The sequence below is a fragment of the Oncorhynchus nerka genome, linkage group LG10, assembly GCF_034236695.1.
Source record: "Oncorhynchus nerka isolate Pitt River linkage group LG10, Oner_Uvic_2.0, whole genome shotgun sequence".
Lineage (NCBI taxonomy): Eukaryota > Metazoa > Chordata > Actinopteri > Salmoniformes > Salmonidae > Oncorhynchus > Oncorhynchus nerka.
The window spans coordinates 47395506-47532931 of NC_088405.1; the positions used below are offsets into that span (position 1 = coordinate 47395506).

The 137426-nt window shown below is 41.3% G+C and overlaps 1 protein-coding gene across 1 annotated transcript; it reads left to right on the forward strand.

The window, feature by feature from the left end:
• Positions 1-46735: 46735 nt before the first annotated feature.
• On the forward strand, positions 46736-121678 carry LOC115135406 (carotenoid-cleaving dioxygenase, mitochondrial-like). Its single transcript, XM_065023465.1, has 13 exons — positions 46736-47049; positions 56553-56633; positions 56935-57151; positions 57554-57765; positions 62403-62518; positions 64112-64214; positions 85908-86036; positions 86613-86773; positions 87056-87223; positions 97532-97669; positions 101958-102140; positions 111791-111901; positions 117246-121678. The coding sequence occupies exons 1-13, from the start codon at positions 46968-46970 to the stop codon at positions 117360-117362; spliced, it is 1818 nt and encodes a 605-aa protein (XP_064879537.1). The 5' UTR covers positions 46736-46967; the 3' UTR covers positions 117363-121678.
• The last annotated feature ends 15748 nt before the right edge of the window (positions 121679-137426 follow it).

Below are 137426 nucleotides of genomic sequence, written 5' to 3' on the forward strand. Positions count from 1 at the left end.
CGAAGTAAAAAAGTTATCATGTGATATTGTGGAGTCCCTGTGTCACATCTAGGACAACCCTCATCCCTTGGTTATTCTTAGGGGCTCGTTCCTCTGGTTTCCCCATATACACATGAAAGTTCCACGCATATGATGAAGCAGAATCACAGGCAGCCCAGATCTTGATTCCATATTTTGTGGGTTTAGACGGTATGTACTGCCTGAAGGGGCAGCGGCCCGTAATTTGTATACGCTGCTCATCAACAGTAACATTTGGCCCAGGGTTGTAAAACAGGGGAAGGCGGTCCACCCACTTGTCCCACAATGACCTGATTGTAGCTAGCTTGTTTCTCGGCTGCCGAGCTGGTCTGGTGTCTAGGTTATCGAAGCAGATAATCCTGGAAATAATGTGGAAGTTTTCCAGAGACATTGTTTCACAGACAAGTTTCTGCATCCCACAGGGATTCTGTGGATTCCCCATTGGATCTGAAAACACCTGCAAGGATAAAAAAAAATATATAAGTATGCATGTAAATCAGTTTGGTCCATCTTCTTCCATCTCTCTCCAAAAACATGCCTTCCCTCCAAATTAGTGCAGTCCAGAATGATTTTACAGATGGTGTCTGGATGAACTGTTCAAAAGAAGACTTTATGTCCTGCACATGAGTAACTGCTATCCGCTTTGGCCCTTGTTGGATCCTTATCACCTTGCAGTCATGCGGGGTGACTCATTCCTTGTGCAAGAAGACCATTCAATTTCACAATTGTTTGACATCCATATTTCTCCTCCTGCAGACTCGTGATGAGCTGGTTGCTGATGGGCTGGTCCTTGGGCTGGCTGAGCGTCAATCTCATTCTCTTCCAACTCAATGTCTGACTACGAAAAATGATTAATCTTCCAAAGTGGAAGGTGCTCCTTCCACACTAGCTTCTCTCTCTGCAAAAATTATTTCTAAGGCCTTCTGAGCAGAGATTATTTTTGCCATAGTGATTGATTGTGGAAAGGAGCTATTTATTTGTTCTGTCCCTCCCCCAATTTTCACCTGGCTGGGGTAGAGTGTGGGAAAATACAGATTGTTTTTACAATATATAGAGTAATGTAATATGTAATATGTAATAACATTGTGCAGATTCCCGCAAGACATTGTGTAGTTTCACACACAAAGAGTGCGAGAAAAGCAGGAGACAGGCAGACAGGCAGCGATTCACAATCCGTGGGGTCAGACAGATTACCAGGACATGTACTCATGTGCGGACCAACTTGCAAGTGTCTTCACTGACATTTTCAAACTCTACCTGACAGAGTCTGTAATACCTACATATTTCAAGTAGACCACCATAGTCCCTATGCCCAAGGAAGCGAAGTTAACCTGCCTAAAAGATTACCACACCGTAGCACTCACGTCGGTAGCCATGAAGTGCTTTGAAAGGCTGGTCATGACTCACATCAACAGCATCCTCCCGGATACCCTAGACCCACTCCAATTTGCATACCGCCCCAACAGATCCACAGATGTCCCACCTGGACAAAAGGAACACCTATGTGAGAATGCTGTTCATTGACTACAGATCAGCATTCAACACCATAGTGCCCACGAAGCTCATCACTAAGCTAAGGTCCCTGGGACTAAACATCTCCCTCTGCAACTGGATACTGGACTTCCTGACGGGCCACGTCTGGTGGTAAGGGTAGGCAACAACACGTCTGCCACACTGATCCTCAACACTGGGGCCCCTCAGGGGTGTGTACTTAGTCCCCTCCTGAACTCCCTGTTCACCCACGACTGCATGGTCAAACACGACTCCAACACCATCATTAAGTTTGCTGACGACACAATAGTAGTAGGCCTGATTACCAACAATGACGAGACAGCCTACAGGAAGGAGGTGAGGGCCCTGGGAGAGTGGTGCCAGAAAAATAACCTCTTACTCAACGTCAACAAAACAAAATAGCTGATCGTGAACTTCAGGAAACAGCAGAGGGAGCACGCCCCTATCCACATCGACTGGACCGAAGGTGGAAAGCTTCAAGCTTCAAATGATCTGAAATGGTCCACCCGCATAGACAGTGTGGTGAAGAAGGCCCCTAAAACCATCACAAACTTTTACAAATGCACAATTGAGAGCATCCTGTCGGGATGTATGTATCACCGCCTGGTTCGGCAACTGCACCGCCCGCAACTGCAGGGCTCTCCAGAGAGTGATGCGGTCTGGCCAACTCATCACCGGGGGCAAACTACCTGCCATTCCGGACACCTACAGCACCCGATGTCACAGGAAGGCCAAAAAGATCATTAAGGACATCAACTACCCGAGCCACGGCCTTTGCACCACGCTACCATCTAGTACAGGTGTATCAAAGCTGGGACAGAGAGACTGAAAAACAGTCTCAAGGCCATCAGACTGTTAAATAGCCATCACTAGCAAGCTTCCACGCAGTTACGCAACCCTGCACCTTAAAAGCTGCTGCCCTATATACATAGACATGGAATCATTGGCCACTTTAAAATTGGAACACTAGTCACTTTAAAAGCATGTTTAAATAATGTTTACATACCATTTTACTCATCTCATATGTATATACTCTATTCTCTGCTACTGTATTTTAGTCAATGCCACTCCGACATTGAGCAATCTAATATTTATATATTTCTTAATGCCATTATTTTACTAGTATATTTTTTGTGTATTGTTATGAATTGTTAGATACTACTGCACTGTTGGAGCTAGGAACACAAGCATTTCACTACACCCGCAATAACATCTGCTAAATATGTCTATGTGACCAATAACATTTGATTTGATTTGATTTACCTGAGCTAACCCTGAAGCTTTAGGGCTTTAGCTCAATGTGCTAACACGGTCAGTGGTGTGTCGGAGACCTGGGTTTTGATTACTTTGCATACTGTATGAGTAGTATGGTCAGGGTGGGGGTCTGCTGCTCTATGAGCACAAGACATTGAAAATACGTATTTGTGGTTGCTCACTGTGTGAGACTTTGCTCAGCGGGTACAGCAAGACACACCTCTGGACACAAACAGAAGAGCAGGAGAGAGAATCCAGCAGCTAGACAGCATGGTTCCAGGTAGAATCATTTTGGTTCCAAGTAGAACCCTTTTGTGTTCCATATAAAACCCCTTCCACAATCCCAATTCTACATGGAATGCAAAATAGTTCTACTTGGAACCAAAAAGGGTTATCCTATGGGGACAGCCAAAGACCCCTTTTGGAATCCTTTTTTGTAAAATATAGACAATCTCTGGTTAAACCTCCTTTTTGGTGTCTTTATCCTTGAGTAATATATTTATAAGAAAGTAAAGGGTAAGGGACCTTCTTAATGACTTGATAGTTGGAATGTTTTCTCTTTCATAGCCTGGTCTGCATCCAAAATATGGAAACCTATTCCCCAGGGCCTATATGGCTCAGGTCAACAGTAGTGCACTATGTAGGGAATAGGATGCCATTTGGGACACATCCTTGGAATCCTTTAACCTCTACTGACTCCCCATCCCAGATGCGGGAGCGTAATCATCGACTGACACTAATTAGCATAACGCAACAGACATAAATATCCCTAGAAAATATTCCTATTCATGAAAATCACAAATGAAATATACTGAGACACAGCTTAGCCTTTTGTTAATCACCCTGTCATCTCAGATTTTCAAAATATGCTTTACCGCCAAAGCTAGACAAGCATTTGTGTAAGTTTATCGATAGCCTAGCATAGCATTATGCCTTGCTAGCAGCAGGCAACCTTGTCACAAATCAGAAAAGCAATCAAATTAAATATTTTACCTTTGATGAACTTCGGATGTTTTCACTCACGAGACCCCAGGTAGATAGCCAAAGTAAATTTTTTCCCAAAATATTATTTTTATAGACGAAATAGCTCTGTTTGTTCTTCAAGTTTGGCTGAGAAATCGCCCGGAAATTGCGGTCACGAAAACGGCGAAAAATATTCCAAATTAGCTCCATAATATCGACAGAAACATGACAAACGTTATTTCTAATCAAACCTCAAGGTGTTTTTCTAATATCTATTCGATAATATATCCGTCAGGACAATTCGTTTTTCAGTATGACCGATTGGAGTAAAGGCTACCTCTGTATTTTACCCTGGGAGCCATCAGGTGACCACTTACGCAATGTAGCCTATGGCTATTCTTCAACATAAATGCGTAAAACTACGTCACAATGCTGTAGACACCTTGGGGAATACGTAGAAAGCGTAAGCTGGTTGATAGCACATTCACAGCTCAATAGGGACTCATTGGAATGCAGCGCTTTCAAAATATGGGGCACTTCCGGATTGGATTTTTCTCAGGCTCTCGCCTGCAACATCAGTTCTGTTATACTCACAGACAATATCTTTACAGTTTTGGAAACGTTAGAGTGTTTCCTATCCAAAGCTGTCAATTATATGCATATTCTAGCACCTTGTCCTGACAAAATATCCTGTTTAAAACTGTAACGTTTTTATTCCAAAAATGAAAATACTGCCCCTAGAGTCGCAACAGGTTTTAGCTTAAGATTTACACCCTCACTTTTGATTGAAGATTGAGTCCATTTGCAAGGCAAATGTCACTAAGCTTGAGACTTTGCTTACATCAACAAGAACCGCGCACACTTCTCCACCCAAATATCAGAATGTGGCCTCTGACCAGAAGGCACTACAGAGGGTAGTGCGTACAGCCCAGTACATCACTGGAGCCAAGCTTCCTGCCCTCTAGGACCTCTATACTAGGCGGTGTCAGAGGAAGGCCCTAAAAGGTATCAAAGACTCCAGCCACCCCAGTCATAGACTGTTCTGTCTGCTACCGCACGACAAGCGGTACCGGAGCGTCAAGTCTAGGTCCAAGAGGCTTCTAAACAGTTTTTACCCCCAAGCCATGAGACCACTGAACATCAAATAAAATGGCTACCCAGACTACTTCCATTTTTCTTAAAACTGCATTGTTGGTTAAGGGCTTGAAAGTAAGCATTTCACTGTAAGGTCTACACCTGTTGTATTCGGCGCATGTGACAAAAACAATTTGATTTGATGTGACAAGAGTGTGCACAGAAGAATTACCGTAGATAGATACACCATCAGTGCAACTTTCATCTGGTTCATGTTACCAGTGTCCTGCGTTGGACTGTGTGTGTGTGTGTGTGCGGAAAAGAGGCCTTCAAGGAGAGTCCTGCCTGGACACCCCTCCTCACTCCAGTGTCTGCCTTATTTCCAGCTGCTTACATTGGACAAACAGCCAGGATGTCTGGAAAGCAAGGACACATTTTAATTACTAAATGCCTTTATCCAATTATAGCTTCCTTTTCTTTCAATGTTCTTTTTTTCTCCTTTCTGGTTTTGGACAACAGCTGCCGTGATCTAACGGTGTGTCCTTGTTAAAACCGGGGATGGACAGATTTTAAAGGGAGGAAAGGATGGATGGAGGGATGAAGTGGAGGCGCTGAAAAGGAGGGGGGTTGCCACACAGACTGGCTATTGTCCTGGTCTGGCCTGTGAGTGGAGTGGATGGAGGTGCGATTGTGAGTAAACTGTAAGTAACTCTATGCCACGTGGCCTACTCACCCCTTTACTGGACTGGTATCTGTCTGTCAGTCTACCACACCCAGCCAACTGGACATCTTCAGGTTTGGTCGCTGTCTCTGTCACTCCTGACCTCTGACCTCTGATCCCTTTCCCATGATCTTTAATTTGACAGCAGACCAGACTTGAAGTCACCAAAGTCCACCAAAGATCTCTACATTGGACAGCAGTGAGTAGATATCCACATGAGGGCCAAATACATCATATATTACTACAATAGTACTACAAGAGCACATCTATTGCAGAGGTCACCAAAGTTCCCATAAGACTAAAGTTAGCAGCATTCTTGCATAAGAGCCTACTAGTACAACATTATGTATTGCAGAGCATATGTGACCCTTTTCAGGAAACTAGGCGTATGTCACAAGTCACTTCTTCACAGGAGAGCTGTTTGAATGTAAACTTCTTTTTTTTAATCAAAATGCCTTCTCGAACATGTGAACTTTCAACGCTCCGGATAACACAACAGCCTAACCAGCTCTGCTAGGGCGAGCAATGTTCAGTGAGCTGTTCTGTCATTTATGTCTGGAAGTAGCTAGCAAGTTAGCTTGGGTGCTTGACTTCTGTTGTTAGTACAGAACGCTCTGATCAACCCTTAACGAGATGGGTGGGGCTAAAGCTTAGGGTGTGAACAATGCTGAATGTGTGTACATAAAGAAGGGCTCTCCAGTAGAAGTACCAAAAGATTCAAAGGCCATTTTCTCAGAAGTGAGTTTACAAGTTTATCAACTTTCAAAGTAATTCCCCATGTGTAGTGTATGATATACCATTTTGTTGCTCTGAATCTTTACTTTTATCCAATGTAAAAAACACAATTTCAAATGTTGCTACATAAGACCGATTTGAGCCAGTCGGTCACATATCTCCACAAAAGTAAAATCTCAGATAGCTGTTGTCTGCTGTGTTTTTCTAAAAAAAATACTTATTTCTAACTCTTCTTAGTAATGACAAAGGGTGGTTGGTAGCCTAGCGGTTACAGCATTGGGCCAGTAACTGAAAGGTCACTAGTTCAAATCACCCAAAAAAAAAATCTGTCGATGTGTCCTTGAAAAAGGCATTTAATCTTAATTGCTCCAAAGATGCTGTTTATAATGGCTGACCCTGACCATGACCCCAGTCTCATGTGGGAGTTGGGATATGCAAAAACACACTCCCAATTCATACGTATGTGTATAATACACACTTGAACATGTGTGAAATAGAACAAACACCCACCAAATGATTATATAATTGGCTGGTTATTATCTCTGACAGTTAGTTGGCCAGAGATAAAACATTAAATGTTCATTAAAGATAAGCTGACAGACAAACAAAAATGATCTGGCTACAGCAAAATAGTATACATTGGAAACCTATGAAGTTGTAACTGAGTTACATACTGTAATGTACAAGCAAGCAGGAGTACCATATATTAAGTTTGGACTGTCTTAAGTTCTCTGTTTCTCCCATGAGTGCTCTGAGATGCACTTCTCAGAGCTACAATGTTAGCTGGCCGTGATACTCTAATAGTATTTTCCAGGGCAAAAAGGATGACTCAGCTTTTTAAAAAGGGAGTATTAGGTAGTGGCTAGTCAGTCACTATCACAGGATATCCACCTACACTGCAGCATCCTCCACAACTCCACAATGGAAAACAGGTTCCCACAACCACAATCCTCCAGACGTGACTTACTGGGTCAGGAGACAGAAGGGAGGGCGGTAAAAAAGAGGGGGGGGATCATGACCACTGTCAAGAGAAAGGAGGGAAGGCAGTAAAAGATAGGGAGAAAAAGAGCGATGACCCGAGAGAGTTAATGACGTGGAGGATGATATTTAATGTAGCACAGTTACTGCCCTTCCTCCCTGTCTGAGTGGTCCAGTCCAGAGACACAAGCCTGTTTCCTGATCCCTGACCTCTGACTCCTAGCTTGTATAAACCAGACATGGTTCTGTCTCATGTAATATTAAAACACAACGTTCACTGGTGGAAAAAACTCCTCCAGAGTTCAGACACGTACACCAAAGGCAGACACTGTTTTTAGAACAAATATATATTTTTCCCTCAGCAGAGCTCAAAGACCAAAGACAGTTATACAACGTGGGCAACCAACACTGTTTAAAGAACAAAGCACTTTTTTCCAGAACTCAAAGATCAGACCCATCTTCATCGGATGAAAACATTTGCATCTCTGCACGCTCTGCTTCATTTTCAGCCGCTGTCTCTGTCTACACTTTGGAGAACACACAAAGACAGGCGCTCATCTATAACTTTGTTCTTGGCCCGCTCAATCATCCTGTCAGAAGTCATGTGCCGTCTTCACTAAACCACATCATATTTGTTTTTCAATGCTAAGCTTAATCCACACAGTGCTGACAACCCTGGAAAAATTAAAAAGAGAGATAGATCCCTGTCTTTGCAGAAGAGTATAGAAGACATGTTGCAAAAGAGAGAGAAAAAGAGAGAGATTAGAGGTCTCTTACGTTTAGATCCAAACCACTACACTACACATATTTCTGCAGCGCATGCAGGGATAATGGGCCCTGCCATTTCCTCTGACTTAGAGCTCTCTGGTCAGTCCAACCTTTCCAATCACTACTCTATGTACATATTTGTAGAGCATTTGTTGGCTTTCGCACACCGTTTGTCAGTTTAGTAAAATCCCTCCTGAACATTAACATGTAAAGTGATATCCAACACAGATCATGGATGCTCTCTGGAGGAGCTGAATTCTCCATCCAATGGCCAGCCAACATTCCACATCTCCAGTGTGGACAGTTCTCCCACCAACAGGGAAGGGAAGAAACAGGAAGAGTGCAGAGACACATTCATTGTGTAGTAAGAGAAAGTGTGCAGATTGAAATGGACGATCATTGATTACTATTGCCTGACAAGTGTCTACAAATACCTGTCATGTGAACTGATCGAGACTTGGTTGACTTATTCACCTTCAAGTCACATTCCTGATTCACACAATTGGGTTTTCAAACAGTGTTATTCCATCTTGTGCATGCGGAAGTTTTCATATTGGGCTGTTTTTAATTTACTTCTGCCAATAACAGATATCGAATAACAATTGTAATTCAGAGTTTTCAACATGATGTGGACCTAATATTAGCTTGTACTGCCCCCTCCTGGTAGGTACTCTTACCTGCTAATAACCATAGATGGTGTAAAGATGAGTCTACAGTGCCCTCTGTTGGGTGGGAGATCATAGTACAGGCTCTTATACTCCCTTCTGGTAGTAATAACATATTGGTAACTGCGGACGTGTGGACATTCACATTTTACACCAACATGTTCTGCAACTAGAACGTTTCCATAGAGATGAGATCGCCTCACACAAACACGACTGAGTCACAACATATGATCTGTGAAAATCTGAGACATTTTAGAGGCATTTTGCCACATAAAGTAGTTGACCTGTAGATGATGGTTTTCTATGCAGGGAGGCATTCATGGAAAAACCATTGCGCTCTCCCAAAAGGTTTCTTAGTATGTGAGTATGGAAAAGGCCACATCAGATTCAGACCTCCTTTAGCTCTAGAGTCTAGACCAGTATAAATAAATGTATGAGGTCAGTGAGCTATGAACTGCAGCCTCCAGATCCACACACACGTGCACACACACCCACCCCCAGATCTGGACAGCAGCCTGGCTTCTACTATAACTGGCCTATGTTAACACTGATCTTTCAACTGTATAGAAGCAAATCCATTATTTATTATTACAGGGTCCTTCAAGGTATAACCTAGTTTATGTATCTAAACATCTATTTACAGCTGTCTGTCCTGACTTAGTGTGTGTGCGTGCTTCTAGTTCATCAATCATGTCACTTATACAACCACTTATGCTTAACATACTCCATCCAGTCTACATACTATAAAGAGACCTCAATTACACACTTAACAATCCCCAAAATCTTTATTTTTACATTTGAGTCATTTAGCAGATGTGCTTATCCAGAGCGACATACAGTACTGAGTGTATACATTTTCGTACTGGTCCCCCGTGGGAATCGAATCCCACAACCCTGGTGTTGCATGTGCCACTCTCTACCAACTGAGCAACACGGGACCCTTGACATCTCTGTGTTACTCCTCTCAGTGTGAATTCTTCATATTGAATGAAAGACCTTATACTGCCTCTTATCATGAATGTCATGCAATACAAATCACACTGTTTTTTCTGCCCCAATAACATGCTTCCAGGCTGACAGACTCACTACTGACGTACTGGGGTCATATACATACATTTTTAAAATAACAACCAGAATTTCAAAGTACAAAGTGAACTGACAAAAATATCTATTCTAAAATATCTAGGTATTTCACTGTCACTGTTCTGATGATAGCTCACAGAGCAACATCCCCACAAAAGTATTGTCTGCCTGGTGCTCCATGGGGTTTTTGGCAGGTAACAATGTCTATGAACCAGTCAGAACAAGTTTATCCATCCCTGAGGAGGGTCCCTATAAACACACATGCATGCAAACACACACACACATTTCCCCGTTTGCCTGAGTCAACTCAAAGACGCTCAGGATCCAACATTGGAAATTCCCCCTTACCCCATGTTGGCCTATAATTTCTTGAAAAACACAGAACTCACATGATGTGAGCCTAACTTAACGACTGGGGGACCACTTGGGTGTTCCCTTCACATCGTCCAAGAGTTCAGCGCCTCGGCAGAGAAGAGGTGGAACCAGAGGTGGAACAGAACAGGCTCTGAGAACATGCACACTGGAAGGAAAACAATCAGAAGTTCTTGAATAGCTAATAAAAAAAAAGGAGAGGGGTGGGGGGACGTCAATGTGTATCAATATGTATGTGTGCTACAAGGGAGGATGTTGTGTGAGGTTGTGTGAGGAGGAAGGGAGTCAAGCTCAAGACCTGTCTGAAATGGCACCCTATTCACTACTTTGTGCACGCTCTGGTCTAAAGTACTGCACAAAATATGGAATAGGGTACCGTTGTGGAGACACATCCTGTGTGTCTTCCAGTAGAGAGGAATGGAGACAGATTTAGGACACTGTCCCTCAGTCAGTCCCCGTGTGTCTTCCATTAAAAAGACTAATAATACAGAGTGTTAAAGACCTGCTCCCTCTCTGGGGAGCTTGGCTCTCTGTTGACCCAGCACATATTCTCTTTCAGTCTGCAGATTATAGAGGATGATGTGGAAGACAAAAAAAGATTTACAAAAGAAAGAAATGTGAATCTGAACATTTCAGCTGGCCACTGCCATAGAGACAGATAGTGTCAGAATAGCTTTGGAAGATCAGCGTTTACTGTGGCTGTTATGCAACCCTAAAAGGTCGGGCATGTGTTTTCCGTGTACACAGCTCTGAACAGTTGAAACTGGATTTTAAAATGCTGATTAATTCACTACTAGACACTAATAAAATACTCATCATGTCTGGTCCCGTGACCTCTCTGAATCGTGGCATTGAACGCTTTAGCAGGATTCTTTCTCTCCACAAACTGGCTGTGTAAATATTGTAGCTCAATAGGTGTATTTTTTTTGACAATTTTGATATCTTTTTGGAACAAACGCATTTTATAAAGGAAGATGGGATCCACTCACATCATTTTCAAAGCCATTATAAGGCTGCGTTGAGACAATGACATATCTATGACCCAAGCCCAGCTCAGTTAATCCCTACCATTGTGTCGCTGAGTTTTCATAATGCTTCAGCAAATGTACATTATCCCAGGGGCGTTGGTAGACACAATGTATATCCCTCGAACTGCCCTGAATGCCTCTGCTGATCCTACAGCTATTATATGCTGTAAGCATGTGCCTATGAACCAGAGTTAAACTGTTATCACTGAGGCGGTGTGCCCTAGTAGGAAATCCACTGTGTGCAGCTCACCCTGCACTAACATAAATGACATGAGCATGTCTACTTCTGCTACGCTTCCCAGTAAAACAATGAAAACAATCAAGCCTCACAGAAAAGTGATAAAAATAGCCCACGTTTATGTGCAGTATATAGCTTAAGAATCAAGGTTCATGAAATGAATAACTTGCTGGTAACAGATGACATTCATAAATGACCTTTAATTGGCGTCAGACCGTGGCTCTGCATCTGTCCTCGTCCTCCTCGACCTTAGTGCTGCTTTTGATACCATCGATCAACACATTCTTTTGGAGATATTTGGAAATCCAAATTGGTCTACACGGACAGGTTCTTGCCTGGTTTGAATCTTATCTGTCGGAAAGATATCAGTTGGTCTCTGTGAATGGTTTGTCCTCTGACAAATCAACTGTACATTTCGATGTTCCTCAAGGTTCCGTTTAGGACCACTATTGTTTTCACTATATATTTTACCTCTTGAGGATGTCATTCGAAAACATTATGTTAACTTTCACTGCTATGCGGATGACACACAGCTGGATATTTCAATGAAACATGGTGATGCCCCAAAATTGCCCTCGCTAGAAGCCTGTGTTTCAGACATAAGGATGGCTGCAAACGTTCTACTTTTAGACTAGGACAAAACAGAGATGCTTGTTCTAGGTCCCAAGAGATCGTCTTTTGAATCTGACAATTAATCTTGATGGTTATACAGTCGTCTCAAATAAAACTGTGAAGGACCTCGCCATTATTCTGGACCCTGATCTCTCTTTTGACAAACATATCAAGACTGTTTCAAGGACAGCTTTTTTTCATCTACGTAACATTGTAAAAATCAGAAACATTCTGTCCAAAAATGATGCAGAAAATTGTATCCATGCTTTTGTTACTTCTAGGTTAGACTACTGCAATGATAAATGTGGATAAAGCACTAATAAACTTCAGTTAGTGATAAATACGGCTGCTAGAATTCTGACTAGAACCCCAAAATTTGATCAAATTACTCCAGTGCTAGCCTCCCTACACTGGCTTCCTGTTAAGGCAAGGGCTGATTTCAAGGTTTTACTACTAACCTAGAAATTATTACATGGGCTTGCTCCTACCTATCTTTCCAATTTGGTACTGCCGTACATACCTACACATACGCTATGGTCACAAGACGCAGGCCTCCTAATTTTCCCTAGAATTTCTAAGCAAACAGCTGGAGGCAGGGCTTTCTTCTATAGAGTTCCATTTTTATGGAATAGTCTGCCTACCCATGTGAGAGACGCAGACTCGGTCTCAACCTTTAAGTCTTTACTGAAGACTAATCTCTTCAGTGGGTCATAAGATTGAGTGTGGCCTGGCCCAGGAGTGTGAAGGTGAACGGAAAGGCTCTGGAGCAACGAACCGCCCTTGCTGTCTCTGCCTGGCCGGTTCCCCTCTCTCCACTGAGATTCTCTGCCTCTAACCCTATTACAGGGGCTGAGTCACTGGCTTACTGGTGCTCTTCCATGCCGTCCCTGGGAGGGGTGCGTCACTTGAGTGGGTTGAGTCACTGACGTGATCTTCCTGTCTGGGTTGGTGCCTCCCCTTGGGTTGTGCCGTGGGGGAGATCTTTGTGAGCTCTACTCGGCGTTGTAGTTGGTGGTTGAAGATATCCCTCTAGTGGTGTGGGGGCTTTGCTTTGGCAAAGTGGCTGGGGTTATATCCTTCCTGTTTGGCCCTGTCCGGGGGTATTGTCGGATGGGGCCACAGTGTCTCCTGACCCTTCCTGTCTCAGCCTCCAGTATTTATGCTGCAGTAGTTTATGTGTCGGGAGGCTAGGGTCAGTTTGTTATATCTGGAGTACTTCTCCTGTCTTATACGGTGTCCTGTGCGAATTTAAGTATGCTCTCTCTAATTCTCTCTTTCTCTCTTTCTTTCTCTCTCTCGGAGGACCTGAGACCTAGGACCATGACTCAGGACTACCTGGCTGTAATGCTCCGGGTGTCGTGGGTGTGGAGTCAAATGCAGGAGACAGAGTTCAATGCTGTGCGTCTTTTAATAGCACCAACACACCACAGGGTGCTCACAAAAAGTTACGTTCCCAACCACAGGGAATCAAAAGGTACAATAGAACAAATCACGACTTGGCACTAACACGTACCTCTATAACAGATCCGAAGGTTACATATAAATAATCCCGCACAACAACCAGGCGGGCCGGCTGTCTAATAAAGACAAACTAATTTAACATGAACAGGTGCTACCACTAAACATACAAGGAGGGGGAGGAAAAACAATCAGTAGCAGCTAATAGGCCGGTGACGACGACCGCCGAGCGCCACCCGCCCGGGAAGGGGAAACACCCTCGGTCGGACTCGTGACACTGGCATGATGACTCCTTGCTGTCCCCAGTCCACCTGGCCGTGCTGCTGCTCCAGTTTCAACTGTTCTGCCTGCGGCTATGGAACCCTGACCTGTTCACCGGACGTGCTACCTATCCCAGAGCTGCTGTTTTCAACTCTCTAGAGACAGCAGGAGCGGTAGAGTTACTCTTAATGATCGGCTATGAAAAGCCACCTGACATTTACTCCTGAGGTGCTGACTTGCTGCACCCTCAACAACTACTGTGATTATTATTATTTTACCATGCTGGTCATTTATGAACATTTGAACATCTTGGCCATGTTCTGTTATAATCTCCACCCACCACAGCCAGAAGAGGACTGGCCACCCCTCATAGCCTGGTTACTCTCTAGGTTTCTTCCTAGGTTTTGGCCTTTCTAGGGAGTTTTTCCTAGCCACCGTGCTTCTACACCTGCATTGCTTGCTGTTTGGGGTTTTAGGCTGGGTTTCTATACAGCACTTTGAGATATCAGCAGATGTAAGAAGTGGTATATAAATACATTTGATTTGATTTGATATTCTGACTCTGAAACTCACTTAGATAATATCTTTGATGATACAATGGTAGCAATACATGGTTATAACATCTACAGAAAAGACAGAAATGCCAATGGTGGAGGTGTTGCTGTTTATATTCAGAACCACATTCCTGTAACTCTTAGAGAGGATCTAATGTAAAATACTGTTGAAGTAATATGGCTACAGGTTCATCTTCCTCACCTAAAGCCAATTATTGTGGGAAACTGCTATAGTGTTATGAAATGTAATATCATATAATATTTTAAATTGTATATAACTGCCTTAATGTTGCTGGACCCCAGGAAGAGTAGCTGCTGCCTTGGCAGCAGTTAATGGGGATCTTTAATGAATAAAAATACAAAATACAAAGACCCGCAGGGTGAGGGATGGATGGATTGAGTCTGGTACCATTCCTCCTAATTGATGTACCTACGTCTGTCTGTCTGTCTGTCTGTCTGTCTGTCTGTCTGTCTGTCTGTCTGTCTGTCTGTCTGTCTGTCTGTCTGTCTGTCTGTCTGTCTGTCTGTCTGTCTGTCTGTCTGTCTGTCTGTCTGTCTGTCTTGTGTGGCCTGGCCCTTTAAAAATACAAAGTAGTGCACTATATAGGGAATAGGGTGCCATTTGTGACGCTGACATGTGACCTTTGGAAGCTCCGCAAAAGCAATAACTGTCACCGAAATCAAGGCCCTATCCATAAAAAAACGGACTTTTGAAGGATGCAGTGAAACTGGGTGAAGATTTTACTATCAATGAACAGATCAAAATTGTATTTATGTTCTGTTAAAACCGGAGCGAGGTTCATTTCCATGTCACATAGCACGTCACAACGAGCTATCAAACAAATGAAAGAGGCCTCTAGAACTAATCAGTTATACTTCTCTCCCCCCTCTTCTTCTCCTCACTTCCCATCTGTTCTCTCCATCTTTTGTCTGAGAAGCGGAGACATCAATTGATAAATTACTGAGATCTATCCTTCAAAAGCTCTCAGGGTACTATGATGGCCCTTTGGGAATTGACCACACTTAGATCATTGTAACAGAGGGAAATTTCAGCCCGTTACAATAAGAGGCAGCACCATCCCTGAGTAACACACATTTATATCTCCTACAGGCTCAAGTAACCAAAGGGCCTTTGAGAGAAACACTGGGCAGCTGCAGGAGGACCCTATCATCATGCCATACCAGCTCCACTGATGTTCTCTTTCTGGAAATGATTTCTACGTCATAGTCTCCCCCCTGGCAGTGAGGTCACCTGCAGTGTGTTACAAAGGACAACATTTCAATTACTAATACTTGACGACTATGACTTACAGTACAACTGTGGACTCTATCTACAGTGTCTCTCTGCAAGCTGTGCCAGCTCCAGTTACATGCTGTTACTGGGAATGATAACCTGACCATAGCGCTTCCCCTGGCACCGAGGTCAGCTTTATTACCACCTGCAGTGTGTTTCAAATGGCATAATTTCAATGAATAATACCCATTGACTGTTACTGGAAGTATGACCATCTAGCCTATCCTAATTATGGCTCTTTGCATGCTGTGATCACTCCACCGATGTGCTCTTACTGGAAATATCATAGAGCCTCCCTTTGCACAAAAGGTCAACTGTATTACCCCCTATGGGGTTTCTAAGGGCACCAGCCTGGCCAGCAGCATACACGTCTCTCACACACACACACGCTTGCACGTGTGTGTGCATGCACCAAAAAAATGCACACACACACATAAAACAGTCTTCTCATTATGAGTGGGGGCACAGGGGTGCCTTGCACATTAAGGCTGCTCCAAGTTTGATTGGAAAATGACCTGTGTCTTAGCAACAACACAGCCCTGGAAAGACTGCCAAAGCTTTTTGCCAAAGCTTTTTGCCAAAGCCAATGCTCTCTACATAATGTCATTATTTACTCTCTCTCCCTCTTTCTCTCCACCCATTTCCCTCTCTGTCTCTCCTCTCCTCTCATCCCCTGACCCCAAATGTTTTTTCCCCGCAGGCCCCTGCCTCCATCCTCAGTCTAGTAGTGTCAGATCCTGGGTGTACTGAGGGGTCAGTCTGACCAGACAGACTGTTCCCAAAATATCCATCTTGGCTGTTATGGAAGGGAGGACATGTCCCTGGCAAGAACCTGAGATTGTATCAAATATAAACAAATGACCAGAGGGACCAATATGACCGGACTGTGACTAATTGTGGTTAGAGGTTACTAGGGAGGGTTAGATTACTCTTGATAGGTGCGAGAGGACATACAGGGCTCTCTGAGGGAGAAGGTCTTTCTTGTAGGTTTGTTTCACAGAGATTATTTGACAGATGTCTGTTTTCCCAGAAGAGAAAGACTTTGTGAGAGTTTGCTTGTGTTGTGTTTTTCAGATCCCTAGAATCCATTGATATGTTGCTCAAGTTAACACTTGATTTCAGTCTTGACTTTGGAATAATAATAAAAAGTAGGCAAGTATGCATGACATGTATTGGAAGTAAGCTAGTAGTAGGCTTCTTTGAGAAACAAGAACAAATAAGAACAAATAACTCATCACATGTCATGAAAGACATTCCCTCCAAAAGCCCCTCGAGTCTACAGCACATGCATTGGGGGTAAATACTTTTTCCCATCATCCTCATCTGAGCTCAATTGAATGAGCATGCCTTCATATTTGTGTTACGCAACTGAATTACAACATTAAAATAACTAGCCTCTGTTCCAGTCCAAACAGAGAGAGATAGGCAAAGAAAATACTAGAAAGTTGATGGTCCAGAGTCATTGGGCATGTTGTTTTACATAATAACCAAGCTGTGGTGAGCGTGGACGGACACAGGGGTTATTACCTCTCCGACAAGGCTGGGTGTGCTCTCCTCGTTATCTTTAACACGTTATCCTTTACACTAACACAAACAGTCGATGGGCCAGAGCTCAACGCTCCGTCATCCCCGTGCTGATGGACAGGCCTTGAATTTGGAGCTGATCTGACTTGTTCAACATCTCTCTGTAGCTCTCTTATAACCCATCCATGGTTCTGTTGATGCTGGCCATGCTGTAGCTCGAAGAGCACTATAGGATGGAGATCAATTGGATGAATCACAGGCACACTTTCAGGCACACTCTAAAAACAAAGCATCATATTGGGGTTTGATCACTTATTGACAACCTAGACAGATTTCTGTAGTCTCTTTCCTTCACTTATCTACTGCATGCTCATTGCTTACAGTAGTAGTAAGTTTACCATACGTTTCACTATTATACGCATAACGCACCAGAGCTGAGGACAATCACACTGCAGCACTCCTCACCATCAACAGCATTAACATTGTGGATACGGTAAAGTCATCACTTGCTCGTGCTCTTGATTAAAAACATAATTGTTCGAAAAAAAGCAGTCCTCCCTGAATGTTTCTAGTGCTGTTTGTGGAATCCAGGAAGTCTTTGTGTCGGCAGTCAGGGATGTATGAGCATTCCCGATTGCTCAAATATCGTCCCGCCTCTGATTAGCCAGTTAGAAAGTGGCCAACGTACTCCGGCCACGTGGGTTCACCACATTGATCTCACATTGACATAAGGCCTCTGGGCCACAGCAGCATTAGGGAAAAAAATCTGAGATAATTGAGATGATGGTCAGAGAGAGAGAGAGAAAGCGATGACACAAAGCCAGCATAGACAGAGCAGAGCCTCAGGCCTATTACAACATTGGAGAATACATCAACAATCACAGATGATGGTCAGACAAATAATGGTAGCTATATTCTCTTTTGATTGATTAATACATTGCCTTAGGAAGTGTGTATTTAAAAAATATATATTTCACCTTTATTTAAACCTTTATTTAACCAGGTAGGACAGTTGATAACAAGTTCTCATTTACAACTGCGACCTGGCCAAGATAAAGCCAAGCAGTGCAACAAAAACAGCAACACAGAGTTACACATGGGATAAACAAACGTACAGTCAAAAACACAATAGAAAAATCTATGTACAGTGTGTGCAAATGTAGTAAGTTTAGGGAGGTAAGGCAATTAATAGGCCATAGTGGCAAAATAATTACAATTTAGCATTAACACTGGAGTGATGGATGTGCATATGATGATGTGCAAGTAGAGATACTGGGGTGCAAAAGAGCAACAAAAAAACAATATGGGGGATGAGGTAGTTGGATGGGCTGTGTACAGGTACAGTGACTGGTAAACTGCTCTGACAGCTGATGCTTGAAGTTAGTGAGGGACATACAGTGCCTTGCGAAAGTATTCGGCCCCCTTGAACTTTGCGACCTTTTGCCACATTTCAGGCTTCAAACATAAAGATATAAAACTGTATTTTTTTGTGAAGAATCAACAACAAGTGGGACACAATCATGAAGTGGAACGACATTTATTGGATATTTCAAACTTTTTTAACAAATCAAAAACTGAAAAATTGGGCGTGCAGCCCCCTTAAGTTAATACTTTGTAGCGCCACCTTTTGCTGCGATTACAGCTGTAAGTCGCTTGGGGTATGTCTCTATCAGTTTTGCACATCGAGAGACTGAAATTTTTTCCCATTCCTCTTTGCAAAACATCTCGAGCTCAGTGAGGTTGGATGGAGAGCATTTGTGAACAGCAGTTTTCAGTTCTTTCCACAGATTCTCGATTGGATTCAGGTCTGGACTTTGACTTGGCCATTCTAACACCTGGATATGTTTATTTTTGAACCATTCCATTGTAGATTTTGCTTTATGTTTTGGATCATTGTCTTATTGGAAGACAAATCTCCATCCCAGTCTCAGGTCTTTTGCAGACTCCATCAGGTTTTCTTCCAGAATGGTCCTGTATTTGGCTCCATCCATCTTCCCATCAATTTTAACCATCTTCCCTGCAGGCCCAAACCATGATGCTGCCACCACCATGTTTGACAGTGGGGATGGTGTGTTCAGGGTGATGAGCTGTGTTGCTTTTACGCCAAACATAACGTTTTGCATCGTTGCCAAAAAGTTCAATTTTGGTTTCATCTGACAAGAGCACCTTCTTCCACATGTTTGGTGTGTCTCCCAGGTGGCTTGTGGCAAACTTTAAACAACACTTTTTATGGATATCTTTAAGAAATGGCTTTCTTCTTGCCACTCTTCCATAAAGGCCAGATTTGTGCAATATACGACTGATTGTTGTCCTATGGACAGAGTCTCCCACCTCAGCTGTAGATCTCTGCAGTTCATCCAGAGTGATCATGGGCCTCTTGGCTGCATCTCTGATCAGTCTTCTCCTTGTATGAGCTGAAAGTTTAGAGGGACGGCCAGGTCTTGGTAGATTTGCATTGGTCTGATACTCCTTCCATTTCAATATTATCGTTTGCACAGTGCTCCTTGGGATGTTTAAAGCTTGGGAAATCTTTTTGTATCCAAATCCGGCTTTAAACTTCTTCACAACAGTATCTCGGACCTGCCTGGTGTGTTCCTTGTTCTTCATGATGCTCTCTGCGCTTTTAACGGACCTCTGAGACTATCACAGTGCAGATGCATTTATACGGAGTCTTGATTACACACAGGTGGATTGTATTTATCATCATTAGTCATTTAGGTCAACATTGGATCATTCAGAGATCCTAACTGAACTTCTGGAGAGAGTTTGCTGCACTGAAAGTAAAGGGGCTGAATAATTTTGCACGCCCAATTTTTCAGTTTTTGATTTGTTAAAAAAGTTTGAAATATCCAATAAATGTCGTTCCACTTCATGATTGTGTCCCACTTTTTGTTGATTCTTCACAAAAAAATACAGTTTTATATCTTTATGTTTGAAGCCTGAAATGTGGCAAAAGGTCGCAAAGTTCAAGGGGGCAGAATACTTTCGCAAGGCACTGTATAAGTCTCCAAGTTCAGTGATTTTTGAAATTCGTTCCAGTCATTGGCAGCAGAGAACTGGAAGGAAAGACGGCCAAAGGACAAGTTGGCTTTGGGGGTGACCAATGAAATAGTCCTGCTGGAGCACATGCTACGGGTGGGTGTTGCTATGGTGACCAGTGAGCTGAGATTAGGCAGAGCTTTTTGGAATTAGTGCTACTGGATGCAAATTTCTGTTTGAAAAAGCTAGCCTTAGCTTTCCTAACTGACTGTGTACATTGGTTCCTTTGTTCCTGAATTCCCTGAAAAGTTGCGTATCGCGGGGGCTATTCGATGCAAATGCAGTACGTTTTTGTGCTGGTCAAGGTCAGTCTGTAGTGAACCAAGGGCTATATCTGTTCTTAGGTCTACATTATTTGAATGGGGCATGCTTATTTAATATGATGAGGAAAGCACTTTTAAAGAACAAACATCCTCTACTGACGGGATGAGGTCAATATCCTTCCAGGATACCCCTGCCAGGTCGATTAGAAAGGCATGCTCGCTGAAGTGTTTTAGAGAGCGTTTGACAGTGATGAGGGGTGGTAGTTTGACCACGGGCCCCTTACAGACGCAGGCAATGAGGCAGTGATCGCTGAGATCCTGGCTGAAGACAGCAGAGGTGTATTTAGAGGGCAAGTTGGTCAGGATAATGTTTATGAGGGTGCCCATGTTTACTGATTTAGGGTTGTACCTGGTAGGTTCCTTGATCATATGTGTGAGATTGAGGGCATCTAGCTTAGATTGTAGGACGCCCGTGGTGCTAAACATATCCCAGTTTAGGTCACTTAACAGTACGAACTCTGAAGATAGATGGGGGCAATCAATTCACATATGGTGTCCAGGGCACAGCTGGGGGGGGGGGGGTCTATAACAAGCAGCAACAGTGAGAGACTTATTTCTGGAAAGATGGTTTTTTTAAAGCAGAAGCTCGAACTGTTTGTGCACTGACCTGGATAGTATGACAGAACTCTGCAGGCTCTCTCTGCAGTAGGTTGCAACTCTGCCCCCTTTGGCAGTTCTATCTAAAAATGTTGTAGTTGGAGATGGAAATTTCAGAATTTTTGGTGGCCTTCCTAAGCCAGGATTCAGACACGGCTAAGATATCAGGGTTGTCGGAGTGTGCTAAAGCAGTGAATAAAACAAATTTAGGGAGCAGGCTTCTCATGTTAACATGCATGAAACCAAGGCTTTTATGGTTACAGAAGTCAACAAATGAGAGCGCCTGGGGAATAGGTGTGATGCTGGGGGATACATGGCCAGGGTTACCCTTTACATCACCAGAGGAACAGAGGAGGAGTAGGGTAAGGGTACGGCTAAGAACTGGTCATATAGTGCGTTGGGAACAGAGAAAAAAAGGGGCAGATTTCTGGGTGTTATAGAATAGATTCAGGGCATAGTGTACAGACAAGGGTATGGTAGGATGTGAGTACAGTGGGGGTAAACCTAGGCATTGAGTGACGATGAGAGAGCTTGCATCTCTGCAGACACCAGCTAAGACAGGTGAGGTCTCCTCATGTGTGTTGGGTGTATGACAAAAAAAGCTATCTAAGTCATGTTGATCTGGACTTTATGGCTCTACAGTGAATTAAAACAGTAACCAAAACAGCAGAAGACAAGCCATATTGACATTAGAGCGAGGCATGTGTAGCCGAGTTATCATAGGGTCCAATAAGCAGCAATAGGTGAGTCCAGGAGCCGTTCGGTAGTCGATACTCTGCTAGGTGAGCGGAAAGCTAGCGGGGCGTGGCTAGCAGATGGGTCTTCGGTGACAACGCAACGGAAAAGCCTGTTGAAACCACATCGGATGATTACGTTGGCAGACCAGTCGTAATGGATCGGCGGGGCTCTGTGTCTGCAATAAAGGGTCCAGGCCAATTGGCAAAAGAGTTATTGTAGCCCACGAACTAGCGGGTTTACCTCTTCAGCTAGCTGGGAGATGGGCTAGCTCGAGGCTAACTGGTGCTTGCTTCGGGACAGAGTCGCTAGCCAGCGGTAGCCACTCGATTGCAGCTAGCTAGCTGCGATGATCCGGTGTAATGGCCCAGAGCTTGCGGCAGGAATCCGGTGATGTGCTGGAGATAAGCAGTCTGATATCGCACTGTGCAGACTGGCGGGTATTGACCGAGCTAAAGCTGTCTGGTGACCGAGCTAAAGGTGAAGACCGCTAAGCCGTAGCTAACAGTGACTATTAGCTAGTAGCTAGTTAGCTGGCTAGCTTCTGATGGAGGTTCCAGTTATAATGTATAAAAATAGCAGATCCGTACCACATTGGGTGGGGCGGGTTGCAGGAAAGTATATTTAGATCGTAGGTCGAAAGTGAGATTAAAATATAAAAAAATATATTTATGTTACAGCCTGGTCTAAGTACCCAGATAGAGAAAAAAAAAAAAAAAATGTTTTTTAATCGATAATCCATTTTCCAAAAAATAGAATTGCATTACTGTACATTTTCTTCATTAGGTTTCTGAGCTGAGAACATTGTGTAGAGATTGTTTTGGAGTCTGAAAGCTTCTACTGTATGTTATATCCTTATGTTACTGTATGTTATATCCTATATCCTTTCTTTTCAATTGATTGATGCAACATAAAAACAATGTAAACATTTCAGCACAAGGCCTTCCTCAAGACAAGTCTCCTTGGAAGCGTAGGGATAGCCAGCATAGGAATCTCATTCAAACTCTGTTCACAAGGCCTTCTCTTCGCTAACTAAACGTGATAAAATAATACAGATGGAAAGCCTACATAGGGCTACCAACGACTCAGAGCCCAAGGCCAAAAATTACTTCATATCATATCTAACACAAATACACACTCAATATATTTTCCCCTAGCTAATACATGCATTGCAGCAGAAAGAAACGTGACAGATAAAGTCATTAACATGCTAGTATCTCCTAACGCGGTCTCTCTAAGAGAGTGAAAGAGAGAGAGTTGAGGCCAACATGTTATCCAAATCAGACCTGGCCTGATCAGAGGCTTAGTACATAACACCTCCCTGTTATGTACTTACATCTTACCAAGATCGCAGCACCACAATTCCCCTTTCATCCAATCACATGCTATTCCTTTCATCCAATCTCAAACCTTGACTTATAACTGGAAACATTTATAAAATATTTGAGTGGAATGATGAAAGTGATGTAAGAAATCAAGCTGGTCTGTTTAAAAAAAATATCTAAATAGATCCTAATGGCCAATAAAACATAAAGTGGTAATCCGCTACTCGCAGGCACACCACCAGCTGCACCACTGCTTGTGTTGAGATTTCACTTTCAGCAAAAACAAGGGGGTTGGCCCTAATCTCTTTGCACTAAATCCAGCCCACTTAAAGGACATTGCTAGAGAGAGAGGAAGTGGGAAGTAACTTTCTACAGCTGCCAAAAATAAATACAGCAGACGTAGCCAGCAGAACCCATTGATATGTTGCTCAAGTTCAAATCAAATCAAATCAAATCTTATTTGTCACATACACATGGTTAGCAGATGTTAATGCGAGTGTAGCGAAATGCTTGTGCTTCTAGTTCCGACAATGCAGTGATAACCAACAAGTAATCTAACTAACAATTCCAAAACTACTCTCTTATACACAGTGTAAGGGGATAAAGAATATGTACATAAGGATATATGAATGAGTGATGGTACAGAGCAGCATACAGTAGATGGTATCGAGTACAGTATATACATATGAGATGAGTATGTAGACAAAGTAAACAAAGTGGCATAGTTAAAGTGGCTAGTGATACATGTATTACATAAGGATGCAGTCGATGATGTAGAGTACAGTATATACGTATGCATATGAGATGAATAATGTAGGGTAAGTAACATTATATAAGGTAGCATTGTTTAAAGTGGCTAGTGATATATTTACATCATTTTCCATCAATTCCCATTATTAAAGTGGCTGGAGTTGGGTCAGTGTCAATGACAGTGTGTTGGCAACAGTCACTCAATGTTAGTGGTGGCTGTTTAACAGTCTGATGGCCTTGAGATAGAAGCTGTTTTTCAGTCTCTCGGTCCCAGCTTTGATGCACCTGTACTGACCTCGCCTTCTGGATGATAGCGGGGTGAACAGGCAGTGGTTCGGGTGGTTGATGTCCTTGATGATCTTTATGGCCTTCCTGTAACATCGGGTGGTGTAGGTGTCCTGTAGGGCAGGTAGTTTGCCCCCGGTGATGCGTTGTGCAGACCTCACTACCCTCTGGAGAGCCTTACGGTTGAGGGCGGAGCAGTTGCCGTACCAGGCGGTGATACAGCCCGCCAGGATGCTCTCGATTGTGCATCTGTAGAAGTTTGTGAGTGCTTTTGGTGACAAGCCGAATTTCTTCAGCCTCCTGAGGTTGAAGAGGCGCTGCTGCGCCTTCTTCACGACGCTGTCAGTGTGAGTGGACCAATTCAGTTTGTCTGTGATGTGTATGCCGAGGAACTTAAAACTTGCTACCCTCTCCACTACTGTTCCATCGATGTGGATAGGGGGGTGTTCCCTCTGTTGTTTCCTGAAGTCCACAATCATCTCCTTAGTTTTGTTGATGTTGAGTGTGAGGTTATTTTCCAAATGGGAGTTAACACTTGATTTCAGTCTTGACTTTGGAATAATAATAAAAAGTAGGCAGGTATGCATGACATGTATTGGAAGTAAGCTAGTAGTAGGCTTCTTTGAGAAACAAGAACAAATAAGAACAAATAACTCATCACATGTCATGAAAGACATTCCCTCCAAAAGCCCCTCGAGTCTACAGCACATGCATTGGGGGTAAATACTTTTCCCCATCATCCTCATCTGAGCTCAATTGAATGAGCATGCCTTCATATTTGGGTTGGCCCTAATCTCTTTGCACTAAATCCAGCCCACTTAAAGGACATTGCTAGAGAGAGAGGAAGTGGGAAGTAACTTTCTACAGCTGCCAAAAATAAATACAGCAGACGTAGCCAGCAAGCCACAGTATCTTGTCACAGATAAACTGTTGTTGTAGCAGGGACAATGTTTCAGAAAAAGTCTACAGAACAAGTTTCAAGTTTCATCATCAGTTCTATAATCTGAATCCACTCTACCTGAAAAGAGAAACCCATGTTCCCTAATTGAATCTGCATCCACACTGCAGCGCTACGGTCGTGTGGGAGACGCATCTCCAAGGCCTCATTCGGTTTCATTTTCACACCGACACAAAAATCACACACACACAAATTGCTACCAGTTCTCCCCCCAGCACACAGGTGGGCAGCTCAATCCATATGGAATCCAGCCGGAAGGAGAGCAAAATCGCCTCCATGCAGCCATGCACGTAGAATCGCTGTAGTTAGTCGCATCCATCTTGTAGAAGCCAATGCCTGTGTAAAGGTCTGGGTAAAAAAAAGAATTGGTAATGAGCTTTCAGACAAGTGGACAGTCCAGTACTCATTGTTCGCCTTACCGACCGCTAGCAGTGAGGGAGATAGTGGTTTCCTGTCAATGAAGTCACTTCTTGTATGCTGTATGCTGCATGTCTGGTCTTAACTTTCATTATAGTTCACATTCCCCTCTTTGAACCCTCCAAACAGCGTGTTACCTTATTCCCATTTGGAGTCCAGTTTAGTGTCAATTTGTCAAGTTGTTTTTGCTAGCTAGCTAACTAGCTTCCTTCAGTTCGAGGTATGTGGGCGCCAAATTATGTAGGCACTCCCAAATGTGCAGGCTTACCCACACAACATGCGGGTAACCATGTGCAAAATATGAAAGCGGCTCAATGCAACAAATTAAGCTACTTAAAGCTGTAGGCAAAGCATTAACTGTGACTGAAGTCAGGCCTTGCATGTCAACAATTTGAATGTATGAAAAGGAAGGTATGAATACCCTTTCACCTTTCCTGAGGTTTTAATGCAGTTTTATCAAATATTTTGATTTTGAGAATTAAAAACCACCAGATCATGGGAAAAAACATAAAAGATAATGACAATTCTTTATATAATTTTCATAACAGCTTTTTGTATTATATTATCACAGGATAAGCACTGCCTATTCTAATTGCACGTCACTGTTGTGTGCACATGCATGCACCCGTATGTAAATTAAGCTATTAAACAACTGACGACAGATGGACTTGATTATTCTCTAAGACTTTTGAGGACTTTCCATAAAATAAAACACTTTATTTAATTCAATTCCATTTGATTCTCTCGTAGTGTTGGCTCAAACACGCAGGTTTAACAGATAGCTTAAACTGCATCCAGTTTAGTGTTCATAGCCTCTACAGCAGGTACAGCAAGAAAATGTGTAAACAAAGGAGCCACAATACATTCCTACGGCCTCAGTGGAGACAGAAAGTTACATAGGACCGGTCTGAGGATCGTTAAGAATCACGAATGGTTGTAAACCTGTCTTTTTTTATTACAGAGATATAACACTGTGTGTGTGTGTGTGTGTGTGTGTGTGTGTGTGTGTGTGTGTGTGTGTGTGTGTGTGTGTGTGTGTGTGTGTGTGTGTGTGTGTGTGTGTCTGCGTGTGTGTCTGCGTGTGTGTCTGCATGTGTGTATGTGGACACGTTTAACTATTCTGGTTGGGACCAGAAGTCATTTTTGTAGGCGAAATAGCTCCGTTTGTTCTTCACGTTTGGCTGAGAAATCGCCCGGAAATTGCAGTCAGAAAACACCAAAAAATATTCCAAATTAGCTCCATAATATCGACAGAAACATGGCAAACGTTGTCTATTTAACCAGGTAGGCAAGTTGAGAACAAGTTCTCATTTACAATTGCGACCTGGCCAAGATAAAGCAAAGCAGTTCGACAGATACAACGACACAGAGTTACACATGGAGTAAAACAAACATACAGTCAATAATACAGTATAAACAAGTCTATATACAATGTGAGCAAATGAGGTGAGAAGGGAGGTAAAGGCAAAAAAGGCCATGGTGGCAAAGTAAATACAATATATCAAGTAAAACACTGGAATGGTAGTTTTGCAATGGAAGAATGTGCAAAGTAGAAATAAAAATAACGGGGTGCAAAGGAGCAAAATAAATAAATAAATAAAATACAGTTGGGAAAGAGGTAGTTGTTTGGGCTAAATTATAGGTGGGCTATGTACAGGTGCAGTAATCTGTGAGCTGCTCTGACAGTTGGTGCTTAAAGCTAGTGAGGGAGATAAGTGTTTCCACTTTCAGAGATTTTTGTAGTTCGTTCCAGTCATTGGCAGCAGAGAACTGGAAGGAGAGGCGACCAAAGAAAGAATTGGTTTTGGGGGTGACTAGAGAGATATACCTGCTGGAGCGTGTGCTACTGGTGGGAAATGCTATGGTGACCAGCGAGCTGAGATCATCACTCTCCTTATTGGTCAAATAGCCCTTATACAGCAAGGAGGTGGAATTCTCTCAACAAGCTTCATGAGGTAGTCACCTGGAATGCATTTCAGTTAACACATAGGCCTTCTTAAAAGTTAATTTGTGGAATTTCTTTCCTTCTTAATGCGTTTGAGCCAATCAGTTGTGTTGTGACAAGGTAGGGGGGTATACAGAAGATAGCCCTATTTGGAAAAATACCAAGTCCATATTATGGCAAGAACAGCTCAAATAAGAAAAGAGAAATGACAGTCCATCATTTATTTAAGATAGGAAGGTCAGTCAATGCGTAAAATTTCAAGAACTTGAAGAAAGTTTCTTCAAGTACAGTCACAAAAACCATCAAGCACTAGAGTGTTGGTTGACTTCCGAGTGGCATAGTGGGCAAAGGGACAGCATTTCATGAATAGAGGTGTCACTACAGACCCTGGTTCCATTCCAGGCTGTATCACCACCGGCCATAATTGGGAATCCCATAGGGCGGCGCTCAATTGGCCAAGCGCTGTCTGGGTTAGAGTTTTGCCGGGGTAGGACATCAATGTAAATATGAATTTGCCTAGTTAATGAAGCAAGGGGAGGGTTTCATATGTTTTCGGAAGATTGACAGGGACTCTACTATCCTAGGACATGCTAGTCTTGGATGGGAAAGACGGAAGGCGTACAGAGACTGTTGGATGATCCTCAACGGACTTAGAAGAGGAAAGAGTGAGAGGCCAAGTAAAGTGGAGAAAAACAAAATGTAGCGTACTTTAGGGTTTTGTTGGAGAAAGAGGACGTGCTAGCCCTGGAAGAGGATTGTTCCATACCACTTACTGACTGTCATTTCACCTTTTGGGATTGCCTTGAGTTCAACTGAGGAAGCTACCCGCCGGATTGATGGACTTTTCCATTGTTTATAAAAGTTTCCTGTGGAATTAATTGGACATTCTGTTTATTTCCAAAAGAAGAGGACATCTTAGGATATTGTGTAGTTTTCTGTTTGACATTTCATGAGGCGAGGATATGAGTATCTATGATTAGCTGCTGTGAGATTGCTACAAACTGCTATTGGTTGTCAATAGATAGGCTACACGTGCACGTGAGGTGGACAGAATGGTGTGAACTGTGAAATTGTGCCTGTTTTGCCGTTGCCTAAAACTGACAATATATTGTATTGGTTGTCAATGCGTTCGGACCCATAGTAGGAAACATTTTGCCAATCCCATAACAAAATAATATTGTGGGTTCCCAGGCACACAATCTAAATTCAGTCCCTTCAGAAATGATTCATACTCCTTGACTTATTCCACATTTGGTTGTGTTGCAGCCGGAATTCAAAATGGATTTTGTTCTCTCACCCATTCACACAACACTCCATAATGACAAAGGGAAAACTTGTTTTGAGAAAAACTGTACAAATTTATTGAAAATGAAATACAGAAATAGTGTATCTCATTTAGAGAAGTATTCACACCACGTTGCTATGACAATCCAAATTGAGCTCAGGTGCATCCAACTTTCTTTTGACCTTCCTTGATTAGAATCCACCTGGACAATTCAATGATTTAGAAAAAAACACACCTGTCTGTATAATGTCCCACAGTTGACAGTGCATGTCAGAGCAGAAACTATACCATAAAGTCCATAGATTGCCAAGAATTGTGATGAGGCAAATACCTGGGGAAGGGTATGAAACCATTTTTAGAGTGTTGAAAGTTTTAGGCTACTACATGATACAACATTTTTCCCTATACCTATCATGAGGTTGCTAAAACCTAGCCTATGAATAAAAGTTTACAAAGTAGGTGCACACGGGTCAAGAGACAAATTTGAGGTGATAGAGAGTGACATTCAATGCCGCCTTGCACACTCTTGCCTGCATCTAGCTGATATAGGGTGTAATCATTAGTCCAACAACGAGAGTTTCTATCAGAAAAATTCACGTATGTTTATCCCGTTTTGTTTTGTTTGCTTCCGTTTAAGAGACGTTTTTCAGAACAGAATTGGCGGAATTAATAAATACTTAATCACATGTAAACAGAGTTCACTCTCATAACAGCCACGTTCTTTTCCTTCACTTCCCTTCGTTTGTGGACTTCAATGCACAACAAATCAGCTGTATGTGATCAGGTGAAAAAACCTGTCCAAGCCAAACCTCTACAAACAGCCTACATCGTTGTCACCATGTGAGCTAAGGTAACGTCATAGTCAGCATAGCTAATAGAACTAATGCGTTAGTAAACCCGCTATGGCAATGGCCCTATGCACACAGCCAAGGCAATGCTGGAATGGCTTCAGAACAAGAAAGTCCTTGAGTGGACCAGCCAAATCCCAGACTTGAATCCCAAAGAAAATCTGTGGAAAGACTTCAAGATTGCTGTTCACCGCTGCTCCCCATCGAATTTAACAGAGATTGAGAAAACCTGCATGGAAGAATGGAAGAAAATCCCCAAATCCAGATGTTGAAAGCTTATACAGACATACCCAAGATGACTCAAAGCTGTAATCGCCGCCAAAGGTGCTTCTACAAAGTATTGACTCAGGTGTGTGAATAGTTAAGTAAATTAGATATTGATGCATTTCATTTCTGATAAATTTGCAAAAGAATGTATGGGGTATTGTGTGTAGATGGGTGAGAAAATAATATTTTAGAATTTCTTTATTCAGGCTGTAACGGAAAAAAGTGTAATAAATCAAGTATGAATACTTTCTGAAGGCACTGTAAGTATGTTTTTAAGAAGTCTTTACAAATAGCGGTCTGAGAATAAATATCCCCATCACACATTTTGACTCAAACCTCATAGTGTATATCAGCCAACTGAATACAAGACAATAATGAAATGTTATGTAAAGTCTATTCACATTCAGATAAGAAAATATTCCTTAAAATGCTCTCTCAAAATTGGATTTTCCATTATGCTTCATAATGTTAGGATATGCTGCCTAGCAACACATAACATTATCTTTCAGATGCTGTTCTTTACACCACACTTACAATTTGTCAACAGAAGTACTTTTCATTACACTGTTAAAATTAACTTATTTGTAACCCTAAAACTAGTAGCAGCTGAGCTGCCACCAACTCCTTACAGTGCACATCCATTTGGCCATACAGGTAAAGGTGTTCATAATAAAGTCAGTGTGTATCTCTCTGATAACACAGCTATGTGATTCAAGTTGCTGTGGGTGTAAGGCTGCAGTTACACAAAGCAACTTGCAACTGAGTTGCTTCTTGAGTTGCAACTTGCTTCTTGAGTTGCAACCTGAGTTACAACTTGGTTGCATCCAGTTGCAAGCAACAGCCAATCAAAACAAATGCTTTTATCACACGATCCATTCGAAAGTTCAGAACTCTGACCCAGTTGTTATGTCAAAACAGCTGTCAGTGCTGATGGAACCGTGTTCAAGGTAGACAGAAGATACATTTGCCAAACAGGAGCTGTATAATAAAACATGTGATTTAGGGCTATTAAAGGTTCATGTACATGCTTTGGCAGTCAATACATTTTAATTTTAATTGAACACTTAAGTGAACCCTCTTTGACCAGTTTCAACTGATATTGTTCAACAGGAACGGCAATAGCTAGCTAGCTTGCTTAGTTAGTTAGTTTTTTGGTAGCTCGTTGCTATCTACATAGCTTGATAAAACAGTGCTAGCAATTTCATTTTGGATAGCTAGCTAAAATGTACAGCCAGCATTTTGTTTAAATTGAACCTTATACAAAAACCAAACAGTTGGATAAACAAATCGTTTGTGAAATCACAATGTAATGCAAGATGACATGTGAGTTTAGAATTCTCAAACCATATGGAATGATATGACAAAACAAAAGCAGATCAATTTGATTGGCTGTTGCATACAATTTCAATTGCGTTTGAGTTGCTTCATGTATCAGTTGCTAGAAATGATGTCACTTGCAACCTGCAACTGCCACTAAAATTGCGTGAAAGTTCCTTCATGTAACTCCAGCCTAAGGCGGTCTGCAGCCAGGATGAGTACCAGAAGATACCAGATACCAGGTGTTAATGTCTCGATTGTAAACAAGAGGAACTTTTCATGTCTTTCCACCCATCCATTGGCACTGGTAAAGGTGTTTTGTCATTTTCTCTGTCTGACAATGCTGTACAGACTGTGGGTGAGATATACTGGTAGTAGTAGTCATCCTGCAGTCTATGTTATTGTCTCTGTGCCACCTGTCTCCTCTCCCCTGCCTCCCTCCCACTGGTTGTGTGAATAGACACAGCTCAGCAGCTCACTGTTCCAAATCACAGGACAGTCAGAACTTTTCCCAGGAGCACTGTGGTCTGGTTTAGTCTGAAGATCAAACCTGGCCCCTGGCCCAATTTTCGGGTTTTTGGCATGTAAGAACTGGACAGACTGCTCACACTGGGGAATGGGGTTGGCAGATAGAGAGACACAGCCCAGGCAGCCTGTCTGTGGAAAGTACCTTGAAAAGTCCAAGCCACCTGTGGGCCAGCCCATTGTGTGTAATGCCCTTTGGCTCCACAAAGTTGCCCCGGTGATGACGCAGGGGCCAGATGTAAGAACGAATCAAATGGAGCCCTGGCCTGTGTGTTAGAATTATGAACCCAACCCAACCCCAGGCAGACCCAAACCACCTGTTCATCTCACGCCCAGATACAATGGCCTGGTCTCTCATTTCATATCCAGTCACAGAAGCCAGTGCAATGGTGCTACAAATATGTATCTATTTTTTCATGGCTTGGACTAGGCCTATGACACGGCTTATGATGGAAATGTTGACATAAAAGCAATTAAAATTGCAAGCAACTCAGCAACTCTGAATCCTCCTCAATGTTCTGTGACCATGCTTTTACAGGTATGTTTCCAGCTAGCGGTAGAAAGTTGCAACGGGAATGTTATGGATCCCAGTTCTAGTTATTATAGTTTTGGGTTTTCATATTATTTTTATTTCTATTAGTTTTTTGTTTAAAAAAAGATAATAGTTATAGTTTTAGTTTTTCAAATGGGTGTGTTAAGTGTTTCATTTCAGTTTACGGAATCATTTTTTCATGATTAGTTTTAGTTTAATTATAATAACCTTGGTCTGTACCATACATCTGTTACAAAAACAGCTTCTCCTTCCCATCCAAAACGTATCTAATAAAACACTCATATGCACAACTTCAAACAAATGTTTTCAGGTTTTACACATAATTCACGTGGGATCGTGTCATAAAGATTTTCCAGAGATGATCTCCAAACAGCTTTATGGCCTGATCCATCCATATTACTACTGCTGGCAGAGATGCAGTTCCTTGCCGGGACATTTGAGGTTAGACTGTCTTTCTCTGAAGTCTCCAATCATTTAATTTATGAAAAAAAGTTCTATTTTAGACACCTTCCACCACCTGCAGGTACCAGTGTATTCAGATTATGCCATCAAGAGTAGAATAAGAGAGCTATTCTATCATGGCGCGAAACCAATGTAGAGCTCTTCTTTCTCCTCTTTGCTTTATTGAGACTCCAGCACAGTTGTTACTGCCAGACAATACAATAAAGCACCTGCTCAGCACGTCAGTGTGTAATCAACAAACACTGGCTTCCTGCTTCCAGGCAAGGCAGACATACTGTAGGCTATATCCAAAAATGCCCCCCTATTCACTACAGCCTACACTTTTAAAGTTGGAACCAAATAAGGTTCCTGAGAGTGATGCCATAGGATAACCATTTTAGAGTCTCTGAAGAAGGTTCTTTGAAGAACCATACAAAAATCCCAAACCAGAAATGTTTCGGACCTCCAGGACAGGATTTGAATAGCCGTTCTGTGGGGTTTTCAGCATTAATTGCATATTTCTCAGGGTGCCTTCCGAGTGAATTTTAGAGTTACCAGTACCAACCATGACTGGGTTTTCTAGTGAGGAAGACATGTTTTTTGCATTCATCCATTTTCAGGCCGCGTGGCCTTCAAGTGAGATCAAGTTGTCATTCAAATTAAATTATTCAATACAACACATCAAGCCTTTCAAATCACATTATGCTGGCTTGCAAAGTGATGTGTAATTCCTATTAGATTCCAGCCAGATATGTAATTTTTATACACCCCCAATTCAGAATGACTGCTAGGGTTGGGAAGACCAAGCTATGAGACTACCTTAAACATCTGAATTGGAACAATGTCACGTCCTGACCATAGGAAGCTTTTATTTTCTATGGTAGAGTAGGTCAGGGCGTGACTAGGGATTTAGTCTAGTTTATATTTTCTATGTGGGGTTCTAGTTTGTTTTTTCTATGTCTGTGTTTATGAGTCCCAATTAGAGGCAGCTGGCTATCGTTGTCTCTAATTGGGGATCATACTTATGTAGCATTTTTCCACCTGTGTGTTATGGGATATTGTTTTGAGTAAGTGTGTGGAGCACCTCTGTCACGGTTTGTTGTTTGTTTGTTTTATTTGTTTGTTTTGCTAAGCATCACTATTAAATATTATGTGGAACTCAACATATGCTGCGCCTTGGTCCGTCTATACAAACAACCGTGACAAACAACAATTTCAGTAACGGTGCATTAAACAGTAAATCTTTTACTTAAAAACTGCATTCCTAAATAACAGAATGAACTAGTGTACTCACTAAACACAAATGCTTTGTTTGTAAATGATGTCTGAGTATTGGAGTGTGCCTCTGGCTATCCATAAATAAAGTAGTCATCTGGTTTGCTTAATTTAAGGAATTTGAAATGAATTACATTGGCATGCAAAAGTATTCACCCCCCTTGGAATTTTTCCTATATTGTTGCCTTACAACCTGGAATTAAAATTCAGTTTTTGGGAGTTTTTATCAATAGATTTACACAACATGCCTACTTTGAAGATGTAAAATAGTTTTTGTGAAACAAAAAATAAGACAAAACAACAGAACTTCAGCGTGCGTAACTATTCACTCCCCCACATATTACTTTTTAATTGAAATGTATTCCAGGTCGAGAGAATGCCAAGAGTGTGCAAAGATGTCATCAAGGCAAAGGGTGGCTATTTGAAGAATCTCAAATATATTTTGATTTGTTTAACACTTGTTTGGTTACTACATGATTGTCAGATTGTCAGATTGTTGTGATGTCTTCAGAAAAACGTGTTTTTAAATCAAGAAAAACCTTTGAATGAGTAGGTGTTCTAAATGTTTGACCGGTTGTGTAGATATTTAAACACACAATTCTATAAATCAACCTGCAATAGAGCATGCTGGGAAATATGATGGCTGTGGTTTTGGTTCAACTCTGGTTATTACCACCACTGAGTGTTCATTTAACTCTTTACAGTTTTCATTTGGCTCGAGTCAACACTAGAAAATGTTAACTTCTTCGAGATAGGGGGCGCTCTTTTAATTTTTGGATAAAAAACATTCCCGTTTTAAACAAGATATTTTGTCACGAAAAGATGCTCGACTATGCATGTAATTGACAGCTTTGGAACGAAAAAACTCTGACGTTTCCAAAACTGCAAAGATATTATCTGTGAGTGCCCCAGAACTAATGCTACAGGCGACACCAAGATGAAGTTTCATACAGGAAATGCCCCAGATTCTGAAGGCGCTGTGTTCTAATGTCTCCTTATATGGCTGTGAATGCGCCAGGAATGAGCCTGCCCTTTGTGTCGTTTCTCCAAGGTGTCTGCAGCATTGTGACATATTTGTAGGCATATCATTGGAAGATTGACCATAAGAGACTACATTTACCAGGTGTCCGCACGGTGTCCTGTGTCGAAATTATTGCGTAATCTTTTGGTCCATGCGCGTTCCATTTCTTCAGAAGAGAAAGTCAACTGCCACGATGGATTTATCGTCGATAGATATGTGAAAAACACCTTGAGGATTGATTCTAAACATCGGTTTGCCATGTTTCTGTCGATATTATGGAGTTAATTTGGAAAAAAGTTCTCGTTTTAATGACTTAATTTTCGTTTTTTTTCTTACCCAACCGTGATGAAGAAAACGGAGCGATTTGTCAACACAAATAATCTTTTTGTAAAAACTGAACATTTGCTATCTGCTATCGAGAGTCTCCTCATTGAAAACATCTGAAGTTCTTCAAAGGTAAATGATTTTATTTGAATGCTTTTCCGTTTTTTGTGAAAATGTTGCATGCTGAATGTCAGGCATAATCCTATGCTAGGCTATCAATACTGTTACACAAATGCTTGTTTTGCTATGGTTGAGAAGCATATTTTTGAAAATCTGAGATGACAGTGTTGTTAACAAAAGGCTAAGCTTGAGAGCAAATGGATTTATTTAATTTCATTTGCGATTTTCATGAATAGTTAACGTTGCGTTATGCTAATGAGCTTGCGGATAGATTTACACAATCCTGGATACAGGTTTTTTTTTCGTAGCTAAACGTGACGCAGAAAACGGAGCGATTTGTCCTAAACAAATAATCTTTCAGGAAAAACTGAACATTTGCTATCTAACTGAGAGTCTCCTCATTGAAAACATCCGAAGTTCTTCAAAGGTAAATGATTTTATTTGAATGCTTTTCTGGTTTTTGTGAAAATGTTGCCTGCTGAATGCTAACGCTAAATGCTACGCTAGCTATCAATACTGTTACACAAATGCTTGTTTTGCTAGGGTTGAGAAGCATATTTTGAAAATCTGAGATGACAGTGTTGTTAACAAAAGGCTAAGCTTGAGAGCTAGCATATTGATTTCATTTCATTTGCGATTTTCATGAATAGTTAACGTTGCGTTATGGTAATGGTCTTGAGGCTGTAGTCACGATCCCGGATCCGGGATGGCTCGACGCAAGAAGTTAAACAAAAAAATATACATTGGCCAATTTGGTGTGTGCTATGAAAGGGACATATCTGCATGCTTCCATACAACTTTGTAGAATTCTGAAGAACAGTAGATGCCAAGTAAAAAAAAACTCAAAGGTTCTTTATCAGGCAAGAGTTCTCCAATGAACCTTAAGAGCTGAGGAAGGACCATTTCAGAACCTTTCGTTTTTTCAGTGTAAATAGTTCACTACTTTTGTCAAATGGCGAAAAGGGTGTTATTTTACACATAGCCATAGTCTAGCTTCTAGCCCAGCTAACAGGCCTCAGCTCTCCTGTCAGCATACTGACACTCCAAGCCTGGGCTGCCTGGGTCACAGGAACCCTCCACAAACTGATTCAAACATTCAGGAGTCTCTGACTTACTGAGAAACTGGCTGGGCGTTACTAACACAGGAGATTAGCCCAAAAGTAGTCATTAGGACAGGACCACACTGCTCTGTTACACACACACATACAGACATGCCAAGCCACATAGGGACACAAACAAGTGGACAGACTGCTACTATTTTAGGTCAGAAAACCTCACCACCATGCCCTCTGTTTGAACTGGGCCAAGGCACCAATTCCATCATTCAGCCAAGTAAGTGGTGATGTAGAGAGAAAGAGACTCATATAGAGAATTAGAGAGCGAGGTCACTGTAGTCTCCCTCCACTGCCTCACATTTTGGATGGAGAGATGATACGTGTATATTTTAATACCATCCACATTAACTGGTGACTTCATGTCGTTGACAGTTTACGGGTGAGAGTGCATACCGCAATCACTGCTAATATTAACCTGTCCACAGAATTACCTCTAATATTAACCCCTCTAGGGGTTAGGTTTCTTGCCCAGGCACTGTTTCAAGAACATAATGCTATTTACACAGAACAACAATGTTTACAGGGAGCCTGACTTCATCTGTTGAGTGTTTACTATCATGGGTGGCGGTGGGGAAGTATGAGAGAGTGAAGGCGGGAGAGGTCATATTCCATACTAATTAAATCTTCATCAATCTTCGCCAAAACATATCATTCTTTCGGACTGACTTCACAAACATCGCTCTGGTTCGAGAACGTATTCCCTTGCCAATTAAAATAGTTGGGGGAGGAGAAGGAAGAGGAGGAGGACTAGGGAGCGTGCACTGGCCTTGTTCGGTCTTGTTCTTGTTCCATTTAGGCACAGTACAGTGTGTACTCATTGCTGAAAAGCTCCACAGTAATAAAATGGACCAGCACCATTGAGTAATAGCTCTGCTGTTTTAAAAACATTCCATGGCCACCATGCCAAATAAACAATAAAAATAGATACATGTCGAATTGTGAAAGGTGCTGGAGGACTTGGACCAAGCACTTGCTGAGACACAGACACACATGCACACGCAAACACACACACACTGTATCCTGTGGAGAACAGTCTCCTGACTGCGGCATCCATGGAAAGACAGTCTCCACACTGAGCCCAACACTGTTCTCAGACCAGAACCATGAATCGTAGTTTAGGGACTTCTAATTCAAGGGGCGGAAGGAGAGGGATAGCCCGTAAAGTTGGAACAACATGCAACATTTCCCAACTACATGAGATGGAGTATAGTCTTGTGTTCACAGTCATTTCCTAATGATTCATCTCTCATGACAGATGTAGCTGGCCAGACCAGCGTGCACACAGTTGGTTCTGAGTGCTGATATTACATAAGAGTGAACAAGAACTATGAGCTGCATTTTACATCACAGGTTTACATTAATTTCAGACTTGAGGTTAAAGGTCATACTGAAATGGTTTTAGGCATCCTTCATCCTTAAACGCAATCATTATAATCTTCATCTTTATCATCTTCGTAATCATCTTAGTTTTCATCAAGTAGCAAAGCAACACCACATTCTAATGGAGTCTGACTGACTACCTTCGTTGACAGATATTATCAACGTCCATGTCATCCCTCTAACAATATAAGGGCTGCCAAAGTCATTTTAGGTCAAATATCCATGTAAATGTCTTCACATGTGAACTGGAGATTACTGCATTTCTAAATCTTTTAACGTGTCATGCTGTTGATTCAGTGTGTCTGGCCAGATACAGTCTTGGCTTGTAAAAAAAGACTCCTTGTGAGACGGCTGGGGTTTAGTTCATGCATGGTGCATACTTCAACCTCTTTCCATTTTACTGAAAATGGCCAGTGTTCCCCAGACCTTGACGTCAATCCGTAGCTGGATACTGAGATACTCAGACGCCCAGACGCGGCCTCCCAATAGTAAATTCACAGAAAAGAAATTGCCAAGAATCACTGTGATTCTTGCAAAGTGGCTACACTCTACACTGAACCCAAACCGGCTGCGCGCAAGCGCCATCGTGTATAAATGTATTTTGTCCCCCCACACCAAACGCGATCACGACACGCAGGTTAAAATATCAAAACAAACTCTGAACCAATTACATTAATTTGGGGACAGGTCGAAAGACATTAAACATGTATTGCAATTTAGCTAGCTAGCTTGCACTTGCTAGCTAACTTGTCCTATTTAGCTAGCTTGCTGTTGCTAGCTAATTTGTCCTGGGATATAAACATTGAGTTGTTATTTTGCCTGAAATGCCCAAGGTCCTCTACTCCGACAATTAGTCCACACATAAAAGGGTAAACCGAATCGTTTCTAGTCATCTCTCTTCCTTCCAGGCTTTTTCTTCTCTTGACTTTATATTGAGATTGGCAACTTTCATAAATTAGGTGCATTATCGCCACTGACCTCATCCGTCTTCAGTCACCCACGTGGGTAAAACCAATGAGGAGATGACACGTGGGTACCTGCTTCTACAAACCAATGAGGAGATGGGAGAGACAGGACTTGCAGCGCTATCTGCGTCAGAAATAGAACTAGAATTTTAGCCCTTGGCAACGCAGAAGCTTGTTGGCGCGTGCGAGAAGTGTGGGTGCAATAATAATGGATTTCTACATTTATTTTGCAACCCTCGTGCACGCGACGCGAGCGGTGTGGTCAGCGAAGTAAAGGTGCATTGAATAACATTGGGTTCAAAAGATTGCCACTGTGAGGGAACTTTTTCAGTTCTAAAAGGTTCCTCGCGGAACAGGTTCAAACAGGAACTTTTTTGTGATGGGAAGGGTTACATTTTTAACCTTTTTACTAACATATTATAGCAGCGGAAGCCTATCATAAGATTGGAGATGTGGCTTTCAGATAGTTATTTTTGGCCACCAGTGAGAGTAAATGTCATTCCTGATCATCATGTTAAGTTTGTTCACTGCAAATGGCCCTTTCCTTGAATATTACATTGCTGATTACATATGGTAATAAAGTAGCTTAGCTGAGCCTGCTAACATCCTCAGTAGCCTACACTCCTCCCCTCCTCCTTCCCTTCCCCCACCCCTTTTTCTCTTCCCCCCTTTTCACTGGTGTTAGGTTTTAAAGGGTGTGGGCCTCCATCTGGTCAGTAGCACAGGCTGGAATGAGGAGGCACCATGTGGTGCGCCTCTTCTTAACCTTTTGCGTGTAGGGGCAGTATTTTCGTTTTTGGCAAAAAAAATACCCATTTGAAACTGCCTATTTCTCAGCCCCAGAAACTAGAATATGCATATACTTGTCAGATTAGGATAAAAAAACACTCTAAAGTTTCCAAAACTGTAAAAATATTGTCTGTGAGTATAACAGAACTGATATTGCAGGCGAAAGCCTGAGGAAAATCCAATCAGGAAGTGCCTCTTATTTTGAAACCTCTCTGTTCCTATGCATGCCTATCCTCCATTTAAAAGGATATCAACCAGATTCCTATTTCTATGGCTTCCCTAATGTGTCTACAGTCATTAGACATAGTTTCAGGCTTTTATGTTGAAAAATGAGCGTAAAGGATCACATTGCGTAAGTGGATAGGTGGGGGCTCTCAGAGTGAGTTTTGAGCAACTGAGTAAAGCCCATTGTTTCTCCCGCTGTTATTGAAAAAGCTACACACTCGGTTGATATATTATCGAATATATATTTTAAAAACAACTTGAGGATTGATTATATAAAACTTTCACATGTTTCTGTGGACATTATGGATATTTTAGGGAATATACGTCTGCGTTGTCGTGACCACTCTTTCCTGTGGATTTCTGAACATAACGCGACAAACAAACGTCGGTATTTTGGGTATAAAAATAATCTTTATGGAACAAAATGAACATTTGTTGTGTAACTGGGAGTCTCGTGAGTGAAAACATCTGAAGATCATCAAAGGTAAATTATTTTTTTGATTTCTTTTCTGATTTTTGTGATCTAGCTACTTAATGCTTAGTGTACATAATGTTATGTTATGCTATTGATAAACTTACACAAACGCTTGGATTGCTTTCGCTGTAAAGCATAATTTCAAAATCTGAGACGACAGGTGGATTAACAAAAGGCTAAGCTGTGTTTTGCAATATTGCACTTGTGATTTCAGTAGCAGTGATATTTTCGAATTAAACATGCATGCTGCCTATATAACGAGTGCCTGTCCCCACATTCTGCAAGATCGATTGTCTATACACTACCGTTCAAAAGTTTGGGATAACTTAGAAATGTCCTTGTAATAGAGAGAGGCCTGTAATTTACTACTACTCTCCTACTCTCTTGTAGAGAGGCCTGTAATTTTCATCATAGGTACAGTTCAACTATGACAGACAAAATGAGAAAAAAATCCAGAAAATCACATTGTAGGATTTTTAATGAATTTATTTGCAAATTATGGTGGAAAATAAGTATTTGGTCAATAACAAAAGTGTACCTATGATGAAAATTACAGGCCTCATCTTTTTAAGTGGGAGAACTTGCACAATTGGTGGCTGACTAAATACTTTTTTGCCCCACTGTAATACTTATTATCGACTGTGGCCTAAAACATTGTGTTGTCTTTTCCCTGACATATCTCAATCAATCCAAAGTTATATGAACAGTGATTAGGCCTGATACTAAACTAAGCTCAACAATCAATACTTTTTTTCCCATCATGACATGAATCTTCATTTCATAGCATTTAACATTCCATGTTACGGAGGCAAATGATCCCTTCTGAATGAACAGACAGAGTCTTGCATCCAAGCCAAGCTACTTTGTTAAAAACTATTCAACCAAACATTTAAATCACATCCATATTACATGGAGAGAACTGTTGTTTTTGTAGTGAAATTTAAACACAGCATTATTTGACTGCAGATAAACCCACTTAATCCCTTAGCAAACCATTCCTGGAAATACGGAGAGAGAAAAAGCCAATGTCTGGATGTTCTACTTCTTAAAGTCAAATAAAGTGAGGACCTGTCAAGATCCATAGAGCTGTTGGAAACCTCACCACAACCTCATCTCCTAGCCAACTAGCTAATCTACATTGCTGTATGGGTCAAATAGTGTTACATTTTCTTGCCACACTAACCAAAATGTTTAGTTATTACAAGGGTCATATGAAGGACCACATCTCTTTAGGGAAGAATTGCTCCTGACAGCGTAAAGTCGATTATATGACAGGAGAACCATAAGAGGAAAGTGCACTGAATTACCAAGATAAGTGACTGGCAACCCCATAGAAGCAACTTTACACTCTCAGGATCAAGACTTCCCTAGACAGATGCGGTCCTTCATATTTTATATGGCCCTTGTAATAACTACACATATTATGTGAATAACATACAGTACCAGTCAAAAGTTTGGACACACCTGTCACATTCTGACCTTAGTCCTTTTGTTATGTCTTTGTTTTAGTATGGTCAGGGCGTGAGTTGTCTACGTACATTTTTCTATGATTTGCTATTTCTGTGTTTGGCCTGGTATGGTTCTCAAGCAGAGGCAGCTGTCAATCGTTGTCCCTGATTGAGAACCATATTTTAGGTAGCCTGTTTTCTATTGTGTTTGGTGGGTGATTGTTTTCTGTTGTGTGTCTGCACCAGCCAGAACTGTTTTTGGTTGTTTCTCTTTATTTTAGTTATTTCTGTGTTCACACATACAACGCTAACCTTGGTCCTCCTCTTCTCCTTCATATGACGACCGTTACAACGCCTACTCATTCAAGGGGTTTTCATTATATTTACTCTTTTCTACATTGTAGAGTAATAGTGAAGACATCAAAATTATGAAATAAAACATAACAGCTCAAATAAGCAAAGAGAAACAGTCCATCATTAATTTAAGACCTGAAGGTCAGTCAATCTGTAAAATGTCAAGAACTTTGAAAGTTTCTTCAAGTGCAGATGCAAAACCCATCAAGCGTTATGATGAAATTGGCTCTCACGAGGACAGCCACAGGAAAGGAAGACCCAGAGTTACCTCTGCTGCTGCGGAAGATAACTTCATCAGAGCTAACTGCACCTGAGATTGCAGACCAAATTAATGCTTGAAAGAGTTCAAGTAACAGACATCTCAACATCAACTGTTCAGAGGAGACTGCGTGAATCAGGCCTTCATGGTTGATTTGCTGCAAAGAAACCACTACTAAAGGACACCAATAAGAAGAAGAGACTTGCTTGGGCCAAGAAACACGAGGAATGGATGTTAGACCTGTTTAGATTTTTGGTGACAACTGCGGTGTCTTTGTGAGATGCAGAGTAGGTGAACGGATGATCGCCGCATGTGTGGTTCCCCCCGGGAAGCGTGGGGGAGGAGGTGTGATAGCGTGGGGGTGCTTGGCTGGTGACACTGTCTGTGATTTATTTAGAATTCAAGGCACACTTAACCAGCATGGCTACGACAGCATTCTACAGCGATACGCCATCCCATTTGGTTTGCGCTTAGTGGGCCTATCATTTGTTTTTCAACAGGACAATGGCCCAACACACCTCCAGGCTATGTAAGGGCCATTTGACCAATAAGGAGAGTGATGAAGTGCTGCATCAGATGACCTGGCCTCCACAATCACCCGACCTCAACCCAGTTGAGATGGTTTGTGATGAGAGTGAAGGAAAAGCAGCCAACAAGTGCTCAGCGTATGTGGGAACTTCTTCAAGATTGTTGGAAAAGCATTCCAGGTGAAGCTGGTTGAGAGAATGTCAAGAGTGTGCAAAGCTGTCATCAAGGCAAAGGGTGGCTACTTTGAAGAATCTCAAATGTAAAACACATGATGAGCAGCAGTGTAAAACACAACACTTTTTTGGTTACATGATTCCATATGTGTTATTTCATAGTTTTGATGTCTTCACTATTATTCTACAATGAAGAAAATAGTAAAAATAAAGAATGAGTAGATGGATCCAAACTTTTGACTGGTACTATGGAGCAAAGGGCCACAGATGCATCTGCAGCAATATAACAGATGATAAACTGTTCTTTACTGTTGATGTCCATGGTGAGGGAAGGGTATGGTCTGCTTTTCTGTTCTATTCTATGAAGATGACGGTATGATATGGTGTGCTACCTCTCAACGAAGATGCCAAACAGCAGTCTGAAGGTCTTCTTGATGTTCTCAGTGCACAGCCAGATCCGTTGGTCCTTCATCAGCAGACACAAGATGTTCAGAGGTACGTCTGCCACGGCCGTGTCTGCAGCACCGTCACGCATACACAGAGTCAGAGTCAGATTCGTACATACATGAATGCACGCAACAGTGAGATTCAGATTCACACATACAGTCACGCATGCAAGCAACCGATACAAAACAAATATAACATGTGCTAGATGATACAAATACTGGGCCATGGTTCTGAAACAAGAATAAAGGCAAATGGATAGATAGCCTTAAATAGATAAACACTGCTATCTCAAAACAGTGGTATGATGCTGCCCTCCAGAGGCTGGGCAAGGTTATACCACCTTCTGGACATAACTGAGTGGCATATGCTCATTTTAGATGATTTAATTTAGAAAGTTAATATTGATATCTGTTTTTGCAGAGATAGTCCTCATAGATACAGTCAACTGCCTAACAGTCTATCACGTACACTCAGAAAAAAAATATTCTAAGTAGAACCATACAGGGTTCTTCGGTTTGTCCCTATAAGGTAACTATTTTTGGTGCTGGGTAGAAACCTTTGCAGATGATGCTTTCTAGAGCCCTCTATGTAAGGTTCTTTAAAGAACCACTTATTTTTGGTACTATCTAGAACCCTTTATGAATGGTTCTGCCTTGAACCCTCTATGAAAGGGTTCTACCAAGAACCAGGTTCTACCAAGAACCAGGTTAATGAGAAGGGTGTGCTTGAAAGGATGTACATAACTCTGCAATGTTGGGTTGTATTGGAGAGAAATCATTTCCCACACACAGTCTGTGCCTGAATCCACTCTCACATAGGTATGTGGTTGCAAAGGACAAACAGCACGATTTGCCAAGGCAGGATATTCTGAGCACAGCCCAATCCAGAAATCTGGCAAGGACTTCTGATTAAATTAAATTCTCACAGAACCGCTTCTTGTAATTTCGATGAGGCTCTTTTGTTCAGATATCGGTCAGTGTCAGCTGTTTGGTGCTTTCCCAGGTAAGAGGGCAGTAGCTCTTCGGCTGCATCAGATTCACAACTGTCAGTGTCCATGCTAGGTGGGCTAACAACAAATTTAGAATTACTGATGCTAGCATTGGATGTGCTCATTGAAGCAGAACAACTTGTGTCGTTGACAGGTGCGGGTGTAGTACTGCTGGGAGTAGCAGTACTACCAATAGAGCTGGTATGTGTCTCTATGGCTTTACTTTTTTTAACCATTCATCTCTTTTCGAGCAAACGGAATGAGCAGCAACTACGTTTGGCAAAATACGGACTGTTAGTGGAATTCCCACAAGAGAGTAACGGTTAATGTGATGTTAATTATTTGACTAGGGTACCTGTATTTGACATTGTGTTATTATTTTGCTGAACACTAGATGGTTTAATAATCTTTTTGGCAATGAAACGAGGCTACTTAGGCGAGAAAGAAATCGCACCCAAATGTATAGCCCCTAGTCAAAACAGACGGCATCACCTCCTGGTTTACAGTAGTGGTGGGGAAAGTAATCTTCCTGCAGATTTGAGTTTTTCTAGCAAATTGTGTCCAAAAAAATGTTCATTGCTCAACGCTTTGATTAACGCAGTGTACACCACTGCTGGTCAAAAGAATTTATAGCAGCCAAATTATACTGAACAAAAATATAAGTGCAACAATATCAAAGATTTACTGAGTTACAGCCAGCAGTATACCACCCTGCATACAACTGCTGGCTTGCCTTTGAAGCTAAGCAGGGTTGGTCCTGGTCAGTCCCTGGATGGGAGATCAGATGCTGCTGGAAGTGGTGTTGGACGGCCAATAGGGGGCACTCTTTCCTCTGATATAAAAAGTATCCCAATCCCCCAGGTCAGTGATTGGGGACACTTTACAATTGGCTCATTCATCCCTCTCCTTTCCCCTATAACTATTCCCCAGGTTGTTGCGGTAAAGGAGAATGTGTTCTAGGTCAACTTACCTGGTAAAATAATGGATAAAATAAAAACCGCTCATAGAAGGAAATCAGACATTTCAAATAATTCATTAGGCCCTAAAACATGGATTTCACATGACTGGGTAGGGGTGAGGGCATAGGCCCACCCACTGGTGAGCCAGGACAGCCATCAGAATGGGTTTTACCCACCCTTCCCCTTATCAAACAATCCTGCTGGATGTGGAGGTCCTGGGCTTCTGTGGTTGTGAGGCTGGTTGGAAGTACTGCCAAATTCTCTAAAACAATGTTGGAGGTGACTTATGGTCACCTCCTGGACATTCCTGTAGTCAGCATTCCAATTGTACACTCCCTCTAAAATTGAGACATCTGTGGCATTGTGTAACAAAACAGCACATTTTAGAGTGGCCCTTTATTGTCCCCAGCACAAGGTGCACCTGTGTAATGATCATGCCATTTAAAGGCTTTAATTGCATAAAGACGTTCCTCTGTATTTTGGCCTTCACATGAGTCTCTGTACAGATGTTAATTTTACATTATTAATAGGAGAAAATTCATACGATTAGCTTCGGTTAGTGGAGATGGAGGAGACTCAAACGAAAACATTCTTAAAGTACATTACTTCCTCTTTCAAAATATAATTCGGTGAATCATGCGTGACAAGTTAATACATTTTTTGGGGGTAGCATTTCTATGTTGAAGATTGAAAAAATTGTGCTTTTTTCCCATCCAGTTTGCTTAATTTTTTTAATATATTACACTGGATCTTTCTTGATGTTAGGGATGATGCGAATTTTCGCAACTTTTTGTTAAAAATCGCGCAACATTTCAAAGTCCTGCTACTCATGCCAGGAATATAGTATATGCATATGATACGTATGTGTGTATAGAAAACACTCTGAAGTCTCTAAAACTGGTTATATCGTGTCTGTGGCTATAACAGAACATGTTTAGGAGTAAAAATCCCTGGAAAAACTGATCACCAAAAACACAAAAAAAATATTCATCCGCCAGTCAATGAATTGTCTAAGGCGACAGAAAATAAATGAGGATCCCTTGTAAACGCCTACAGCTTCCACACGATGTCGCCAGTACTGGCATTTCATGTTTGCTTTATCCTTGGTTAGATGACGTATAGGCCCTTCCTGTTTTGGGGCTCACCACAGGATGTTGTGAAATTGAAAACATGGACGATGATTTCAAGACTTGCTGCTATCGAATACAGATCGTCCCGTGATCAATTTTATAGATTATTAACGTTTATTAATACCTAAAGTTGGTTTAGAAAAGTAGTTTGAAGTGATTTGTAAAAGTTTATAGGCAACTTTTGTCATTTTAAAAAGTGACGTTGCGTCTTGTAAAGGGGCATTTTCCTGGATCAGATCGGCTTTCAGCAAATGACATTTTGGGTATACAATGACGGATTTAATCGGGAAAAAGAGCCCAATTGTGATGTTTATGGGACATATAGGAGTGCCAACAAAGAAGCTCGTCAAAGGTAATGAATGTTTTATATTTTATTTCTGCGTTTTGGGTAGCGCCGGCTACCGCAAAATCTGTTGTTTAGGTGACGTTCCAGTATTTTGGGGGGTGCATGCTAACAGAAAATAGCTTCTCATGCTTTCGCCGAAAAGCATTTTACAAATCTGACTTGGTGGATAGATTCACAACGAGTGTAGCTTTAATTCAGTACCTTGCATGTGTGTTTTAATGAACGTTTGAGTTTTATCAAAAACTATAGGTGGCGCTCTAAAATTTCCGCTGATCTAATCCCACCACAGGAACACTCCTTAAGGAAATCATGAATGTTATGGATATATTGGAATTAGTGGATATATGGAGGCTTAAATACCCTGACCTAGTGAGATATACATGGCGGCTAGTCATCTTACTTTCTTATGTTATTCTCTCTGGCTCCAAAAGTTTTTAAAAAACGTGTTGATAGGGGACAGAATGCTGTCAGATCATCACATAATTGGCATATATATTACTCTAACAGATTTTCCTCGTGGGCGAGGATATTGGAAATTTAATCAAGGCCTACTTGTTTATAACTAGGACAGAATAATTTATAGCTGACTTTTTCTGACAAAACATAGGTACAGCAGATCCCCTTATCGTATGGGACACTTTTAAATGTGCCTTTAGAGGCCATGCAATTCAGTATTCATCTATAAAGCAAAAGCCATTTAGATCAAAAGAGTCCATATTAACAAAGGAAATTGAAGGACTAACAGTACAGTTAGATAGCAATAAAAACTGTACCATAGAGGCACAGAATAAGTTGCATCTTATGTGCCTGAGGGTGATAGTTTGTAGTGTGATTTCCTTTACGGTCCATAGAGGTATTTAAAACCGTATTAAAATCCCCCACCATAAGAGTCTAGTGTTGCTTGTAGAGTTGATCAATTCTTATATTTTCAAAGAAGCTTGGATCATCATTATTTGGCCCATATTTGTTTATTGTCCAATAACATTTAAAATAATCCATCTACCTTGATGATCTGTTTGGACAATTTGCACATTTGGATCAAAATTACTGTTATCTAACTGTCACCCATTTTGAATTTCTTTGCCCGTGGGAGAAATATATTTGGCCCCCCCCAGTCATTTTTCCACAAAACTTCATCCAAAATTCTTGAAGGAGTTTCCTGTAAACAATAGATATTACATTCCTTCTCTTTTAGCCAGGTAAGTACTGATCATATTTTCTTATCTACTAAGCCAATATAATTATCACTCCTTAAAATAGAATTGAAACTTGTCAAAGATAAAAATTCCCGCTGTGCCCATGATAAAATGAAAGGGAATTGTGTTGTACTACTGAATGGAAATGAGGAGATGCACTCAGACCAGCCTTTGTGATTGAACTTAACTTAACTAGGTCTTTCCTTGCAGCACACGACTGAACTATCATCAAGATAAGACTAAACTTGAGCCTGCAGGACTTGCTTTTTGGAATGTGGTGTCAAAAAAGTAGAGGATCTCTTTATTACGGACAGACCTAATCCCCATCTTTACAACCATTGAATCTATATGTTTTGAACATGACAGTTTACAAACTAAGGTAACGCCAAGTAAATCCTTAACTTCTTCAAATTGTTCAACAGCTACACCATTCATTACAACATTCAGCTGAGGTCTAGAATTTAGGGAATGATTTGTACCAAATACAATGCTCTTAGTTTTAGAGATGTTCAGGACCAGTTTATAGGACCAGTTGCTGATGCTTTTATTGTTGAACCATCAGCATACATGGACACACATGCTTTGTTTAATGCCAGTGGCAGGTCATTGGTAAAAGAGAAAAAAGTAGATGGCCTAGAGAGCTACCCTGCGGTACACCACACTTTACATGTTTGACATTAGAGCTGCTTCCATTAAAGAAAACCCTTTGAGTTCTATTAGATTGATAGCTCTTGAATCCATGATATGGCAGAGGTTGAAACGCCATAACACATACCTTTTTCAACAACAGGTTATGGTCAATAATATCAAAGGCTGCACTGAAATCTAACTGTACAGCTCCCACAATCTTCTTATTATCAATTTATTTCAACCAATCATCAGTCATTTGTGTCAGTACATGTTGCGTTACCTTCTCTATAAGCATGCTGAAAGTATGTTGTTAATTTGTTTACAGAGAAATACATGGATAAATAAAGGATAAATTGGCAAAGTGGGTGGGGTTATATAATGCTTGTTTGGCCCTGTTCAGGGGTATCGTCGAACGGGGCCACAGTGTCTCCCGACCCCTCCTGCCTCAACCTCCAGTATTCATGCTGCAGTAGTCTGTGTCGGGGGGCTAGGGTCATCTCTCTCTCTCTCACTCTCTCTCTCTCTCTCTCTCGACTACCTGGCCTTGATGACTCCTTGCTGTCCCCAGTCCACCTGGCTGTGCTGCTGCTCCAGTTTCAACTGTTCTGCCTGGGGCTATGGAACCCTGACCAGTTCACCGGACACGCTACCTGTCCCAGACCTGCTGTTTTCAACTCTCTAGAGACAGCAGGAGCGGTAGAGATACTCTGAATGATCGGCTATGAAAAGCCAAATGACATTTACTCCTGAGGTGCTGGTTCCTCTCTAGGTTTCTTCCTAGGTTCTGGCCTTTCCAGGGAGTTTTCCTAGCTACCGGGCTTCTACACCTGCATTGCTTGCTGTTTGGTTTTAGGCTGGGTTTCTGTATAGACCTTTGTGACATCAGCTGATGTAAGAAGGGCTTTATAAATCCATTTGATTGAGTTATTGATAAATACAATAAAAAAGTGCATTTTATTTGGTCAAACACAAAAACAGTTTGATAAGAGCTGGCAGCAAACTTAACCCCTACTGAGTTTCTGGACCTCACATTTCAAACTACACTCTGTGGAAACCCCCAACCATCTTTATTGCTACCTTTATGACCGCTTTGAATATATCATAGGTATCCATATGTTCTGCAGGAAATGTGATGGTATTAGTACATACACTAACAAGGGGGTAAAAGACACAATGCACAAGGACTCTTTTTTATTGTCTTATGTTTTTCTTCCCATCTTTTTCGTGCTTTTCCTCACAATTCTCTTCCTCTGAATCAGATACATGATCCAACAGTCAAGTCCACATCTCATTACATGTAATAGGAAAAGCAAAACTCTCTCCTACCTATGGACGTCACACTTCATCTGCTGCCTTTTGGCAGTTAGCTTACTTTTAACTAGCAGTAAAATGAATGTAACATATTATATCTGAAATGGGGTGATAAGGTATGGAAGATCAACATCTGAGCTGAGGGACCTACAACAAAAGAATGGACAGACAATAACACAATTATTTCAATTGGAGTGGTATCAATTGATAGACTGTCTCTGTGTACAAGTCAACAGCATCCATTGAAAGGACATTTTCTACACTGAAATGGATACCGTTCAAGGACAACTCTCATCCCTTGCCATCATCTCCATGTAGACGGGCAACTGCCCCCCCCTTTTGAAAGCCCTCAGATCAATTCCCCCTACCCTTCTCCAAACGCAGTCGGGGTCACAACTCACAAACTCTGTTGCGAATTAGAATAGTAGAATACACAAGGTGGAGTTTCTAAATGTGGTTGTGCATCAGCAGTTTTTCTGTCACTGATTGTCAATCAAATAGCCCATCTCAGCAAAAAAAAAATTGATTTCCAAGTTTGTTTAGTGGCCAGCTATCTTAACTTGTTATCATGGTCGAACTACCCCATTAGATTTAGTTAGTCAGTCTCACTCAGATATCATTTTAAACATTTCTTTCCACCCTGTGGCTAAGTTGGTAGACCATGGCGCTTGCAACACCAGGGTTGTAGGTTCAATTCCCATTAGAGAACAGTATGGACAAAAAGGATGAGAATGTATGCACTCACTACTCTGGATCAGAGTGTCTGTTAAAAGACAAAAATGTATGGCAAAATGTGATAATTTGCTGTAAATCAAATTATTTTGAGTAGAGTAATGAGTAGAATTGCATGAAATTAGTCATAAAATTGCAAAATCTTCTCTCCACCCCATTGGACAAAATTAATTCTAAAACATAAAAAAAAATGATATCTTCTGTCAAGAGGGGGCCCCTGAAGTGTTTTGCTTGCAATGTGTGTGGGGTTTGGATGTGTGTACGCAGACCCATGAGAAACTGCGGCCTCTCATGATGAGCTCAGATTTTGTTGTTGCCCCCACCCCCATCAAGTTGCCAATCTCTGATCTGGATCGAGATACTTTTGAAATTGAGGACCAACCCAAAGAATTTGACATTTTAGTCATAGATGTCTTTAGCCAGAAGGATAGACAGATGGACTTTGTTTAAAAGTAGGCCTAAATGTATTCTATAAAACGCTGATCTCATTTTTTCATGAGCTGAAATAAAGATCCCAGATCTGTTCCATATTCACCCCAATTTTTACATTGCTGTTAGTGACATTTCTCCTTGGCCAAGATAATCCATCCAAATGACAGGTGTGGCATATCAAGAAGCAAAACAAATAGCATGATCATTACAGATGCACCTTGTGCTGAGGACAATGAAAGGCCACTCTGAAGTGTGCAGTTTTGTCACAACATAATGCCAGAAATGTCTCAGGTTGAGGGAGGGTGCAATTCACATGCTGACTTCAGAAATGTCCAACAGAGCTGTTGCCAGAAAATTGAATGTTCATTCCACGTCGTTTTAGAGAATTTGGCAGTACATCCAATCCAACCAATACATTCAATACTGTTTTCATTGTCCTTAAAACAAGTCAAAATGAGGCTCAGTAGTGTGTGTGGCCTCCACGTGCCTGTATGACCTCCCTACAACGCCTGGGCATGCTCCTGATGAGGTGGCGGATGGTCTCCTGAGGGATCTCCTCCCAGACCTGGACTAAAGCATCCGCCAACTCCTGGACAGTCTGTGGTGCAAAGTGGCGTTGGTGGATGGAGCGAGACATGATGTCCCAGATGTGCTCAATTGGATTCAGGTCTGGGGAACGGGCGGGCCAGTCCATAGCATCAATGCCTTCCTCTTGCAGGAACTGCTGACACACTCCAGCCACATGAGGTCTAGCATTGTCTTGCATTAGGAGGAACCCAGGGCTAACCGCACCAGCATATGTTCTCACAAGGGGTCTGAGGATCTCATCTCGGTACCTAATGGCAGTCAGGCTACCTCTGGCGAGCACATAGAGGGCTGTGCGGCCCCCAAAAGAAATGCCACCCCACACCATGACTGACCCACCGCCAAACCGGTCATGCTGGAGGATGTTGCAGGCAGCAGAACGTTCTCCACGGCGTCTCCAGACTGTCACATCTGTCACATGTGCTCAGTGTGAACCTGCTTTCATCTGTGAAGAGCACAGGGCGCCAGTGGCGAATTTGCCAATCTTGGTGTTCTCTGGCAAATGCCAAACGTCCTGCACGGTGTTGGGCTGTAAGCACAACCCCCACCTGTGGACGTCGGGCCCTCATACCACCCTCATGGAGTCTGTTTCTGACCGTTTGAGCAGACACATGCACATTTGTGGCCGGCTGGAGGTCATTTTGCAGGGCTCTGGCAAGTCTCCTCCCGCTCCTCCTTGCACAAAGGCGGAGGTAGCGGTCCTGCTGCTGGGTCGTTGCCCTCCTACGGCCTCCTCCACGTCTCCTGATGTACTGGCCTGTCTCCTGGTAGCGCCTCCATGCTCTGGACACTACGCTGACAGACACAGCAAACCTTATTGCCACAGCTCGCATTGATGTGCCATCCTGGATGAGCTGCACTACCTGAGCCACTTGTGTGGGTTGTAGACTCCGTCTCATGCTACCACTAGAGTGAAAGCACCACCAGCATTCAAAAGTGACTAAAACATCAGCCAGGAAGCATAGGAACTGAGAAGTGGTCTGTGGTCACCACCTGCAGAACCACTCCTTTATTGGGGGTGTCTTACTAATTGCCTATAATTTCCACCTGTTGTCTATTCCATTTGCACAACAGCATGTGGAATTTATTGTCAGTGTTGCTTCCTAAGTGGACAGTTTGATTTCACAGAAGTGTGATTGACCTGGAGTTACATTGTGTTGTTTAAGTGTTCCCTTTATTTTTTTGAGCAGTGTATATATGTATATGTATTTATGAGTATATATATATATATATATATGTATATATGTGTTTATATATTTATATATGTATGTATATATGTATATTTATGTATATGTATTTATGAGTTTGTATATATATATATGTATATGTATATGTATGTGTATATGTATATATATATATATATATATAGATTACTTAATACTTATTTTCCACCATAATTTGCAAATAAATTCATAAAAAATCCTACAATGTGATTTTCTGGAAATGTTTTTCTCATTTTATCTGTCATAGTTGAAGTTTACCTATGATGAAAATTACAGGCCTCCCATCTTTTTAAGTAGGAGAACTTGCACAATTGGTGGCTGACTAAATACTTTTTTGCCCCACTGTACATGTACATTTGCGCATGCTTCCTTACTTGGGTGGATACCAACCAACGTTTAAATACCATAGGAAGTTCAAAGATACACGTCTGTGACATCCTTCATTGTATGCATATAGAGAAGTACAACAAACCCATGTTAGAATTGGGTTAACTCACCCATTCAATGATGCTTGCTGTGCCTCTCAAACTGATGTGGACCTCAAAGGTTTGAAGGGCATGGCAATCTTCACCTCTTCCCCGGTTGTGGTATGGGCACTGATCTACAGGTAGCACAAGACAGTTTGTCAGATGTATTAAACTGTCTTCATAAGTGATGGATACATGCTTGACAATGATGTCATCCTCGCAAATCACTTGATGTGGGTCAGGCGTGTCTGTGGATGAAGGTGTGTCTGTGGATGGAGGTGCCTGTGGCAGAAGAGTCTTCTAAAAGGATGGAGTCATGCACTGTCTCTTCCACACTGATGACCGGTAGTCTGTCAATGCACAGCTGTGGATGGAGAAATCCACCCGTTATGTTTTAATACATAGAAAATAATGTGGATAAATCATTTTTGAGATGTAGCATAAGAAGCACATACATGGCTAAAGGCATACAATTATAAACATACCTTACACAAAATGAAGGAATGTATTCTTCATCTGAGCTGCTATCCCCAGAATCTTCAAATTTGTCAGACTCCTCTTCAGAATCTTTGTTCACCTGTGATTCCTTTAAGGGACTCCAGGTCTCATCAGCACCACTCTCAGCACCAATTTCATCATCCCAATCAATGCAATCAAAAATAAGACATAATAATAATAGAATGGTCAATTGTAAATACAAAGACCAAAAGTAAGCACACTAGCACATCACAAATATTAATAGCAATCTTAAGCTCCCAAGTGGCGCAGTGGTCTAAGGCACTGCATCTCAGTGCTAGAGGTGTCACTACAGACCCTGGTTTGATTCCAGGTAGTATCACAACAAGCCTTATAGGCCGGCGCACAATTTTCCCAGCATAAGAAGAATCTGTTCTGACTAGCCTCGATAAATAAAGGTTAAATAAAAAAATACCTTTGGGATGAATTGGAACACTGGCATCATCAGTGCCTGACCTCACTAATGCTCTTGTGGCTGAATGGAAGCAAGTCCCCGCAGCAATGTTCCAACATCTACTGGAAAGCCTTCCCAGAAGAGTGGAGGCTGTTATAGCAGCAAAGGGGGGACCAACTCCATATTAATGCCCATGATTTTGGAATGAGATGTTTGACCAGCAGGTGTCCACATACTTTTGCCAAGGTAGTGTATTTTGTAGTGAGGATTCATCTGTTTGGTGTATAAACAGGTTTGTGGCTGATGCCTTGTGAGGTGAACTAAGATGTTCACTACCTGTCAAAAGTTTTAGAACACCTACTCACTCAAGGGTTTTTCTTTATTTTTTACTATTGTCTACATTGTAGAATAATAGTGAAAATATCAAAGCTATGAAATAATACATATGGAATCATGTAGTAACCAAAAGTGTTAAACAAATCAAAATATATTTTATATTTGAGATTCTTCAAATAGCCAACCTTTGCCTTTGATTTATTTAACACTTTTTTGGTTACTTACATGTGTTATTATTTCATAGTTTTGATATCTTCACTATTATTCTACAATGTAGAAAATAGTAAAAATAAAGAAAAACACTTGAATGAGTACGTGTTCCAAAACTTTGACTGGTAGTGTATTTACTGACGCCAATCAGAGCAATAATCTCTTGCCAAGTCCAAACAGTTTTCGTAATTAAAATTCATAGTACTTGAGTGTGTAAAATGAGTGTGTGTAAAAGTCATGTGCCTTCACATGCACCAACCCCTTTAGCCTTTATCTCACCTTCTGTGTATGTATTTGCTCTGTGTTAACATTCTGTTTACCCTCAAACTTTTAACATACTGTGCTGGTGCATATGGAATATGTGGGCAAACAGATGTTCTAGACAGAGTCTATAGGCTGCAGTAGATGAGGGAATCATAGGACAGAGAAGGTGAGACCTTTGTAACGAGCATTACACATTGCATACAAAAAACTAAAACCAGTCGACTAAACAAATATAATTTAAAAACATTTCCAATATGAATACCTTTGATATGTCCTGATATGGCTTAGGGGATTGATAAATAAATTTTCTAGTTGTAGTAAATTGGAACCAATAATTTTGTGAGTGTCACACCCTGACCTCACTTCCTTTTTTATGTCTCTATTTTGGTTTGGTCGGGGATTTGGGGTGGGCATTCTATGTTGTTTTTCTATGTTTTCTTTTCTATGCGTTTGTCCAGCTACGGTTCTCAATCAGAGGCAGCTGTCTATCGTTGTCTCTGATTGAGCCTTTTCCCACCTGGTGTTTGTGGGTACCGTAATTTCTGGACTATAAGCCGCTACTTTTTCCCCACGCTTTGAATCTAACGGTTTATACAATGACGCGGCCAATGTATGGATTTTTCCCATCGTTCTGATTACGGTAGTCATTTTGTCACCCTCATCATGGCAAAGACACGGAGAAATGCTTATGATGCAGCTTTCACGTTGAAGGCGATCGATTTGGCTGTTGGAAAAGTAAATAGAGCTGCTGACAGCGTGGAGCATTGTCAAAAAATCCACTATCATCAACGGGTTTCGAAAGGCTGGACTGCTGCGTGTTGAAGAGGGCAGCGATCCAACATCGGATGAAGCAATTCTGAGGCTATTCAACTCCGACACCGAAGGAGATGACTTCAGTGGTGTCAGTGCACAGGAGGAGGAAGATAGTGACCAATGACTTTCTTGGTAGGCTACTGTTTAATTTTTGTTACAATCCGTGTTTCGTTAAAGCCTATTTATTTTTGTTACAAGCCGTGTTTCGTTTAAAGGGTGTCTATAAACCTGCGGCTTATAGACATGTGCGGCTTATTTATGTACAAAATACATATTTTTTAATAATTCAGTGGGTGTGGTTTATATTCAGGTGCGCTTAATAGTCCAGCAATTACGGGTAGTTGCTTTCTGTTTTGTACCTGACGGAGGTGTTTCTGTCATTCCTTTTGTTATTTTGTAGGTTTCGAAGAAAACATGTACCACTCTGCACTTTGGTCCTCACCTTCTTCCACCAACGGCCGTGACAGTGAGGCTATGTACAGTATGTATGGCAGATATGAGATTGATGGGCTATTATGCTTTACCTTTACCTGTATACTGGGTAAAACAACATCTGAAACCACAGCTGTTTGTAAAACTAGGATAAATCTGACCATGAATGAACAGTTTGACACATCGAAAGTCCATATTCATGACCTATTTCCTAAAAACAGGTTGTTTCTACATGGTTTGTATGAGCATGGTCTTGTCAACAATCTGGTTCGGTTTGTGTGTCATAGGACTCATAGGGCAGCAGCCTCTAGATACAAACATTTATAAAAAAAATATCTATTTTTGTGCAGATGAGACCATCACACAGTCTACTGATGCCAAGCCAAAGGAGGTCAATAAGTGTATCCAGCTAGAGCTGAAGGGTCTGGAGTCTATCGCCCCTCTGGTGCGGTCCGTGGAGGAGACCCCAGAGCCCATCTCCACAGAGGTGCGTGGGACCATCCCTACCTGGATCCGAGGCAGCCTCCTCCGCAACGGCCCAGGGAAGTTTGAGTTCGGAAACCAACAGTGAGTCACACCTTTAGACAATTTTATTGGAACAACTTAGACCAACAGCCATTAGACCAGTAGAATAAAACAAAAACATTGGAATTACAAGAATTAACCTATCCTCTTTAGCATTTGACCACAACTATTTTACATTTAACAACAAAAAATGAAGATGTTAGCCTGTTCTCTGACTTGTTTGTTCTGTCTTGCCAACTCCTAAAGTGTTTTGGACAACAGCCAAGTAAATACAAACAGATCTAGAACCACGCTACAGTATATGGATGCATGATGAATCCACTTCCAGTTTATTCATGACACATATATCACCACTGTCCTGTTCTGTCCACTAACCCTGACGTAGCCCTAATCTTTTTCTATTTCTCTTGCCGTTACCTATCCCCACTGTCATTTATTCTTTAGCTACAACCACTGGTTTGATGGGATGGCCATGCTTCACCAGTTTAAGATTGAGGATGGCAAGGTGACCTATAGGAGTCGCTTCCTGCAGAGTGATGCCTATAAGAAGAACAGCGCGAGGGACCGCATCATGGTGTCAGAGTTTGGCACGGTGGCCATGCCCGACCCCTGCAAGAACTTCTTCATGCGTTTCCTCTCTCGCTTCGAAATACCAGGTTAGTCAAAGTCACAGAGAGTGGGGGGATATAAGCCAAGCAGCTGTACAAATTATCTATTGAGAAACATTTTACAGTTGCACTTACACCTAGTAAGTTTTATTACGGTAACAGCATTGTCATTATCTCCTCTGAAGCATATACTTTTAGTTTTACAGATGAATAAATTCAAATACATATAATGGAGGAATATGTTTAAACGCAGTCGGTCAAAAGAGAGGTTTGATGGTCGATTTAGTCATTTTCATCCTGCCTGGGAGCCTCCCCGTAGCTTGCCGTCACATGATTGTCAGTACATGGTCCTGTGTGATGGCAAATGTAGTCAGTGATCACTATTTAGTTAAATAATCTTGATCATAATAAACAAAATTTAGAGCCCAAAACAATGCCCTTAGCCGTTGTACATTGTCCAAATATCACAACCCCCCGAGTTGCCTTATTGCTATTATAAACTGGTTACCAACATATTTAGAGCAGTACAAATACATGTTTTGTCATATCCGTGGTACAGTCTGATATACCATGCCTGTCAGCCAATCAGCATTCATGGCTCGAACCACCTGGTTTACATTGTCTGGTGTACCACGGCTTTCAGCCACTCAGCATCCAGGAGCTAAACTACCCAGTTTATAGATTTTTAAAATAAATAAAAAATGTAACCTTCATTTAACTAGGCAAGTCAGTTAATAAGATTCTTATTTACAATGAAAGCCTACCCCGGCAAAACACAGACAACGCTGGGCCAATTGTACGCCGCCCAATGGGACTCCCAATCGCGGCCGGATGTGATACAGCCTAGAATCGAACCAGGGACTGTAGAGATGCCTCTTGCACTGAGATGCAGTGCAATTGAGAATTTCAATAACATTTTTCTACGGTTGGCCATGCTTTCCACCTGGCTACCCCTATCCCCGTCAACAGCCCTGCAACTCTACACAGCAACTTGCCCAAGCCTCCCCCATTTCTCCTTCATCCAAATAGCTTATTTTCTGAAAGACTTGCAAAATCTGGACCCTTACAAATCAGCTGGGCTAGACAATCTGGAACCTCTATTTCTAAAATTATCCGCCTCAATTGCCAGAGAAGTGTGTTCATTTCTCTACCATAAGCTGCATCCAATGTCATTTTTGAGGACTTGGCAGTACTTCCAACCAGACTCACAACCACAGACCACATGTAGCCAGGCAAGCCCAGGACGTCCACATCCGGTTTCTTAATTTGTGGGATCTTCTGAGGGGGCTGGGGCGGAAGCTGAGGAGTGTTTTTATCCGTAATAAAGCACTTGTGTGGAAACAAATTCTCATTGGCTGGCCTTGGCTCCCCAGTGGGTGGGCCAATGGCTGCACCCTTGCCAAGTCATGTGAAATCCATAGATAAGGGCCTAATTTATTTATTTCAGCTGACTGATTGCCTTATATGAACTGTAACTCAGTAAAATTATTAGAAGTTGACTTTATTTTTTTGTTCATTATTTATGAATGCAGCTGCCACTTTAAAGCCATTGGATGATGTTTGTCATAGCACACTGCCCTTTATTCCGGGTGTCAATATTAGTACTCATCACTGCAATCTTGGCCAGAAAGTTGGTTGGCCATCTCTGATGTCATGTAGGTTGATACATTGCTATGTTTCACTTTTAAAAAGACTTCAACTTTTGCTAACATGATAACTAAACTTTAGACATACGAGTTACCACACACGGTCTCAGGGACAGCTAACTCTGGATATTCCTTTGGTCTATACTGAGGTAGATAAATTAGCTTTCAGTTTTCTTGCACCTTATTTGTGGAACAATCTTCAATGTTCTGGTGCCTCTAGGGCGATTCAGAATGCTGATTGATGACCTTATTACTAATGAATGTTTGTTTGTCTTTCTGCTTGCATTTTGTATTTTTTTATGTGTATTTTCTGTAAAAGAGACCTTGGTCTCAGTATGACTCCCTGGTTAAATAAATAAATAAACCCTTCTATTGTGTATATGTACGTATACGAGAGACCACCATGATGTTACATAGCAAGCTAATTTTGCTCCTGTGGAGAAAGTTTCATTCTGTCTGTGCATGGTTCTCTGCATGACTGTGCTCTGTATTTACAAATCTGTAATTGTATAATATAGTTGACAGTACAGTAAGGGGCAACAGGTCACCCATGAAGTGGCAGGCCACACAAGCTCACAGATTGGGACCGCTGAGTGCTGCAGTACGTAAAAATTGTCTGTCCTCAGTTGCAACACTCACTAACGAGTTCCAAACTGCCTCTGGAAACAACATCAGCACAACTGTTTTTCAGGAGCTTTATGAAATGGGTTTCCATAGCCAAGCAGCTTCACACAAGCATTAGATCCCCATGCGCAATGCCAAACATCGGCTGGAATGGTGTAAAGCTCGCCACCATTGGACTCTGGAGCAATGGAAACACGTTCTTTGGATTGCTGAATCACACTTTACCTTCTGGCAGTCCGACAGACACATCTGGGTTTGGTGGATGCCAGGAGAACACTACCTGCCTGAAAGCATAATGACAACTTTAAAGTTTGGTGGAGGAGGAATATTTTTCTGGGGCTGTTTCAGGCAAGGCCCCTTTGTTCCAGTGAAGGGATTTCTTAACGTGAAAGCATTCAATAACATTCTAGACCATTCTCTGCTTCCAACAGTTTGGGGAAGGCCCTTTCCTGTTTCAGCATGACAATACCCCTGTGCAAAAATGGAGGTCCATACATAAATGGTTTGTCGACATCGGTGTGGAAGAACTTGACTGACCTGCACAGAGCCCTGACCTAAACCCCATTGATCACCTTCTGGATGAATTGGAAGGCTGACTGTGAGCCAGGCTTAATCGCCCAACATCAGTGCCAGACATCACTAATGCTCTTGTGGCTGAATGGAAGCAACTCGTCGCATCATTGTTCCAGCATCTAGTGGAAAGCCTTCCCAGAAGAGTGAAGGCTGTTATTGCAGCAAAGGGAGGACCAACTCTATATCAATGCCCATGATTTTCAAATGAGATGTTCAATGAGCAGGTGTCCACATACTTCTGGTCATGTAGTGATAACTTGTCCAGTGATTTTTATTTTTTGGTTGGGACATTTACAAAGTTTTCATAGACTAGATGTGCAACAATTGCCTGCTAGGGTGTGTCCATTTGACTATCTTGTTTAAGAACTCCTGGAGGTGAGAGTTTTTGTAAAAATCTGGTGTTGAATAAAATTGTAGTGGTTGAAGTGTTACCCATTTAGGTATTAATAAGTTGGTGACAGCCTGTATTTTAATAAGAAAATAAATAAAAAACGTATATAACTAGGCAAGTCAGTTAAGAACAAATTCTTATTTTCAATGACGGCCTAGGAACAGTGGGTTAATTGCCTTGTTCAGGGGCAGAATAACAGATTTTTTTACTTTGTCAGCTCAGGGATTCAACCTTTCGGTTACTAGTCCAACGTGCTAACTAACGCTCTAACTAGGCTACCTGCCTAGGTAGCCTGTATGCTCTCCCTCCTATCTGTTTCATGTCTCATGTAGCCAGCAAAGGCAAGCATGGATAGAATTCAATAATTGACAAATATTTGCCATGTTATAATAATCCTCATGTGCCAATATATCGCCACATCCATGTCACTGTGAAATTTACAAGAATCCCTGAATTGCTTCGCCTAGATTTTCCGGTTGGCTGGCAAGTTTCACCATCAAAATATTTCACATCTACAGGAGTGCAAGTCAGGACAATCCTTATCATGCAAATAAACGTTATTTTTATAGTTGAAAATAAAATCTGTTTCCATTTGTTGCATTAAAAAAGAGATCCACCTGTCATAGGGATAACAATGTTATCAATCTTTAGAGCATTTCTTCTATATTTGCCATTTCCATTACACATGTCGGTATATTTTTTGCGACATTGCTTTTGTCGAATAAACCTGGGTCAATGGAAACCTGCCTATTGTCAATATCGCAGTGCTATTTCATGGTGTAATCTCAAATGTAACCTTGCTGGAGATAGTGGTGTCTGTTCTAGTGCGGTTTCCAGATTCTGCTGATCTGTTCTATTTAACAGTGAAGAATGTGACAATGTACTTTATTGAATGTTTTTTCAAGACTAATTCAGAGCAAGTAAAATGAATTCGACAAAGAATTCCTAAATGAGATGTGCCTCTTCCATCTGTAACTCAAGCTGGTCTGTGGCCCGTGGTGTCCCTCCTTCCACCGCAGTCCCCGCATTTCAATTTGACAACCTTGGATTGTAGCCAAGCCCCTGAGGCCTTCATCAGGTCTCCCGGTGCACATACCAGCTTGCGTTACAGTATGAACAGAGGCACATCTCATGTAGGAATTATTTGAATTGAGTTTACTTGTTCTGAAATAGTCATGAGAAAACTATTTCCTCTCCAGAGTTTGCATACAGCAATAGGAGTCTTTGCAAGTAATATTACTGTTTGCAAGCAACATTAATCTTTAATTTTCAATGCAAGCCATGCACAGACAAGTCATTTCCAAGGTTTATAAAAAAATGTAGGTTTCCAAAGATGTAATGTCACTCATTTATTTTGTGTAGGCTACACCAGAAAGGAAAATGAAGAAATATCAGCAGCAACATGATGCTTTTAGAATGATTAATTTCTACATTCTATTTTTTCCCTGCAGAGGCAACAGACAATGCCAGTGTTAGCTTTGTAAAGTACAAGGGAGACTGCTTTGTCAGCACTGAGACCAACTACATGTACAGGGTGGACCCAGAGAGCCTGGAGACACGGGATAAGGTACAGTAATGACACAAGAAATAGGCCATAAGAGACAGCCAAAGAGAACAATGAGCTCAGTGACCAGACATTTCACAATCATACCCATGCACAAATGTACTGATTTATGTAACTTATGCAGTGTTTGAAATATACAGTGTGATTGTATTCAGCCTCCTTCAATTTTTCCATGTTTTGTTATGTTACAGCCTTATTCTAAAATCGATTATATAGTTTTCTTCCCCTCATCAATCTACAAACAGTACCCCAAATGTATTATTTTTTATATATTTTTTTATATTACATTTACATAAGTATTCAGAACCTTTACTCAGTACTTGGTTGAAGCACCTTTGGAAGCGATTACAGCCTCGTACTTGGGGAGTTTCTCCCATTCTTCTCTGCAGATCCTCTCAAGCTCTGACTGGTTGGATGGGGAATGTTGCTGCACAGCTATTTTCAGGTCTCAAGAAATGTTCGATCTGATTCAAGTCTGGGCTCTGGGTGGGCCACTCAAGGACATTCGGAGACTTGTCTTGAAGCCACTCATGCCTTGTCTTGGCTGTGTGCTTAAGGTCATTGTCCTGTTGGAAGGTGAACCTTTATCCCCAGTCTGAGGTCCTGAGCGCTCTGGAGCAGGTTTCCATCAAGGATCTTCATCTTCATCACCGTTCATCTTTCCCTCGATCCTGAATAGTCTCCCAGCCAATGCCGCTGGAAAACATCCTCACAGCATGATGCTGCCACCACCATGCTTCACCGTAGAGACCTCCCTGACCATGGCCCTGCTCAGTTTGGCCAGGCAGCCAGCTCTAGACAGAGTCTTGGTGGATCCAAACATCTTCCATGTAAAAATGGAGGCCACTGTGTTCTTGGGGACTTTCAATGCTGCCGAAATGTTTTGGTACCATTCCCCAGATCTGTGCCTCGACACAATCCTGTCTCGGAGCTCAATGGACAGTTCCTATGACCTCGTGGCTTGGTTTTTGTTCTGGCATACAGTGTCAACTGTGGGACCTTATATAGACAAGTTTGTCTTTTCCAAATCATGTCCAATCAATTGAATTAACCACAGGTGGACCCCAATCAAGTTGTAGAAACATCTCAAGGATGATCAATGGAAGCAGGATACACCTGAGCTCAATTTCAACATGTTTTCCCTTTGCCATAATGGGGTATTGTGTGTAGCTTGATTTTATTTATTTTTTAAATTCAAAATTAGAATAAGGCTGTAACGTAACAAAATGTTAAAAGTCAAGGGGTCTGAATACTTTCTTAACGATTCTTGTAATTGCCAAAGTCTCTTTGGTGTGTCCGCAGTCTTTGTGGGGGCTCACATTGGTATTTTAATTCTCATGGCGTGCACCTGATTTGTTATGGGGATGACGAGGCCCCCTGTCATTCCAACCCTGATTTATATAATACATATTTTTTTGTCATTGGAGGAACAGTAGGAAATTGAGAACATAATGTGATCTGTGTTTGACTTTCTGGTCAAACTCTCTCTACTCCTTACTATCTGCTGACACATTGATGGTGGACTTGGACCCTCATACACCTGACATACAGTAGTAACAGCTGTGTCGTTTATCTGACCTGTTCTTCCTACTATAGGTGGACTGGACAAAGTTTATTGCTGTGAATACGGCCACTGCTCATCCTCACACTGAACCAGACGGCACTACGTACAACATGGGCAACTCTTATGGCAGAAAAGGTAAGTCTACATAGAAGCTCTACAAGGCCCACATCTGCAGAGCTCTACGGTGACATTTTGTACAAGGAGCACATGTGCTCCGAAGTTGAAAAATATAGGAGCACAAAGAAAAATATTCAACATATTAGTAAGAATTTCCAGCAATTACACAACAGGAGCACCAGCATTTTTCTTTTTTTGATTGAGATGTTCCCTACATTGGGCCTATATAAATTCTAGCTACTTTAAAAGACCATCCCCTAAATAAGCTTTCATTTTTCCTTTTTTTTCTGTTCTCCGTTACTGAAAAAAATGGCTTCTGGCAAGAAGTTGTGGCAAACTCAGTATGGATATGCAAATTAGATCACGTTTTTGGTTACTGTGTGTTAAACAACATCGAAATGTATCTACATGAACCAAATCACAACTTTTAAATTAACTAACTTCACAGAACAAAAAGAAACGCAAACTAAATGTTGTAAATATACTAAACAACAGATATTCAGTGTCTTCAACAGATACAAATGAATCCAATACAACTTGAAGTCATCAGCATGGTAATCTAGAAAATAGAAAGACTGTATTTTTACCAAATCAATTGTGTAATCTTTTGTAGCTACAACATTTACATGACAGCATGTAAACACTATGGGGATGTGAATTGCTTACATGAGCCAAATGATAACCGAGCAATACATTTAACCAATGAAAGTTCAATATTTAACCTCTCTTGGGTATAGGTGGCAGTATTTTCACGTCCGGATGAAAAGCGTGCCTAAAGTAAACTGCCTGTTACTCAGGCCCAGAAGCTAGGATATGTATATAATTGGTCGTTTTGGATAAAAATCACTGAAGTTTCTAAAACTGTTAAAATTATATCTGAGTATAACAGAACTGATATGGCAGGCGAAACCCAGAGGACAAACCATCACCAAAAATAAAATTCAATCTACCACTGTTGTCAATGGCTGTCACTTTTATTATAAAGCTAAATCCTCCCAGATTGCAGTTCCTAGGGCTTCCACTAGATGTCAAGTGTTTAGAAAGAGTTTCATGCTGGTTATTGGAACAAATAGCCAGAAACTGTAGTTTTTCTAGGTGGCTCCCATTTTGGCTGTAGTGTTTCCAAGCGAGTGGAAGAGTGCGTTCTTTTGTATTTTTCTCTGGTAAAGACTAACGATTCTCCGTCTTAAATTTTTATCATTTATGTATTAGAGTACCTAAGGTTTGATTATAAACGTTGTTTGACTTGTTTGGAAAAGTTTATTAGTACCGTTTAGGATTAAGTTTGTATGCATTTTGATGGAGGGAAACTGGGTGGATTATTGACTGAAGCGCGCTAGCTAAACTGAGTTCATGGATATAAAGGACATTATCAAACAAAACAACCATTTGTGATGTATCTGGGACCTTTTGGAGTGCCAACAGAAGAAGATCAAAGGTAAGGCATTTATTATATAGCTATTCCTGACTTTCGTGGTTGAAATGTTTTTCATGCTTTTGTACGCGGGGAGCTGTCCTCAGATAATCGCATGGTGTGCTTTCGCCATAAAGCCTTTTTGAAATCTGACACAGCGCCTGGATTAACAAGAAGTTCATCTTTATTTTGATGTCACGTTCTGACCTTTATTTCCTTTGTTTTGTCTTTATTTAGTATGGTCAGGGCGTGAGTTGGGGTGGGCTGTCTGTGTTTTTCTATGTTGGGGTTTTGAGATCAGCCTAGTATGGTTCTCAATCAGAGGCAGGTGTCGTTAGTTGTCTCTGATTGAGAATCATACTTAGGTAGCCTGGGTTTCACTTGAGTTGTGGGTGTTTGTTTTCCGTGTGTGTTTGTTGCCACACGGTACTGTTTCGGTTTCGTTCGTTTCACGTTTGTCTTTAAATAAACGTTATGGACACTTGCCACGCTGCGCATTGGTCCTCCGATCCTTTTCGCTTCTCCTCCTCAGAAGAGGAGGAACGCCGTTACAGATGTATTACACTTGTGATTTTATGAATGTTAAATATTTATAATTCTGTAGTTTGTAGTAGTCTTAGCGCTCTGCAATCTCACTGGATGTTGGCCAGGTGGAACGCTACCTGCCCAAAAGAAGCTTTAACAACATAATAATTAAAACGAAATCAAACTCAGTTGAGAAGTATTGCCTTTTTGAGTGAACTTTGGAGATTGGTGACCCTCTGGAAGTCCTTTGTCCAAGCTTGTTGAGCCGTCACCGGAGTCTCCCGGTGCACTGAAACAATCAGAAAACATAACACAATTAGTGTAATAAAAACAATAATCTTAAAGGTAGACATTGAGTTACACCTAATACCTTGCAAGTCATATTACTTTCCCCAAAATGAATGATTGTTTCTTATAAAAATGCTGGGTTAAAAATAACCCAATTTGGGTCACTTAAACCACCCAGTGCTGGGTTAATATTGGCCAAACACAGCATTGAGTTAATAATTCAACCAAGCGGTTTTGAGTTTTGCATCTAACCCTGCTGGGTAAAGTACACTGTATGGCTGGGTTAAAACCCAGTATGTTGGGTTGTGACAAACCCAGCACATTCGGTTGGGGGATTGACCCAGCAGCAGGGTCATTTATGTAATCCTTGGGTTATTTTCAGTGCCGTCCTACTTTTAATTTTGCTTGCATATTTTTTTCCTTCACTACCATCCCACCCCTCCCTTCCCTACACATACACAATCAAGATAAAATTATGAATTTCAAATACTGTACATCACGTCAGAAAATTGACTATGTATATTTTTTAAATAGCATGTTGAAACAGCCATATTGTCTAAATATGTAATATTTCATAAAATGGGATTGATTATTAGAATGTATTTATTATTTAATAAACCAAACATCAGATTAAAGCCTCAGTTGCGCTTGATGTGCACACTCAGATTGCAATCTGTGAAACAAAGCATGCATGCTTGACATTGTCTGTCTTAATTAAGAGGTATTAACTAGGGCTGTGGTGGTCATAACATTTTGTCGGCCGATGATTGTCAAGCAAATAACTGCTGATCTCACCATAATTGACCGTTAATTAACGTGAACACTTTTAGCATCTCCTGGCTTCCACGCATAGCATACAAGTCCCTGACGCAGACCTTCGGAACATCTACATTTAAAAAAGTCTAAATCCTTGTAAAATAGCCTACACCATCACAATAAATCCATGATTTATTTTAGACGGGTCTAAATAAAGATTAAATGAAGAAAAAATAGTCGACATCAGAAGAGACTAACATTCTCTAAGTTGTCGTTATTTAGGCCCTGATCTGGCTATGCCATATTGCTGTGGGTTACACTAGTTCATTTAGCAGACAATATTTGCTTAGAATTCCGTGGCATTATTGTATAGAATACAATTGAACATAATCAAATAGAAAGTATAATTTCCCCAAACAATTTGAGTTAGTGCGCACATACGACTATTCTGTGTTGAGCAGTTAACAAAGAAACAGGTCCTCATATTATGCTTAAATTTAGAGTTTTTATGCAACTTCAGTTCTGATAAAAAATGTTGGGCTAGATGTTTAGATTTTTGTATACATTCTAAGGCTGCATGATGCGACTAATGATTTAAAAAAAAAAAAAAAGTTGAATGAAAGGTATGAGCTTTGCTTTTTTTCAGGCTACACACACACTTCATCACTCTCATACACAATTTGACAAGCACTTGATAATGCCTCCAATTTCCTGGCGGGAATCCCATTTGTGCCCCCCCCCAAAAAAATTCAATAAACCATGCCACCATTGTGCCCTTGGGCTGAATATAATCATTATAATTCCCTTATCCGGGCTGCTTGCTCCGAAGCACCTCTCACTCACATGGCTCTCCTAGATATCTCAAATCTCATTAGCCAATGCCAGTCATTGACTACAAGTGTAGACGCACATCAGGGCCGCAACTGTGTGCGTCTTTATCCAATTCCGAGGCGCATAATGAAGATAATAAAGAACAGTCTACATTTACTTTCGTCAGCCAACAAGATGAGTAGGCCTAACACAGCAAAATAACTACCCTATGTCAATCTACTATCCCCCATAGTACAAAAGTTTACCTATTCTGTGTGAGAAATACGTATTCCAAACATAATCTGAGACAGTTGTGGGATTTTTAATGGGGAAAATGATCTTCCCCAAACTGGGAACGCTCGCGCTGCATATTTATACTGCACACAAGCTGGGCATCACTCTGTTTTCTCACGCAATGCCTATAGAAATGTTGTGCAACATGATTACATTTGCATTGATATCAGAGTGGTTAGAGGGACAAGAGTGCTGAGTTCCAGGCAGTTTGTTAGGATACTAATGACCATTAGCAGCATCAGAGCTGGGAGAAGACTAATTACTCTGACTAAATGGTCACGTGGAATTTGACTGCCGTCATGACTTGTCTATCAGACAGTGCCAGAGCTAATTAATAGATATTCACATTCACTGACTAGTGGTATAAAGTACTTAAGTAAAAATACTTGAAAGTACTGCTTGAGTAGTTTATTTGGGTATCTGTACATTACTATTTATATTTTTGACAACTTTATCTTTTACTTCAATACATTCCTAAAGAAATGTATGTACTTTTTACTGCATAATTATCCGTGACACCCCAAAGGACTTTTGGATGCTTAGCAGGGCATGAAAATGGTCTAAGTCACATACTTATCAAGAGAACATCCCTGGACATCCCTACTGCCTCATCTAGCAGACTCACTAAACACATGCTTCATTTGTAAATTATGTCTGAGTTTTGGAGAGTGCCCCTGGCTATCCGTAAATAAAATAAATAGAGCCATCTGGTTTGCTGAATAAGGAATTTGAAATTATTTATACTTTTGATACTTAAGTATATTTTAGCATTTACTTTTTATACTTAAGAATATTTAAAACCAAATACTTTTAGAATTTTACTGGGTGACTTTCACTTTTTAATTGAGTAAATTTCTATTAAGGCATCTTTTACTCAAGCATGACAATTGGGTACTTTTTCCACCACTGACACATCTTAGGTGACAGCACACACACACCATACTGTTATGCCATAAAATAATGGTCTACATTTGGGTCGAGTTAAAACATTGTTACACAGAACAAGTGTAAAATATTACTCTACTAATGACATGAACTAATGACTCATTTACTTATCTATTTAATTCAAAAAGCACTTCACAATGCCCCACATTTTACATGTTGTAATTAAAATGCATTGTGATGGAATGAAAGTGTACCAGAACGTGCTTCAGCAGTTGAACTAAAGGCAAAGGAGCAGCATACAGTACTATAAGCAAAAACAGTCAAATGCAATAAACAAAAGAAGTCAATTTAACAGAGCTATAAATAGTTTCCGAAGAGCATTTTGGCATTGGAAGGAGACACTCATGGAACACATCAGCTGGAGGGCTGTGCTTCCTCCTGTCACTTCTCAAACTACATACAAGAGCAGATACTTGTCCACTATTGCTCAGTGGAGAAGTGATTCTGTTTCTGGCAGTGAAACACTGGTTTGTAGGGATTCCCATGTTGGGGCATAGTGGGAATGTTGATATCAAACACATAATTGGACTTGAGGCACTGGATGTGTGCTTCAAGTAGTGTACCTTGCAACAAAACCAGTCAACTAATGAATGTTTTATTTTATTTATTTAACCAGTTAGGCCAGTTGAGAACAAGTTCTCATTTACAACTGCGACCTGGCCAAGATAAAGCAAAGCATTGTGACAAAAACAAGTTACACAAATGTACAATGGAAAAATCTATGTACAGTGTGTGCAAATGTAGAATTGTAGGGAGGGAAGGCAATAAATAATTACAATGTAGCATTAACACTGGAGTGATAGATAATGCATATGATGATGTGCAAGTAGAGATACTGGGGTGCAAAAGAGCAAGACTATAAATAACAATATGGGGATGAAGTAGTTGGGAATGCTATTTACAGATTGGCTGTGTCTGTAATCGGCAAGCTGCTCTGACAGCTGATGCTTAAAGTTCAAGAGGGAGATATGACCCCAGCTTCAATGATTTTTGCAATTTGTTCCAGTCATTGGCAGCAGAGAACTGGAAGGGAAGGCGGCCAAAGAAAGTGTTGGCTTTAGGGATGACCAGTGAAATATATCTGCTGGAGAGCGTTCTACGTGTGGGTGTTGCTATGGTGACCAGTAAGCTGAGAAGGAGGGGCTTTACTGAGCAAAGACTTATAGATGACCTGGAGCCAGTGGGTTTGGCGACGAATACAGTGGGGCAACAAAGTATTTAGACAAAATTTAGACAATGAGAAGAAAAAAATCCAGAAAATCACGTTGTAGGATTTTTAATGAATTTATTTGCAAATTATGGTGGAAAATAAGTATTTGGTCACCTACAAACAAGCAAGATTTCTGGCTCTCACAGACCTGTAACTTCTTCTTTAAGAGGCTCCTCTGTCCTCCAGAGGAGCCTCTTAAAGAAGAAGTTACTGGTCTGTGAGAGCCAGAAATCTTGCTTGTTTAATGGCACCTGTTTGAACGTGTTATCCGTATAAAAGACACCTGTCCACAACCTCAAACCGTCACACTCCAAACTCCACTATGGCCAAGACCAAAGAGCTGCCAAAGGACACCAGAAGCAAAAAGCAGCTTGGTTTAAAGAAATCAGCTGTGGGAGCAATTATTAGGAAATGGAAGACATACAAGGTCACTGATAATCTCCCTCGATCTGGGGCTCCACGCAAGATATTACCCCGTGGGGTCAAAATGATCACAAGAACGGTGAGCAAAAATCCCAGAACCACACGGGGGGACCTAGTGAATGACCTGCAGAGATCTGGGACCAAAGTAACCAAGCCTACCATCAGTAACACACTACGCCGCCAGGGACTCAAATCCTGCAGTGCCAGACGTGTCCCCCTGCTTAAGCCAGTACATGTCCATGCCCGTCTGAAGTTTGCTAGAGAGAATTTGGACGATCCAGAAGAAAATTGGGAGAATGTAACTTTTTATTAACTCAACTTGTCGTGTTTGGAGGACAAAGATTGCTGAGTTGCAGCCAAAGAACACCATACCTACTGTGAAGCATGGGGGTGGAAACATCATGCTTTGCTGTTTTTCTGCAAAGGGACCAGGACGACTGATCCGTGTAAAGGAAAGAATGAATGGGGCCATGTATCGTGAGATTTTGAGTGAAAACCTCCTTCCATCAACAAGGGCATTGAAGATGAAACGTGGGTGGGTCTTTCAGCATGACAATGATCCCAAACACACCGCCCGGGCAACAAAGGAGTGGCTTCGTAAGAAGCATTTCAAGGTCCTGGAGTGGCCTAGCCAGTCTCCAGATCTCAAACCCATAGAAAATCTTTGGATGGAGTTGAAAGTCCGTGTTGCCCAGCCACAGCCCCAAAACATCACTGCTCTAGAGGAGATCTGCATGGAGGAATGGGCCAACATACCAGCAACAGTGTGTGAAATTCTTGTGAAGATTTACAGAAAACGTTTGACCTCTGTCATTGCCAACAAAGGGTATATAACAAAGTATTGAGTACATCGCCAAAGTCAATGATCAGTAGGATCGTCAGATTTAGGAAGCTATGGTTGGAAGCATGACTGAAGGATGCTTTGTTATGAAATGGGAAGCCGATTCTTGATTTAATTTTGGAATGGAGATGCTTAATGTGAGTCTGGAAGGATAGTTTACAGTCTAACCAGACACCTAGTTAGTTGTCCACATATTCTAATTCAAAACCGTCCAGAGTCGTGATGCTGGGCGGCTCGGGGCAACAATCGGTTGAAGAGCATGCATTTAGGTTCACTAGCATATAAAAGCAGTTGGAGGCCACGGAAGGAGTGTTTGAATGTCATTGAAGCTCGTTTGTAGGTTTGTTAAATGTCCAAAGAAGGGCCAGATGTATACAGAATGGTGTTGTCTGTGTAGAGGTAGATCAGAGAATCACCAGCAGCCAGAGAAACACAATTGAGATATACAGAAAAGTTTTCCTGAGAATTGAACCCTGTGGCACCTCCATGGAGACTGCCAGATGTCCGGACAACATGCCCTCCGATTTGACACACTGAAATCTATCTTTAGAGGTAGTTGGTTAACCAGGCAAGGCACTCATTTGAGAAGCCAAGGCTATTGAGTCTGCTGATGAGATTGCACTGATTGACAGAGTTGAAAGCCTTGGCCAGGTCGATGAAGACTGCTGCACAGTGCTTTCTTCAATCAATGATGGTTATGATATCGTTTAGGACCTTGAGCGTGGCTGACGTGCACCAATGAAACCAGATTGCATAGTGGAGAAGGTACGGTGGGATTCGACATGGTCGGTGATCTGTTTGTTAGCTTGGCTTTCGAAGAATTTAGAAAGGCAGGGCAGGATGGGTATCGGTCTGTAACAGTGAGGGGGATGACTGGCAGCTTTCCAATATTTGGGGATCTCAGATACGAAAGCGAGGTTGAACAGGCTAGTAATAAGGATTGCAACAATTTTGGCGGATAAGTTTAGAAAGAGAGGGTACAGATTGTCTAGCCCAGCTGATTTGTAGGGATCCATATTTTGCAGCTCCTTCAGAACATCAGCTGTCTGGATTGGGGTGGAGGGCTTGGGCAAGTTGTTACAGGGGGTGCGAGCTGTTGACTGGGGTGCGGGTAGCCAATTGGAAAGCATGGCCAGCTGTACAAAAATTAAATTATCGTAGATTTATCGTTGGTGACAGTGTTTCCTAGCCTCCGTGCAGTGGACAGCTGTGAGGTGCTCTTATTATCCACAGACTTTTTGGAATTAGTGCTACAGATTGAACATTTCTATTTGAAAAAGCAAGCCTTAGCTTTCCTAACTGACTGACTATATTGGTTCTTGACTTCCCTGAAAAGCTGCATATCACGGGGCTTATTCGATGCTAATGCAGAATGCCACAGGATGTTTTTGTGCTGGTCAAGGGCAGTCAAGTCTGAGTGAACCAAGGGTGATATCTGGTCTTTGTTCTACATTTCTTGAATGGGGCATGCTATTTTAAGATTGAGAGGAAAGCAACTTTACTGACGGGATGAGGACAATTTCCTTTCAGGGTACCCGGGCCAGGTTGATTAGAAAGGCCTGCTGGCTGAAGTGTTTTAGGGAGCGTTTGACAATGATGAGAGGTGGTCATTTGACCGCGGACACATTACGCATGTAGGCAACAAACTCTGAGATCCTGGTTGTAGACAAAGGTGTATTTAGTGTGCAAGTTGGTCAGGATGATATCTAAGAGGATGTCCATGTTTACAGATTTAGGATTGTACCAGGTAGATTCCTTAATTTGTGTGAGATTGAGGACATCTAGCTTAGATTGTAGGACAGCCGGGATGTTAAGCATATCCCGTTTTAGGTCACCTAACAGTACGAACACTGAAGATATATCTGGGGCAATCAATTCACATATGGTGTCCAGGGCATAGCTGGGGGCTGAAGGGGGTCTATAACAAGCGGCAACGGTGAGACTTGTTTCTGGAAAGGTGGATTTTTAAAAGTAGAAGCTCATTGTTTGGGAACAAACCTGGATAGTATGACAGAATTGCAACTCCACCCCCTTTCGCAGTTCTATCTTGTCGGAAGATGTTATAGTTGGGGATGGAAATTTCAGGATTTTTGGTGAGCATCCTAAGCCATGATTCGGACATGGCTAGGAAATCAGGGTTGGTAGAGTGTGCTAAAGCAGTGAATAAAACAAACTGGGAGGAGGCTTCTAATGTTAACATGCATGAAACCAAGGCTTTTACGGTTACAAAAGTCAACAAATGATAGCACCTGGGGAGTGGTGCTGGTGGCTGCAGGGCCTGGGTTAACCTCTACATCACCAAAGGAGGAGTAGGATAAGGGTACGGCTAAAGGCTATAAGAACTGGTCATCTAGTGCATTCGGTACAGAGTAAAAGGAGCAGATTTCTGGGAGCAGAATAATAGATTCAAGGCATAATATACAGACAAGGGTATTTGTAGGATGTGAGTACAGTGGAGGTAAACCTAGGCATTGGGTGACGATGAGAGAGATTGTTTCTAGAGGCACCATTTAAGCCAGGTGAGTTCACCGCATGTGTGGAGGGTGGAACAAAAGCTCTATCAAAGGCATATTGGGCAGGACTCGGGGCTCAACAGTGAAATATGACAATAACTAACCTAAACAGCAATAGACAAGGCATATTGACTTTAGGGAGAGGCATGTGTAGCCAAGTGATCATAGGGTTCAATGAGTAGCACTAGATGAGTCAAGGAGCCAATTCCGTAGTTGCTGCTATGCTAGGTGAGCTGGAGACACGGCGATTCAGATCGTTCGCCTGCTAGAAGTAGAAACCTGTGAGCAGTCCCCAACAGCCAACACAAATGGGTTGGGGTCTGGTCACTGCCACCTGGTGAAGGTATTCATCCATATTGAGGTGCAGGTAGCCTAGTGGCTAGAGCTTTGGACTTGTAACCAAAAGGTTGCAAGATTGAATCCCCGAGCTGACAAGGATAAAATTGGCGTTCTGCTTCTGAACAAGGCAGTTGATTTACTGCCATTGAAAATAAGAATTTGTTCTTAACTGACTTGCTTAGTTAAATAAAGATAAAAACATTTGGTTAAATAGGCTGAATGATCAACAGGTGACTGAATTATCTTTGTCTTATGCCCTACAATTTGCAAACAGTCCAAAAAGACCATGCAATTGCATTTGTTACACTCTGAAACGCAAGTGGGACTACACTTGATGGCATACTTCCCAAATCTCAAACTATTGAATTACATCAGACTCTGCTCGTTTTATTGACAGCGGTACTGGCGCCGCCAAGTCCTCACGCATTGGGCAACTGATGTATTGTTATGCTTTTATTGTTGATCTCTGGTAATGTGACCAAACCCTGAGACGGTAGATACCATGCAATCGCTACAGACTCCCTTTGATTTAAAAAAAAAAATAGAGCAGGTTTTGGCCTCTTTAACGTTAATGTCAGAAATCTATTTCCAAAAATAGACATGATTAGAAAACGGGACAATATGACAAATGCAGACATAATAGTTTCATCATAAACTTGGCTAAAGAAATCTGTCAAATAACTATATTGATGGGTACACAGTTTTTAGAACGGATCGGATGAGTAAAGGAGGGGGTGCAATTTATGTGGAATCCGAGTTTAATATCTCTGAAATTCTCTCGATTACCAAAGCCAAACATTTTTAATTGCTTGCAGTTAAAATTAACGTATATAAGGACTCCCACATCACACAAGTCAGCTGGTACAGATCGCCCTTGACTTCGGGAGACGCACTTCATTATCTTTCTGATGTCATGCATAAGCTAAATGACTCTGAATTCATTATTTTAGAAGATGTACATCTGTATCAGACTCTTTTAAAGAACTGCTTGACTCTCTGAATCTTACAAAATTAATGAATGAGCCTACAAGACCGAATCCCAGAGCACCTAAAAAATCTATGCTTATTGGACATTCTTCTAACGAGTTCACCTCACAAATACACATCGACTGGGATATTCTGTAAGTAATCACTGTGCAATTGCTTGTGTTAGAAATACAAAAATGAGCAAAGCCAAGCCATTAACAAATTAACAAAGTCCTGATTACTCTGTAAAGCAGATAATTACTTTTGTCATTTTCTAATTTTGTTTACAAACAGAAATATTCTTTGACAAAAACAATAGACAATTTAAACATTTACTTACATATCCACAAATATTAATGACATCAAACTTGCTCAAATCCACCATATTTCTAATGCCTGTGACATCAAAATGTGTAATGTTTTAGCCAGACAAACAATTACTTTTCCATTGCAGTTAACTTTTTATGGCTGCAGGGGCAGTATTGAGTAGCTTGGATGAAAAGGTGCCCATTGTAAACGGCCAGCTCCTCAGTCTCAGTTGCTAATATATATGCATATTAGTACTGGATAGAAAACACTGACGTTTCTAAAACTGTTTGAATTATGTCTGTGAGTATAACAGAACTCATATTGCAGGCTAAACCCTGAGAAAGTCCACTTCCTGTTCTGATTTTTTCTGGGGGTGGCAGATTTTCAACCTAGCTCTCATTGAAATTACAGCGAGATATGGATGAGTTCACTTCCTACGCCTTCCACTAGATGTCAATAGAACTTTGTCTGACTCTAATGTTTAGGGGGGTCAAATGAGACAGGAAATAGTCACCACTGCCATGAGTTGACCATGCTTTCACTATGCGCGTTCACAAGGGAAGGACCTGCGTTCCACCGCTCATTTGAAGTCATTCTAATTCTCCGGTTGGAATGTTATTCAAGATGTATGTAAACAACATTGTAAAGATCGATTAAGTACATCTTTTGACATGTTTCTACTGACTGTTACGAAACTTTTGGAGATTTCGTCATGTTATAGTTATAGCTTTGACTTTGGAATTGTTTACCAAATGCACTAACCAAAGTAGCTAATTGGACATAAATAACGGACATTATTGAACAAATCAAGTATTTATTGTGGACCTGGGATTCCTGGGACTGCATTCTGATGTAGTTCATCAAAGGTAACAAAACATTTATGTACTTTATGGTTTCTGTTGACTCCAACATGGAGGTTAATTTTTCTCTTGTTCTGAGCACCGTCTCAGATTATTGCATGATTTTATGCAATAAATAAATAACTTATTTATTTATTAAGTTTTTTTTTAAATCTGACAAAGCGGTTGCATTAAGGAGAGGTATATCTATCATTCCATGTGTATAACTTGTGTTATCATCTACATTGATGAGTATTTCTGTTGAATGATGTGGCTATGCAAAATAACTGGATGTTTTTGGAACTAGTGAATGTAATGCTCCAATGTAAACTCAGATTTTCTGATATAAATATGAACTTTATCAAACAAAACATGCATGTATTGTGTAACATGAAGTCCTATGAGTCATCTGATGAAGATTATCAAAGGTTAGTGATTCATTTTCTCTGCTTTTTCTCCCTCTCTCTTTGGCTGGTAAAATTGGCTGTGTATTTTAGAGTTGTTGGTGAGCTAACAATCGTTTGGTGCTTTCCCCGTAAATCCTATTTGAAATCGGACACTGGTGGGATTAACAACAAGACTACCTTGAAAACGATATAAGAGATGTATGTTTGAGGAATTTTAATTGATATTTCTGTTCTTTTGAGTATGGCGCCCTGTACTATCACTGGTTGTTATATTGCTCCAGGTAACGGGATCTTGGCCATAAGAAGTTAATCACTAGTCTGGCTAACGCCTAACTCTTGAAGTGCTCCTGACTTCAGAGACGAGAATGGCTCTTTGATGTTGTCAGCACAAAGCATTGTTAATGAAGGGGGCTGTGATTTTCCTGGTTGGATCTCTTCTGTCTTTCTCACTCAAACACCCAGAGCCACACACAGCCCCTGAGCTCCACCTCCTTCTACAATGGTTGGATTTTCAAATCAAAGCAATGAGGTCTCAACCCCAAGGGGAATAAAAAACATTTGAGAGAACGAATCAAGCCCCGTCTCACAATTTACTAGCGAATATTGCATTAAAAAAAACCTAGAGCCGATTGATGCACCGGTGTTCGACGTTGTTGAGATCAGGGCTCTGTGCATACCAGTCAAGAAGTTCCACACCGATCTCGACAAACCATTTCTGTATGGACTTCGCTTTGTGCACGGGGGCATTGTCATGCTGAAACAGGAAAGGGCCTTCCCAAAACTGTTGCAACAAATTTGGAAGAACAGAATCATCTAGAATGTCATTGCATGCTGTAGCATTAAGATTTCCCTTCACTGAAACTAAGGGGCCTAGCCCAAAAACAGCCACAGACCATATCCTCCTCCACCAAACTTTTAAGTTGGCACTTCTCCTGGCATCTTCCAAACCCTGATATTTCCGTCCGACTGCCAGATGGTGAAGCATGATTCATCACTCTAGAGAATGCGTTTCCACTGCTACGGAGTCCATTGGCGCTGAGCTTTACAACACTCCAGCTGACGCTTGAAAAGTTATTGTGCTGACGTTGCTTCCAGAGGCAGTTTGGAACTTGGTAGTGAGTGTCGCAACCGACTACAGGCGATTATTACGTGCTACGCGTTTCAGCACTCGACGGCCCCATTCTGTGAGCTGATATTGACAAGAAAAGGTATGTGAATCCTTTTGGAATTACTTGGGTTTCTGCAAAAATAGGCAAACAGTGTGCTTACAATAATTTGCATGTTATTAGTTTATTTTTCTATATTCAATACATCATTTAAACATTCACAGTGTAGGTTGGAAGAAGTATGTGAAACCTTAGACTAATGACTTCTCCAAAAGCTAATTGGAGTCAGCTAACTTGGAATCGAATCAATGAGACGAGATTGGATATATTGGTTAGAGCTGCCCTATAAAAACCACTCACAAAATGTGAGTTTGCTATTCACAAGAAGCATTGCTTGATGTGAACCATGCCTCAAACAAAATAGATCTCAGAAGACCTAAGTTTAAGAATTGTTGACTTGCATAAAACTGGAAAAGGTTACAAAAGTATCTCCAATAGCCTTGCTGTTCATCAGTCCACGGTAAAACATATGGTCTATGAATGGAGAAAGTTCATCACTGTTGCTACTCTCCCTAGGAGTGGCTATCCTGCAAAGATGGCAGCAAGAGCACAGCGCGGAATGCTCTGAGGTTAAGAAGAATCCTAGAATCCCGAAATCCCTTGAACATGCTAACATCTCTGAGTCTACGATACGTAAAACACTAAACAAGAATGGTGTTCAAGGGAGGACCCCACATTGCTGCACATCTGAAGTTTACAAAAGATCACCTGGATGATCCAAAATATTCTGTGGACAGATTAAACTAAAGGTGAGGTGTTTGGAAGGGGTACGCAACACTATGTGTGGAGAAAAAAAAGCACACCAACATCAAAACCTCATCCCAATTGTAAAGTATGGTAGAGGGAGCAACATGGTTTGGTGCTGCTTTGCTGCCTTAAGGCATGGATAGCTTGCTATCATCAACAGAAAAATGAATTACCAAGTTCATCAAAACATTTTGCAGGAGAATGTAAGGCTGTCTGTCCGTGAATTGAAGCTCAACAGAAGTTGGGTGATGCAACAGGACATCGACCCAAAACACAGAAGTAAATCAACAACAAAATGGCATCAATAGAAGAAAATATGCCTTCTGGAGTGGCCCAGTCAGAGTCATGACCTCAACCCGATTGAGATGCTGTTTCAAGACGTCAAGAGTGGTTCACTCCAGACATCCAAAGAATATTACTGAACTGAAACAGTTTGGTAAAATGTTTGGTAAAACTTTGGAATTCCTCCTGACATTGTGCAGGTCTGCTCCGCAACTACAGAAAATGTTTGGTTGAGGTTACTGCTGCCAAAGGATGGTCACCCAGTTATTAGATCCAAGGGTTTTCATACTTTTTGCACCCAGCACTGTGAATGGTTCCACGGTGTGTTCAATAAAGACATAAACGAATCATTGTTTCTGTGTTATTAGTTTGTTTGTCTATTGTTGTGACTTCGATTTTATGACCAATTCCTGCAGACATCCTGGAAATTCCAAAGATTTCACATACTTTTTCTTGCCACTTCACGGCTTAGCCGTTGTTGCTTCTATAAATTTCCACTTTACAATAACAGCACTTACAGTTGAACGGGGCAGTTCTAGCAGGGCAGAAATTTGAACTGACTTGTTGGAAAGGTGGCATCCTATGACGTTGCCACATTGAAAGTCACTGAGCTCTTCACTAAGGCCATTCTTCTGGCAATGTTTGTCTATGGAGATTGCATGACTGAATGCTTGATTTTTATGCACCAGTTAGCAATGGGTGTGGCTGAAGTTGTGGAATCCACTAATTTGAAGGGGTCACCATATACTTTTGAGTATGTGCATATATATATATATATATATATATATAATATTGTAAGTAAATAAAGATGTCCAGCTTCTTGGACTTCCTGGACACTTGTGCAGAACAATTAATAGATGTAGCTATAAATGCTACAAAATCCACCTTCACAATAAGTGATTCCAGATAACTTGTTTGACATAACCTTTGCAACTAGTTGCTGTGCATTCACTGCCATGTCTTCAACACTGTGGCTTTTTGCCCCTTCAAAACTCTTCTCCACTCCACATAATCTAGGGGATTTGCTGTACAGTCCTGATCCTTGACACCTCAAACCGCTTTTACCCTAAAAGGTTACTCAGGTCAGAGAATTAGGGAATATGATCCCCACCACAGTTACAACATTTTACATTCAGACTCTTCAATAACATATTTCTAATGTATGCAAACACTTGACACGTGGTCTCATTGCGTATGGTTTCGCACGAACGCTCTCACAGGGCATTTCATACGGGGGAAGTTGGAAGTTTACATACACTTAGGTTGGAGTCATTACCTTGTTTTTCAACCACTCCACATATTTCTTGTTAACAAGCTATAGTTTTGGGAAGTCGGTTAGGACATCTACGTTGTGCATGACACAAGTAATTTTTCTAACAATTGTTTACAGACGGATTATTTCACTTATAATTCACTGTATCACAATTCCAGTGGGTCAGAAGTTAACATACACTAAGTTGACTGTGCCTTTTAAACAGCTTGGAAAATCCCAGAACATTGTCATGGCTTTAGAATCTTCTGATCGGCTCATTTACATAATTTGAGTCATTTGGAGGTTTACCTGTGGATGTATTTCAAGGCCTACCTTCAAACGCAGTGCCTCTTCGCTTGACATCATGGGAAAATCTCAAATCAGCCAAGACCTCAGAAAAAATTGTAGACCTCCACAAGACTGGTTCATCCGTGGGAGCAATTTCCAAAGGCCTGAAGGTACCACGTTCATCTGTACAAACAATACTAGGCAAGTAAAAACACCATGGTACCACGCAGCCGTCACACCGCTCAGGAAGGAGACTCGTTCTGTCTCCTAGAGATTAATGTATTTTGGTGCGAAAAGTGAAAATCAATACCAGAACAACAGCACAGGACCTTGTGAAGATGCTGGAGGAAACGACTACAAAAGTAGAGGAAGCCACTGCTCCTAAACCACCATAAAAAAGCCAGACTACAGTTGGAAACTGCACATATGGACAAATATCGTACTTTTTGGAGAAATGTCCTCTGGTCTGATGAAACAAAAATGTAGCTGTTTGGCCATAATGACCATTATATTTGAAGGAAAACAGGGGAGGCTTGAAAGCCCAAGAACACCATCCCAACCGTGAAGCATGGGGGTGGGAGCATCATGTTCTGGGGGTGATTTGATGCAGGAGGGACTGGTGCACTTCACAAAATAATTTTGCCTCATGATGCCATCTATGTGGATATATTGAAGCAACAGCTCAAGACATCAAGTCTCAAGTTGAAGCTTGGTTGCAAATGGGTCTTCCAAATAGACAATGACTCCCAGCATACTTCCAACATTGTGGCAAAATGGCTTAAGGACAACAAAGTCGAGGTATTGGATTGGCGATCACAAAGCCCTGACCTCAATCCCATAGAAAGTTTTGTAGGTAGAACTGAAAAAGCATGTGCGGGCAAGGAGGCCTACAATCCTGACTTCACCCAACTTATTGTGGGAAGCTTTTGGAAGGCTACCCAGAACGTTTGACCCAAGAGAAACAATTTAAAGGCAATGCCACCAAATTCCAATCGAGTGCATGTAATCTTCTGACCCACTGGGGATTTAATAAAAGATATAAAAGCTGAAATAAATAATTCTCCCATTCTGACCTTTCACATTCTTAAATCAATTGGTGATCCTAAGACAGTGAATATTTACTGGGATTAAATGTCAGGAATTTTGATAAACTGAATTGAAATATACAGTCTTGGCCAAAAGTTTTGAATAACACAAATATTAATTTTCAGTCTGCTGCCTCAGTTTGTATGATGGCAATTTGCAAATACTCCAGAATGTTAGTATATGTCCTTCTTTGCCATGCAAATGAACTGAATCCCCAAAAAGCATTTCCACTGCATTTCAGCCCTGCCACAAAAGGACCAGCTGTCAGTGATTTTTCTCTTTAACACAGGTGTGAGTGTTGCCGAGAACAAGGATGGTGATCACTCTTTCATGCTGATTTGAGTTCAAATAACAGACTGGAAGCTTCAAAAGGAGGGTGGTGCTTGGAATCATTGTTCTTCCTCTGTCAACCATGGTTACCTGCAAGGAAACGTGCTGTCATTGCTTTGCACAAAAAGGGATTCATAGGCAAGGATATTGCTGCCAGTAAGATTGCACCTAAATCAACCATTTTATCTGATCATCAAGAGCTTCAAGGAGAGCGTTTCAATGGTTGTGAAGAAGCCTTCAAGGCACCCAAGTAAGTCCAGCAAGAGCCAGGACCGTCTCCTAAAATTTATTCAGCTGCGGGATCGGGGCACCACCAGTACAAAGCTTGATCAGGAATGGCATCTGCACACACAGTGAGGCAAATACTTTTGGAGGATGGCCTGGTGTCAAGAAGGGCAGCAAAGAAGCCACTTCTCTCCAGGAAAAACATCAGGGACAGACTGATATTCTGCAAAAGGTACAGGGATTGGACCGCTGAGGACTGAGGTAAAGTCATTTTCTCTGAATCCCCTTTCCAATTTGTTTGGGGCATCCAGAAAAAAGCTTGTCCGGAGAAGACAAGGTGAGAACTACCATCAGTCCTGTGTCATGCCAACAGTAAAGCATCCTGAGACCACTCATGTGTGGGGTTGCTTCTCAGCCAAGGGAATGGGTTCACCCACAATTTTGCACAGCCATGAATAAAGAATTGTTCCAACACATTCTCCAAGAGCAACTTCTCCCAACCATCTAGGAACAGTTTGACAAACAATGCCTTTACCAGCATGATGGAGCACCTTGCCATAAGGCAAAAGTGATCACTAAGTGGATCGGGGAACAAAACATCTATCTTTGGTCCATGGCCAGGAAACTCCCCAGACCTTTATCCAATTGAGAACGTGTGGTCAATCCTCAAGAGGCGGGTAGACAAACGACTTACAAATTCTGACAAACTCCAAGCATTGATTATGCAAGAATGGGCTGCCATCAGTCAGGATGTGCCCCAGAAGTTAATTGACAGCATGCCATGGTAGATTGCAGAGGTCTTGAAAAAGAAGGGTCAACACTACAAATATTGACTCTTTGCATCAACTTCATATAATTGTCAATAAAAATCCTTTGACACTTATGAAATTCTTGTAATTATATTTCAGTATTCCATAGTAACATCTGACAAAAATATCTGAAGACACTGAAGCAAACTTTGTGGAAATTTAATATTTGTCATTCTCAACTTTTGGCCATGACTGTATTTGGCTAACGTGTATGTAAATGTCCGACTTCAACTGCATTTCCCAGCTTTACATAGGTTGGTAGATACTCTACATAAATAATACAGATAAACTTTGCTCCTTTTTCCCATGATCTGTAAGGGTTAAGCAACGTGCATTAACTACTCTTGGATTTGTTTTGCCTAAGATATTGATTGTCAATATCCAAAAGACGCAAGAGAACACTTTTTCCCGCTGCCCTTCTCTGAAAATCAAAGCTGTCCACTTCATGCATCGATACCTTCGTGAGCCACAATAAACACACTCATTTCTTTAGCTGCACACAATATCAACACCATACTGAACCACTCCTGCTTATTCCACTTTTATCAGTGCAGCCTTCACCATTCTTTGACTTCAAAAGGGATTCCCAAATCTACATCCTTATCCAAAAACATATTCATCTGACTATTTTTTCCACAAAATGTTTTAAATTTTTGGATCACCGTTGTCGACTCATCTTTCTCATGAACTATATTTCACTCACTTTCAGCATTAAAAAACAACACTTCTGCTCCAGCCATCTCAACCTCCCATGTCTTTCACGGCTTCTGGTACACTTTTTTCCACTAGAAGCAATAAATGTTGTGACAGGTTTGCAACAGATTCAAATAGAATCTTGAAAGAATTGCCTGTCAAATATTCTGGAGGCCGTTTTGCCACTAGTGGCAATAAACATTGTTTGCCGCAGATTCACCACTAGTGGCAAACGTTTGCAAACATCTGGCAACATTTTGTGGCACACTATTTAGTTTGCAGCAAATTTGCCACAAACTTGTGGGAAGGTTGCCACAACAAATTCATTTTGGTAAGGGACCTACTAAATGTTGTGATTTACTATATATATATTTTTTAGTGGCACTGTTGCTGCCAAATGAAAATTCCAGGTAGCACAGCAAAATATTTAGGAGCATATACGATCAAAATGGTAGCACTGTATAGGCCTGATTTTGGTTTTTCATCAAGTACACCTAAAAGGGGCACTTCACCACTTTGACAACATAGTAATAAAAAAATATACATTTTTTTCTAGAAATGTAGACACTGGTATGGTGCAGGAGGTATAAAACGGTGAGATGTACCTTTTTTTAAGGCAGTATTGTAATATTCAGTAGTCTGTATTACTGCATCTTAAACCTGAGTGACTCAAGACAGAAGTAATGGTGCTGATTTAAACCAGTAAGAGATATTATATGAGTTTTATTTATGTCTGAGCTCAGATGGGTGAGGGGGGGGTAATAATCCTCCTCAAACATGCCAAGCTAAAAACCTCAGACAACATTGGTGTCATCTGTGTTGAGCAATGAGCACACACTGGTTAACTTCTTCGGGATAGGGAGCAGCATTTTCACTATTGGATAAATAGCGTGCCCAAATTCAACTTCCTGCTACTCATCCCCAGAATATAAGATATGCATTTTTCATTGGGAAACCAGATTTCTAAGGGACTTGTTTGCAGTTCCTACCGCTTCCACTGGATGTCACCAGTCTATAGAAATTGGTTGAGGTTAATCCTTTGTGTAATGAAGAAGTACGGCCATCTTGAACAAGTGTCACGTCGTGTACTGTTTGATAGTTGCACAAGACCAGAAAGCATGCTTGAGTTTGTTGTCCTCCTGTATTGAACACAGATCATCCGGTCTTCAATTTTATTGATTATTTACTTCTAAAAATACCTAAAGTTCTATTACAAAAGTAGTTTGAAATGTTTTGGCAAAGTTTTACATGTAACTTTTGAGATTTTGTGACGTTGGTCAAGTTGGAACCAGTGTTTTTCTGGATCAAACGCGCCAAATAAATGGACATTTTGGATATACTAATCGAACAAAAGGACCATTTGTGATGTTTATGGGACATATTGGCGTGCCAACAAAGGAAAGGCATATTTTATTTCTGAGTTTTGTGTCGTGCCTGCAGAGTTGAAATATGCTACTCTCTCATTGTTTACTGTTGTGCTGTCATCAGATAATAGCATCTTATGCTTTCGCCGAAAAGCCTTTTTGAAATCGGACATGTTGGCTGGATTCACAACGAGTGTAGCTTTAATTTGGTATCTTATGTGTGATTTAATGAAAGTTTGATTTTTATAGTATTTTATTTGAATTTGGTGCTCTGCATTTTCCCTGGCTAGTGGGGAAGTGGGACGCTACCATCCCGCCTATCCCAGAGGTTTTTAATTTCCGACAACATTATTTACTGTTATCTCTGTGAGATACTTGTATACAATAAATTAATTGTATTTATATACAATTCTTGTCTATATACAAGTGTGTTTTATGTGGCTCTGACACAATATCACAGGGTGACAGGTTGTGTAGAAACAGTGTTCCTGTGAGTTTAGATGATAATTTATTGTATACACACCAGTGTTGTGACACGGTATTACAGCACTGCGAGAGGTTGTGTACTAACTGTGTCCCTGTCATTTTAGGTACCTTGTATAACATAATCAAAGTGCCCCCTAAGAAGAACAATCCTGAAGAAACCCTGGAGGGGGCTGAAGTGCTCTGCTCTATTGTCCCTGTAGACAAGGCCAGGCCCTCCTACTTCCACAGCTTCGGTAAACCTATCAAACACTTCATGCAATACCTATGCAATAAGAGCCAAAACATAACCATGGCTGTGTCCCAAATAGCAATAGTGCACTTATTTTGATCAGGGCTGGTCAGAAGTAGTGCACTATATAAGAATAGGGCGCCATTAGGAATGCATTCCAAGACTTCCCTTAGATATTGTCACCGTACGTCTCTATCATATCCATAAGGAACCAAATGTACCCTGACTTAAGTGTCAAACTTCCAAGTTTCATTTTAACTTGACAGAAAGCCAGAAATGAAGGTTCCTCTGCCCTTAACCCTCCTTATACTCATGTACACATAATCTCACAATGTCACTACATAATGCTATTTTAGCAATGACAATCATTTTGAAAATGGGCGGGGTGTATTTACAGGTATATGTATCTCTTCGTCTCCTTTCTGTAGCAAAAAATATATAAATGAAAGTCAATTCAGGAAGTGATTTGAATAGAAAAAATGAAAAACCATCCATTCAAATCGACCCCATCCCCAAATGAAAACAATGTATTTGACTATGTATCTATTACTATGTAATATATCTTCCCTTCTTCCTGTAGCCATGTCACAGAACTATGTGGTATTCATAGAGCAGCCTATCAAAATGGACCCGCTGAAGATCATCACAGCCAAGAAGAGGGGGGAGAGCATCTGTGAGGGGTTCTACTGGGACCCCAAGCAAGATACCGTCTTCCACCTGGTTGACAAACACACAGGACAGGTGAGAGGTTGACAGGACAATGCTTTTAAAGGCCTTCATAATGCAAATAAATAACTCATATTGTTATATTACAGAAGCCCTGAAGCCTAAGACAAAAACGTATATATAAAAACGTAGTCTCTTGGAATTATCTTGTTTGAAAGTCTTAGTATCTAATTTAGTATCTAAAAATGAATGACTAATCTCGTTTCGTGTACTTCATTTTTACTTTGTCTAATTAGGCCTAATTTGAAGTAACTTTTACTTCACTAGCTGTTTGTCCCTCTCCTCTGTCTCCTCTAGACCAACTCTGTAAAGTTCCACACCAAGGCTCTGACAGTGTTCCACCAGATCAATGCTTATGAGGAGGACGGCTTCCTAATGCTGGACATGTGTTGCTCTGACAATGGGGTGGCCATTAACAACTACCTCATCCAGAACCTACGCAAGTCAGGGAAGGCTCTCGATCAGGTCAGCATGGAAATACAGTGCATTTTCCACATTTTGTTGTGTTACAGCCTGAATTTAGTGTTTTCAGTGTTTTGTCACTGGCCTACACACAATACCTCATGTCAAAGTGGAATTATTTTTTTATGATTTTTTTTTATTTTTATTTTTTACAAAAGTTAATTAATTAAAAATGAAAAGCTGAAATGTTGAGTCAATAAGAACTCAACCTCTTTGTTATGGCAAGCCTAAATAAGTCCAGGAGTTGAAATCTGCTTCACAAGTCACATAATAAAATGTATGAACTCTGTGTGCAACAGTAGTGTTTAACATGATTTTTTTAATGACTACCTCATCTCTGTAAGTCCCAAAGTCGAGCAGTGCATTTCGAACACAGGGACCAGGGAGGTTTTGCAACATCTTTCAAAGAAGGGCACCTATTGGTAGATAACAAAAGCAGACATTGACTATCCCTTTGAACATAGTGAAGTCATTAATTACACTTTGGTGTATCAACACAAGTCACTACAAAGATACAGGCGTCCTTCCTAACTCAGTTGCCGGAAAAGAACAGAATTGCTCAGGGATTTCAATGTGAGGCCAATGATGACTTTAAAACAGAGTTTAATGGCTTTAACTTCGATATAGGGGGCGCTCTTTTAATATTTGGATAAAAAAAACGTTCCCGTTTTAAACAAGATATTTTGTCACGAGAAGATGCTCGACTATGCATATAATTGACAGCTTTGGAAAGAAAACACTGACGTTTCCAAAACTGCAAAGATATTTTCTGTGAGTGCCACAGAACTGATGCTACAGGCGAAACCAAGATGAAATTTCAAACAGGAAATGGCCCAGATTTTGAAGGCGCTGTGTTCCAATGTCTCCTTATATGGCTGTGAATGCGCCAGGAATGAGCCTACACTTTCTGTCGTTTCCCCATGGTGTCTGCAGCATTGTGACGTATTTGTAGGCATATCATTTGAAGATTGACCATAAGAGACTACATTTACCAGGTGCCCGCTTGGTGTCCTCCGTCGAAATTATTGCGTAATCTCCAGCTGCGTGCATTTTTCCATTTGCTCCAGAGGAGAAACCCAACTGCCACGAATGATTTATCATCGAATAGATATGTGAAAAACACCTTGAGGATTGATTCTAAACAACGTTTGCCATGTTTCTGTCAATATTATGGAGTTAATTTGGAAAAAAGTTTGGCGTTGTAATGACTGAATTTTCAGGGGTTTTTCTTAGCCAAACGTGATGAACAAAACGGAGCGATTTCTCCTACACAAATAATATTTTTGGAAAAACTGAACATTTGCTATCAGAGTCTCCTCATTGAAAACATCCAAAGTTCTTCAAAGTTAAATGATTTTATTTGAATGCTTTTCTTGTTTTTGTGAAAATGTTGCCTGCTGAATGCTAGGCTTAATGCTATGCTAGCTATCAATACTCTTCCACAAATGCTTGTGTAGCTATGGTTGAAAAGCATATTTTGAAAATCTGAGATGACAGTGTTAACAAAAGGCTAAGCTTGTGAGCCAATATATTTATTTCATTTAATTTGCGATTTTCATGAATAGTTAACGTTGCGTTATGGTAATGAGCTTGAGGCTATGATTACGCTCCCGGATACGGGATTGCTCGACGCACGAAGTTAATAGATGAAAACTGAGGGATGAACAACGTTCTAGTTAATCCACAACACTAACCTAATTGAGTTAATAAAAGGAAGCCTGTAAAGAATAACAAATAGGCCAAATCATGCATCCTGTTTGCGACAAGGTATTAATGTAATACAGCAAAAAATGTGGCAAAGCAATCCACTTTTTTGGCAATAATACAAAGTGTCATGTGCGGGGCAAATCCAATGCAACACTTTACTGAGTACCACTCCCATATTTGTAAGTGGTGGCTATATCATGTAATGGGCATGATTGTAACTGTTGAGGACTGGGGAGTATTTCAGGAAAAAAAAAAAATAATGAATGAATAATTTTGAAAAAAGTTCTTTGAGGAAAGCTCTTAGCAACTTACCCAGAAAGACTCATAGCTTCAATGACTGCCAAAGGTGCTTCTACAAAGTATTGACTCTGGTGTAAATACTTATGTAAATGAGGTTTCCGTATTTAACATGTCAGCTGATTGTATTTAACATGTTTTCATAAAGTCGTTATGGGGTATTGTGTGTAGATGGGTGAGAGACAAGTAATCTAATACATTTTGAATTCAGGCTGTAGTCTACATTTTGTTGTACTAAGTCAAGCGATATGAATACAATAACAGCACTTATAGTTGCCCAGAGCAGCTCTAGCAGGGCAGAAATTTGACGAACTGACTTGATGGAAAGGTGGCATCCTATGACAGTGCCACGTTGAAAGTCTGAGCTCTTCAGTAAGGCCAGTCTACTACAAATGATTGTGGAGATTGCATTGCTGTGTGCTCGATTTTATACACTTGTCAGCAACCACATATTATGTGGACACCACTTCAAATGAATGGATTTCGCTATTTCAGCCACACTGGTTGCTGACAAGTGTATAAAATCGAGCACACAGCAATGCAATCTCCACAGTCATTTATGTGTGTGTGTGTGTAGTAGCAATACAATGATATAATATATATATGATGTAAACAGAGGTCTACTTTCTTGGGGACCTGAATATTGACTGGTTTTCATCAAGCTGTCCACTCAAGAGGAAACTTCTCACTGTAACCATAGCCTGTATATCTGGTTTTGGTTATTAAGCAACCTACCAGGGTGTTAACAAACACTACAAGAACAAGAAGATCCACATGTATTTATCACATTTTACTAATACTGTAGAACTTTGTTCTAAAGCTGTATCCGTACACATTGGATGCAGTGGTCACAATATAGAAATATAGTGTATATTTCCAGGAAAGCCAAAGTTCCAAAAGCTGGGCCTAAAATAGTGTATAAGATCATGTAGATGAGGAAAATAACATTTGTTGTTCTGACATGATTAATAAGGAGCACCCAGGTGTGGCACTTGATGGATTTATGAAATCGCTTCTTCCAATTATTGATAAACATGCAAAAACAGAGCTCGAATAGAAGTGTCACAAAACAAACAATACCTCACAATGATGGGGTGCAAAGAACTGAACTAAATGGTGTGTGATAATGACATGTGTGTGAACAGGTGATCAGAATTTTGATGATTGGGATCTGGGGGGGAGCTGCGTTCAGGGGATCTGTGTTTGAGAGTGTGAGCTGGAAATTGGGCTGGAAAGTGAGCTGTGTTCAGGGGATCTATGTGTTTGAGACTGAGTTGGAAGCAGATGTTACATTTGAATGATTAGTTCATTGGCAAAGTGGGCAAACTTAGGCAGGAAATGCCAATAATGAACAGTGAGCCATCGTACTCATGCATAAAAATCTAATAATGAAAGAAAAGCAATGCATATTTTGTCAAGTTAGTGTGGAAGATGTGGAAAAATGATTGTTATTGATCAATAATGACAAACCTCCTGGCATTGACAACTTCGATAGAAGCTACTGAGGTTAGAAGCTACTGAGGTTAGCTACTGAGGTTAGAAGCTACTGAGGTTGGTAGCTGACTCTATCTGTCAAATCTTTAATCTGAGCCAAGAGGAAAGTCTTTATCCTCAGGCTTGGAGGGAAGCCAAAATCATTCCGCTACCCAAGACTGTTAAAGTGGCCTTTACTGGTTCTAACAGCAGACCTATCTGCATGCTGCCAGCTCTTAGCAAACTGTTGGAAAAAATGGTGTTTGACGAAATACAATGCTATTTCTCTGCAAACAAATTAAGACTTTCAGTCTGATTATAGAGAAGGGCACTCAACATTTACTGTACAAACATAAATGACTAATGACTGACAAAGAAATGGACATTTCTCTATAGCCTTTGAAATTATTGACCATAACTTACGTGTTATGGCTTTTTAAACCTCAGCTCTGAATCCACGATATGGCAATCTGTCTAATGTAATTCAAAGGGTTTTCTTAAATGGAAGCATATCTAATGTCAAACACGTACAATGGGTTATACCGCAGGGCAGCTCTCTAGGCCCTCGACTCTTTTCTATAATTACCAATGACATACCACTGACATTAAACAAAGCATGTATGCTGATGATTCAACCATATGCACATCAGCAACCACTGCTAATGAAGTCACTGTAACCCGTAACAAGAGTTGCAGTATGATTTGGAATGGGGGGCCAGTAATAAACTGGTCCTGAACAATTCTAAAACTAAGATAATTGTATTTGGTCAAATCAATCCTTAAGTTCTAGACCTATGTTGAATCTGGTAATGAATTGTGTGGCTGTTCAACAAGTTGAGGAGACTAAATTACTTAGGGTTACCTTACATTGTGAACTGTCATGGTCAAAACACATGCAGTTGAAGCTGGAAATGTACATACACTTAGATTGGAGTCATTAAAACTCATTTTTCAACCACTCCACAAATTTCTTAAACTATAGTTTTGGGAAGTCTGTTAGGACATCTACTTGGTGCATTATACAAGTCATTTTTCCAATAATTGTTTGCAGAGGGTGAATTGTAAGTGAAATAATCACAATTCCAGTGGGTCAGAAGTTTACAAACACTAAGTTGACTGTGCCTTTAAACAGCTTAGAAATCCCAGAAAAATATGTCATGGCTTTAGAAGCTTCTGATAGCCAAATATATATATATATATATATATATATATATATATATTTATTTATTTAATTTGAGTCAATTGTAGGTGTACCTGTGGATGTATTTCAAGGCCTTCAAACTCAGTGCCTCTTTGCTTGACATCATGGAAAAATCTAAAGAAAGAGCAATTTCCAAACATCTGAAGGTACCACGTTCATCTGTACGAACAATAGTTTGCAAGTATAAACACCATGGGACCACGCAGCCGTCATACCGCTCAGGAAGGAGACACATTCTGTCTCCTAGAGATGAACGTTCTTTGGTGCGAAAAGTGCAAATCAATCCCTGAACAACAGCGAAGGACTTTATGAAGATGCTGGAGGAAACGACTACAAAAGTATCTATATCCACAGTAAAACAAGTCCTGTATCGACATAACCTGAACGGCCGCTCAGCAAGGAAGAAGCCACTGCTTCAAAAGCCAGACTACGGTTTGCAACTGCACATGGGGACAAAGATCGTACTTTTTAGAGAAATGTCCTCTGGTCTGATGAAACAAAAATAGAACTGTTTGGCCATAATGACCATTTATGTTTGGAGGAAAAAGGGGGATGCTTGCAAGCCGAAGAACACCATCCAAACCGTGAAGCGCGGTGGTGGCAGCATCATGTTGTGGGGGTGCTATGCTGCAGGAGGGACTGGTGCACTTCACAAAAAAAGATGGCAACATCAAGACATCAGTCAGGAAGTTAAAGCTTGGTCGCAAATGGGTCTTCCAAATGGACCAAGACCCCAAGCATACTTCCAAAGTTGTGGCAAAAGGGCTCAAGGACAACAACGTCAAGGTATTGGAGTGGCCATCACAAAGCCCTGACCTCAATCCCATAGAAAATGTATGGGCAGAACTGAAAAAGCATGTGCGAGCAAGGAGGCCTGCAATCCTGACTCAGTTACACCAGCTCTGTCAGGAGGAATGGGCCGAAATTCATTGTGCGACTTACTGTGGGAAGCTTGTGGAAAACTCCCCAAAACGTTTTTACCAAAGTTAAACAATTTAAAGGCAATGCTACCAAATACTAATTGAGTGCATGTACATTTTTGACCCACTGGGAATGTGATGAAAGAGATTAAAGCTGAAATAATGATCTACTGTTCTGACATTTCACATTCTTAAAATAAAGTGGTGATCCTAAATTACCTAGGATAGGGAAATGTTACTAGGATTTAATGTCAGGAATTGTGAAAAACTGAGTTTAAATGTATTTGGCTAAAGTTTGTAAACTGCGACTTCAACTGTAGATTCAATAGTTGTAAAGATGGGGAGAGGTTTGTCTGCAATTAAGATATGCTCTGCTTTTTTGACACCACACTCCAAAAAGCAAGTCCTACAGGCTCTAGTTTTGTCTTAATTCTTGTCCAGTCGTGTGGTTAAGTGCTTCAAGGAAAAACCTAGTTAAGCTGCAGTTGTGCCAATCTGTCCTGGGCCATCTTGCTCTTCGTTGTAATCAGAGGACTGATATAAATACTATGCATGCCAGTCTCTCTTGGCTAAGAGTTGAGGAGAAACTGACTGTCACTTCTTCTTTTTATAAGAAACACCTCTCTGACAAACACAATTACCCTGCCAGACATACCACCAGGGGTCTTTTCACAGTCCCCAAATCCTGAACAAATTCAAGAAAGCGAACTGTACTATATAGAGCATTATTAAAGGAATGGAACTCCTTTCCATCTCATATTGCTCAAATGAACATACCTGGTTTAAAAAATCAAACCCCTCACTGCACAATATCTCTCCCCTATTTGACCTAGATAGTTTGTGAATTGATTTATAGTCTACGTGTGCCTTTTAAAAAAATGTCCTTGATCTATTATTGTCTATTAATGTTGTGTATGATGTCATGTTTCATATTTTCTGTGGACTCCTGGAATAGTAGCTGCTGCTTTCGCAACATCTAATGGGGATACTAATAAAATACCATTTATGCTATTACATTGGGATGCTGCTAGAGCTGCCGCTTTCAAGGAGTTGGACATTAATCCGTAGGCATATAAGAAATCCCGCTATGCCCTCAGACGACCCATCAAACAGGCAAAGTGTCAATGCAGGAATATTATTGAATCCCACAACACTGCTCGTCTGATAAGGCAGCACTTGCAAACTATTGCGGACTACAAAGTGGGCTGCACAGTGAAGCGAGCCTACCAGATGAGTTAAATGCCTTTTATGCTCGCTTTGAGGCAAGCATTAACTGAAGCATATATTGGAGCACCAGCTGTTCCGGATCACTGTGTGATCACGCTCTTTATAGCTGATATGAGTAAGACCTTTTTAAACAGGTCAACATTCACAAGGCCGAGGGCCAGACTGATTACCAGGACGTGTACTCGGAGCATGCACGGACCAACTTGCAAGTGTCTTCACTGACATTTTCCACCTCTTCCCAACCAAGTCTGTAATACCTATGTACTGCACATGCTTCAAGCTGACCACCATAGTCCCTGTGCCCAACAACGCCAAGGTAACCTGCTTAAATGACTAGCACCCCATAGTCTGTAGCCATGAAGTGCTTTGAAAGGCTGGTCATGGCTCATGTCAACACCATTATCCCAGAAGCCCTAGACCCACTCCAATTGGCAACAGATCCACAGATGCAAACAGGTCCATTGATACAATCTCAATTGCACTCCACACTGCCCTTTCCCAATTGGACAAAAGAAACGCCTACAGTCAAAAGTTTGGACACCTACTCAATGGTTTTTCTTTATTTTTACTATTTTCTACATTGTAGAATAATAGTGAAGACATCAAAACTATGAAATAACACACCTCCAGTGTAAAGCCTATTTGACCAAGAAGGAGAGTGATGGAGTGCTGCATCAGATGACCTGGCCTTCACAATCACCCGACCTCAAACCAATTGTGATTGTTTTGGATGAGTTGGACCAAGGAAGGAAAAGAAGCCAACAAGTGCTCAGCATATGTAGGAACTCCAATACTGTTGGAAAAGCATTCCAGAGTGAAGCTGGTTGAGAGAATGCCAAGAGTGTGCAACGCTGTCATCAAGGCAAAACTTAAATAAATAACTATGGTCATTACTACATGATTCTGTGTTAGTCCATAGTTCATGTCTTATACAACATAGAAAATTGTAAAGATAAGGGAAATTCTTGAATGAGTAGGTGTCTCAACTTTTGACTGGTACTGAATGTGAGAATCTGTTCATTGACTACAGCTCAGCTTACAGCACCATAGATACCACTAAGCTAAAGACTCTAGGACAAAACATCTCCCTCTGCAACTGGATGCTGGACTTCCTGATGGTCGCTCCCAGGTGGTAAGGTTAGTCAACAACACACATGCCACGCTGATCCTCCACATGGGCGCCTCAGGGGTGCGTGCTTAGTCCCTTCCTGTTCTCCCACAATTGTGTGGATAAACACGACTCCAACACCATCATGAAGTAGTTGATGACACAACGGTGGTAGGCCTGATCACCAACAACGATGAGCGCCTATAGGAAGGAGGTCAGAGACCTGGCAATATAGTTTAAGGAAAACAACCTCTCCCTCAATGTGAGCAAGACAAAGGAGCTGATCGTGGACTACAGGAAAAGGAGGGCCGAGTGGGACGAGAGTTTCAAGTTCCTTGGTGTCCACGTCACCTACAAACTATCATGGTCCAAACACACCAAGACAGTCTTGAACAGGGCACAACAACGCCTATTCCCCCTAGGGAGAATAAAAAGATTTGGTATGGGTTCCCTAGACCATTTGCATCACTGTCTGGTAGGATATCTGCTCGGCATCTGACCGTAAGGTGCTCCAGAGGGTAATGCATAAGGGTCAGTACATCACTTGGGCCAAGCTTCCTGCCATCCAGGACCTCTATACTAGGCGGTCTCCGAGGAACGCCGAAAAACCTGTCAAAGTCTTCAGCCGCCCAAGTCATAGACTGTTCTCTGTGCTAATGCATGGCAAGACATACTGGGTCACCAAGTCCAGGTCCAAAAGGCTCCTTAACACCTTCTACCCCCAAGCCATAAGACTGCTGATCAATTAATCAAATGGCTATCCGGACTACTTGCATTGACCCCTGAATCATTGCATAGTAACTTTACCCCTACCTACATGTACAGTGCATTCGGAAAGAATTCAGACCCCTGAATTTTTCCACATTTTGTTACAGCCTTATTCTAAAATAGATTTAAATACAATTTATTTCCTCATCAATCTACAGACAATACCCAAAGTGAAAACAGGTTCTTTGACATTTTTGAAAATCTATTAAACTAAGATAAAATACATGATTTACATAAGAATTCAGACCATTTGCTAGGAGACTCGAAATTGAGCTGATCATTCCAATAATTATCCATGTTTCTACAACTTGATTGGAGTCCACCTGTGCCAAATTAAATTGATTGGACATGATTTTGAAAGGCACACACCTGTCTAAGGTCCCACAGTTGATAGTGCATGTCAGAGCAAAAACCAAGCCATGAGGTCGAAAGAGTTGTCCATAGTGCTGCAAGACAGGATTGTGTTGAGGCACCGACCTGGGGAAGGGTACAAAAAAATGTCTGCAGCATTGAAGAACACGGTGCCCTCCATCATTCTTAAATGGAGGAAGTTTGGAATCACCAAGATTCTTCCTAGAGCTGGCCGCCCTGCCAAACTGAGCAATCAGGGGAGAAGGGCCTTGGTTAGCGAGGTGACCAAGAACACGATGGTGACCCAAAGAGCTCCAGGTTTCCTCTGTGGAGATGGGAGAACCTTCCAGTAGGAAAAACATCTCTGCAGCACTCCACCAATCTGGTCTTTATGTTAGTGGCAAGGCAGAAGCCACTCCTCAGTGAAAGGCACATGACAGCCTGCTTGGATTTGGCCAAAAGGCACCTACAGACTCTGACCATAGGAAACTAAATGATCTGGTCTGATGAAACAAAGATTAGTATTTTTGTCCTGAATGCTAAGAGTCACGTCTGGTGGAAACCTGTCACCATCCTTATGGTGAAGCATGGTGGTGGCAGCATCATGCTGTGGGGATGTGTTCCAGTGGCAAGGACTTCGAGACTAGTCAGAATCGAGTGAAAGATGAATGGAGCAAAGTACAGAGATCCTTGATAACTTGCTCCAGAGCGTGCAGGACCTCAGACTGTGGTGAAGGCTCACCATCCAACAGGACAACAACCCTAAGCCAAGTCAACGCAGGAGTGCCCTTCGCGACAGGTCTCTTAATGTCCTTGAGTGGCCCAGCCAGAGCGCGGACTTGAACCCGATCGAACATCTCTGGAGAGACACGAAATTAGTTCTGTTACGACTCTCTCCATCCAACCTGACGGAGCTTGAGAGGATCTGCAGAGAAGAATGGGAGAAACTCTCCAAATACAGGTGTGCCAAGCTTGAACGTCATACCCAAGAAGACTTGAGGCTGTTATCGCTGCCATAGGTGCTTCAACAAAGTACTGAGTAAACTTACAGTATGTAAATGTGATGGCGTCTTTATCATTATTTTGTTACTTTTTAACTTTTAGTTGATTTATTAAATATGTTCTCAGCTCTTATCGTCTTAAAATTGCATTGTTGGTTAAGGTCTTGTAAGTAAGCATTACATAGTAAGGTTGTAGTCGGCTCATGTGACAAATAAGAATTTGATTTGATGTTCACATCCACTCTATTTGTTCCTCAGGTCTACAACACCATGTACAAAGCTTTTCCCCGGCGCTTTGTTTTGCCTCTCAATGTGACCAACGACACACCGACAGGTGTGAACCTCAACACACGTCCCACCAGCTCTGCCACTTCTTTCAAAACAGCTAAAGATAAGGTATGCTGGAAATGTGCACGATTCTGTTATCTATACTGTATGTGTTGTTGTTAGTAAAAGTTTGTTGTGTTAGAACTATGCATGTTTCTGTAAACTGATCTTTTGTGTGTATGTGTGTGAAAAATATATGGCTATTCATTCTGGCAAGCCAGCAACCGGGGGATTCCAAGTTTGAATCATTGTCCAACGGGAAAAATCTGACAAAGTGAGTTGGAATCCGGCAGTTTGCTGGTATCAAATCCTAGATGCCATTGCCTGCCGTTGTAATCTTGAGCAAGCCACTTAACCCCCCACAACAACAGCTCCCCGGGTGTGCAGTATGGCAGCCCACCGCACCTCTCTAAAACCTATATATGTGTATTGTTGTGACTTGACTAATATTAATCTGAAGTCTGTTATATATTATTAACTTACTATGTTTAATTGTAACAATTAACTCATTAGGATCTGGTGCACCACCAGAGCGGTAATTCTCCCGAATTAAACTAAAAGGCCTTTACCTATCACATATATATTTGTAACCTCCTTGCATTTGCAAAAACACGAACCATACTAATGTTTCAGTACTACACAAATTAGTTTAATAATGTCTTTACTAGCTAATTAAATGGGAACACAGGATAAACATACACACTCTGCACCAGTTAATACACTGAAAACAGGTCCCTAGCGGAATGACAACCTCAATGCTTATTACAAAGAAGAGTTGGAGGGGGGAGAGAGGGACAGAGACACCTAACATTGGTACATTCAGAAACTACTCTTACCTACAGCAACTATATAGTTTGCACACGAACCGCCGCTCACTTTGAGAAAGAAATCATGAATGTATTCACAGGAAATGCCTGAGTTTGCCGGCGGTCTCTCGGTGAACCAGGGCAGCCTTTCTAATGGGGGTTGGGCCTTTTCGCTGCACGCTTGTAAGGCTCTGATTGTCCGACATGTTTCCAACAAGTGTTCTACTGTTGTCCTTCTTTGTAGTCGTCCGGTATCCGGTGACTTGTCGTGTAGTCCGGAATCTAACTACGGAGTTCATTTTCTTTCCATTCGAAGATGCCAGCCGTATTGATGGTTGAGAGTATTGGGGTGATAAGAGTAGCATAATAGAATGATTTGAGCAGAGTAAAAGGATGGATCTACGCTTTCGAAGATACCTTACCTAGAACAGCTAATCAGCCATACCAGTGATTGTCTGGGAGGTGATTGTATCGTCTCCACCTCGTGTTGAGACTCACCGTTCAAACCATTTTACACCTGTAGCTGCCGCTTCAAGCTTTTATGGTCTTCTGTGTTTATTCTTAACACATTTTTATATTTTGCTCGAAAGGGGTGGTTCCGGGCAAGCTGGCACGCCCCTGACCTCACTCCGGGGAGGTGATTACGCACTGTGCTATGTAAAACTATGTAAAATGTAAAACAATTATCTCTTATAGCTTCTCAAATCACATCCCTCTCTTAACAATAACACTTCCATCATTTTTCATATTACATGCACAACTCATAGTGTGGAAACTTTATATATGTATTAGGTACACTTTCCAAGTTACAATATATCCTTTATAACATTTTTAATGACATCACAAAATGACATTAGTGTTATTTAGATCGCCTCTGACCATTCCACACATTCTACATTCAAAATATTGTTTCAGTGTTCGGTTTTGAACGTGTTTCAGTGGGAAAAAGGTCTGAGACAAAGCATATTCCTTTTGTGAATTTTGGAGACCACAACACAATCTTCTCCCCTGATTTACACCAGGACATCAGTTGTTAATCCCAGCTAGTTCTTTCCTTCCCCATCTACGGGTGAAAGGGGGTCTGATTGAAGTTATTCATTGCAAGCCTGAAGTTATTCATTGCAAGCCTGATCTGCCCTATCTGGATTCACATGGACAGTCATGATAGTATGTACTGTACGTGTGTCCTTTGAATGGGTTGGGTTAAAAGGTGTTACTGTACTTAACTGTCTTTTCTTTACTTTTTATATGTTTTCGATATTCTCACATTTGACAACAAAATAATTGTTTGTAGAGTTCTAGTGCACGTGTTATCGTACTGTGGTGAATGTAGTGCAACCTATCTAAATGCTCTGGAACCTAACCCCTGCCAAGTCTGGTTGTTGACAACCGTTTTTTGCAACATGATAGCTGTTCCCAACATTATTTGTGTGTTTGGACTTATTCCAAGTACTATATATGTTTCTATAACATACAGTATTTGACCTACACAAGTATTAATATATAGTATATATGCTTAAATATATAAATATGCTTCATGTTCACTGTGGTAGAATATTTATTTTGATTAGCAATTTTCTGCATTTATCAGTACCACCAGGTAACCTGATTTGAGGTGTCCATGTAAACAGGATTATTAGTGAAATTGTTCTTCTTGCAAAGCATGTGAACATTTTCATCTGACTATTCACAATAATCGTATTATTGTGTGCTTGTAACCGTACTCTCTTCTATCCATTGTGAATAAAATAACGGGCAACTGGGCATTTTTTTTATGATCTTTTGACCCTAAATATGATGATGATGATGATTGCTTAATTCATTCAGGAACACTTATGTGGATGCACCTGCTTTCAAAATTCTTTGTAGCCCTCATTTACTCAAGTGTTTTCCTTTATTTTGGCAGGTACCATTACACTTCTGTGGGAACCGTAAAAAGTCAATCAATCACTGTTGAAGGGTGCATGTGCGGAGAAAGTGTCAGCTTTCTTTAAATCATTGAAGGGAATTAAATTGCAGGCTTTTACCTTTTCAAATCAGATTGTATTGGTCATCTACACATATTTAGTAGTTGTTATTGCGGGTGTACCAAAATGCTTGTGTTCCTAGCTACAACAATACACATCTAAATGTAAAATAATGGAATTATGAAATGTATAAATATTAAGACGTGCAATGTTGTAGTGGTATTGACTAACATACTGCTTTACTCATTTCATATGAACATACTGTATGTAAATATAATCGTAGTGGCTAGTGGTCAATTTATTAACGTGACCACTGTCTATAAGGCAGCAGCCTCTAAGGTGTGGGATTGAGATGGTAGCTGGCTAGGGATGGCTATTTTAAACGGGAACGTTTTTCATCCAAAAATGAAATACTGCCCCCAGAGGTTCAAGAGGTTAACAGTCTGAGATGGAAGCTGTTTTTCAGTCTCTTGGTCCCAGCTTTGATGCACCTGTACTGACCTCGCCTTCTGGATGATGGGGTGAACAAACCGTGGCTCAGGTGGTTGATGTCCTTGATGATCTTTTTGGCCTTCCTATGACATCGGGTGCTGTAGGTGTCCCCCGGTGATGCATTGGGCAGACCGCACCACCCTCTGGAGAACCCTGCGATTGTGGGTGGTGCAGTTGCCGTACCAGGCGGTGATGCAGCCTGACGGGATGCTCTCAATTGTGCATCTGTAAAAGTTTTAGCGTCTTAAGGGACAAGACAAATTTCTTCAGCCTCCTGAGGTTGAAGATGCACTGTTGCGCCTCCTTCCCCACACTGTCTGTGTGGGTGGACCATTTCAGATCGTCAGTGATGTGTACCCCGAGGAACTTGAAGCTTTCCAACTTCTACACTGCCGTCCTGTCAATGTGGGTAGGGGAGTGCTCCCTATGCTTTTTCCTGAAGTCCACGATCAGCTGTTTTGTTGATGTTGAGGGAGAGGTTATTTTCCTGGCACCTCTCCATCAGGGCCCTCACCTCCACCTGTAGTCTGTCTCGTCATTGTTGGTAATCCGGCATACTACTGTTGTGTCGTCTGCAAACTTGTTGATTTGAGTTGGGAGGCGTGTGTGGCCACGCAGTCAAGGGTGAACAGGGAGTATAGGAGGGGGGTGAGCACACACCCTTGTGGGGCCCCTGTGTTGAGGATCAGTGAAGTGGAGGTGTTGTTTCCTACCTTCACCACCTAGTTCAGTTACCTTTGCCTTCTTGGATACAGGAACAATGGTGGATATCTTGAAGCAAGTGGGGACAGCAGACTGGGATAGGGAGAAATTGAGCCAGCTGGACTGCACATGCTCTGAGGATGCGGCTCGGGATGCCGTATGGGCCAGCAGCCTGGTGAACGCTTAAATGTCTTACTCCTGTCGGCCACAGAGTATGAGAGCCCACAGTCCTCGGGAGCTTTCCGTGACGTGGCTGGTTTTCACTTTGTAATCCGTGATTGTCTGTAGACCCTGCCACATACGTCTTCTGTCTGAGCGGTTGAATTGCAACTCCACTTATCAACTCTTGTTCAGCCATTAATCGGTTTGGTCTCTTTGTGTTCTGGTCAGGTGGTGTGCCAGTTTGAGGATCTCCATGGAGAGGACCTTTATGAGTACGGAGGCCTGGAGTTGCCTCAGATCAACTACAGCAAGTTCAACACACGGCCCTATCGCTACTTCTACGGCTGTGGCTTCAGGCACCTGGTGGGAGACTCAATCCTCAAGATTGACCTGGAGGGAAAGAAAGTCAAGGTGAGTTTTGTAACAATATTCTTGAGCAGTGTGCAATGTGCAATGTTCCCTCCCTTGTGGGGTACTGAGCAAATTTCAGGTCTGCTGAGCGTGAACTTGAACTTTGTGAAAAGTACATCTTCCACCGTGTGTTTACTGTGAACACAGGCTGTACCCACAGTTTTAACAGTGGCCAAATAGGCTGCCTGTGGCTATTTGATCATAAAATAGACCTACCAGTGTGGTCTGCCATCAAAATAATCAATGGAGAAAATGCATCCCATAATATTTGAACATGGAAATAGCTATCATTCAGCCTACAGTAGCAGCCAATGTGTGGTGTACAATGTAGGCCTACATACCATGAGATTAAAAAAGACATGCAGGGCTTGACATAACCTGTTTGTCCACTTGTCCTTCAGACAAGGAAGTGACTGAAAATGTTGTTGTGGTGTTTGATGCAATAAACCACTTTACATTATAATATTCTCATACCATTAATAGAGATTGAGGCAAATTATGCTACCTTATGCATATTGGCTACTTAGGCTTGAATTAGCTGTCTCAAAATGCAACACTGCCCAATTATTTGTTTATTTTCTGTGTATTTTACCCCCTTTTTCGATCGTCTCATCGCTGCAACTCCCCAACGGGCTTGTTACTCCTATGAACAGAGAAAGTTAAATATTCCTCTATATTAAACAAGACCCAAGCCGCTAATAAGGGAAGGGAAAGGGTGATACTTAGTTGCAAAACTGAATGCATTCAACTGAAATGTGTCTTATTTGACCCGACCTCTGAATCAGTGAGGTGCGGGGCGTTGCCATAATTGACATTCACGTCATCTGCACCCGGGGAACAGTGGGTTAACTGCTTTGTCCAGGGCCAGAACGACAGATTTTGTACATTGTCAGCTAGTAACAATAACACAAACCTATAGATACTCATTCATTACTACTGAAGTGCCTGCTGAAGTGCTTAAAGGCACATTTTATGGCTTATAAAAGTGTCGAATAGGAAAGTGTTGACTGTGCTGAGTAAGAACTTAAACATGAACTCACTCATAAAAACAGCACCTCATTGCTGTATTCTTTGAGTCGCTCTCTAGTCATGGTTTTAAACGTTCTGAAATCTCACAGTATCAACTTTGCTGTAGCTCTCTTTCATGCCTGCTACGTTACTGCCGACACAGTAATCTGATCCATCCGTTTGGCCAGCAGTAGGCTGATAGTGCACTTGATTTGCTCGCCGGGCCTGCCGGGAAGCCAGTTTGTACCTTCAGACACCTGAAAACGGTTCATAATGGCAACAGTTAGCCTACCCGGCATGCAGGACAGCTAAATCGGCTGCACCTACTGCCAACAGCCCTAGACAAAAAAAATAGGAACACAAGGATTTATCGTTGGGTTTTTAAAGAAATGTTTGGGCATCGATTACGAAAATTTGAGTGAAGTTCAATCTCGCGCTTCTGTCTGCTGATATTTCTTCTGTGTGACAGTCTTGGATACTGTGCGGCCTCCCTCGCCCGCACAGAGCTTAGCTGTTATCATACACACAGAGAGATTTGCTGTACCCAAGTCAAGGCAAGGATCATCTCAGAACCCAGAACCAAATCTCACACGCAATTGTTAAATCTGCCATGAGAGACTAAGTCAAGGCAACTTGCCACTTGTTAAACTATTATGTACAGTAACTTGAGTTGGTTACTGTACCCATTCACACAGTATAAGAAATAAACATATCTACTGACATGAAGACAGACACTCCAATCTTCTCTACAGTCTATATCAGTGTTTCTTAACTCTTTGTCCTTGATATACAGTGCATTCAGAAAGTATTCAGACCCGTTCACTCTTTCCACATTTTGTTACTATGACAAAGCAAAAATAATTCCTTGGCTTGGTTTTTGCTCTGACATGCACTGTCAACTGTGAGGACTTATATAGACAGTTGTTTGCCTTTCTAAATCATGTCCAATCAATTTAACTTACCACAATGGGACTCTAATCAAGTTGTAGAAACATCTCAAGAACGATCAATGGAAACGGGAGGCACCTGAGCTAAATTTCAAGTCTCATAGCAAAGGGTCTGAATACTTATGTAAGTAAGGTATTTCTATAAACCTGTTTTCACTTTGTCATTATGGAGTATTGTGTGTATAATGTTCAATAAATTTTAGAACAAGGCTGTTACGTAACAAAATGTGGAAAAATTCAAGGGGTCTGAATGCTTTCCTAATGCGTGTACTCAACTCCAGCACTAGTGTTCATTTAGGTGGCAATCTATAGAGTTAAACCATAGCTTATCGGTCCTTGTGGGCGCAAAAAAGGGCTAAGAGACATCTGACCTATATATGGAGTTCAGTTGAGATGGTTCACTTGAGAACTGAACATTAGGTCAGAGAGAACATATCGAAATCATTGGCTGAGCCTGACTACAGAACAAAGTTAAGTATATTGAAGTGTTAGAAAAGTAATTCAATTGCACTAGTTTCTCATAATTCACGAAAAGAATGCATTAGTGATTCTTATTTCCTGCAAATATCTGACGAAGTAACACCTGTTTCTGTGCACCTATGTGTTCTTTAGCCAGTTTGGAGCCAATTTTCAAAAGACAAAATAACATGTTTATTTTAATTCCACTGTAAGCAAAAGTGAAGTAACGCATGAGAAACACTTTTCAAGCAACTTCGATACCGTTGCAACACAAAGTGACTTTTCCGTAGCAGGTTAGGAGAACTTACGAAGCAGGTTAGGATAATTAACGTAGCAGGATAATTAGGTTAAGGTTAGGAAAAGACTCTGGGTTAGTGAAAATGCGCTCCTAACCTGCAACGAAAGTCCCTTCCGGTCATAAAGACACTACATGACCTAAAGTATCTAGATACCTGCTTATCCAACATCTCATTCCAAAACCGTGGACATTAATACAGAGTTGATCCTGCACTTTGCTGCTAGAAGTCTCTACTCTTCTGTGAAGGCTTTCCACATTGCTGCTGGGCTTCCATTCAGCCGCAAGAGCCTTAGTGAAGTCGGGCACGAATGTTGGGCAATTAGGTCTGGCTTGCAGTCGGTGTTCCAATTAATTCCAAAGGTGTTTGATGGGGTTTAGGTCAGGGCTCTGTGCAGGCCAGTCAAGTTCTTCCACACCGATCTCGACAAAACAAAATCACTTTGTGCATGGGGGCATTGTCATGCTTTTTACAAGGGTATTCCCTAAACTATTTCCACAAAGTTGGATGCACAGAATCGTCTAGAATTTCATTGTATGCTGTAATGTTAAGATTTCTTTTCACTGGAACTAAGCGGTCTAGCACGAACCATGAAAAATAGCCCCAGACCATTATTCCTCCTCCAGCAAACTTTACAGTTGGCACTTTGAATTGGGACAGGTAGCGTTCTCCTGGCATCCGCCAAACCCAGATTTGTCTGTCAGACTGCCAGATAGTGAAGTGTGACTCATAGCGGCAGGTAGCCTAATGGTTAGCGTTGGGCCAGTAACCGAAATATTGCTAGATCAATTCTCCGAGCTGACAAGGTAAAAATCTGTTGTTCTGCTCCTGAACAAGGCAGTTAACCCACTGTTCCTAGGCTGTCATTGTAAATAATAATTTGTTCTTAACCTCTTGAAGCTAGGGGGCACAATTTTTATTTTTGGAAAAATAACTTTCCCAAAGTAAACTGCCTATTTCTCAGGACCAGATGCTAGAACAAGCATATGATTGACAGCTTAGGATAGAAAACACTCTAAAGTTTCCAAAACTGTAAAAATATTGTCTGAGTATAACCGAACTGATATTGCAGGCGAAAGCCTGAGAAAAATCCAATCAGGGAGTGACTCTTATTTTAAAAGCTCTGTGTTCCTATGCATCCCTATTGACCATTGAAAGGGATATCAACCAGATTCCTTTTTCTATGGCTTCCCTAAGGTGTCTACAGCCTTTAGACATAGTTTCAGGCCTTTATTTTAAAGAATGAGCATGAACAACCACATTACGTAAGTGGTCAGGTGAGGGCTCTGAGTGATTTTTGCACAAAAGAGAGGGTTGCCCATTGTTCCTCCCAGTCCTAGTGACAAGCCAACTGTCCCTGTTGATATATTATTGAATAGATATTTGAAAAAACACCTTTTGATTGATTATAATAAACGTTTGCCATGTTTCTGTCAACATTATGGATATAATTTGTCATTTTTGTCTGCGTTGTCGTGACCGCTATTTCCGGTGGATTCCTGGGCATAACGCACCAAACTAACGGAGGTGTTTGGATATAAAAAAATATCTTCATGGAACAAAGGGAACATTTGCTGTCCAACTGGGAGTCTCGTGCGTGAAAACATCCGAAGATCATCAAAGGTAAACGGTTAATTCGATTGCTTTTCTGATTTTCGTGACCAAGCTTCCTGATGCTAAGTGTACATAATGCTATGCTAGGCTATCGATAAACTTACACAAACGCTTGTATTGCTTTCGCTGTAAAGCATAATTTAAAAATCTGAGACCACAGTGTGATTTAACAAAAGGCTAAGCTGTGTTTCGCTATAATTCACTTGTGATTTCCTGAATATGAATATTTTCTAGTAATATGCGCTATGCTATTCAGTGTTGCTGATGACAAATATACCGGATCCGGGATGGGTAGTTCTAAGAACTGACTTGGCTAGTTAACTTCTTGCAACTAGCAATCCCGGATCCGGGAGCGTAATCATAGCCTCAAACGAATTAGCATAATGCAGCGGACATAAATGCCCCTAGAAACTTTTCCTATTCTTGAAAATCGCAAATGAAATATATTCAAACACAAGCTTAGCCTTTTGTTAATCACACTCTTCTCAGATTTTCAAAATATGCGTTACAGCCAACGCTAGACAAGCATTTGTAAGTTTATCATGGCATAATGCTATGCTAGGCTCTACTGGCAGCAGGAAACATTTTCACGAAAATAAGAAAAGCAATCAAATTAAATCATTTACCTTTGAAGAACTTTGGATGCTTTCACTCAGGAGACTCCCAGTTAGATGGCAAATGTTCCTTTTTTCCAAAAATATTATTTTTGTAGGCGAAATAGCTCCCATTTGTTCATCATGCTTGGCTGAGAAATCGACCGGAAAATCCTACCACTACAACGCCAAACTTTTTTCAAAATTAGTTTTTAACATATATATTCGATAATATATCCGTCGAGGCAATTGGTTTCTCATAAGAAGCGGTTGGAAAAATGGCTACCTCAGTATTTTACGCAAGATTTTCTGCGGGAGACACCATGTGACCACTTGCTATATATGGTCCCTTACGGCTATTCTTCAATGGAAATGCGTAGAAAGACTGTACAATGCTGTAGACACCTTGGGGAATACGTGGAAAACGTAAGCTCATTCACAGCCATAGGAGTCATTGGCATGAGGCGGTTTAAAAAAATGCGGCACTTCCTGGTTGGATTTTTATCTGGGTTTCGCCTGTAACATCAGTTCTGTTGCACTTTTTGGAAACGTCAGTGTTTTCTATCCATAGCTGTCAATTATATGCATAGTCGAGCATCTTTTCGTGACAAAATATCTTGTTTAACACGGGAACGTTTTTCATGCCAAAATTTTAATAGCGCCCCTAATGCTTAACTAAGTTAAGCCTAAGTTATAAAATCAATCCAGAGAATGTGTTTCACTGCTTCCGAGTCCAATGTTGGTGGGGTTAGGGGTAATGGGCATGTACAAGGAGCCACAGCATTGCCTAGAGCTAATTGGTGATTGTGGTTGGCCCTCATGGGAGACTGGAGGAAGTGCTTGCTTGGACGTTGTGTTGTGGTGTTGCGTGCAAGATTAGAGTTTTGTTTGAATTACTTTGAGTAGCTTGGATGAATAAGGTGCCTAAAGTAAACGGCCTGCTCCTCAGTCTTTCTAATATATGCATTTTATTAGTAGTATTGGATAGAAAACACTCAGCACACACTCAGCACACACTCAACACACAGTTTCTAAAACTGTTTGAATGATGTCTGTGAGTATAACAGAACTCATATTGGCAGGCAAAATCCTGAGTTGAAATCAAAACAAAGTCCGAAATCTGAGCTTGTATGTATTCACCAGAGTCCCCAATGAAATCCCCTTGAGATATGAATGATGTTGCACTGCCTAGGGGCTCCACTAGATGTCAACCATCAATAGAAATTATAATGAGGCTTCTATGTTGTGGGAGTGAATGAGAGCAGAATATATCAATGTCCATCAGGCAGCCATTTTGTGATCGTGCTTTTTCCTCATGGTAGTAACTTGCATTCCATTGCTCATGAAGACTAGAAGGAATACAACTTTATTGAAGCTATATGTTAACTGACTTGCCTAGTTAAATATACATTTTTAAAAATAGTAAAGAGGGCTATGATGGGAAGCAAGAGTAATGGTGTGTCGGGGTGGAAGGTGGTGACGGTATTTGAGACCACAGGGCCTCATTTACACCCTATCTGACTAACCAACTCTGTCGAGAAAGAGGTGAAGTCAAATTTGCCTGGTTCATTGGAAATGGTAGATTATTTATATTTTGAGTTAGCCAGGCTCTGCAAGGGAAGATTCTGCAAATGGGAAGAAGATTAAAAGCCATTTCCCTGGTGCTTGTGCTAGGTTGAGGGGAGTCATCACTGGGATCCCAATATCTATGTCCATAGACAATATTATAGAAAATGTATAGGGAGGCAGAGTGATTGAGGCCAAAATGTTGATCAGTAGGAAAGAGGGCCAAAAGTGAACGCTTATCAGTGCTGCTGAGGTTTGAGAAGGTTTTGCCTGGAATAGTACAGACAGGATTCCTTAGTTTCAATGTCAGATAATTTTTCCCATCCCCATTGCAGTGTTATAAAATGCCAAAGAATGGGACATGTAGCTGTTCAGTGTAAAGAAACGAAAAGATGTACCAATTGTGGAGGGGAACATGATTACGGTGAATGTGGGAGCAATGTGGGTAAGGGTAAGATTTGTAATTGTGGGGGGAACAGTGCAGCATTTGGTGGATGCCAGGTGCATAGAGAGGCTAGGAGATATAGAATCAGTCATGCTGTATCGTATGCAGGGACTGTAAAACAGATTAGTGGAACTACAGTAAGGAATGATGGAGCTTCCATGGCTGCTCCTGTACTAGGTAGACTTAATGTCGGGATGGTGCTTCTGTTGGTCTTGGCATGGTTTTGAGACCTGTTCAGAAATCTTGTGCTAAAGAATGAGATGTGTCAAAGGATACTTTGATAGTGAATAAAGTTATCAACACGACTCGGGTTGTGTAATGCAGAAATGCCAGGTTGAAAGTTAGTGGGGTAAACAAACGCACTCAGGATTCTTCCTGTCTTGGTGGACTGATGGTGGACTCACGACCCAGGGCTACCAGATCTCTGGATGCTCATGCTGTCAGGAAAGTACCTGAAAAATATTGTAGATATGTTTCTCCCAATTTCTTGCATTGCTAAACCTATGTGCATTTCAAGAAGTACAGTTATCTGGCGGATGCAAAAATGTGGCATGTACAGTTTATCAAAGGAACCTATTGTAACCTTACTAACGAAGAGTTGGACAACCTAGTAACATCTGTGAACGCTAGTACTCCTCTTATTGGTTATCGAATTATGAAGGGATGCCTACAACCTTTAGGCCATTAGCGCCCAGTGGACAAGAGTTTCAGCCTCATGCATTGTGTAGATTCGGCAGGTATACCGTCAAGAATGGCTTCTATGATTCATTAGTTTCACAGTACATTAATGAGATAAATAAATTAGTGATGGCTGATATTTAACTTACCTCATGTTCTCTGATCAAGTCATTAGATTCTACATACTGGATAGTACTAACTTGCTCCTCAATCACATTTAGGGTCTGGGGAGAACAAAGGGTCAAACATTGACATGGCTTGATGCATGTTTTCAGACTGTGGTTGTGGCAGGGGAAGCTTTATATCTGGCAAGAGTGTCCTTAATCAAAGGTACAGAAATATTATTTGTTCAGCATATTGATAATCTTAACTGATTATCAAATTGACACTCGGGGACAAAGCAACTCTAGACCAGAAATTATTGGATAGATGTATACGAAACATCTTATTGGCTTTTCAGAAGCAAGATTTGCTTTATAGCTATGTTGCTTTCCAATTGCCATGTTGCTCTCTGGGGCAAAGGTCAAATTTGCAATTCAACACTTAATTATAAAACAAAAATTGGTACACTTGCAGGATCAGACGCTTGTGGCATGATGTTGGATGTCTATTTCCAACATATTTTACAAGCTTCTACACAATCTTGAGAAGGACGGCTTGCTGGACCTTGTAACAGCCTTCATCGGTTCTGTGTTCATGTTCCTTCCATGCCTCCAAACAGACATTGACACCTTCAAAAATGGTTGGGATAACCACCCCTGATTTATTTAGAATTTCCAATGATGTCAAGCAAAGAGGCACTGAGTTTGAAGGTAGGCCTTGAATTACATCCACAGGTAAACCTCCAATTGACTAAAATTATGTCAATTAGCCTATCAAAAGCTTCTAAAGCCATAATTTTCTGAAATTTTCCAAGCTTTTTAAAGGTACAGTCAACTTCTGGCCCACTGGAATTGTAATTCAGTGAGTGAAATAATCTAAACAAGTTGTTAGAAAAAATGACTTGTGTCATGCACAAAGTAGATGTCCTAACCGGCTTGCCAAAACTATAGTTAACAAAAAACGAGTTTTAATGACTCCAACCTAAGTGTATGTAAACTTCCGACTTCAACTGTATGTCTAAAGGCTGTGCGGTTTAGACCAGGTAATTCCATGGCCTGTATTCAGAAATGTCTGCGAGTAGGAGTGTAGATCTAGAATCAGTTTTGCCTTTCATATCATAATGGATAAGATTATATGGGACACCTATGCTTTCTGGCTTATTGAGATCAGAGGACCATGTGTGCATAACGTTTAAGAGTGGCCAACACCAATATTAATTCAACCTCAGGACAGTGTTTAGCCTCTCAGAAAATGAATAGACTTGTACAAAGAACAACATTTATTTTACTAGTGTCATTTTACAACTCATTTAACTCACCTGCCTTGGTCCTGGACCTCACATTTCAAACTACACTCTGTGGAAACCCCCCACCATCTTTATTGCTACCTTCATGATTGCTTTGAATTCCTCATAGGTATCCATATGTACTGCAGGATATGTGATGGTATTAGTACACTATATATACAAACGTGGACACCCCTTCAAATAAGTGGATTTGGCTATTGCAGCCACACCAGTTCCTGTCAGGTGTGTAAAATCGAGCACACATCCATGCAATCTCCTTAGAAAAACATTGGAAGTAGAATGGCCTTACTGAAGAGCTCAGTGACTTTCAACGTGGCACCGTCATAGGATTCCACCTTTCCAACAAGTCAGATCTTCAAATGTCTGCACTGCTAGAGACTGATTATTGTTACATGTCATGATAAACTTTGAACACAGACCAAAGAGCCCAATTCCCACCTACCCCAGGATACTATTTTCTCTGATTGTGGTTCGGAAAGTTAGGACTATTGAGATTGCGTGTCATGTACTTGTTATTCTCTGAAAATAGGCAACTTTTGTTTTTGCACTTTACAAAGATTTTTGGTGTTTTTCCATATTTTCCTTTTTAATTTAAGTCTTCACCAGTCTGCATCTCTGCTCTCTCTCTGTCTCAAGGTGTGGTACCAGAAGGGTTTGTTCCCCTCAGAGCCTGTGTTCGTCCCCTCGCCAGACGCCGTGGAGGAGGACGATGGGGTCATCCTCTCCGTGGTGGTCACGCCCACTGAGGTAAAGGTCATTATACTGCCAACATGACTAGCTAAATTATCAAACATGATCTTAGTGTTAGGCTTTCACAAGGCAATTCAGAGAAGCAGATTGTAATTTTGGTGCGCATAAATGGAGAAGGGAGTCATGAGCGCACAGTTGCCAGAGAGGAAGGAAACCGCTCTAGGAATGGTGACTTTAAAACAGTTCGAGTTTAATGGCTGTGATAGGAAGAAACTGAGGATGAATCAACATTGTTACTCCAGAATACAAACCAAAACGACACAGTGAAAAGGAAGCCTGTACAGAGTACAGTTATTTCAAAACATTCATCCTGTTTGCAATAAGAAACTAAACTAAAACTGCAAGACATGCGACGGCGACCCAGTCCATACTGGATAGCAGCGACGGCGACCCAGTCCATACTGGATAGCAGCGACGAACAGTGCAGCCAGAATAATAACAGTAGCTGCATTTGCATTTGTTTAAGCTGTTTTCTAGTGGCATTTATTTGGCTACATCCATAACGATGATCTAATGAGGCGTGATTTAACCTGGAAGAGAATTTTCTATCTAGTCAGGACACTGTTGTTCAGAGGAACTAACCAAAAACACAGCACAATCACTTCAAACGGAAGCTCGAAAGACTGCAAACTAGCTGCACTTCGTTTTGTTTGACCTTTTTTCAATTTACGTTTCTTTGTATATATCCATGAAAATTATAACACCAAATCATGATTTCGACTGACTGAGAAACGCTACCTGTCTGTCTGTCTTGTCCTGACACGATACACGCAGGCCAGCTGGAGATTGAATTTGAAAATTGAAGCAATGTTTCAAATGTCAGAGAGACGGACAGCAAGGTTTATACAAATATCCACTGTTGAAAACTACATGTTAGTCTAAAATAAATAGTTTTTATATTGGAGATCAAGTTTATACATTGCCTGGCTGGGCTGATGAGTCAGAGGATTGCACAATAAGATAACTGAGAAAATAGGAATTTTAACATCATAGATTTAGCAGGTGCTAACTTGTGGAATAGACACCGGCTTGAATGAGGTTTTAATCAACATTCAGGATTAGAACCACCCGTTGTATAATATGTCATAACTGACAACTTGTTATAACCTATCATAATATGGTCATGACACATATATTTAGACCTTTTGTGACATATATTGCATTATCCTATGGCTGGTTATGTCACACACAAGTGTTAACCCACACAACCTACCACACAAGGCAAAACATTCCACTACACCATAGCCTATAACATTTTCTTAAATTTACCATATTTAATTACCATTGTAATTGCGTACAAATTGATGTCAGACATGCACCTACCCCAATGCTCTGTTGCGGATGACTGTGATGAAAGCAAGAGCAGATTTCAGGATCAGGACAGGAAACACTCTTTTTGACTGATGACTGACATAAGGGCATGTATGTGATAGGCCTATCTGGCTTACATGATTATGATGGTCATAATGCTTGTTGACAGTGTCATAAGTGCATTTTCTTAGTCCAAGTAAAGTGACACAGGATGGTCATAATGCTTCATGACAGTGTTCTTTAAAAAATATGATGGAGAAAAAAAACGAAAGAATAACTTCTTGGCAGGGAAAAATCACATTTGAATAAGATTGTCAATCCACATTTATGTAGGTGTCATATCAACCATAAAATAATGAAATATATGTCACAACAGGTGTAAATATATTGGTCATGACAGTGTTATGACCATGTTATGTCAGATTTTATGACATATGACATGACCTTTTTTATGACGCTGGGTGTCAAGTAAAGTGTTACCATATTTTCTTACTAAATCATAAGGTAAATTACAGTTGAAGTTTACAAACACTTAGGTTGGCGTAACCTCTTGGTTCCCTTCAGCGGAATCATTTTCGTCTTCATCCGGTGAATTGCAGAGCGCCAAATTTAAATACTAAAAATATTTAGTTTTCATGAAATCACAAGTGCAATAAACCAAAACACAGCTTAACTTGTCGTTAATTCACTCGGCGTGTCACATTTCAAAAAGGATTTACGGTGAGAGCAAACCATGCGATTATGTGAGGACGGCTCTCTCAGCAGAAAAACACTACAAACAGCTAGCAGCAAAGTAGATTGGTCACGAAAGTCAGAAAAGCAATAAAATGAATCCCTTACCTTTGATCTTCGTACAGTATGTTAGCACTCACGAGACTCCCAGTTACACAAATGTTCGATAAAGATTATTTTTATATCCAAAAACCTCCATTTGGTTGGCGCATTTTGTTTCGTAATCCACAGGCTTGTGCAGGTCACGACGGGCAGACAAATTCCAAATAGTATCCGTGAAGTTCGTAGAAACATGTCAAACATTTTTTATAACCAACCTCAGGTTGTTTTTACAATAAATAATCGATAATATTTCAACCGGACGGTAGCCTTTTCAATAGGAGAGTGAGAGAAAAGGTCTTGCTCTAGGCGCTCGCATGCACAAACCTGAGGACACCTAGCTATCCACTGACGCGATGTGATCATTCTCGCTCCTTTTTCAGAATAAAAGCCTGAAACTATGTCTAAAGACCGTTCCCACCATGTGGAAGCCATAAGGAAAGGAATCTGGTTGATATCCCTTTAAATGGAGGATAGGCATGCAATGGAAAAGAGGTTTCAGAATGACAGCACTTCCTGGTTAGATTTTCCTCAGGTTTTCGCCTGCAATATCAGTTCTGTTATACTCAGACAATATTTTGACAGTTTTGGAAACTTTAGAGTTTTCTATCCTAATCTACCAATTATCTGCATATTCTGGGCCTGAGAAAAAGGCTGTTTACTTTGGGAACGTTATTTTTCCAAAAATAAAAATAGTGCCCCCTGGTTTTAAGTCGGTTAGGACATCTACTTTGTGCATGACAAGTTATTTTTCCAACAATTGTTTAAAGACAGATTATTTCACTTATAATTCACTGTATCACAATTCCAGTGGGACGGAAGTTGACTGTGCCTTTTAAACGGCTTGGAAAATTCCAGAAAATTACGTCATGGCTTTAGAAGCTTCTGATAGACTCATTGACATAATTTGAGTCAATTGGGGGCGTACCTGTGGATGTATTTCAAGGCCTACCTTCAAACTCAGTTCCTATTTGCTTGACATCATGGGAAAATCTAAAGAAATCAGTAAAGACCTCAGAGGAGAAATTGTAGACCTCCACAAGACTGGTTCATCCGTGGGAGCAATTTCCAAACGCCTGAAGGTACCATGTTTACCTATACAAACAATAGTACGCAAGTATAAACACCATGGGACAGCGCACCCATCACACCGCTCAGGAAGGAGACTCATTCTGTCTCCTATCGATGAAGTACTTTGGTGCTAAAAGTGCAAATCAATCCCAGAACAACGACGAAGGACCCTGTGAAGATGCTGGGGGAAATGGGTGCAAATGTACATATATTCACAGTTAAACATATACTATATTGACATAACCTGAAAGGCCGCTCAGCAAGGAAAAAGCCACTGCTCCAAAACTGCCATAAAAAAAGACAGACTACGGTTTGCAAATGCACATGGGGACAAAGATCATACTTTTTGGACAAATGTCCTCTGATCTGATGAAACAAAAATGGAACTGTTTGGCCATAATGACCATCGTTGTGTTTGGAGGAAAAAGGGAGAGGCTTGCAAGCTGAAGAACACCATCCCAACCGTGAAGCACAGGGATGGCAGCATTATGTTGTGGGGGTTATTTTATGCAGGAGGGCTGGTGCACTTCACAAAAAAGATGGAATCATCAGGATGCAAAATTATATGGATATATTGAAGCAACATCTCAAGACATTCAGGAAGTTAAAGCTTGGTCACAAATGGGTCTTCCAAATGGACCATGACCCCAAGAATACTTCCAAAGTTGTGGAAAAATGGCTTAAGGATAACAAAGTTAAGGTATTGGAGTGACCATCACAAAGCCCTGTCCTCAATCCTATAGAACATTTGTGGGCAGAACTGAAAAAGCTTGTGTGAGCAAGGAGGCCTAAAAAACCGGACTCGGTTACACCAGCTCTGTCAGGAGGAATGGGCCAAAATTCACCCAAGTTATTGTGGGAAGCTTGAGGAAGGCTATCCGAAACGTTTGACCGAAGTTAATTTAAAGGCAATGCTACCAAATACTAATTGAGTGTATGTTAAATTCTGACCCACTGGGAATGTGATGAAAGAAATGAAAGCTAAAATAAGTCACTATTATTCTGACATTACACATTCTTAAAATAAAGGGATGATTCTGACTGACCTAAGACAGGGAGTTCTTACTAGGATTAAATGTCAGGAATTGTGAAACTGAGTTTAAATGTATTTTGCTAAGGTGTATGTAAACTTCAAATGTACACTGTTATTCAATACAAAATGTATTGGCTATATATTTCAACTGCAAGTGTCGTGCACTTATGACTGAAAAAGTTAATGCAGAAAAATGTTTGCCACTCTTGTTCTAATTTAGCTGGCTAGCTAACAATTGTATTTCATTATGAATGCAAGCACATGGCCTGAATGATAGATCCGTGCCAACTGTCTTGCTTTTTGCAAATTTTCTATGTAACCTTTGTTTAATTACGCAAGCCAGTTAAGAACAAATTCTTATTTACAATGACGGCCTAGGAACAGTGGGTTAACTGCCTTGTTCAGGGACAGAACAACAGATTTCACCTTGTCAGCTCATGGATTTGACCTAGCAAACTTTCGGTTACTGGTCCAACACTCTAACCACTAGGCTACCTGCCAGCCCCATTGCACATTTCCAACTACTAATATCTGCGCTTTATCTGTGGAATAATGTTATCGGTAAGGGCTCTAAGCACAACATTTGCAAAAGTGGCACAATTAACGGGAGGGATGTGGGCAACTTCTTGTCACCTCGGTGGTCAAGTTCAGAGCGGTAGTCAGTCAAATCCCCTACAGCGATTTGAAGCAGAGACTCTGAGCTCTAGCATCATGTAATGCATGTTACTGTACAGCCACTGCATTCCAATTTAGCGGCTTGTCAGTGTCCATATATGCCATTTCTAACCCATATACAGGTAAGTGTAATGGGCTACAGAAAATGTGATTATTTATTTTAACATGTTGGTTTACATTTTCAATAAACTTGAATGTGTCATCAATCGTATTTCCTACTACAAGCCTGTTCAGGCTGTTCAGTTTACTCAACCATTCATTAGGTTCATTTGGGAACATTTTCTGAGCAGCAACCTTGCCATACTTATACAGCATTGTTAAAGATTCATTTAGAATGTTTGAGTGTTGATAGAGGGTTAATCTTTAATGTTCTTGAGTGTTGATGTAAATTAATCTGGAAGGTTCTATCTCTTTATCCAGGATAAGAGGACATTCCTCCTGGTTCTGAATGCCAGGACATGGGAGGAGCTGGGGAGAGCTGAGGTGCCTGTCAACATTCCTTACGGTTTCCATGGGGCCTTCAACCCCACCGCCTAGATCAGCGATACTGACCTACCAAACTACCCCTCCCTCCCTCCCTTCCTTCCTCCCTCCCATTCCCTTTTCTATCCATGCAGGCACATGCCCAGAAAGGAGTCTACCTGTACTGAGCTCATGCACATGCCCCTCTCCCACTCGCAGAGTGCCCTTTTGGGTGGTTTTATAATGACATTTTTGTATACACAGTTATTGTGGTTCTTCTGAACCAACTGCCCGCAAGTCCTTCCGTCCCCCGTTCTCCTTCCATTCCTTACTTCCTCCCTTATACAACCCACTGTCATGAAACCCTCATGGTCAAACCCCCAGAAAAAGGACCAAGCAAGAGTGCTGCCTTCCTGTGCGATGCATGCAGGACCTGCATGTCGTGGCAGAGATCATTGCAGCACAGTTGGCATTTTATTCATGCTGAGGGCGTAAGTGGGCAGTCAGACACCTATGGGATGAAAAAGGTTTTGTGTCCTGCAGATAATTTGGAAATGGTTGTCTTTTTGCTTTGTATGAGTTAGCCTACCTATTGTATTAAAAACAACTTTTTCCCACATTATTTACACACAGAATGCAATGCTTGAAGTTCAGTAGCCTACTTCTCCTCTCCTAGTTGGGAGTGAAAGCTCAAGTACAAGTAGGAAGTCGTCTGGGGGCCGCGTGACAAATATAGCGCAGTGTAGCTGTCTTTGCTTCACAGGTAAGCTGGATGTGTCTGTTTTTTCAATTTGAGAATATACAGAACATTTATTCTGATCAGTTCTAAATGATTGATATTTAATCACCCCAAAATTCATTGAAAAACTATAGGTAGGGTTCCACTGCTGTTGCGCAGTGGAACCCAGAACGATATGTGGCCACCAGAAAGCCCAAGAGCCTGACCCTCTCCGGAAGTTGCTGTAGCCCTGCTTGAGATATAGCCTGTATTGGCTATTGGTTGAGACACAGAGCCCTTTTTGGGATAGGCTATGTCAGGTTGGGAAATTGGAAATGTAAATTGATCCAAGTTTAAGGTATTAGTGCATTTAGGTCAGTTGCAATTCTAGTTGAAAATTGGAATGCATGCCATCAAAGCCACTACACAACACAACAATAAAGAATACATTAATTGTACTATAACGGTGACAAACGGTGGCCAAAAACTGTTATGGCCTACCTCTTACAGCTACCTCTCTACTTTTTTCAATTTCCACCTGAAGACATTCCTAAACACAACGTCATTACAAAACATTTCAAAAGTTTCCTATGAACTTTGCCAAAATATTTCAAACTACTTTTGTAATACAACTTTAGGTATTTTTAAACGTTAATAATCGATCAAATTGTTGACTGTGCGATCTGTATTCAATAACACCAAGTAAACAATACATGCACCATTTTCCCTCTTGCGTAACTATCAACAGTGTAACGTTCTTCCAGGAAGTGCCTCTTCTTCGTTTCACCAATGATTAACTTCAACCCAATTCCAAGGACTGGTGACATCCTGTGGAAGTTGTAGGAACTGTAAAATGGGCGCTATCTAATTTCCCTTGACAAAGACAATTCAGGGGACTGTCAGGGATTTTTTTTTCTGAACAGTTTTTCCTTTGTTTTGCATGCTACATAAGTTCTGTTATAGTCACAGACATGTTTGAACCAGTTTTAGAAACTTCAGTGCTTTCTATCCACACCTAATCATATGCATATAATATATTCCTGGCATGGGTAGCAGGAAGTTGAAATTGTGCACGCTATTTATCAAAAAGGAGAAATGCTACCCCCTATCCTTTAAGACGTTAACAACACTCATCTCAGATTTTCAAAATATGCTTTACAGCCAACGCTAGATGAGCATTTGTGTAAGTTTAGCATGGCATAATGCTATGCTAGCTCTGCTGGCAGCAGGCAACATTTTCACGAAAATAAGAAAAGCAACCAAATTAAATCATTTACCTTTGAAGAACTTCGAATGCTTTCACTCAGGAGACTCCCAGTTAGATAGCAAATGTTCCTTTTTTCCCAAAAGATTATTTTTGTAGGCGAAATAGCTCCCGTTTCTTCATCATGCTTGGCTGAGAAATCGACTGGAAACCGCCAAACTTTTTTCAAATTTTGCTCCATAATATCGACAAACATGGTAAACTTTGTTTTTAGGATCCATCCTCGAGGCAATTGGTTTCTCATAAGAAGCGATTGGAAAAATGGCTACCTCAGTATTTTACGCAAGATTTTCTGCGAGAGACACCATGTGACCACGTGCTATATATGGTCCCTTACTGCCATTCTTCAATGGAAATGCCTAAAAAGACGTCACAATGCTGTATACACCTTGGGGAATACGTGGAAAACGTAAGCTCATTCATCGCTCATTCACAGCCAAGGAGTCATTGGCATGAGGCGGTTTCAAAAAATGCGGCACTTCCTGGTTGTATTTTTATCTGGGTTTCGCCTGTAACATCAGTTCTGTGGCACTCACAGATAATATCTTTGCAGTTTTGGAAACGTCAGTGTTTTCTTTGCAAAGCTGTCAATTATATGCATAGTCGCACCTTTTCGTGACAAAATAAGTGTTCCCTTTATTTTTAAGAGCAGTGTATAAACAGCTGAATATGCGCTTTACCAAAACAATGCTGTGCGCAACATGCGTGGCTCCTTTCGGTATGAATCGTCAATGGCGAATGAACCTCTTTACGCCGGAGTTTACTAGATGGGTTGGTCGTCCAACACACATTACATATTGCCGTTTACCTCAGCTCATTGGCGATCTACCCAGCTAGATTTCAAAACGATCAGTGGTCATTGGGTTAAAATACAGTCAATCAACGAAACAGCGGGCAAATCATTGGTGCACAATAGTCTTCAAATCGGTTTCTTTCAGTCAATACATCCCGCGAAATGATCCATCAGGTTTGGTTGTGTTACAACGGAAATCACGACACAAGCGGTTGTGTTACAAACAAACCAGTTGATTGCAATGTGTGTGTATTTACCTCAAATTTGTCGTCAAATGGAATGAGACGGAATTCACGACACAAGCGGTTCACAAAATGTTTCGTGTTAGGCTATAAAAATTGATTTTATCAAACAAGACCATTCATTGTGTAACAATGAGTATTGGGATTGCAAACAGAAGAAGATCGTCAAAGATAAACTATTTATTTTATTGCAGTTTGTGATTTTGTTACACCTGTGCTAGTTGAAATAGTTTTTTTTATGGGGCTCTATCCTCAGATAATCGCATCGTGTTCTTTCGCAGTAAATCCGTTTTTAAATCTTTGATGTCCCGTTGGTAGGATAATCTTAATCGTAGGTCATCAAAAAATGTTTCCAATGATTGCACGTTGGCAGGAAGAACGGGTGACAGTGGGAGTTCATTCACACGCCTAGGGATTCTCAGAAGGCTGCCCGATCTACGGCCCCTTTTCCTGCATATTTTCTTCTCGCAAAAGGCGTGGATCTGGGCCAGTTCTTCGGCGCCATCTTGTAGCTTTTTTATTTTCATAGTTTTGGTGATGGTTGAACAACAGCTTGTTTTACTAGCTGTTGATGCTGCAGTTTAGCTCACTAGCTCACTAGCTACATACATAAACAATATAAACACTGAATGGCTCAGAGTGGGAGTGAGAGGTTATGTGATTGACTGCCGGCACGCGCCACATGTATCAATAAATCACTATCAGAAAATGTTTTGTGTGGTAATTATTTATTTACTGTTTTTATTCACATTTTTTCAAGTCCTGGTGACAAATCATGCATTCCGATTCTTGCATAGATTGTAATGGACACATTATGTGTGTAAAATACTTTTTGAAAATTGTACTGATTATGATGAGCTAAGATCATTCCAACTATGTATGGAGCCATGTTTGTTGACATACAATGCATTCTGGGTTTCACGGAAACGAGCAAAGAAATAACAAAATGAGGTGAGGGAGGGTTCACTCATTTGTGAACGATGGTAGACGACACACCCCTTTCAATATGTATACTATTAACAGACCAAACAAATCTTGTCTCCTCTTATTATCTTTGGTTGATGTGAAAAAACAAACATGGCAGGCAAGCACAAACTACCCATAGTTGGATTACTTTAGTTTTCTAGAAACTCAATTATTTAGATCAATGTTGAGCTCTCCCGTAATGTTATTAATTATAAATAGTAATTGCTATTAGCTAATTCATATTGTAGTTTCTGTCAGCCGAGAGTTATAAAAATATGACCGCTTGTGTTATGTCACTCTTTCCTCACTTAGCGCTAGGACAAATGTAGCCTACATTTTCAGATTTGGATGATTGTGTTATGCTCTAGCTACTTCTGTGAATGTCTGAACATTGCATCCAAAAATAAACTGGTCACATTCTGGAAATAACTTTAAGGACTGTGTTTGTGCAAAATGTTTCTGAAAAAAGTGTGGCCAGCTCAAATGCTGAATGTTGCTTTAATCGAAACTGGATGTTCTAAATTAGCATTATAATCACCCCCCGATTTGAGCATACACTGAAGGTTCCACTGTAGAATGATCACTCTCATTTTTTGGTACATGTGAAAAGGTTAACCTTGGTCTGTACACTTCCAAAACAAAGGGCATGTGGTTTGGTCAGAATGCCCCTTTTCCCACTGGTGTGATTACTCCTCTGAGGGTTTAGAGCTTGAGGTAGTCACCTCATACAAGTGCTTGGGAGTATGGCTAGACAGTACACTGTCCTTCTCTCAGCACATATCAAAGCTGCAGGGTTTCTTGTATGCATCATAATACCCATAAAACCTAGCAGTCAAACACATAAATGGTTCCAATAATTTTTTCACCATTCCCGTAGGAGATTTTGGAACCACTTCAAACAAGTTCTATGTTTCATGTAGGCTTTCCTTGGTGTGACGTTTTGATAATCGTGTAAATCACTCTCGGACAAGGTGACCTGTAAGTATATTCGGCTATATTTAATCACCTATTCAAAAATGCTAATAAGCATCAAAGTCGACATCATACAAGAATACAAATCCCTTCAAGATCCTGCATGTTATCTCTAGCAGACACTAGCTACTAGCTAACTTGATCCAAAGCAAAAGATATTGAACATTTTAATTTGTTGAATATTTGATATAACTAATATTTGGCTTATTTATGCAGTTTGTATTGCACAGAATGCTATTCTAGTAGCAGTCAGATATTTATAATCTGCAATGAATACTAGGCTAGGTTTTTGCAAAGAAGCTAGCTTGCAAGTCACAGTAGTTACCTACCTAGATGATATTAGCAACATACCCTTATTTTACCAGATCCCCTTATACTTCACCTAGTTATAGACCACTGGCTGAAGGATATTTCAATTCATGGTGTCCGAATGCACTGCTGCATTAAAAGCAATTCACAACTAACTTGTTGACGTTCTGTTGCAGATTCAAAGATAGCTTACATCATTGCCGAATGTATCCATAATCATTCATGAATACGCATATTTATTTGACAAGAATGCACCTAGTCACTCATCAATCAGTCAAAATCAAACAATTCAATTGTTTTAAATATATAAAAATAGTAAACAATACGGACATCTGTCTTTCATACATTACACATTTAAACATCTGACTTTAAGTATAGATTAATTTATTTATTCATCAATGCCACAAACCTGGGACATCGAAGAGCACCATATGAACTGTTATTACTATCCCGAGAGTGCATCGATTCTTCTGCTTTTCCATTTCAGGAATTAAATCGGTACAAATAACAAACTAGAAAATAGCAACGGGGTGTGTAAATTGGGTTTAATATAAAATACTAGGTCAACTCCAGCAGAATGAGAAGCACACTTAACAGAATCAAAACAATAAAGCCATGCCTAAGTGCTGCTATATCAACACCATCCTTGTCAATTTAACAGGTCCATGTTGATGTCAATTGTTAGCAACACATTTATTACTGCATTCAGCCTGAACAGCAGAATAATTCTGTCATCCTGCTTGAAAAAAAGGTTGCAAAAACAGTACACAATAACACTTTTATATGTGTGTTATTGAGTCTAGATGTTATCATATTAGGGGAAGAACAAGTGAAGACAGCAGCATAGGGAAAATGGGTAAATGTAGGGTGGGTTTATAGAGATAAGATGGAGAGTTCCAAAGTGTCTGAAGTTGAGGGATCATGGGACATAAAAGACGGTGTGGAATCGTGCTGACCCCAATAGTTGATACAATGTTTCAAGTTCGTTGTAGACATGCCATGCGTAGCCAATGTGATTTATAGGATATGCATTTTTTTATCAGGATATGTTCTACCTGCAGGCTGCAATGCTATTTGTTGGCTTTGTGGGCAATGTTTTTATATACAGTAGTTGGCAATGGAAGTTACTTTATCGTAAAGAGGTGACCAAAGTGCAGCGTGGTGTGAATACATAAATTAATGAAAACGAAGAACATTTAACAAACTATACAAAACAACAAACCGAACGTGAAGCTATAATAATACTAGTGCAGACACAGGCAACTACACATAGACAATAGCCCACGAAATACCCAAAGAAGATGGCTGCCTAAATATGGTTCCCAATCAGAGACGACGATACACACCTGCCTCTAATTGAGAACCAATCTAGGCAACCATAGACATATATAAACACCTAGATAGTAAACCATTCCAAAAACCTACAAAATCCCTAGACAGTACTAAAAACACATCACCCATGTCACACCCTGACCTAACCAAAACAATAAAGAAAACCAAAGAATACTCAGGTCAGGGCGTGACAGTACCCCACCACAAAGGTGCGGACTCCGACCTCAAAACCTAATCTAAAGGGGAGGGTCCGGGTGGGCTTTTCTCACGGCAGCGGCTCGGGTGGGGAACGCACCCTCGCAGCGGACTGAAGATCATCGTAGAGGGCGTCACTGGACTGAGGAGCGTGTCGTAGCAGAATCGGAATTAGTTGGGTAACATAGATAAGATGTTTTATTTTCATAATATGCTTGTGAGATACTTGTCATTTAGAATGTATTTTGTTGTACTATAGTGTTGGCTGTTTACAGTTATCCCTTTCCTGCTAGGGCTAAGTTACATTGGGCCCCAAAGAGGGGAAAGGTTAGTCTTATCTGTGAATGTGTAAACTATTCCTAAACCATGTGAAGGGATGGTGTGATAGATGGGGAACCAGATAGGTGGCTCCACAATGTCTGTGTGCCAGACACTGTCTCTCTGTGATCTTGTCCAGGAGGGGATGTATTTGATATATGCTAGTCTAGTGGATGAGGTTTTGTTTTTGGTCCTGAGTGGTACCAAGAGCGAGATAAGAACATAGTTTAGGAGACCAAAGCTGAACGATAATTTATAGCCAATGCTGTCTGGCTATGTGTGTCATTGCTGGCCGTAAGAACCAAGTCTCTGCCAAACAGCCTGCCAGAAGATTGAGGAACTCCTCCACTGAGACCATTGATTTAGACAATAAGGCTTGAGGGGTTATGGTGTAGTGCCAATATATACCATGGCTAAGGGCGGTTCTTATGCATGATACGCATGAGATAGGCCATATACCACAAACCCCCAGGGTGCCTTATTGCTATTATAAACTGGTTACCAATGTAACAATTTCTTTATCATACCCATGGTATATGGTCTGATATACCACTGCTTTCAGCTAATCAGCATTCAGGGTTTGAACCCAGTTTATAATTGTAAATAAATCCCTTTTGCGTGTGTGCATAAGTATAGATAAATTCACAGGATAGTTTGAGTGATGAAAGTTGGACAGAGGATCTCAAACTCTTGAGCAAGAAACACTTGGACAAACTTAAAGAAACGATTGTTAGCTACTGTCTGGCAATTGTGCCGTTATTATGTGCCAGATGTTAAGACTACAAACAGTTATTAAAGGCCCATTTGTGAGACTGACATATCATTTCAATAGGCATAAGCTACATATTAAAATCTGTTTTTATGATTGTAATTCAACTTTGCCATGTTTTGCTTAGATAGATGCAGGTAGCCTATAGCCCCTGATACGCCTACATTTAAGTGATAATGCCCGAGAAGCTGATGTTTGGAGAATATATTAGCACAGGTGTTAATACTACAATACAATGGGTTACCAACATATTCAAATAATGATTGACATATTTTAATTAATATGTTGATACTATTTCATCCTTCCACAACATATAGTCCCGTCAAAACTCTAGGGTTGCACCCAAGCCGGCTGGTCGCTTATTCTATTGGTTTGGTTGCCAGAGATGCGACCCCGTCGTTCAGTCTTTTGTTTTTGTATCTATGGACGTGATCCAGTCATTCGTTCTAAATGTTCCATTGCCATACTGGCTGGAAACGTTCTTATTCCTTGCTTACTAGCTAGCCAACTACGGCTAACTTACAGTTAAGTCAAACAGTACAGACAGAATATCAACAGTAGCTGCATTTGTTTAAAATATTTTCTAGCTACATTTATTGCGATACATTCATAACAATAATCTAATGAGGCGTGATTTCGCCTGGCATTGAAAATGTGCACTCTCGTTAGCTCCTCTGAACAACAGTGTCCTAACCAACAACACAGCTAACACCATAACTTCAAACTGAAGCTGGAAAGACTGCAAACCAGCTGCACTTGATTTCGTTTTACTTTTTTTCAATTTACATTTCTTTGCATATATCCATAAAAATGATGCCAGCTGATTCATGATCTCAACTGGCTGAAAAACGCTGCCTGCCTCTCTCTCTCCTCCTAACTCCCGACCTCGACACATTCATTACTATGGGACATTTGGAGATTGAATTTGAATATTGAAACAACATTGCAAATGTAGGAGAGACAGACAGCAAGGCTTATACAAAGGCTTATACAAATCTACGTTGTTGAAAACTATTGTCTAAAAGAAATATGACAATGTCTAGATGCTTTTTATATTGGAGATCAAGTTCATGACTTCCCTACCTGGGCTAATGATACAGTGGAACAGTCAGGGGGAACAGAGTAAATAGGCATTTTAACGTGATAGATTTACCCAGTGGTAAATAAGATTTAGCAGGTGGTAACTTGTGGAATAGACACAGGCTGGAATGCGCTTTTAACCAATCAGGAGTGCGTAATGCTGGGGAGCCTGGCGCCTTCAAACGCCCGTAGGGGTGCCCCCTGTAAAATCCCAAAGAACTGGTAGAGGTGTAGGATCCTGGCGAACCCGGCTGAGGCATAGCAGCCTGTCGATCCTGCTGGGCGTGGGAGCCCGATGATCCGGCTGAGGCGTAGAAGCCTGACGAGCCGGCTGGGTGTAAAAACCTGACAATCTGGCTGAGGCCTGAAGTAGGATGGGCGTCTCCCGAGCCAACTGGGGCAAGGAAACCTCTCGTGCCGACTAGGGCACGGAAACCCGACGATCCAGCTAAGGCACCCCCGGTTCCATCGGTGGCGGCCCCCGGACCCGACGTCACCACCAACCGAACCGCCAGCACACCCCGATGCTTAATTTGATGGCTGCTGCATTATGTAAGGGCCGATGGAGAAGAGAAGCAGGTACGGGGAGTCAACATTTAATCAGAACAGACATGGAAATAGGACAGGAACAGCGTCAGAACCAGGTAATACACAGACGTAAGACAACTAACGCAGCAGCGGGGAATAGAGCTGGGAAACTGACAAATATAGGGGACGTAATAAACATGACTGAGTCCAGGTGAGTACAATAATACACTGATACGCGTGACGAGGAAAGGCAGGTGTTTGTAATGATGGTGGCAGGAGTGTAATGCTGGAGAGCCTGGCACTTTCGAGTGCCAGGGGGGAAGAGCGGGAGCAGGTGTGACACACCCCTCTGGCCCTCCCCACCACTCACTCAACAACAGCCTGCTTCACTGTCTGATAGTCAGCAGGAGCAGGTCACAGTGAAATATACATATATACATAAATATAATTTAAGAGAAATGCCATGATGGCCGCGGTGCAACTTAGAAGTAGCCCAAAAACCTACAACCAATACATTTTCACCCGCAACAGCGTTTTCAAAGTTGCCCAATACAGGAAAACCGTGAACATGGCAACCCTGCTTGCTATTTGTCAATGAGTTTGCATGGAGAAATATGCCTTGAGGGATGACATCAAAGTTTGCAACAAGATGTGTAGTTCTGTATGATAGTCACATTAGAGACTAATTAGCATTTTGTTTTTGGGGGGTAATTACAGGCAAATAATGAATTTGTCCGAGAGAGATTTGCATGGTTATCAAAACGTCACGCCAGGGTATGCCTACATGAAACACAGACCTTATAATTTATGAAGTAGTTTTATCGTCCTGTGTTAAAGATAAAGATTTTAAAAATGAACAATATACAAAACAAGAAATGTGAAAAACTGAAACAGCCCTATCTGGTGCAACAAACACAGAGGCAGGAACAAAAAAAAGGTCAAGAGGTCAAACGTTTTCTGTAAGTCTTCACAAAGTTTTCACACACTGTTGCTGGTATTTTGGCCCATTCCTCCATGCAGATATCCTCTAGAGCTGTGATGTTTTGGGGCTGTTGCTGGGCAACACGGACTTTCAACTCCATCCAAAGATTTTCTATGGGGTTGAGATCTGGAGACTGGCTAGGCCACTCCAGGACCTTGAAATGCTTCTTACGAAGCCACTCCTTCATTGCCCGGGCGGTGTGTTTGGAATCATTGTCATGCTGAAAGACCCAGCCACGTTTCAACTTTAATGCCCTTGCTGACGGAAGGAGGTTTTCACTCAAAATCTCACGATACATGGCCCCATTCATTCTTTCATTTACACGGATCAGTGGTCCTGGTCCCTTTGCAGAAAAACAGCCCCAAAGCATAATGTTTCCACCCCCATGCTTCACATTAGGTATGGTGTTCTTTGGATGCAACTCAGCATTCTTTGTCCTCCAAACACGACGAGTTGATTTTTTTACCAAAAAGTTATATTTTGGTTTCATCTGACCATATGACATTCTCCCAATCTTCTTCTGGATCATCCAAATGCTCTCTAGCAAACTTCAGACGGGCCTGGACATGTACTGGCCTAAGCAGGGGGACACGTCTGGCACTGCAGGATTTGAGTCCCTGGCGGCGTAGTGAGTTACTGATGGTAGGCTTTGTTACTTTGGTCCCAGCTCTCTGCAGGTCATTCACTAGGTCCCCCCGTGTGGTTCTGGGATTTTTGCTCACCGTTCTTGTGATAATTTTGACCTAACGGGGTGAGATCTTGCGTGGAGCCCCAGATCGAGGGAGATTATCAGTGGTCTTGTATATCTTCCATTTCCTAAGAATTGCTCCCACAGTTGTTTTCTTCAAACCAAGCTGCTTACCTATTGCAGATTCAGTCTTCCCAGCCTGGTGCAGGTCTACAATTTTTTTTCTGGTGTCCTTTGACAGCTCTTTGGTCTTGGCCATAGTGGAGTTTGGAGTGTGACGGTTTGAGGTTGTGGACAGGTGTCTTTTATACTCATAAAAGTTAAAGAAGAAGTTACAGGTCTGTGAGAGCCAGAAATCTTGCTTGTTTGTAGGTGACCAAATACTTATTTTCCACCATAATTTGCAAATAAATTCATTAAAAATCCTACAATGTGATTTTTTTCTCATTTTGTCTGTCATAGTTGAAGTGTACCTATGATGAAAATTACAGGCCTCTCATCTTTTTAAGTGGGAGAACTTGCACAATTGGTGGCTGACTAAACTTTTTTGCCCCACTGTACCTCTCCCAGATTTCAAAAAAAGTTTACGGAAAAAGCAACCCATTCAATAATCTGAGACGGAGCAAAGAACATTTGCCAAATTGCCGCCATGTTGGAGTCAACGGAAACCAGAAAATACAAGATAAATGTTTCCTTACCTTTGATGAACTTCATCAGAATGCAGTCCAGGGAGCCCATTTCCAAAATACATGCTTGATTTGTTCGAAAAGGTCCGTTATTTATGTCCAATTAGCTACTTTGGTTAGAGCGTTTGGTAAACAATTCCAAAGTCACAAAGCGCGTCCACTATAACGTGACGAAATGTCCAAAAGTTCCGTAACAGTCAGTAGAAACATGTCAAACGATGTACTGAATCAATCTTTAGAATGTTGTTTACATATATCTTGAATAACGTTTCAATCGGAGAATTAGAATAACTTCAGATGACCGGTGGAACACAGGTCCTTCCCCTGTGAGCGCGCATAGTGAATGCATGGTCAACTCGTGGCAGTGGTGACTATTTCCTGTCTCATTCGACCCCCTTCACATTAGTCATCAGACAAAGTTCTATTGACTGTTGACATCTAGTGGAAGGCGTAGGAAGTGTAAACTCATCCATATCTCGCTGTAATTTCAATGAGAGCTTGTTTGAAAATCTGCCACCCCCAGGAAGAAAAAAATCAGAAAGTGGCATTTCTCAGGTTTTTGCCTGCTATATGAGTTCTGTTATACTCACAGACATAATTCAAACAGTTTTAGAAACTTCAGAGTGTTTTCTATCGAATACTATATAATAATATGCAAATATTAGAAACTATGACTGAGGAGCAGGCCGTTGAATATGGGCACCTATGTGCACCTTTCATCCAAGCTACTCAATACTGCCCCTGCAGCCATAAGAAGTTAAGAGAAACGCCTACTGCTTTAGCAGCATCGCATTAATGGAAACCAAGCCTGTTCTTAGGGCAGATGTGGTTGGAGCTAGATATGTTCGAGTCACACTTGGGAAAAGGTTTAGCATTTTAGCTAACCATAACCTTTTTTCTAACCTGAACCTAATTCTCCTAACCTGCAATGTTAATTATCCTAACCTGCTGCGTATATTCTCCTAGGCATCCAAAAAGTAACTTTTACTAAAACTAAGTTAAACTAATAACAGGGTAATATATCTCAAATCAGGTAAATATAAATCAAAAAGGTACGTACCTAATATTTCATAATTTACATTCATATTCATATATTACACAAATGTACATGGATGTATGTTCTGTCTTTTATACAAATATGTCCAAATCGGCTCTAACAATGGCAGACATGCCCTGAGAACAGACTGCTGCAACCTGATTGGCTGAACACGATACACAATATCCGGGATTAGCATTTAGCCACTTGAGCATGGTGGTGGAAAATAGTGTTTCATAAGGAAAGTATGCATACTTTCCCTGTTTATTTCCACCTTTTTGTCATTAAATAAAGTTAAGGAGGAAATCGTAGCCTCTGCAGCCTGAATGGAGAATGTTTTAGGTTTTTTTCACATATTGTCCTCTTTAAAAGAACCAATCTCAGTTCTTTCAAGTGAACTTACATTTTTTTTATTTTGAACTCAGTTCTCTTTGTATTCACATTGCCTTTGAATGAGTACTCTTTTGCCAGTTCAATCCACTTATTTTGTGGAACGAGTCCCCTTTGCATTCACATTGCTATGTTATGCTGTATAAAGGAACCATGATCTTTTTCCAACATTCACTCAATGTACTGTAGATTTTTACAAAGTGCAGGACAAGCCATTCCATCAGAATGTGTTATCGGACAGCTAGATATACCTACTTACATTTTGGAAGCTAATATATTGCATGTAATTAAAATATGAGACAATAATTGTAATCAGAAGATACCATTAACATATACATCTTATTGCTAACAGAATACATTGCAATAGAATAACTGCAGAATAAATGTTGTGATTCTCACCAAATAGGTTGTCTTCTCACACTATTCAAACTCCACAATCAATAAACAGCTTATGAAGCTCTCTTAGCCTATAGATCACATATTGCAAACAAACAAACTAAACTAAAAACTCCCCCATTTCTGTGCATCCTTGACAATCTCTAATCAATATCCAAAATCAGCACAGATGTTTTCTGGTGAACCTGCACATCATCATTTTGCTTCTTTTGAGGGGTCTGAGTTCCTTTGGAGTGTTCACACCACACAAAAATTAAGCAAACTGCACATAGTTCACAAAAGTTGGCTGAAAGGGACCAAGTGTGAAAACACCCTTAGGTATGAATGGAGAAAGGTAGAGTCAGGCGCAGAACACAGAGATGAGTATAGTCCGACAGTTTCCTCAAAAATGAAGAACAATATTCCAACATGGAAAAAACAAAAAGAACAAGAACACGAACCCACATGACAAACAATAATGCACAATTTGGAGAGGGAAGCCAGAGGGTTAAATAAGGAACATAATTAATGTAATAGAAGAAAACCAAACGAAAATTAAACATGGATCGGTAGCGACTAGAAAGCCGGTGATGTTGACCGCCGAATGCCACCCCAACAATGAGAGGGACCAACTTCAGCGGAAGTCGTGACAGTCGATCTGGCTCTGATGCTACTGTGCCAGGACCAGCTGATAACCTAACACACACTGGAAAGGGGATAGGTTAGTGGAAGAGTGGCGAAGGGAGTTTTGGGCCATATCCGACCAGGGGATGAAAACCGACCACTCCCCCGGCCGGTCCTGGCAATTGGACCGCAGAAATCTACCCACATCCTGGTTGACTCTCTCAACCTGCCCGTTACTCTCGGGGTGAAAACCTGATGTGAGGCTGACCGAGGCCCCCAGGCATTCTATAAATGCCCTCCATACATTAGACGTGAATTGGGGACCCCACGATCAGAAACTATATCCTCAGGCACCCCGTAGTGCCGGAATACATGGGTGAACAAGGCCTCCGCAGTCTGTAGAGCCGTATGGAGACCGGGCAAAGGAAAAAGATGGCAGGACTTAAAAAACCGATCCACAACGACCAGAATCGTGGTATTACCCCGTGACGGAGGAAGATCCGTCACGAAGTCCACCGATAGGTGTGACCACGGTCATTGTGGAACGGGAAGAGGCTGTAATTTCCCTTTGGGCAGGTGTCTAGGTGCCTTGCACTGTGCACACACCGAGCAGGAGGAAACATAAACCCTCACGTCCTTAGCTAAAGTGGGCCACCAGTACTCCCAACAAGACAGCACACTGTCCAACCGATGCCAGGATGACCTGAGGGTGACGTATGGGCCCAACAGATCAAACGATCGCGGACATCAAACGGAAAGTACAGATGCCCAACTGGACACTGTGGGGGAGTGGGATCCGTACGTGACGCCCACTCGATGTCCGCGTCCACCTCCCATACCACCGGTGCCACCAGGCAAGAAGCTGCAATTATGGGAGTGCGATCCACGGACCTCTCCTCCTTGTCAAACATCCGGGACAGTGCATCTGCCTTAACGTTCTGGGAACCTGGTCTGTAGGATAGAGTGAATACAAAGCGGGTGAAAAACATGGTCCACCTCGCCTGGCGAGGATTCAGTCCTGCCCGAATGTACTCCAGATTGCGGTGGTCAGTCCAAATGAGAAAAGGGTGTCTAGCCCCCTCAAGCCAATGTATCCACGCCTTCAGAGCCCTGACAACAGCCAACAGCTCCCGGTCCCCCACATCATAGTTTTACGGGCTGAGACTCTTCGGAAAGAAAGCACAGGGGAGGAGATTTAGTGGTGTACCTCAGCGCTGAGATAGCAGCTATCCCAGCCTCGAACGCATCCACCTCAACTATGAACGCTAAGGAGGGATCAGGATAAGCCAGCACGGGACCCGAGGTAAACAGAGCCTTCAGTTGACTAAATGCCCTGTCCGCCTCAGCTGACAACTGCAGCCGCACTGGTCCCCCCTTCAGCAAGGAGGTAATGGGAGCCGCTACCTGACCGAAACCCCGGATAAACCTCAGGTAGTAGTTGGAAAACCCTAAGAACCACTGCTCTCCTTTACCGTGGTTGGAGTCATGCGGTCATTCTCCATCTCTACCCCTGTTGGAAGAACAGACATTTCTCAGCCTTGACATACAGGTCATGCTCCAATACTCGACCAAGCACCTTGCGCACCAGAGACACATGCTCAGCTCGTGTAGCGGAGTAGATTAGAATGTCATCTATATACACCACTACACCCTGTCCGTGCAGGTCACTGAAAATCTCATCTACAAAGGATTGGAAGACTGATGGAGCATTCATTAACCGTACGGCATGACGAGATATTCATAGTGCCCGGATGTGGTGCTAAATGCCGTCCCCCTTCCCCCCTAGTGCAATGACTCTGTCATACTGGCTATGAGAGGTAGTGGGTAACTGTATTTTACTGTGATTTAATTCAGACCTCGATAGTCTATACACGGGCGCAAACCTCCATCCTTCTACTTCACAAAAAAGAAACTCGAGGAGCCAGGTGAAATGGAAGGCCGAATGTATCCCTGTCCCAGAGATTCGGTGACATATGTTTCCATAGCCGCCGTCTCCTCCTGTGACAGAGGATACATGTGACTCTTTGGAAGTGCAGCATCTACCAGGAGATTTAACGCACAATCCCCCTGTCGATGGGATGGTAATTGAGTCGCCTTCTTTTTACAGAAGGCGAGTGCCAAATCGGCATATTCGGGAGGAATGTGCATGGTTGATACCTGGTTTGGACTCTCCACCGTAGTGGCACCTAAGGAAACACCTACACCTCCCTGAACACTGACGGGACTATCCCTTGAGAGCCCTCTGTTGCCATGAAATAGTGGGATCATGAGGCCAACCAGGGAAGGCCCAACACAACAGGATATGCAGGAGAGTCGATCGGAAAGAGGCCAATTCTCTCCTCATGACTCTCCTGCGTTATCAAACGGAGTGGAGCTGTGACCTCCCTCCTTTTTATGTCGGTTTGATAGCGGGGGAGGCACTAGTAATGTCGGCAGTTTTCGGATTGGATATTTGTTTCAAGTCTATAAGTCCATAAAATAAATCTCTGCCAAAATTCGTCATCTCTCCCCTGTCTTATTCGACTACTAGTTGTTCTGAAATATTTATTGCTCGCCTACATTTTCAATTCAAATCAAATTGTATTAGTCACAGCTGTAGACCTTACAGTGAAATGCTTACTTACAAGCCCCTAACCAACAATGCCGTTTCAAAAACTACAGATATGAAGAAGAGATAAAAGTAACAAGTAATTAAATAGCAGCAGTGAAATAACAATAGCGAGACTATATACAGGGGTGTACCGATACATGTGCGGGGGCACCGGTTATTTGAGGTAGTATGTACATGTAGGTAGGGTTATTAACGTGACTATACATAGATGACAACAGAGAGTAGCAGTGATGTAAAGAGGGGGTGAGGAGGGGGGTGGCACTGTAAATAGTCTGGGTAGCCATTTGATTAGATGTTCCGGAGTCTTATGGCTTGGTGGGAGAAGCTGTTTAGAAGCCTCTTGGACCTAGACTTGGCGCTCTGGGAACCACTTACCGTGCGGGAGCAGAGAGAACAGTTTATGACAAGGGTGGCTGGAGTCTTTGACAATTTTTAGGGCCTTCCTCTGACACCGCCTTGTATAGAGGTCCTGGATGGCAGGAAACTTGGCCCCGGTGATGTACTGGGCCATTCTGACTACCTTCTGTAGTGCCTTGCAGTCGGATGCCGGGCAGTTGCCATACCAGGTGGTGATGCAACCCGTCAGGATGCTCTCGATGGTGCAGCTGTAAAACCTTTTGAGGATCTGAGGACCCATGCAAAATCTTTTCAGTCTCCTGAGGGGGAATAGGTTTAGCAGGAAAAGTTGAGATGGGGAGCCCTTCAGGTGAGACCCTGTCCAGATACACACAGCTCCATTTCACTCCGGTAAATTACCTTTAAAGATCCGATTGACGTGACCAATGTGCTAGTCACTAGAGCTCTGCAAACCCAATACCTCTTTTTCATATTTGTTTACATCATTTTGATAATGAACACTTAAAAAAAATAACCCAAGTCTGACTAACAATGCTGGCAAGCTAAGGTGGCAAGAAAAACGGCACTTCTCTGACTTCATCCCCTATATGTAAGCATCAGAAGACAACCTTCAGCACTGAAACTGAGGCCTTCATAGCTGGCACGATTTCTGAGCTGTTAGCCAAGCAACAGAAGTAGCTCAAGGATATGCTACAACAGGTGTTAGCGGAGCCGGTGGAACCACTCTACAAAAAACATCAAGAGACTTTAGCGGCTGTTGAAGCTATTACAATCGACATTGAGAGACGGATGAAAGTTATTGACAATCTGTCTACTAAAAGTGGACAATCTGCAAGGTGAACATATGGAAAGCAAACTGAAAATCAACGACTGTTCTTCAAAACTGGAGAAAATGCAGCTCAATATGGATAAAATGGAGAACTGTTAATGTCGCTCAAATATAAGATTAATGTATTTAAAAGGAGACCATACTGATGATCCATTCAAATTCCTACAGAGAATGATCCCTAAATGGATACCATCCATATCTCGTAAGTTTGAGAAAGAGCCGATCACATTACTCAGGACCTGGGACTAGTAATGCTACAGACAGACCGAGGACTCAGTCTTCAAGGTCCTGCCGTAGCTCGTAAACTAGCTTTCCAGACAGCTGGGTGATTGTGACAGTAGCAGCTAACGTTAGCAGCTAGCTAAGTAAGTGATCATCACCACTGTTAGCTAGCTGACTGATTATCTCTTCAGTAGTGTTCAGTATAACTACATGTTGTTGAAAGGTCATCTAGCTTCTATAACCTAAAATTGTCATTTACAACGAAGTCACGTTTACAACGTCCGTCTGATAACTTTGCCTGGTGGTAGCTGGCTAACTTGTCTCGTGTTGCTATGACAACAACTGTGTAGCTAGAGAGGTCAACTATCACCACTAAAATATTTTGCAAGTTATAGAAGAGTCAATCGTTCTCAAATTAGATAAGACTATTTTCTTGATTTACTCCAAAAATATTTGCATTATTGTTTGGACCCATTATAGCATACTTAGTAAATGTGTTAAACTACAGAGAAGCATATGAGATCTAATCTTAAATGGCATTCATACTCTCCAATAGGGCGTAATAAAGAATTCTCAGCGTGTAAGAGACCATATATATCAGATTCTTCGTTTTAAGGAGGGTATTTATACTTTCAAAGTCATTTTCAATGTGAAGACTCCTCAGTTTCCAGGAAATCCGCCAGTGCTCTTAAGGTTGTCTTCACCTTCAAGTTCGCCTATCCATGCGAGCCTATGGGGTCCCCTGGGGAGCAGAATTAGCAGTGCACCCATTGGTCAAACTTCGGGCAGATGCCCCTCAAAAATATTTGTTTCTGATATCTATAGTCTCTATCCACTGTATGGGAAAAACATTTTGCACTTGTTAACAGACAAATACATTGTGAGACGGTATGGAAAAATATATTTGGATCATCTAGAAACACCAATCACCAAATAATTCATAAAAAATGTACCACAGAACCTATCCAACACCTCCTAAAAGACATCACATGAGTATTTAGTCCATCGCCATTATGTGAGTTCTGAATAACAAGGGATCTTGGTACTTTTCAGCATGTTCTGTGGAATTTCCCGGGGTGGTTGAATTCTAGGGGTAAGTCAAGGATGTAATCTCTGTACTTATAGATAAAATAATGCAATTAGATCCAATAGTGATGTAGCTTTGTGATGACTCTGATTTGCACTTGTCAGAGCGCCAACAAGTAGTGTGGTTGGCAGGAACCAATGAGTGTACAAAGGTCGATTCCACCTCATCACTTTCCATTGCAACAATGGCTGCTCACATTTAAGGAAATTGTACTTATGAAGCTCTCCATGGCCAGGATCCACAGGGCCAAGGTGTCCACTCTGGACACATGGAGCAGACATTTCTGAGCTCTTAACCAACGGGCCAAACATCCATGAATGTGTATGAATAATTTGTCACTATTTGTGAGGCTATATGATGTATTGTTCAGTAGATTTACTATGTAAAATTCATTTATTGTATTCTATCTCATTATTTATTTTACATGCTATCAGATTGCCGGTGAGGGGTGGGGGGGATCTTTAAAACTCGATAAGTGTATTGTATGAATGCTATAAATTGAAATATTAAAAACTTGATGTAAAACAAATCTGCTTGGCCTTCCGAGTGGCGCAGAGGTCTAAGGCATCACTACAAACCCGGTATCGATCCCAGGCTGTGTCACAACTGGTCATGACTGGGAGTCCCATAGGGTGGCGCACAATTGGCCCAGCGTCATCTGGGTCAGGGAGGGTTTGGTCGGGAGGGCTTTACTTGGCTCATCGCGCTCTAGCGACTCCTTGTGGCGGACCGGGCCCCTGCAGGTTAACTTTCGGTCGTCAGTTGA

Coding starts and splice junctions, on each gene's coding strand:
- LOC115135406 (XM_065023465.1), top strand. CDS start 46,968: ATGACGGATTTAATCGGGAAAAAGAGCCCAATTGTGATGTTTATGGGA. Junction 56,634..56,934: donor TGACAGTGAGGCTATGTACA/GTATGTATGGCA, acceptor ATTTTTGTGCAG/ATGAGACCATCACACAGTCT. Junction 87,224..97,531: donor CAGGGAAGGCTCTCGATCAG/GTCAGCATGGAA, acceptor TTTGTTCCTCAG/GTCTACAACACCATGTACAA.